This window comes from Molossus molossus, unplaced genomic scaffold, assembly GCF_014108415.1.
Source record: "Molossus molossus isolate mMolMol1 unplaced genomic scaffold, mMolMol1.p scaffold_m16_p_8, whole genome shotgun sequence".
NCBI classification, from domain to species: Eukaryota; Metazoa; Chordata; class Mammalia; order Chiroptera; family Molossidae; genus Molossus; species Molossus molossus.
This window is the reverse complement of record NW_023425402.1, coordinates 88758948-88903126: the sequence shown is the minus strand read 5'-3', so window position 1 is coordinate 88903126 and position 144179 is coordinate 88758948. Positions and strand designations below refer to the sequence as shown.

The 144179-nt window shown below is 39.5% G+C and overlaps 2 protein-coding genes across 2 annotated transcripts; both read right to left on the bottom strand.

Moving 5' to 3' along the window:
- Window positions 1-41675: 41675 nt before the first annotated feature.
- On the bottom strand, window positions 41676-45060 carry SLC35D3 (solute carrier family 35 member D3). The gene is made up of 2 exons (XM_036249236.1): window positions 44427-45060; window positions 41676-43444 (listed from the first exon to the last, which is right to left on the bottom strand). The coding sequence occupies exons 1-2, from the start codon at window positions 44863-44865 to the stop codon at window positions 42615-42617; spliced, it is 1269 nt and encodes a 422-aa protein (XP_036105129.1). The 5' UTR covers window positions 44866-45060; the 3' UTR covers window positions 41676-42614.
- A 7819-nt stretch (window positions 45061-52879) lies between these two features.
- On the bottom strand, window positions 52880-133631 carry PEX7 (peroxisomal biogenesis factor 7). The gene is made up of 10 exons (XM_036248553.1): window positions 133458-133631; window positions 131644-131701; window positions 130369-130519; window positions 114391-114468; window positions 113881-113989; window positions 100058-100164; window positions 97837-97950; window positions 94353-94408; window positions 75078-75177; window positions 52880-53016 (listed from the first exon to the last, which is right to left on the bottom strand). Exons 1-10 carry the CDS (start codon window positions 133585-133587, stop codon window positions 52915-52917), a joined length of 1005 nt encoding a protein of 334 aa, XP_036104446.1. The 5' UTR covers window positions 133588-133631; the 3' UTR covers window positions 52880-52914.
- Between the last annotated feature and the right edge of the window lie 10548 nt (window positions 133632-144179).

The following is a 144179-nucleotide window of genomic DNA, read 5'->3' as shown; positions in this document are numbered from 1 at the left end:
AAGTTTTAAGGGTTTTTGACAACTTTAGATGTTTACAAACATCTACTACTGCTTGTATAGAGTCTTTGATCTTCTGAAAGGCAATAATTTTTCTTCTATTTTTCTCTTTTACTTTTTCATATTTAACTTTAATCCTTTTGAAATTTATTTTGGGCTAAAGTATAAGGTGTTCATCCAAATTTATTTTTTTCCCCAAAGAGTTCACAAATTGTCATTTACTAAGCAATTTACAAACATGTCATTTCTTTCCCTACTATTTTACACACTATCTGTTACTGACTGAAATGTGTCTCCCAGAAAGATATGTTGAAGTCTTAAGCCCTAGTCCTTCAGAATGACATTTGGAAACAGGGTCGGGGCAGATGCAGTTAGCTGAGGTCATGCTGGGTAGGTGAGTCCTTAACCCAATATAACTCTCGTCCTTATAGGAAGAAAAGAGATACAAAAAGGGAATGCCATGTGCAGACTGAGACACACAGGGAGAAGAAGGTCATGTGAAGGGGAGTCATGTTGCCACAAAGCCAAGGAACACCAAGGATTGTGAGCACCCATCAGAAGCTAAGAAGAGCAAGGAAGGATCCTTCCTTAGCCTCTTCAGAGAGAGTGCTGCCCTGATGACACCTTGGTTTTGGACCTCCTGCCTTCAGAACTGTGAGAGAAAAAATATCTGTTGTTTTAAGTCACCCAGTTTGTGGTACTTCCGCAGCGTAGCCCTAGGAAATGAATGCACCCTCTTTATAATATATAAAATCCTCTGATGGACTATTACTTGTTTCTTAGTTATATTGATATATGTCTATTATATGAGTACTATGCTATTTTATTACAGTTTTTACATTTATTTTAATATTCCGTACTAATTACTTATCATTTCTGAATTTTCTTAGTAATTTCACAAATTATTCTTTACAATGTTTTAATTTTAGAATGAATATAAGTCCTATTTTCTCTAAAACACAAACCTAGTCATTTCAATATATACAGTGATTTATTAACAACAACAAAAATTCGCAATAGGATTACTTTAAATAACAGAAGCTCCAGTTCATTTAAAATATGATTTGGACTTTAAAAATTGATTTGCATTTACATTTATTCCAGAAAGTTGCAACAATGTGTGTTTTTAAAACAATTACAGGTCTTGAACAATTATAAACATTTTGTATTGCATATGGTTGAAGCAAACTATAGTTTGAAATAATAATATTGTATTATTGATAATAATGCATGTTTCTTCGACTTCTGCATTATTTGAAATGTTTTAAAGTCCTTCCCATCATTTATTTTAAGTAAATGGTATAACAGACATTCTACCTAAAGGATGTTTTCATTCACCACCTGTCCAGCCCAATGTTCCAGCTTCGACCATAAATGCTTTTCCAAAATCCTTCTCCTCTTCCCCCAAAGTCTTCCTATTCCTACATCATGAATTTGGACACCATCAATCCTTCAAAGACCCCTCAAGAGTTGCTGATACCTTGAAGGCTTCGAGCTAATCTAGTTAGAAGTAATTTCTTCCCCCTGCTGAACTTATCTCTAGTTCATCTTGAACTTACTGTGTATTGTGTAATAATGTTATATCTTTTATCTATGCTTAGGGTTTCAACTATGATTTATTAAGTCCCGTTGATTTGAGCAATATATCATGTTACATTGTACATAAGACGTTTTTAAAAATCAGATTGGCAAATTCCACTTACTCCTCCTAAATTTGTGCTTCCAAATTACCTGTTCTTTATGTAGAACTGGCCTTGCCTAAGACATGTTTGTACAGGGGAACGCCCAGTGCTTAAAGTGCACCTTTATGTAGGTCAGGATTGGTCCCCACAGCCTTTTCTCTGCATACTATCTCCAGTCATCAGTACCACAGTGCTGTCTTCCGACGTCTGCAAAACATGGCTCGTCAGTGTGATGAAGTAAGCGCTGGGCAGAGGGTCAGAAAGACTGGAGTCAAGTCCTGACTGGTCTACTCTGTCACTTCCCTGGGCCCATTTCTTCACCTGTATAATGACGTCACTGCACTACATCACTGGGACGATTTGTTTTGTTGTTTTGTTTGCTTTGTTTCATTTTTGTTTTGCTTTCATTGCAGCAGCAGTAAAGACTTCTTTAAAAATTAAAGCGGAAGGAGGGGCAAGAGTACATAGCAGGGAAGCTTCCCTGGTAGGAGCCAGGAGGGAGGCTGGAAGCCTGCCTCTCGACCTCCCCGCCGCTCCCCTCCGCAGCCAGGGAAGCTCTTCCGTGGCTTGAATCCCAGGGTAGTTCCTGAGAATGCACTTTGAAACCATTAAACTAGGTCAGGGTTTGCTAAGCTTTAGGCATCCATATACCAACTTACGATTTTTGCCAGAATCAGCATCTACTATGTGCTATTTATTCATTCATTCATCCAATCAACAAAGATTTATTGAGGCCCTATTCTGTACTGGGGACTCAGCAAAAGCAGAGCTTCTTTCTTGGGGGGTGAGGGGGAGTGAGAATTACATTCTACAGAGCTGTATCCCATGGTGTTAGGAGTCCAAACTCTGAATTCAGACAGATCTGGTTTTTCTGGATTCAGACAGCTCTGCCCCTTATAACTGTGAACTGGGGCAAGTAACACAACTTTCCTTTGCTTCAATTTGGTTTCCTGTAAAATAGAATTCAATTCAACTCATAGGGTGGTTGTGACAATTAAATGAAGAACTACATACAAAGCACACAGCACTTAATAATAACACCTGTTATTTTTCTAAGCTTTTTAATATAAGTAATTTCTTTAGCCTCATTCTGAGCAAATACATTTACTATATTAACTGTGTATTTCTAACACAACAATTACATTTTTCTAATTTATCTTTATTGTTGAATGTATTACAGATGTTCCTCATTTTCCCCCTATTGACCCCCTCCCCACTGCCCTTCCTGCCTTTCCCCACACTGTTGTCTGTGTCCATTGGTTATGTATATATGCATAGAAGTTCTTTGGTTTATTTCTTCCTATCCCCCACATCCCCTTCCCTTTGAGGGTTGTCAGTATAAAAACCAATTTGCACTTCTTAATCCCTTCACCTTTTTCACCCATTCCCCCTAACCCCCCTCCCATCTGGCAACCAACAAAATGTTCTCTGTATCTATGAGAATGTTTCTGTTCTGCTTGTTCATTTTGTTTGTAGATTCAATAGTCAATAGATATGTATTCATTACCATTTTGTTTGTTCATATTTTTTATCTTCTTTTTCTTCAAGAACACGTTTCAACAGTTTATATAGTAATGGTTTGGTGGTGGTGAACTCCTTTAGCTTATTCTTGTCTGGGAAACTGTGGGAGACTGTTTGCATGGCATCCATTTTGCTAAAATCCGCTCTGCCATCTCCTGCCCCAAGGCAGGATATCTCTGCATACAATGTTTCTGCATTCCTTTAAGTCAGCCAGTTATGCTCTGTTTATCTTTTGTTCCAGCCGGGATATTTACATGATATTTACCTGAAATTGCTTCTGGTGGTTACCACAAACTTATCACTTGGCAACAAATGTTCTTGTTTTTCTGCTTCTTGCCCTATATATACTATGGATCTCCCCAGAATAAAGACTTGATCAGAGCCCTGTCTTGTCTCCATTTCTCGTGTCTCTTGTCCCTCCTCATCCTCACTCCCCCTCTAGAGTCCTCGTTGCGGGACGGGTCAGGAAACTCTTTATATGGCCATCGATTCTAAATGACAGCTTTGTAGGATAGAGTAATCTTGGTTGTAGGTTCTTGCTTTTCATCACTCTGAATATTTCTTGCCACTCCCTTCTGGCCTGCAAAGTTTCTTTTGAGAAATCAGCTGACAGTCTTATGGGAACTCCCTTGTAGGTAACTAACTGCTTTTCTTCTTTTTCTTTTTTTTCTTTTTTGTATTTTTTAATTAACTTATTTATTTTTGTTACAGATGTTTCTCCTTTTTTCCCCACTGATTCCCCCCTCTCCTCCCTCCCCACCCTGTCCCCAGCTTTGTTGTCCATGTCCATTGTTCATGCATACATGCATATAAGTTCTGTGGTTTATCTCTCCCCCACCACCCCCTCTTCTGGGGATTGTCAGTCTCTACACCACTTCTACGACTCTGGGACTACCCCATTACTCAGACTGTTATGTTCATTATATTCCACAAATAAGGGTAACTAACTGCTTTTCTCTTGCTGCTTTTAAGATTCTCTCTTTGTCTTGAACCTTTTGCATTTTGATGATGATGTGTCTTGGTGTGGGCCTCTTGAGGTTCATCTTATTTGGGACTCTCTGTGCTTCCTGGACTTGTATGTCTGTTTCCTTCACCAAGTTAGGGAAGTTTTCTGTCATTATTGTTTCAAACAGGTTTTCGATTTCTTGTTCTCTCTCTTCTCCTTCTGGCACCCCCAATTTGCAAATGTTGATATGCTTGAAGTTGTCCCAGAGGCTCCTTACACTATCCTCATTTTTTTGGATTCTTTTTTCTTTTTGCTGTTCTGATTGGATGATGTTTGCTTCTTTATATTCTGAATTGATGGTTTGCTCCTTGGCTTTACCTACTCTGCTATCGAATCTGTGTAAATTAGTCTTTATTTCAGTTAGTGCCTCCTTCATTTCTGACTGTGCATCCTTCATTGCTGACTGGTCCTTTTTTAAGCTCTTGAGGCCCTCACTAAGTTCATTTAAGTTCTCACTGAATTCATTGAGCATCCTTATAAGCAGTGTTTTGAACGCTGCATCTGTTAGGTTGCTTATCTCCATTTCACTTAGTTCTTTTTCTGAAGTTTTGTTCTGTTCTTTTATTTGGGACCTGTTTCTTTGTCTTCTCATTTTGGCTGCCTCCCTGTGTTTGTTTTTTTGTATTACTTAACGAGAGGTATGGGACTAGCTGAGACCAGATGCTGCTTGTTCAAAAGAATTTAGGAAAACCTGAAGCAGGATCCAAGACAGGCCAATCCTATGGTTAAGCAACTGGCAACAGCTTGGGTGGGCTTGAAAGTTGGGTGGGGCGGGGCCTCAGGGAATCACCAGGGCGGGGCAACCAGTGTGAGCCAGGTTGCTGGAGTCCCAGATATCTGCTGCCCCAGGAAAGGGCTCACCAAAGGAACAAAGGCCTCTGACAGCACGTCTTTCCAGGAGAAAGCCACCTCTCCAGCCCTCGCTTCAATGCCAAACAACTTAGTTCTTCCCTGTGTGTCTCTGGTACCTTTCAAGCTCCCTCCCCCATGCTGGAGGATGAGATTCGGAGTAAGTCCGCGCACGGGCCCTTTAAGAGGAGCTGCCTGGGGCTCCTGCAGCCTCAGACTCCCTCAGCCCCAGTTCCTGCTGGTTTTTCCAGCCAGAAGTGATGGGGATTCTCTTCCTGGCACTGGGACTCTGAGTGGGGCGCTTGGTGTGAAACGAGGACCCCCCCCTCACTTCTCAAGAAGGACCTTCCCAGCTGAGGTGTCCTCCTGATTTTTATCCGCCTCACGTGGGTGTGGGACCAGCCCATCCCCTCCGCCCCTCCTACCAGTCTGGATGTGGCTGCTGCTTTAATTCCGTAGTTGTAGGACTTCCATTCAGCTCGATGTCAGGCGGTTCTGAATGATGGTTGTTCTCTAGTTTAGTTGTAACTTTGATGTGGTTGTGGGAGGAGGCGATACCACATTTACCTACCCGCCACCTTGACCGGAACAACAATTCTGTTTTAAAATGTTCTTCACACCCAGTCAGCGCAGCACCTCTGCGGCAGGTGTGACACATCTGGGAGGCATAACTGCTCTCCTGTCTTCTAGCCTCAGCAGCCCGTGCGCTGGTGGAATGCCACAGAAGGACCTCATTTTCCTTTGTGTACGGCTCTCACTCCTATCCCTTAGAAAACAGTCATTAGGTGCTTAATTATTGCATGCTCCTATCTGGGTAACAGCCCTTTCTTCATCATCCAGATAATGATCAAAGGCACACAAAGGTGTGATGAAACCACATGCCAGGTCACGCAGGCACCTTGACAAAGATAGTAAACCAACAAATGGAAAGGCAATCACGCATTTCTCTCCGACTGCTACAGAGGACTTTTCAGAGATAGAGACGAAAGCGAAGTGCTGAGAATGAAGACGAGTGAAGTTGGCAGTGGGAGCTCCCCGGTCAAACGAATGTTCACCCATCTTCCCAGCAGCCCCACTCCCTTCACAAGGGCCTGGCTGCTGTCCGTGAGAAGCCTGCAGTGTCTCCTTCTCCTTTCTCCATTTCCCCAGAGACAGAGCAGACTCTGCAAGAGCCAGGTCGCTAGGAAACCCCAGGCCAGGGACCTTGTTAGCCTCCTGTGATGCCACCACATGCACGCAGCCTTTTCTAAAAACCAGACCTTTCCTGGGCCTGCCTTCCTGGCCTCCACCGCATCCAACTACACGTGAACTTTCCGTGACCACGAATTACCTGCTAATTATTAAAAGAGTTCTATGGCAACCACACCAAGGGAGATAACTTTAGAAGTGAATGCAGAAGTTTTCGGGTGACTCAGCTGTGGCCAGATCTCTGTGCAATTCAGGAACTCTCTCTATGAATGTCTAGTTTCTGCTTCAATTCTAAACAGGCCACCACCACCATCACCCCTCCAGACACAGCTTGCAACCTGATTGGTGACCACATTCGAGTATAGTCAAAGATCTGTGTTCTAGTCCCAGCTCCGTCTGTCACCAGCCAGTTGTGTGACACTGAGCAAGTGTCACCCGTTGGCTTTATTTTCCCCTTTTGTAAACTGAGGCGTGTCTTTGATGGGATTTCTAGGATCCCTTCCATAATAACTAGCATTTTACCAGTCTGATTCCAACCATCTCTCCTCATGGCAGCACTTCAAATATTTAACTGCAGTGTCTATGTAAACTCTTGCTCATCAAACATTCCCCTTTTTTTCCACACGTCCCTGTTGTGCCTGGTTTCCAGATCTCTCTCTGCTCTGGTCACCCTCCTCTGGAAGGGGGCCAGCTCATCAGCTTGGTTCAGATAAGGGGCACAGCAGAGCTTGCCTGGGACTTCTTCCAGAGCACCTGCTCATTGCCAGATCCGAGACTGTCTGCCTCAATTAGAACATCTGGTCACCTTCCCTTGTCCCCCTAATCCTATTGCAAAACCACCGGCTTCACAGATACACGCAGTTAGATTTATAACAATGGCTATTAGAAAAAGACAAAAAAGGTAACTGCCAATGCATAACCTCATCTTTTCCAAGACATTAATTTAAGAAAAGAGAAACACTGATAAAGCTCTTTGTAATAGGCACTGTGATACTCCTCAGCTTCTCAAACAGCAACTTATTTCTGAAAATACTGGCAGAGAGAAAAACCATTGCCGCTTCTGCAGTTAGAGAAAGCCCTCCCTAGGCCACTGAGCACAGCCGAGAAGATACTGCTGCCACCTGGTGGCGACAGTTGTTACATAGCATCTGTCCATCAACAGGACTTATTGATGAATCACCAACTAGAATATATATTGGCTGGTTTTCATATTAGGAGTCCCCAGACAGAGATAGCAAAATTGGCCTAAACTCACCCAGATTCATTCCCTTCTTTTAACTTTTCTCACCTCTCAGACCACTGACCTTTCTCCCAGCCCGTAATATCAGGATCTAAATGTGCTTGACAAGCCCCAGCTGCGGGGTGTCCACGCCTATGGCAGAGGCAGCCGCACCTGTGACTGTCTACCTCTGAGTCCCAGAGTGTCAGGCAATTTCTGAACCACAGCAGCTTGCTGTCACTCATCTTGCCCCTACCCAAGAGATGTAAGCAGTGGCAGATTTCTCTGTCATTCTCCGCATTCCTCCGAACTAGTTTAACTCCTGATCCAGGACCCCAGATAACACCAGTGCAGAGTCAATGTCTTCGTCCACAGTCTGCTAGGTGCAACACAGAAGCCATCTCTGCAGGGACGATGAGACTTATGATTGGTGTTATGTATGGTCTCCACCCAGAACTCCACCTAGAATCTGCATGCTTGGCGGGGGCCCTAGGGTACATGGCCAGAGCTCCAGGGTAGATGGGGGCTCTGCGGTACATGGTCACAGATCCTGATGGTTGGTCCCTCTGGATTCCAAGTTCCAGATGCCTGTCTTCATGAGGATCTACAACACCAGCTTCTCCCCCTCATAAACGTGTCTCCTTTCCTCCCAGGTGTCCTATTTACTGCAGGGCCATGGAAAGGGTGGAGAAGCAACACCCAGGCTGCAGGGGTGACTGTGTCTATCTAGTCTAGTGATAATCCCAGAGGCTGATTTCAGGAGGCCTGTCAACCTTAAAACAACTTATGTTCCCTGTCACTAGCTCACAAGTGCTGTGAACTGAAGAAAAAGGCGCAAAGAAGAAGGTCGTAGTCAATTCATCAGCGACAGAAAAGTGCTATATTAAGTTTGTTTTGCAGCTCAAACTGATATTTACCTAAGTACCTTTCCCAGGCAGCCACAGAAAAAACTGTTGCTATCCTAAATGTGAGAAAAGTGTTCTGTTACAAGGTGATGAGGTGAAATCATTTAAGGGGGAGGGGGATGGAAGCATCAACCAAATGGAACATACCGAGTAGTCACTGAATGGCCCGGAGCAGAAGATAGAGCCACCTGCACGTCATAAACCTGTAGTTTATAAAGAGAAGTGTGTGCAAACCAATCAGTAACCAAGTAGAACTGCTTGGCCATGTGCAAGGAGTTGACACACAGAGGTCATCCATGCAGTGGGGTCCATGCCTGAGAATGCTGTATTGGTCCCTCCAGTGCAAGGGGACACAAACAGTTCCATGAAATACCTAGAATAAGATCTAACTTGTGACTGTGGTTACCTTTGGGAGCACAGGTAGGGAGAATAGGAATAGAGATGGGTGATTAATGGGAACATTAACTTACACTTTTTTTTTTTTGCAAAGAAAATGTATTCATTTATCACATGTGTAAAAGAATGTATTCCTTCATCATATGTAATTTAAAAAAACATTAGAATATGTTACACAAATCCAGTAGGAGGAGCATGGGCATAAGTTGCACACCTGGGTTTAGGTGTCAGCTCTGTCTGTATCATACTGGTGTCGAGCTTTGGGTAAGTCACTAAAATGCTTGAGTCTCAGTTTTCTTGTCTGTAAAATGGAAGCATTAATACCTAACTCAGAGAGCTGTTGTGTTGACTGAGACTATAATGGGATGTATTTGAAATTCAGTTGGTCCCAAATAAGTAATTGAGAAAATAGATTATCGCTCAGACCAGAGGTGATGCAGGCCTATGAGGATGGTGGCCAAGAAGATGCAAAAGGAGAAAGATGGGAGAGACATTCCAGAGACGTGACGATTTGCTAACAAAGCTGAAGCTTAAACCTGAAGCCTCCTCTCCTGCACCCCTCACCATCCCTGGCTGTCCTTCTGTTCTGCTTTTCTCCGTTCGGGTGGCCAGAATGTCACTGTTGTATGAGAATAAGAAAGGAAAAGAGAGAAAAGATTATGGAGGTCCTGCCATCCCTAAGATTTTATGTCTTAGAACTTATTTCTACCTAATATTATAGATTATAAAGGTTTGTGGGATTTCACTTATATTGTTGCCTTTGCCAAATATTTTGGATCCAGTTTATAATTTTTCTGATGTTTTGAACAGAAGCACATTCTCAATTATAATGCTGGGATTTTGTATAATGTGATTTTTATAGGAAATCATAATTCATTTAACCATACACCTTGACACATCATAGTTTCCAAAGGGAATATTTGTATCAACAGAATAAGTCTGCTGTATACAATTTTAAACAATCACACCCAATTTTTGGATAGATGGATGGATGGATGGATGATGGATGGGTAGATGGATGGGTGGATGGATAGGTATCAGATGAATGGGCAAATAAATAACTAAAGGAATAAATGTTCTTGCTATCTAATATTGGGTATAATTCACAGGTGACACCAAAGAAATTAAGTGGCAGGTGTATGTCTTTCAGCAATCAAGGATGTTGGACATTGTCCCTGTTCTAATAATAGGCCTATGGATGGATCTACACTTGTGTTCATGGTCTAAGCACATTTACCTGCCAGCTTCCCTGAGGGCTTACTTGCACTTTCATTAGACTCTCTGCTGTCTTTCTAGTGATACTTCTGAACAATACGGTGCCCTTGCTGAAGGAAGCCAATGACCATGCTGAAGTCTAGAATGAAAAAAATATATATATGTATATCTCTGGTGGTAGATACATTTCCTTGGTTCCTTTTCCCTCATGGTTATGACATCTATAGGTTGCTACTCAAGAGTCAGTGTGTGTTTTCTTTTTTTACAATACCCCATGAATGAATGAATGAATGAGTGAATGAATGAATGAATGAATGAATGAAGCACAGGCACCACACACACCTTGCACCACGTACAAAGCCAGTAAAGATTTTAAGGTATCAAGAGCAGCAACAGGTTGTCAGTGTTTCTAAGAGGAAAATTTCAATCTAGAAGAACTTTGTTAAAAGCAATTTTCAATTTTACCCTAATAAATTAATATAATCAAATAGCTGTTGTTTTATTATTTAAGTGTTCCCAACTGATACATAAAAGCCCAACTGACAAAAGTGAATTCTAATACCCAGGCTGAGAAACTCCTGGGCATGTGCTTCCTCTGCCCAGTGCTCAGCTGAGGATCTCCACTGTCAACGCTACCCTGTGGTTGTCACATTCGTGGCCACTTCCTGCAGCTGCCACCGGGCTGATTAGAAGGGGAAAGGCCTGAGGTGACAAGCCCCAGAGCATTACTCCTACCCTTTGGGAAACAGAAGGAAATGGTTGGGACTCTAATATAGTTCAAGCAGCCTTACGGAGAGCATCTGGGTCTGCAAGCAGGTCATGCCGTTAGGTGCCGTATTGCACACTCTCCTTTCATTTTGGAATAGTTTCTATGCTTTAGTGTGTATTTTAATTATAAATGTGAGTGTTCACCCATGACCCTATTATTAAGAACCTAAGAATTTCTGTGGCTTTGGGCCTATTGATTAGCAGGTGTGGAGTTAAATTCTGGGAATTCAAGACGAATAAGATAAAATCTTGTCCCAAAAGTATTTAAGAGAGTCCATTTAATACTTTCCTCCCCACCACCTCGTATTTTTCTTTTCTTTCTTTTTCTTTCCTTCCTTCCTCTTTTTGAAATTTTCATCAGTATGGCCCAGGAGCTCAGAGTGCAGTCTCTAAACCCACAATAGACTGAAACCTCAACTCTACTTTTTTTTAGTATGTGGCTTAGACAGGTTACTTCACATCTCTGGGCCTCAGTTTCCTTATCTGCAAAGTAGGGGAAATGATAACTATGGCTTTGTAGAGGTGCTTAGAAGATGTTAAGTGAATAGGACATGTTAGCTCTTATTAATGATACATCCTTTTCTCTTGTACTGTCAACAATGGCATTATCTTGTCTTTCACCTCCATAAAAAATTATAAACGAGATCAGAAAGCAACACTGGAACTGTCAATCAATGTCAGAAGGGAACTGAAACACATTAATTGGAGTTCTGATTGTTGCTTTAGTTAATAGAGAAGTTGAATGTTTCTTTACACATTTATTACCCTTTGTGTCAGGGGAAGGGAGGTATTCAGAGTCCCTGCATGTGGGTGTTTCTTATCATACATTAGGGGACATCCACGCAACTTCATTTTGTCTTTTTTTAAAGGAGAAGAAGTTTGTGTTGTTTTTTTTAAATGGAGTTAACTTGCCCTGGCCAGTTTGGCTCAGCGGTTAGAGCATCGGCCTGCGGTCCGGTGAGACCCGGGTTCGGTTCCTGCTAAGGGCATGTACTTCGGTTGCAGTTTGTCCCCGGCCCTGGTTGGTCGTGCGGGTGGCAGCCACTCGATGTGTCCCTTCACGTCGATGTTTCTCTCTCTCTCTCTCTCCTTCCTCTCTCTCCCTCCCACTCTATCTAAACAAAAAATGGAAAAATATCCTCGGGTGAGGATAAAAAAAAAATAAAATAAAATAAATGGAGTTAACTTTATTTTTTTCTCTGATTATAAGTGATACCGTTGTAATTAACCTAGTTGTTAATAAGAGAAAAGGAGCAAAGGGAAGGCCCAATATTATAGGTGTGTCATTTAGGCAGCTTCACCGGGAAGCTACAGTTTACATTCCCCAAAGAGCCACCGGTCTGTTCCCCCAGATTGCTGGAGGGAGAGACTAAACGGGGGAGACAGACGCATGCCTAGTGAATAACGTCGGGAAGGTACTTGCCTGTCAGTCACAAGGGGAAGCAGGTCATTGTCCAGGACGGACGTGGCACTGCAAGCATGGGAAGATTTGGGAAACTTAGTTCCCTAAACAAATAAGTTCGCTGTCTTGGGCTCTTGGTTTCTCTTGTGCTCTTGGCGTGTTGCGCTCGCCTGCATTTGCCCACATGACCCACACACAGTGGACTAATGAACTACAACTAGCCTGAGGCTGAGCAGGACCCAGCTGCAACATGGAAGGGAAACTGGTCACTGGCTTTGCTTTTAGCTTTACTGAAGGACGTAATTCCATGGAAATGAAGCTTTCTGCTGTATCTCATCCTCCTGGGGAGGTCTCTGGAACTGCTTACTCCAGCGGTACACCAAGAACCCCACTCCCACTCACAACAGGGAAAGACCACCCAAGCATCTCTCCAATATCACATAGGTTAGTCATGTCATTACAAAATTTTTTAGAAAATACAGTAAAGTATAGCCAAGAAAAAAAATCACTCAAAATCTCAACTGAAATAACAACTGGGAGCTTTTTCATATATATTCCTCCATGAATTTTTATGCATATATATTCGATAAAATAGTAAAGATGAAAGTTAACAATGGTGAGAACTTATCATGCACCAAACACTATTCTAAGTGTACTACCTTAATTTTCACAACAACCCTGTGAGATAGGCTACCAGTAGTATCTCATTCTACAGCAGAAGAAACCAAACCAAAGAAGTGAATACTGTAAGCAAAATGCCAGGTCAGAGTACACGCTTTTTAAAAAATATGTTTTTATTGCCCTGGCTGGTTTGGCTCAGCGGTTAGAGCGTCGGCCTGCGGTCCGGAGAGACCTGGGTTCGGTTCCCGCTAGGGGCACGTACCTTGGTTGCAATTTGTCCCCAGCCCTGGTTGGGTCGTGTGGGTGGCAACCACTCGATGTGTCGCTTTCACGTCGATGTTTCTCTCTCTCTCTCTCTCTCACTCTCACTCTATCTGAACAAAATATTGAAAAATGTCCTCGGGTGAGGATTAAAAAAAATAATAAAAATAAATAAAAATAAAAAAATATGTTTTTATTGAATTTAGAGAGAGAGGAAGGGAGAGAGAGAGAAAAACTTCAATGAGAGAGACATATCAATTGGCTGCCTCCTGCACACCCTCAATGGGGATTGAGCCTGCAACCCGGGCATGTGCCCTGACTGGAAATTGAGCCAGTGACCTCTTGGTCCATGGGTTGACGCTCAACCACTAAGCCACACCAGCTGGGCTAGAGTACACAATTTTTAATACTTTTAATGTTTGGTGCCAAGTTGCCCTTTAGAGACCTCTATCCATTAGGGTATGAGAGTGTTTCCCCCACACTTTTGCCAACACTGATAAATTTTTCGTCAGTCTGAGAAGTAAAAATGTTGGGTTTTTTTCAAATTTCTCTGTCTTTGATTAATAGTTGAACATTTCTTTATTACTTAATTATCATTTATAATACTTTCAAAAATTGCCTTATCCTGCTTTTTTCTAATGGAGTTTAAAAATTGTTCTTATTGATTATAATTTTGATTTGTGCAATAACATTAACCTTTTTTTGTCTGATACTGTCCTTAATACTTAATCAACTTGTCAAAGGAGGGTTTTTGGCTTTTTTTTTGCTCCACAAATGTTCAACTTTATCCTTCTCAAAGCCAAGATTATACATATATTCACTTATATTTTCTTTTAAAAATTAAGATTTTTCATGCAACCACTGCAGGTGAATATCAATAAAAGAAAGAAGACATTCCTTAACCAAATAAAAATAAAATAAAATACTACTAAGCTGAAAACCCTGGGTTTATAATAGTTTTAAAGAAAAGGGAGCCCAGCCAGTGTGGTTCAGTGGTTGAGCGTCGACCCATGCACCAAGAGGTCACCAGTTCGATTCCCGGTCAGGGCACATGCCCAGGTTGTGGGCCTGATCCCCAGAGTGGGGTGTGCAGGAGGCGGCCAATCAATGTTCTCTCATCAATACTTTTATCTCTCTCTCTCTCTCTGTCTCTCTCTCTCTGTCCCTTCCTCTCTTTCTACAATCAATTAAAAAAATAAATAAAAAGAAAAGGGAAAGGCAAACTACCAGTCTAATAGAGGACAATTTCACAGATGAGGAGCCAGAGGTTAGTCATTGCATGACTTGGCCAGAGTCACTGTATGATGAAATGAATGAGAACGCAACGACCTGTCTTCATTTAAGGTCTCTGCAAAGGTAAGTCACCTCTTCCATCCCCACACCCCCACAGTTTTTGTCCTCACTTAGTTTATCACTGTGGCTTAACATGTAGATGACTTCCTCATTGTCCCTTACTTGGACAGTTGTCCCTTCCAGTGGAGTAATCTGGTTGTTGGTTAGGTTGTTGTTTTACCTTGGGCTTTTTTTTGTTTTTTAAAATGAAAGTTATCCTGCTTCAGGTACACTATAAGACACAGTTGTTGTTTTTTATCCTCACTCAAGGACATTTTTTCCATTTTTCTTTTTTTGTTCAGATAGAGTGGGGGAGAGAGAGAGAAACATTGGTGTGAAAGGGACACATCGAGTGGCTGCCACCCGCACATCCCCAACCAGGGCCAGGGACAAACTGCAACCGGGGTACGCGCCCTTAGCGGGAACTGAACCCGGGTCTCTCTGGACCGCAGGCCGACGCTCTAACCACTGAGCCAAACCGGCCAGGGCTACCTTGGGCTTTTTGATGAACAGCTGGCTTTGGTAGTCTGAGTCCCACCCAGGTCTCCATGCTCTGACTCAGGGCCAGCTACCCTATTTGCCCGCCCAGTGCAAGGCCCCTTGATTTACCAAAGGAGAAAAAAGTTTTTTTCTTTATTCCTACAGTTTTGCTTTTGACGTTTTGTGGGTTTTCATTTGTTTGTTACTTAGTGCCACACTTGCAACAGCGTGTGGATACTCACAGGGCGATTCCAGACCCCCCCCCCCCCCGAAAGCGCTCAGGGCCCTGCCAGGTGACCCACCGTACACCGGGAATGCTGGGTTCTGGCGCTGGGTCCCAGCCAGGAGGTGGGCAGGAAAGCAGCTGCAATGGCCGCCTTGGGCTGGGGCTGGGGGGTGGGGCTGGGGCTGGGGCTGGGGGGTGGGCAGGAACCAGACAGCCCAGAGAGGCAGGGAGGTTACTGGAGGCTCCAGGCTCCCAGCCCATGCTCCACTGTCCCATTAGACTTCGCTTAAAACACACACATTTAAAGATAAATCAGAAGGTGCCTCGTTAGTGCAGTAGGTAGCACGTCAGTCTCCTAAAGATAAATCAGAATTACAAGAGAGCAACCAAAGAAATTGCGATGTAGGGGTCCCCTTCTGGTTGCCCTGCCCTGGTCCCCCATTCTCAATTGGAGCACCTCCTTGAGCATTGGGCTGCCTGCACTGGGCTACCTTTATCTACCTGTCTTCCTCCTGTCCTTGCGCCCAGCCCACCACCACCAAGCTGGCTGAGATAAGCCCAAGCAGCCGTGGGAAAGACAAGATGCCCTCTGCGTGAGGTCAGCGAGAGCACCAAAAGTGCCTTCCACTTCACTACCAGGAAACATTCTCTAGGACTGCTTCTGATACTCTTCCCAGAACCAATTAGCCAAAACCTTTCATTTGGATGCAACCTGAAGATGCAGAAACAAATAACTGTGGCACTGTATTCGAACAGCTCAAACAGCTCCATTTGTTTAGTTTAAGCAGATGAATAGTTTTCCAGAAATACACGGAAGAGCACTTCAGGGCCTGATGAATGCGTAACAAAGAGAGCTGCAAAGTCACAAAGGGAGTACTGTTTAGGTGGCACTTGCTAATGCATTGTATTTTGGGAGAGAAAGAAAAAAAGTTGTTAAAATAATGAAAGTCAAAGCCAAAAAAGAAGACTTCCCTCCATCTAATTTATTTTTATTAATTAACAGCTGGATGGTTTGGAATATGATCTGGTTGACATCATTAAGACTCAAGTTATACCATTTAATAAGGGAAAGCTGTGTCTCAGGACATTTTTTTTACTTCACTAAATAGAAATCATATACATGAGATACTTTTATAATTGTGTGGATATAACATTTGCTTTTTCTTTCATAAAGATATGTGTTAATGATGAGATAAATACATATGCCTGAGTTATATTTAGAAAGGAGAAGTCCTACAAATAGGCAGGTGCATTTTGAAATTCCAGGGAATCCAGTTAAAAGCAGTGCTAAAAATTTTGAAACTAATTTTCAAATATTTTCTTCGATTTCAAAGTTATTCAAAATAAGTTAACAAGAGTTTCATAAACTTTGAATTCAAGCAAAGATTTAAAAAATTAATTGTATTTCTTTCTTTTCATCTGTTCATTCAAAGATGGTTTTTTTAAAAACAGTTTAATAGCTTTTCTAGCTAAATAGCCAAATCTTAACATGGGTGGTTTTAAATTACGTTGATAACAGTGCAATCTGATAGCAAACATGCCCTGAATTTATACAGACCTGTCAGTTTCATCTGTCTGATCAGATTAATAGACTGATCAGAGAAATGAGCTGTTTCTGAATGACCCTCAAAATGTTCATGTTTATTACACACAAAATAAAGACCCTTAGTAGTTTTGAAAGTGCTGAGAGATAGTATAGTCTGGTTGAAAGATCACTGAACTGTATTATTGCAGCTCTGAGTACATTTTTATTTAATTTGAGGAGAGTAAGCAACATCTGCTGCTAAAACAGTGTTAATGACAGAAACCAGTGACACAGAATCAGCCTGCCCAGTATTTACCTTAAATCCTCTCTTCTTCCAAATTGTGTCCATTCTATCTTCTCATCTTGACCTGTTTTATAAACCTCACATTGTACTCTTCATTCCTTTCTTAACTGAAACCCTGAATAAAAATCATCCAACACACACAAGACAAAAACCTTGAGTTCTCAAACCCTGGGCTTGTGATGATGAGTCAATGTCCAATTTGTAGCACAGCAGGGACAGCCACAGTTGACCGGTGAGTTAACTCCTTCGTGCCCTTTCAGCTCTTCCCTGGCTTCCCAATTGGCCAGTGCTGCCTTCCTCCTCCCGCCCTTGTTCATCCCAAGCCCTCAGAAGGGTTTTACCAACCGTTTCATTTTGAGCTCCTCTCAAATGATCCTCAAAATGGGCACAGGTAGTTTTATGGGAATCAGTTCCCAGGTCCTCAGCATCTCTATGGGTTTTTTACCAAAACCATTTTACCTGCGAAAGAGCCTGTGGTCCAGGTGTTCTGCTGGTTTTCTGTTGCCATCTCCTGTTTCATAGGCACCCTGCTCTCGCCTGGAAGATGAAGGCACATCCATCAGGGCTCACTACAGTACATTGCCTTAGGACCTAAAACCCTCTGAGGCAGTGGATCTCAACCTTCCTAACCGCGACCCTTTAACACAGTTCCTCGTGTTGTGGTGACCCCCAACCATACAATTATTTTCGCTGCTACTTCATAACTGTAATTTTGCTACTGTTATGTCTTAGGTGACCCCTGTGAAAGGGTCGTTCAACCCCCAAAGGAGTCGCGACCCACAGGTTGAGAACCACTGCTCTGAGGCATCCAAGACAAGATCTATTTAAAATAGTGGGGTTGGGGTTGGTATTGAGACCATGAATGACTAATGACTGGCCAACACATCCTTCTGATTCTTTTTTTCTTTTAGAAAAAAGAGCCCTGGCCAGTGTGGCTCGGTTGGTTGAACGTCATCCATGGACTGAGAAGTTGCAGGTTTGATTCCCAGTTTGGCCAGTTGATGTTTCTCTCTCTCCATCTCCCTTTCTCCCTCTCTCTCTAAAAATCAATAAGCCCTGGCCGGTTTGTCTCAGTGGTTGGAGCATTGGACTGCAGGCAAGAGAGTCCTGGGTTCGGTTCCCTCTAGGGGCACATATATAAATATATAAACATATAAATAAATAAATAAATAAATAAATACGTAGTAAAAAAAAAACAACTGACAAAACATTAAAAATAATTTTTTTATGATAGATTACAGTGTAACTTTGTTAAGACATATGTTGCAGAAGTAAATGGCTTTCCTACACCAAAACTCTTTCCATTAATTACCATCTACTTATTTAGTGAATGAAATTTCTGAACGCATATAATAAGAATTGGATCTGAACCTTGTCTTTTCTAACCATAAGTAATATTCATTCATGACCTCAGGAAATAACTTTTAAATATCTCATCTATTTCATTAAGAAATGCAGTTCTAATATAATGTTATTTTTATATTTAGTAACCATTAACATTTGTAGCATAATGATGCTGAGGACTCACTGAGTACTAATAATAACTGTACTGATACCTCAATTCCAGAAGAAAATCTTTAAACACTTAGGGTCCTGTGTCAAAAAATTCATTTCAATTGTTGTTTTTTTGTTTTTGTTTTTTTTATCCTCATCCGAGGACATTTTTCCATTTTCTACTCAGAGCGGGAAGGAGAGAGAGGAAGAGAGAGAAACATCGATGTGAAAGGGACACATCGAGTGGCCGCCACCCACATGACCCAACCAGGGCCAGGGACAAACTGCAACCGAGGTACATGCCCTTAGCGGGAACTGAACCCGGGTCTCTGTGGACCGCAGGCTGACGCTCTAACCGCTGAGCCAAACCGGCCAGGGCCAGAAGAAAATCTTTAAACACTTAGGGTCCTGTGTCAAAAAATTCATTTCAATTTATATGCTTTTTCTTTCCCAGAAAAATATTTAAAACTTTCAAGCATAGAAAACACTAGGATAGGACTTCTGGTCAAGATGGTGGGTAGGTAAACACAGTATCACCTCCTCCCACAACCACATCAAAGTTACAACTAAACTAGAAAACAACCACCATTCAGAACCGCCTGACATCGAGCTGAATGGAAGTCCTACAACTATGGAATTAAAGCAGCAGCCACATCCAGACTGGTAGGAGGGGCGGAGGAGTGACAGGCTGGTCCCACACCCACATGTGGCGGATAAAAATCAGGGGGACACCTCGGCTAGGAAGGTCCTCCCTGAGCAGTGAGGGGCCCCTCTCACACCAGGATACCAGGTTGGAGTTCCAGTGCCAGAAACAGAAGTCCCCATAACTTCTGGCTGTAAAAACCAATGAGAACTGAGGCTGAGGCTGCTGAAGCCCCAGGCAGCTCCTCTTAAAGGGCCCCCACACAGACTTACTCGAACTCACTCCCTCCAGGCTCCAGCATGGGGGAGGCAGCTCAAAAGGTACCAGAGACACACAGGGAAGAAATGAGTTGTTTGGCACTGGGGCGAGGGCTGGAGAGGTGGCCTTCTCCTGGACAGATGTGCTGTCAGAGGCCGTTGTTCCTTTGGTGAGCCCTTCCCCAACAGGGCAGCAGATGGCCACCATATCTGGGACTCCAGCAACCTGGCTCACACTATTTGCCCCACCCTGGTGATTTCCTTAGGCCCTGCCCCACTCAGCTTCCAGGCCCACTCAAGCTATTGCCAGTTGCTTTACAAAGGAATGGTCTGTCTCAGATCCTGCTTCAGATTTTCCTAAATTCTGTTAAACAAGCAGCATCTGGTCTCAGCAAACCCCATACCTCTCGTTGAGTGGCCCCAGGCCTGGCACTAGAAGCAGCGAGCCTTGGTTCACAACTTGGCTTTTCCTGGGCACCTCCAAGCCCAGCACAAGAAGCAGCCATCTGCAGATCACTTTGTAGCTTATGCCTGGTGGCCCCAGGTAGAACACAGGCAGTGGCTGACCTTGCCCCAGAGCTAGCACACCCAGTGGACAGCTTCAGACCACATCAAAACACCACCACCCAACCACCTCTACAAGTGACACACTCAAGGAATGGACTCAGTGGGTACCAGAGCCCTGCTGAAGTAAGTTTTGCTCTGTGTGGTGGGCCCCTGCACAGCTGATCCTCCAAGGTAGTAAGAGGTCAGTGGATAGTGGGCACAGCCAGTCCTTGCACCTGATCAGCCTAAGTAAACCCTCTCATTGATGTGCCAACAGCAATCAAGACTCAATTACAACAAAAGGGTAAAAAGTCCATACAAGGGATGCACCTCAAGGGCCCAGCTGGAAGATCAGAGAGTCTGTGCCACTGGACCTACAGGACACCTACTACAATAGGCCACCGTAGGAAGCTCAGGAGACATAGCAACTCTACCTAATACATAGAAACAAACACAGGGAGGCAGCCAAAATGAGAAGACAAAGAAACAGGTCCCAAATGAAAGAACAGAACAAAACTCCAAGAAAAGAACTAAGCAAAATAGAGATAAGCAATTAACAGATGCAGAGTTCAAAACACTGCTTATAAGGATGCTCAATGAACTTAGTGAAAATTTCAATGAACTTAGTGAGGGCCTCAAGAGCATAAAAAAGGACCAGTCAGAAATGAAGGAGGCAGTAACTGAAATAAAGAATAATTTACACAGCTTCAACAGTAGAGTAGGTAAAGCCAAGAAGTAAACCATCGATTTGGAATATAAGGAAGCAAACATCACCCAGTCAGAACAGCAAAAAGAAAAAAGAATCCAAAAAAATGAGGATAGCGTAAGGAGCCTCTGGGACAACTTCAAGCATACCAACATTTGCATCTTGGGGGTGCCAGAAAGAGAAGAGAGAGAACAAGAAATCGAAAACCTATTTGAAACAATAATGACAGAAAACTTCCCTAACTTGGTGAAGGAAACAGACATACAAGTCCAGGAAGCACAGAGAGTCCCTAACAAGATGAACCCCAAGAGGCCCACACTAAGACACGTCATCATCAAAATGCAAAAGGTTCAAGACAAAGAGAGAATCTTAAAAGCAGCAAGAGAAAAACAGTTAGTTACCTACAAGAGAGTTCCCATAAGACTGTCAGCTGATTTCTCAAAAGAAACTTTGCAGGCCAGAAGGCAGTGGCAAGAAATATTCAGAGTGATGAAAAGCAAGAACCTACAACCAAGATTACTCAGTTGTGCAAAGCTATCATTTAGAATCAATGGCCATATGAAGAGTTTCCCAGACAAGAATAAGCTAAAGGAGTTCATCACCACCAAACCGTTATTATATGAAATGTTGAAGGGTCTTCTTAAAGAAAAAGAAGATCAAAAATATGAACAAACAAAATGGCAATAAATACATATCTATCAACAAGTGAATCTACAAACAAAATGAACAAGCAGAACAGAAACATTCTCATAGATACAGAAAACATTTTGTTGGTTGCCAGATGGGAGGGGGGTTGGGGGAATGGGTGAAAAAGGTGAAGGGATTAAGAAGTACAAATTGGTTGTTAGATTGACAAACTTCAAAGGATAGGGGAGTTGGGAGGTGGGAAGAAATAAACCAAAGAACTTATATGTATATATGCATAACCAAGGGACACAGACAACAGTGTGGGGAAAGGCAGGAGGTGGGGGGAGTGGGAAGGAGGTGGGGGGAATGGGGGAAAAAGGAGGAACATCCGTAATATATTCAACAATAAAGATGTTTTAAAATATATATAACTTGAAAAAAATAAAACACTAGGATAAAATTTATATCAAGGAATGGAATAGAAATATGATTTCAAAGAGGTTAAAGAAAAAAAGGGTTATATAAAATATCTCCTCATGTTTGCCCATGTCTTTCTTATCACTGTGGGATTTAGGGTCTGTTGAATACATTAATAATTAATAATTACATATAATTTTTATTTTAAATAAAATAAAAGTGGAAATTATATCTTTTATAACTACAAAAACTCAAGTTTAAAATCTTTAGATATCAACCTAAACATGTGCAAAGACTACATAGCTTTTGAAAATTCTCTTTGAGGAGATATAAGCAATAAAGTTTGAAGACTACTGGTCTACCACATTCTACTCTACACCTCTTACCTCTCCAGCATTATCATTCAGAATGTTCTGCTTTCCGCTATGGTGCAGTGGTCAAGAGCTCATGCTTTGGAGTCAGGAGGACCTGTGCATAATTACTGGGGCTACAGTGAGGCAGGCCAGGAGCCTGGTGCTAAACTTGAGATACTCCAAGGTTCATGCACGCGTCAACCTGCCCTTGCACAAACCTGAGAGTTTGCCTCCTTAAATTCTTCCCTCTAGGGGCCTCTCTTGCCTCACCCTAGTATTTTCTACTTATTACTGAGGAATCTCAATAAATTATTTAGCTTCTCTGAGCCTCAGTGTCCCCAGTAAGAAACAGGGAAAAAAATACTACTTTACAGAGTTGCACCAGAGGATTAAAATAGAGAACAGGCAAGGTACTCAGCAAAGTGCTACCTGTTGTCACCAATCAATAAATGTCTGCTATTTTCTGACACACATAAACCAATTCATAATGAGGCAATAATCACTGAAAGACTTAAAGGATTATTGTTCCCATATGGTTTGATTTTAGAAGGCCCTTGGAGAGGCAGTATTTTTACACATATGCATACACACACACACACACACACACACACACACACACACTGCACACCACATAGCCAAGTGGTGGATAGAGGCTCCCCCCTTCCCTCTCTTCTGTCCTCTCCCACTGCCCTCTTGCTTCTGCTTAGACTGACCTGGCCCTCTCTATGCTCAGGACTGTCTCTGTTTTTCAAAATAAACCTGAAAAGGACTTGGCCCTTGCCTTCCCTTTGCAATAAGCATAGATATAAGCACTTAGTCTGTATAATAGTTTAAACATAATACAATATAACCTAATAGCATAGTCTTTAAAACGTCATTATTAGTGAAAATATTAAGTGCAGGGCGGGTTGGTTTCCACCTGGGTGGCATGGATAACTTTGTGAGAAGCCTAGTGAAGACTTGATAAGTCTCCTTTCACGTCCTGCGTGTCCGAGTCCATTCAGGCTGTCCAAACAAAAATGCCACCGACTCGGTGGCTTATAAACAGCACACAATAATTTCTCACAGTTCTGGAGGCTGGGAAGTCCAAGATTAAAGCACCAGCAGATTCGGTGTCCAGTGAAAGCCTACTTCCTTGTTCACAGATTGCATCTTGCTGTCACCTCCCATGGTCCAAGGAGACAAGGGAGCTCTCTTGGGATAAGGACACTAATCCCACGCATGAGGGCTGTATCCTCATGACATAAATACCTCCCCAAGCCTTATCCTCCTAACACCATCACATCAGGCATTAGGTTTCAACATATAAATTCTGGGGGGACACAAACTTTCAGACCATAGCACTGCCCACTGTCAGGGTCTGCCCGCAGGGCCTGGTTTCTCTCTCAACACCTGGTTGCCAACACTGAGTGTGGGTTATGTAGAGCACAGTTCCGGGGCTGGTCAGGATGCAGAGATGGGTAAACACAATGCTCATCTTTGACTAGCTTAAAACCGAAAGGATATATTTGGTTTCTTCTCTTTGCTGAATAGTTTCCAGCCTCACAACATCAAAACTGATCATTGTGTTTGTTTGCAAACAAAGAATAATATACTGAGTCATGCCAGAGTCACAGAAATACTAATATTCACTCAGCTCTTCTGTGTAAGAAACTTTTATTCACTCAAATATTTATTCATCAACAGATATTTTGAAATGCCTAGTGTATTCCAGGCAACTGTGTGAGTGCAGAGGATACAGCAGAAACCAAGTATTAAAAAATAAAAAAATCCCTGCTCTCAAGATTTTTTTGAGAGAAGCGGAGTCAAGGAGATGTCTCTCGTAATAAATTAAAACCCAAACCCTCAAGGTTCAGGCAGCTGGGGAGAGCCCGGCCTCTCTCCTCAGCTAGCTGCACCTTATGCTCTGCTTCTGTTATTGTTTGCAGATGGTTCTGTATATATTCTCACGGAGAATATACAAATTACCTGAGGAAATCATACCAACCGATCGACAGTCATCGGAGGACATGAGAAACACCATGAATAAGCATAGGGACCAATGCAGCTGCTGGGAGCTGTGGAACCTAAGCCTGGCAGCGGAGCAGGAGGAGGGGCAGGGGGCCTCTCGGGAGCGGGGAACCTGGATAAACGTGGGGTGCTAACTGGCGGGAAGAGCCACCGCATTACTGAGACCCTCTGCTACATGCTTGCCCACCCCCGGTTTCTCCCCTCTCCATTATCTCCTCCCTGGTAAATTATCTCAATTTGAGGAGATCTCAACTCCAGAGAATATTAGGCTTTAGGTGATCAGCTCTGATTAGCAGTTTGCTCACAATCACACTTTCATTCCCACTTTATTAGTAAAACGCCCAGTAAAGTTGAAGCAATCGTAGATAGTAACTCTAAGAGGCTTTCTTTCACCCAGGCAAAATGAATTTTGGTAATTGTAAGGGAGCTGTTTACAGATATTGATTTCCGCAAAAGGTATAAAATTTCTCCAGTAACTGTTTTTTAATTCAATGATTTTCCTTCATCACAAGGTCATGGAATAAATATTCTTTTCCTTTCAAGTTAAGTTGATCTAAACTTTGATGTAAAATAACAATGAAGAGGCTTCTCAAGAAAGATAAGATTAAGTTTCACCATTTGCCTTTGGATTTTTATCTTCTATTCTATACTTATATTTCTGATGGAAAAGAGACGAGGTCAAAAACATAACTAGGACTTCCTTGACTTCAAAGGAACAAAATCTTTGCTTCTATGGGATGGTTGGGCTCAGCATCGATTTCATTCTAATGGACACTCTACTTTCTGTTTTACAATTTACATATGAATTCCAAATATTTTGCTTTGATGCATTTCCAAAGAAAGGTTCAGACAAATGTCTTCTTTCCTTTTAAGTGTAATATTAAAATCTCATTCTATATTGCTCCTCTAGCTGCCTCATTAAAACTTTAAAGTCATCACCTTTGTTCTCTCAGAGGAGGTTTATTGGAGGAGGGGGGGAGGTTAGAATGAGATGAAGGAGATGTTGTCATCAGAGGAGAATTGTTCCAGGATGAAAAAGCTCACAGGAATACATAATGTGTTTCGGAGGAATTAAGGAGGAAAAAGCAAAGGTTGTGAGGAATCTGATGCTGTGGGTGTCAGAGCCACCAGAGAGACTGCTCACGCATGACATGTTTCAGATCACTTGACACGGTCATGCAAGCAACAGAAAGTTATATGGTTGTTAGTCTTCGAGTGGCGGTGAAATGATGGTGTGGGTGGATCAGGAGGAAAATGAACTTCTCATTTTTTATTTCACTTACTTCAGAGCTAGTTCTAGACTGTGTAGGAGTTGATAAGTTCACACACACTCACACCTCCCTTCTCCTCCACAGCCATGCCAAAGGTGTCCACCGACTTGCTCTGGCCAACTCATCCGCTCACTCAAACTGCACTTACGGAGGGACTGGTACAGGTGGGCATCGTGTGGTGCCCCAGGAAAACAGATGAAAGAATACATGCCCTGCCTCTAATGTAAATGTCAGGCAGGTTGACCAGCAGTCACCACACAGAGCAGGAAGTCTGCTGGTATGAGCACTATGATCCAGGCGCCAGCGCTGGGGACGGACAGGGAGGGTGAGGGACACCTTCTCAGAGGCCCTGACAGCTGACTGTGTTTTGCAAGACAGACAGAAATTGTTCAGAACAGGGGAAGGGCATTCCTGACAACCCCAGCTGCATAATCCCAGGACAGGAGACGTGGAATGGAAAAGTTAAGTTTGGAAAAGAAAGCAGGGTCTACCACCAAAGGTCTCTGAGGCTACACGAAGAGTTTGAACTTCATTCTGCAGTAGATGGGGTTACTAGAATTTTTAAGAAGGGAATAATCAGATTCACATTCACAGCATCAATATTTTGCTCAGGATGTCACCTCCTCTCTAAATGACTCAGATCAGGAAAACCAACAAGGATCCAAGGTAGGGGTAGAGTGGTGAGCCCGAGGACAAAGAATCCCATGTGATCCGAGAGTATTTGTGAGAAAGAGGTGTACCAAATGTGTCGATGGGTTGAATGCTGGTTAGAGTGAGAGCTGAGGCAACAGCGTAGATGGTACAATTCTGACTCGGGGATAAGGGCCCTCATGGAGGAGGAGGAAATGGAGGAGCCGCATGGTGGGCACAGTCACTTGAGCCGAGTTTAATCAGTGGAAACATCCCACAGCAATTGATATAGAGACCTAGAGCTCAGAGACAGGCAGGGTAGAGAGATACACTGGGGTACCATTCAGGGGGTAGGAGAAGTCACAGGCAGGGATAAGATGGTTGAGGAGACAGGGAGCCCTGAGGAACACCTGCATTTAAGGGACCCTGAGAAAGAGGCTGAAAAGGAAGCAGCAGATGGGCAGAATGAAACCCGTAAGAGCCACTAAAAGCCAAGAGAGGAATGTGTTTCAGAGACAGAGTGGTCAAATGCCACAGAAAAGTAATAAGATCAAGCTACAGAAGCATGACAGCCTTGAGGAGCTCAGTGAAGAGTTTTAGTGAAGGGGTTGGGGTAGAACCCAGATCTCAGGGACTGCAGACTAAATGAGAGAAAGGAAAGCAGAAACACACACTTGAATTCAAGGAGTTTGACATCGAAAGCAAGTAGAAGGGACAGAACATAGAAGGTTAAAGGAGCCTGAGAGAGAGAGAGAGAGAGAGAGAGAGAGCCTGGAGCTTTGCTTTAAGAATGTGCTGTCTCCTGCCCTGGCCAGTTTGGCCCAGTGGTTAGAGCGTCGGCCTGCGGTCCTGAGAGACCCGGGTTCGGTTCCCGCTAAGGGTGCGTACCTCGGCTGCAGTTTGTCCCCGGCCCTGGTTGTGCGGGTGGCAGCTACTCGATGTGTCCCTTTCACATCGATGTTTTTCTCTCTCTCTCTCTGTTCCTCTCTCTCCCTCCCACTCTACCTGAACAAAAAATGGAAAAATGTCTTCGGGTGAGGATTAAAAAAAAAAAAAAGAATGTGCTATCTCCTTTCATTTCCTGCCTGATGAGAACTCGGGAACTAATTTAATCCAATTCTCTGGTTGAAACAAAGAACAGTGCAGGAATTTATAAAATGCTTACTGCATGTCAGAAGCTTTATGTATTTTTTTCTCTTTCATCACCCCAGCAGTTTTCAACATGGACATTATTATATTGTCTCCCCTAGACTGTTGAGCAAATTAAATTGGAAAGGTGTTTCGGCTTACCCTCAGCCCGCTGTATGCAAACAGCAGAGTTGGAATTTGGTTCCAGGTCTATCTGAATCTATCAGAGGCCCTGGGAGGGCAAGGGTCAGCCACTCTAGTAGTTTCGCCTCTAGGAGCCTGTGCGTTCTCTGTGAAATGACAGCTTTGGACTGTGAGGTGACAATCCCACCTTGCTTACTCTCTCTGGTGCGCCATGCAGTCTAGACCAAGGGAAACAAGCCAGTGAAGAAGCAAACCATCTAGTAAGCAAACCATGTGAAAATCCACCTATTTCTTTTCTTGCCACCTTAACTCCTATCAACGCACCTGAGCACATAGTCGTATTATTTTCAAACTCTAATTTAAGTATAGCAGGAATCGGGTTATTTTAGTACCTTAATGTCTGGTTCAGCATGACGAAGGCCTGTTACACTAAACACAAATGTCCTTCCTGGGTAATTTCAGAACTAGTCTGGTAAGCACATCTTTCTTCTTTGTACCAGGTTGCTTAATATATCTTTTTTAATTTTAACTGACATGTAATATACATTCACAATAGTGCACACACCCTAAACATTTAGCTTGATGAATTTTCACAAATGAGCACATCCATGTAACCGGCACCCAGAGGTGACTCTTTTTGAAAATTATGTGTTCTTTGTGTTCACAGTTATAAAGCTTACTTGGTAATTCAACGCTCTACCTCGCAGTGAATTCAGAAGGGCTAGCTAATTATAGCTTTAACTGTAACACACTTTGACAAACTTGAAGTAGTTAGAGAGCTGCTTAAATTGATTATACTGTCACATGGCTTCTACTTGAATTATTTCACCTAAGAGAATGTCAAACTGTCCTCATTAGCAGCTCATAAGAGAGATATGTTTGAAATTCAATTTAATGGAGACTTGTGAAATTTTTAAACTATTGGCAGATTGTAACCTGAATATTCCTGTTTAAGTTCTCTGAATCAGCCTCCTTCTATTCCCATACTCTTTTTACACTCCTTTTTCTGTAACAACGGGAAATGTTGTGTTTGAAAGTAATGGTGGTCACCAATACCTCCATGTATTACAAGTGGGTCACATGATTAGCTATCCCTGCTCCTCAGCCCCAGTTGCTGGTTTTCAAGCATTGCTAATGATGCTCTGTCCAAAGTGACATTCAGATGCTAACCTTCTCCAGGCACCGGCCACCTTTCAGAGTCTCATCTTATTCCAGGTCATTTCTAATCTGGAGGGGCATGCTTTGCAATAGTTCAAGTGGACTCAGCTCAGTGTAAGAAGAGTTAACAGGAAAGCTACTGGCCTCTCTTGAGGACTGTGTCTCTACCTCAGAAAGGGGAAGGGAGGAAGAAGAACCCTCTATGTGACAAGGACTTTGGTGGTGAAATCTAGAGAATCCCAGAGTGAACAGCAAGAAAAAAAGTTAGCTAAGCTGCAAGATTTTGATCCCAGAAAGTCTATGTGTTATTCCACAATGACACAAACCAAAGAATAATACTACCTCTTGTAGTAGGTAAAAAGATCTTATGACTATGATTTGTATTTACTGATGCTTTATGTCCCATTATTCCAGCATGACTAGGAACTGTTGGAATCATTGGTCTCCTTTCCAATAATTATTTTGATAAATCTAGTCATGTTATATCATCTCTGGGAAATGAGTTTTTTCCTACTTACTACCTGTCTGAAAGATCTGGCTCAGTCTAGATTTGTACGAGCTGTATGTAAACAGATAGCTTTCATTCCCAAATTACATGCTTTCAATCTTTCAAGCTTAGAGACTTACCAAGGGAGTGAAATTTAGCCCACCTTTGGTGGTTACTAACTTTATTCTACCGTGGAGCAAATACCTATAGTTTGCAAATTAAAGGTCTGTTTTGTGCTTGTTTGCTTGTTGCTTTTGGTACAGGTTTATGTGCTATTTTAGATTATTAGGTCACTTGTGTACATATGTCCTCCCAAAGAGAACGTCAGCTCCTGGAGAGCAGAAACGGTCTTTGCACAAAGTGGCTTACATAACATAATACATAATAAATATTTGCTATTTGGATGGTTGATCAAGGGACAAGAAAAAGCCTAATAGACCATACTTAAATCTAGAAATATACTACCTAATTTTCATTTGTCATAATAGTTGTATAAACTCAAAAAATCTTTTTTTGAAATTTAAACCAGTGCTGCAGACAATAAACAAATCAGCCATATGATAAGGTTGAGTATCACCTAGAAAGATCAACAACTTTTCTTTGATAATTCTAATAATTCAGATGAGCCCCAATCGTAATCCATCTTAGGAAAGATTAAGACTTTCCCCCCATAAGCAGCTAACAAAACCATCACAAATAAGCTAAAAGCTTCCCTACAAAATGTTTCAAATTATATTCTTATTCTTAGCTTTACCAATTTGTACACTCTCAGAAAAACATCATTTTACATATCTGACAATGAAAATTATTCTCTCAGCAAAGTGCAACACCCCTCTTAAGCAAACCCATAAGAATGACATGAATAGGAGGAGATTCAAAAGGTTCTTGGGGATGACTGTAAATGAACAATGTAGGGATTCATTGACCTCAGAGAAGTCAGTCTTTATACTACTTGAATAGTATTATTAAGTATTTCAAATGCAAAATGTGAACATATCTGTTTTGCTAATTAAGATGTCTAACACAGTACTCAGCACCTCATTTAAATAATTATCTAGTAGGGTATATTGCACTTCTGTGTTGTATATTAAGAGTGTTCCATCAGAAGCAATTTTAGGCTGCTTAGGAATGTTTGTTAATTAAGAGATTTGGAGATTTAAATGCAGTGCCTCCAGCTTTGGGAAAATCCTTAAAGTTAAGCCAATAAAAATTACAGCTCTTATTGTTCATCCAGAACTAATAGCATGCTCCGGCAGGCATCTGAACGCATCCTCAGCCACACAGAAGTAGCTCCGTCAAACAGGCCACTTTTAGAAAGCTGTCTGTACTGCTCTTCCATAGCTGGACTCCTCCTAGTTGTCCAGCTTTGCTAGTCTCCCCAAGGATCTTTTTCCATTCAAAATAAAACAAAATAAAGGTTTTTTTTATTGTCTAACTGTCCAGCTTACATAACAATGACTTGCGCAGGTTTGAGGATAACATAATTTGCAAGTAAGAGATCATAGGTCAACATAATAAAAAGAGGAGAAGAAAAATTAACTGGATGCCCCTGGTAGAATTTGGTTTTAATATGTTGACAACAATACAATAGCAGAAATTTCAGGGAGGATTTTCAATGTATCACCTTTTTTTCAAAGCCTGCCATTAAAAGACCAGTAAATTCCTTCACTGTGAGCATTTCTTTGATTTTCATGATGAATGTGTTTTTGAAATTCAGTTTAATTTTAGAAAATAGTTTCAATGAGCCCAAACTTATTTCCAGTGCACTGGAAGGGATTCATGCATTAAGCAAGCACTTACTAAATGCCTACTAGATGCTAGAAGTCAGTTACAAGGAACACAAAGACGAATAATCCCAAGCTCTGCTCCATGGCAGGTCAGTCTGGTGGGGACACAAATAAGCAAACATAAATGAAACTACAACACAGGGCCAAGGCTTTAACAGATGTTGAAGTAGACCCCTCTAGGGTGGGCTTGAGGAAGTTGGACAGGCTCTTCACATATGGTAACTTTCTACCTAAATGAACAGTATTTCAAATACTTCTGAACAAATCACTTATTTTGTTAGTTTCATTTTCATAAACTGAGCTTGAAAAAATTACCTGGGGTGAACTCATCATTCTTACAACAAAACACAATAGAAAACTTTATTCCTGAAGTTCTTTGATCATCCCAGTTTTAAACAGAAAAACGGAGTCCACCCTGCATAGTAATGGGGACGAGCTGCCAAGCGTATGTTCATGGCTTGCATTTCTTTATACAGCTCTTTATCTTCCTGCTAACACAACTGAAGGACTCGCTAATTAAATCTGGTTTCTATTTCAGCAATTAGCCAACTGTCTTCTAAGGAAAAGACCACCTTAATTTTTCTTATTGAAACATTAGACTTAAGAATGCTCCTAGACCCAGAACTTCTATTAGAGTCTCAAATAATTCCTCTAATCATACGCACTCCCTTGCATTGGAGTCAGTGACTACATATTTTCTCTTTAACATTGTATCTTAATCAGAGGTTCCCTTGGGTCTGACTTAGATTGTGTTAGCACGGGACACATAACCCAGAGCTCTAGTGCCCCTACAATGTATTTTACACCTCTTTGGAGTCACTGGTTCACTCCCAACACCAGCAAACTCTTCTCCTTAAAAAGGACTCCTTTCTCAAGTGTGTAAGAAAACAAACAACCCCATGAAAAAATGGGCCAAAGACCTTAACAGATACCTCACCAAAGAAGATATACAGCTGGAAAATAAGCACATGGAAAGATGTTCTATATCATATGTCAAAAGGGAAACGCAAAGTAAAACAACAATGAGATGCCCCTGCACACCTACTAGAATGGCCAACATCTGGAACACTAACACCAAATGTGAACAAGGATGGAGAGCAACAGGAACTCTCACACATTGCTAGTCAAAGTGCTACATGATACAGCCCCTGTGGAAGACAACTGAGCCCTTTTTTACAAAACTAAACATACTCTTACCACGCAATCCAGCAATTACACTCCTTGGTGTTCACCCAGAGAGGTTGAAAACTGTGTCCATGCAAAATGCATACATATTATTAAAACCTCTTTATTCATAATTGCCAAAACTTGGAAGTAACCAAAATGTCCTTCAGTAGGTGAATGGATAAACCGTGGTACATCCAGGCAATGGAATACTATTCAAAACTAAAAGAAATGAGCTGTCAGGCCATGGAAAGACGTGGCAACTTAAATGCATATTACTAAGTAAAAGAAGGCAATCTACAAAGTACACACTGTGTAATTCCAACTATGTAACATTCCGGACCAGGCAAACTATGGAAAGAGTAGGAAGATTAGCAGTTGCCAGGGGTGAGGGATAGGGAGGTGGGAGGGAAAGGAATGAGCTCAGAGGATTTGGGGGCAAAGAACATAGTCTGTATGACACCATAATGATGGATATTGTTCAAACTCAAAATGTCCAAGACCCAAGGTGAACCCTGATGTGAACTGTGGACTCTGGGTGATTATGATGTGTCAGTGTAGGCTCAGCAATTGCAACAAATGTACCAGTCTGGTGGGGGATGTTGCTAGTGGGGGCAGCTGTGCCTGTGTTGGGGCAGGGAGAATATAGAAAAATCTCTGTGCCTTCCTCTCAGTTTTGCTGTGAACCGTAAAATGCCTTAAAAAACAGGGTGTGTTTTGTTTTGTTTCATTTACAAAGGGGGGATGCCTCCCTGTTTTCTGCTCACTCACCCTCTGCTATGGCTCCTTCTCCCCTCACTCACTCGGTTCACTTTCTCACTGTCTCTTTGCTAAGAGTTGTCTTTGGATGTTGGCCAGCTTCTCTAAGATAACTCAGTGCTAACCTAGTAGCTGCTAACTATTTTGTTCAGACCCACGATTCTCCAAACTCTGCACGACGACTGGCAACAGCATGTCCTCCGTTAGGGGCCCCATTAGGAAGGCCGCTGGCCTCCACTGGCTCGGTCTAGTCATTTCCTATTTATTAGTTCTATTGATTACCACGCCCAGAGGGATGACAGAAATCCTGGCTCAGATATTAACTCCACAATACAGAACAAATTTGTTCATCTGCCAGGCGCTCTTTCAAATGCTGTTCAAAAGATTAAAGAAAGGCCAGGACAACTTCACCCTTTATTTTTTGTCTGACCTATTTTCTCTCTTCCCTGTCTGAATTGTTAACAATGTTTTATGTTATTTTTCAAGACAGGCATCCTAGCCAAAAAGAAAGTCTCTTTATGAACATTTTTATTGGATTGAGCCAAAGCAAGTCTCCTGAAATCTGACTTCATGGAGCCCTGGGGCGCCAAGCGTGCAGGGCCAAGCTCTCCTTGCTGCGGAGACTTCCCAACCGCCTGCACCAAGCCATCCTGCTTCCCTCCCTTTGCAGAGACTACACAGCTGATCCCTCATCCAGCAGATTCAATTTATAGCATTTTATTTTCCAAGAACGGCACTCTATGGAAATCAGGCTAACCTTACAAGGAGCTTATAGTCCGATGTAATTTCCAATCGAATGAGAAAACCGAAGTTGTGCTTTGATTTTGTGACTTGGATTTCTTCTGTCAGTCAATCAGCACATATTTACTGAATAAAAAACCACGTTCACCGCACAGTGTTGGGCAACGGGAAGTAGGAGGGTAGATGAGACGGTGGAATGCCTGCCTTTGTGTGGTGAACTGTCTGGCTTGCTCTCTCCCTTTCTGCAATCGTCTCTCCATGTGGTTTTGGAATTAAAGGGGATGGTATTTGCTTACAAAGTCACTCATCAAATGCAAAGGTAGTGCCGTCCTATGATTGCAGCAGCGCTCTGGAAGGCTTAAGTAATACCAGGCGAAGTGAATTTCCCTTTATACTATTGCAGGGACAGTCAGTGCCTATCGAAATGGCTGCTCACCAAGTCGGTAATAACATTTATAAAATATATTGCAGATTTTGGAAGACAGCCACTAGGTGAATTGCAAATGTAAACCTTTTCCCTATTTGCCTACCCAATTCATTGGAAAATTGAATGTTATTCCTTAAAAATGGGGAACTAACCATTTGAACGAGGTTGCTTCTTATGGGCTGCTCTGAGGGTAACTGGGCACGGAAATTATTGATGAGAAAGAATGGTAGCCCTCCAGAGAACTGGGCAATCAGCGTGAAAGCACTACACATGCAGCCAAGAATTGTGAACTTCAGTCATGACCCGAGTTAACTCCCACTCATCCAAGGCAAGGGTGCTATCCAGCTGAGATTTATAACTGGTGGCATTTTATTAAATCACACAATAGATTAACACCCTAGACTCACCATAATTGTATGGAAAATCAGCCTCTATAGCAATAGTACCTCTCATTTATTAAGGGATCTTGTTACAAGGAAAACACACACACACACACACACACACACACACACACACACACTCACACACTGGCTTTATGAATGAAGCCAAATAGCCAAACGTAGAGCAATAAATTTAGTCCACTGTCCAGATACCTCTAGATTAGACACCCTCCATCAAGATGATCAGGGTTCTAAAATTTTTCAACCTGGTGTTTTGCCATGAAATATTTAGAATCAGAGTTTCTCTCTTCTATCACATCAAAAGAAAAGGTTGATCCAGAGGCAGGAATGGATCAAACACATTTGGATTTACATCGCGTGGAGAGACAAAAATCAAAGGCATGCCCTTTGCTAATAAGTAATTATTCTTTCTCTTGCATCAAGCTTACTTTATGGATTTTCCCCCCAGAACATATCACTGAGGTGAACCTATTGTTACATTCTTGCGAGCTTCAAAAATCTACCAGATTAGTTTGTGATAAAGGAGGGAATCGAGGAAAAATGATGGTTTCTATCCTTTTGCTTTTGTGGTCTAAAATCTTTTCTGTAGTGAAATAAAAGAAATAAATGACAAATAGACATTATTCAGATAGCTAGGGAATTTGTTGATTTTGCTCTTTCGAATATAGTTGATACATTCAATTGACTCTTGGCATAAACCACAAACTAATTTTTGAGTTCTGCTATGGAATACTGAAAGTCTACCAGCTGTTAATGAAATCAGTGAAAAAAACGAATAGTCGTAGCTGACTGTTATATAGACTATTGTGTTTTCAGCAGTTCTGCAAATTAAAGGTAAAAATATACAGCTGTACAGGGATTATGGAGTTCTGGGCTCTACTGGTCACAAACGTGTCAGTCAGGACGAGGGAGGAAAAGAGTAGAAGAAAGAGGGCAGGCAGAAGCCCTCAATCCCTGTCTCATGTTTTTCAACATGGCTCTTTCTCAGGTGAGTGCTTTGATCTGAACACTGGCTAAGCCCCTGGAGCACAAAGAGCCCTGAGGAAACAGCTCAACACACACAGCACATTCTCACACCCTGGGGCGGGGCGGGGCTGGAATGGTAGAAAGCCTCACTCACCACGCTCAGGGGCTCCAGCATTCCCTATGTGCTCTGACAGTCCAGGTTTGTCCCCGCTGGTCAGTGCTGTGTCCACAGTGCAGCCCTGGGACTGGGGAGAGAGGGAGAAAAGGGTAACAGATTCCTTTTTGATTGATCGATTGATTCATTCATTTTAAAAACTGATTTTAGAGAGAGGAAAGAGAGAGAGAGAGAAACGTAGATGTGAGAGAGAAGCATCAATCGGTTGCCTCCCACACACACGCCCACTGGGGATCAAACCTGCAACCTGGGTATGTACCCTGACCAGAAATTGAATCTACCACTTTTTGATGTATGGGACAATGCTTCAACTGAGCCACGTTGGCCAGGGCCCTTTTACTTTTTCAAAATAGTTTTACTGAGCCCGGCCAGTGTGGCTCAGTGGACTGAGCATCATCCCATGGACTAAGAGGTCCTGGTTTGATTACCCGTCAGGACACAGGCCTGGGTTGCAGGCTCGATCCCCAGTAGAGGATGTGCAGGAGGCAGCTGATTGATGTTTGTCTGTCTCATTGATGTTTCTATATCTCTTTTCCTTCTTCTCTCTCTAAAAAATCAAAAAAGAACATGTTTAAAAATAATAGAAATAAAAATTAAAAGTTTTATTGAGATATACTTTATATACCATACAATTCCCCCATTTAAGGTATACAATTCAATGATTGTGATAGATTATATTATCAGTTTCTTAAATTGGGGTAAAATATATTGCCGTGGACTGAATGTGTCCCCTTAAAATTTGTATGTTGAGGCCTAATCCCCATGTGGTGGTGTTTGGAAATGGGGCTTTGGGGAGGGGGTTGGATTTGGAAGAGGTCATGGCAGTGGAGGCCCATAACGGGATGGGTACCCACATAAGGGGAGGAGGGGCCCAGAGCCCTCTCTTGGCCATGTAAGGACACAGAGGGAAGGCAACTGTCTATGGGACAGGAAGCGGGTCCTCCCAGAACCCAGCCATGCTGGCCCCCAGAGCTTGGACTTCCAGCCTCCAGGCCTATGAGAAATTAATGTTTGTTGTTTACGCCACTTTCTGTAGAACATAAAATTTGTCATTGTAACCATTTTAAGCATACAATTTGATAACACTAGTTATACTGACAATGCAACCATCACTACCATTTCCAAAGTTTTTTCATCAACAAGCAAGTTTCTTTTAAACGTGTGGTATATGGGCATTGCCTACATCTATTTCATTTCTCTTCCATTGGCTGAGCCACCTGCAGGGAGACCTGGCAGTGTAGCCTGAGGTCGGCAGCCAGGAGCCCAGCTGTCAAGCAGGCCCTCCGGTGCTAAAAGGGGAAGAGAGACGCGCCTTGGGGAAATGCAGTTCCCACCAAACGTACGAATCTAAACATCTTTGTCTTAGTCCCTTTGAGCTACTATAACAAAATACCATAGACTGTGTGGCTGAAAAGCAATAGATATGTATTTCTCACATTTCTGGAGGCTGGAAATCCAAGATCAAGGTGCGAGCCGATCCCCGTGTGGTGAGAGCCAGCTTCGCGGTTTTCAGATGACCGTCTCCTTTTCATATTCTGACGTGGTGGAGAGCAGAGAAACGAGGCAAGCTCACAGTCCTCATCATATAGAGGCGCTGGTCCCATTTATGGGGGCTTCACCCTCATGACCTAAGTACCTCCCAAAGGCCCCCTCTCCAAATGCCATCCCATTGGGGGTTAGGGTTTCAACATACAAATTCTGGGGGAACAGAAACATCCTAGGACGTGGTGAAGACGACTGCTTTCATGTTAGAGAGCAGTGTTACAGCCCTTCCAGTTACTTATTGAGCAAAATATTGAAAAACTAGGAAAGTGGGGGTGGGGCTTACATTTGCAGGAAGGGGCCGTTCTGAGTGGCGAGGGCCCTGCAGCAGCCAGGGTCCGAGGGGAGGGGCGCTCAGAGACGCCAAGAGCAGGGACCTCTGATTCGGACTCTCAAGTTTTCCTTTTCTACACTGAAATGCCCTTGTAATAAGTAGCTTCAAACATTCGGTAAATCTTGTCAACGGCACCCCAATGCCAACGACCTATCAGCAACACCTTGCACGTCCGAGGGAGTGCAGGAGCAGGTGAGGAGGAGCAGTTTGAAAGCAGTTGCAGAGTAGCAGGAAGCATCAGTCCCGAATAGGCAAATCCAGAGGCTGAAAGTAGATTAGTGATTGCCAGGGCCGGGGGCTAGGGAGAAATGGGTAACGATTTCTCATGGGCACAAGATTTCCTTTTGAGAAGATCAGAACGTTTTAAAATTAGGTGGTGGTAATGATTGTGACATCTTGTAACTATGCTAAATATAATAAAGATTATTGTGCACTTAAAATGACTGAGTTTTATTGTATGTAAATTATATTTCAATAAAGCTGCTTTTTTTTCTAACTGATCAACACAGCAGCTGGGAGCAGTAAGTAAGCAGCACTGAGCATGCTCAATGAATCCTCAGAAACACTCGTAAAGTTCCGTACTTTCCCAGGCTATGTAAGGTGAAGGAGTAAGTTATTTTATTTAAATACTAAAAGAGATATTGACCCAAAGGCTGGAGAGCTTGGGGACACTGTGCCCCTTTCTCTGCTCCGCCGTCTGTGGTACGTCCACAGCTTCCTGGGTCCCGGGTGCTCACAAACAGAAAACGATTCCCACACACGTATGGGTGTTTCTAGAAATAAAGCGGTTTCCTTTCCACCCTGAGAACAGCAGGAAGGGACGATGGCTGGAGCCTGAGCCCTGGCCGAGTGGCAGGCCTGACAGGCCTGGAGCCGCCTGCCTCCACGTCATCAGCTCCGGCTCTCCGGTGTCCGACCGAGAGCTGCTCTCGGGCAGACAGCCGAGTGAGGACACGGGCCCTAGACAGGCCACCTGGGTTCGGGTCAGACCCTAGATCTCCAGAGTATCAGCTGTGAGACCGGGGCAAGTTCCTGAGCCTCTCCATCCTCCAGCCTACCCCTTGTACGATCGGGATAACATGAACGCCAACCTATAGAAAAGTGGTGATACTCATCCCTGCCCCAGGGAACTGTTTTAGTAGATGTGGGGCAGGGTGAGCTGGGTGTGTTACTGAGTGAAATTTCTGCTTTCTAGTCTCTAAAAAGATGAGTTTATATGTTTTTGGAATAAATATATGAATATTAAAAAAAGAAGTACATGAATTTGTACATATAAAAACACAGATTTGCATATGGCAAGCACTATAATAATAACCTCTGGGTATTATTATTTTTAACAATACACAACATTCCTTTGATATCTAGTGAATTTGTGAAGCATGAATGTAGGAATCAACTGAATTGTAAACTGAAATAAAAGACAATAGGTAAAACCATGGGTTGTTTAAGACCATGGGTGATACATGGCTGAGTGGAAATTTGCAAGAGACCAGGGAAGCATGGCTAATCCCTAGCTGGGTGCAGGGGACAACAACTTGTGTGGTAAAAATCAAAATCAAAACTAAACAAACAAACAACCTCTTCTGGTCCTTCACCCCACCCTGCTCGCTGAGAACCATTCATTTATGTCTGTGTCACTTGGGGCTCTTCAGGTTGCAATCAGTAGACATCTGAACTCAAAACGCCTTAAACAAATAACAACAAAAGACTGTTTTATGTAACTGACAATCTGAGGAGAATGCTAACTAAGTGAAAGTCAGCTTAATACCAGGGTCAGGTGAGCTCACCAGGACTCAGTTGTTCTCTCTCTCTCCCTTCCTGGTCCTCCTCTCTGCCCCACTTCACCCCATCTTCCTAGGTTCAAGTTCAGTAAGAAAAAAAATATGCCCGGCCGGTGTGGCTCAGTGGTTGAGCATCAATCCATGCACCAAAAGGTTGCTGATTCGATTTCCAGTCAAGGCACATGCCCCCATTGTGGGCCAAATCCCCAGTGAGGGGATGTGCAGGAGGCAGCCAGTCGATGTTCTTGCTCATCAATGTTTCTATCTCTCTCTCCCTCTCCCTTCCTCTCTTTTTAAAATCAATAAAAGGAAAAAAAAAATGCAACTTAAATCTTGCCAAAGTATCCTTACACTTCATTGGCATGACCAGGTCCCATGACCATGCCTGAACTAACCGAGTTTCCAAGTAGAAGAAACGCTTTCATTGGATTGGCTGGAGTCAAACACTAAGGGTGGAAGGATAGAGTCAACACTATCTGAACACATGAACTCAGAAATGGGGAGGGGATGGTTCTCCAAGGTGGGTCAGGGAGGTTTACTAGTTCTGGGTCCTGCTAGTCTATGTTCTGTTCACAGGCTCTTCTCTGAACTCTGCAGTTTTACCTCGGGAGCAGGACAAAGCAGATGCAGAGAGGAATATATCCAGAATCAGAAATACTTGTTACGTGTGTAAGGGGTGGGGAACCAGGGGCAGAGAGTGGCCAGGGAGAGGGTACAGTTTCAGCAGATGCTGTGATGCAGTCCAGCCTGGCTGACCTACCACGGTATCTAGAGATGGAAGCAACTGGTGAGTCAGGTCAGCAGTCACCGCTGGAGGTTAACATGAAACTTATGGGTGTCATAGCAGGTAGCTGGAACATGGTAAAAAAAAATTTTTTTTTCAGAAATAGAAGAGATTTCTGTTATGCAGAAGTGAAGCACCCCAAGAGAGAAGGGGGGACAGCCACTCCGGCAAACCAATTTCAGTGCGCCTTGACTCCTGCTCACAATGCGCTTTGACTCAAAAGTTGCCCACACTCACGCATATATCACACTTGGTGCAGGCGTGGCCGGCACTCGACATGAGGTGTGGGAGGGCAGGAGTTACAAGAAGGGCCAGTAGCTTTGGCCGCTTGTATTTTCTGTTGGAAACTTCCTTAGGAATGTCTAGCTTTCCTTCACAGCTTCTGTCTTGACAGAAATCAAGCGGGCTTTCCAAAAGTCTTCAGCCACAACTTCTAGTTCCAGTTTCAATATGTAAAGAGCTTGGAAGTTGTTACTCCCATTCTTACAAGAAGAAAAAGATAAATTACCTGAAAATCAGCAACTTTTCTAGGACTCAGGGTAATATTCCCCCCACACACTCCTCTACCCCCACCTCACCCAGGCCAAATCTGGATAGACAGGTGAATCCAGAAAGGTAATAAAGACCTCCTTACCTGGGAACAGAAGCCACCTGAGCTATACATTGGCATAAACACTTAAGTGGTAAATTTGATAAATTTCGGGAGGCTGAACATGGAATATCATGAGAATGACAAACTCCTGGGGCACCCACATTTTCACGAGTTGACTTCCAGGGAACCCTGGCACTCTGGGAAAAGAGTAATCATTGAGAAATACAGAGAGGGTTCCCCATAATGAAGACCTACTCTCCAGGGAAAAAGCCTTCCCAGGGCCGTATCCCACTCTGGGGAGACACATTTCTTCCACTCCAGACCCCTCTGGTCTTCCTAACTCATCTAAGGGGAGAAAAAAGAAAGGCTAAGAAACACTTGTGAATATCACAGCCCAGGGACACAGGCCACTAAAAGACTGAGCAGCAATAATAAGATTATGGAACCCTTGCCCGCCCCTACTCCCCGGCACACCAACAGAGCTCCAGTACGATAATAGTGGGTTAGAGCGGAAGGAGATGCGGTGTGTCAAACTCTATCTAAGCAGAAGTTCTTAAAGAGGCCCAATTATCTTGGTTCTATTTCTCCGGAAAACTCAGCTGATACAGTGCCTGCACACGTTTGTCGACAGGAAGGACTTCATCATTTTGCAATAAATACAAACCCCCAGTTTTAACAAAAAGGAATTTTTTTTCCCAGTGAAAAACAATCATTCTATGCATTTACCTGACATTGGTATTAACAAATATATACTTCATTCAACTTTCCTGCTTTCATTAATTCTCATTAATTTCCTTAATGAACATAAATGCTTCTTTTTAAAGAAGTCATTGTAACCCTAGCCAACTATTTCTAAATGAAGTCTCCTAGATACGAGGGCTCCTAGATATTAAAGGGCTTAGAGAGGTACCTCTGGAAACAATCAAATCTCTGCAAAAACCAGTAAACCAGGACCAATCACAAACCACCACAATCCCACTTGCTCACCAGCTTGGCGGAGTCAAACCGATGAAGCTGAAACATCACTTCTGTTTCTGCTTTTTGTTTTGTTTGGATTTGGGGAAAATAAAATTATATATATATAATGCTACCAACGGAGAGTCTCAGGTACATAATGGCAAGTAATGAGTGCTTTTACTGTCCAAGGACCTCTCCTGGATGGGGCTGACCAGGAGACTCTATGTTCCGTCTCAAACTCCAAAGGAACTGAAGTCAGCTGTGGGTGGCTTTCATCCTGCAGCTTGAGGCAGTATTTTATTTTACTTCATAACAGTTTCCTTGACTGGAAAATGAGAGTGTTTCTGTTGTATTAAACTAAACCACCATGTTAATTTTGGAAGTTCCCAAGGGGAACTAGATACTAGACACTACACACTGAAGACAAACACAAACTACACCGAAACAATAGAACATAAATGTGTCTCAAACAAGTTTCTAACAATATGTCTTTTAGCAGATAGACTCATACTTTATTTTGACAAATTTAAGATAGAAAAACTATCAAGTGAATATAGCAGTTGCTCTTTTTGTAACATGGTTTGGGGTGTGCAATGCCATTTCAAGGACTAGCTTAACAAAGGCTTCCCTTCTGTTTGGGCTTCTTAATACTGAATTCTATTTCAGCTATTGCATTTGCTTGAAAGTATATTGGACACAGTAAAACTGGTTTTTAAAAAGGTCATGGCATTCATTAATAAATATTATAAAGCAGTGAACCAAAACAACTTTTAAAATATTTTTATAGTAATTACTAAAAGCCAAAGTTCAACTTCATAATTAAAGCTAAGAACTCACATTTTCAAAATAGCTTTGACATTTCTTATCAATATATAATAGAATAGTAGAGCACTTATTTTTTAAAAACAAGTGAAGAAAAAATAGAGTAAACATGATATTTCAGATGACTATAAACAGTAAACATCAATTCGGTGTATTTATATTATCTTTTCAATAATATACTCTTTGCCCATCTGGCCATAAAAAAACTAGTTCTATCATCAAAAATGTGCACCTGGATGTAATCTTTGAGCTTATTACATGCTGCCATCATTTCTATACTCCATCTTTGGAGGGGGCGGTTGAGGGACTCGGTACATGCAGATATTTGGTTATGGTTATAATGTCAAAAAAAATGTGCCAGGAGTCTGCAGCTGAAACTGCTGTCTTATTTTGTTAAGCACCTGGACATTCTTTTGTCTTTGTGATGCCTCAGATAAACTGATGCTAAATAATTCACACCTGATTTTGTTGCTGTCATTCTGATTCAGATTCTTTCTTTGCTTCCCTGCCCCACTTCTCAAAGAATAAAATTGGGTGGCCCCTCATTAAAATATGTTATCTCTAACATATAAAATAAGTATATATGTACATATATACATACATGCGTTTCCTTTTCAAGGACTGGGTAGCTCCTCATTTTCTATCAAATGATCCTTTTTCATATACCTGGTTCCCCTGACTAACCTCCACACTACCAGGTAAGCATCCTTTAATGACCTCTTGCTCGCTTCTTCAGGGCTGTCTGAAATCTGCCTGCTACTAGCCGCCAGCGGGACTCCTCTGGGGCTGCCCCTCGCCTCTTGCCCCCTTTGCTGAGCGGAGCCACCTGCTGCCTTCCCACCTTCTGGCTGGCCATTTCCACCCTCCTCCGGCAGCTCCTCTATGACAAATGGCAGCTGGTCTCCACCTGGCTGCGCCTCCTCTCCCTGGGGCTGCGACTCCAGGTCCTCGTAGTTGCTTTGTTTTCTGGTCTCCAAGAATTTGGCCACACAGTAAATGATGGAACCCAGGGTGTTCACCACGACACCGGCAATGAATAGAGAGGTGGGCTCCACGTCGCTGAAGGCCACCATTCCCACCGTGATGGTGGCGATGCTCTTCACCACGCCCACGAAGCTGGTGGTCACCGCCGAGTTGATGTAGGTGCAGTGCAGCGTGGTGAAGTTCATAGCGCAGCCGATCAGAACGCAGGCCACGAAGATGCAGACCATCGTTGGGTCCTTCCAGCCGGGGAAGGCCCAGGCGTGGATAGAGTCGGTGCTGGCGAAGGAGAGAACGACCAGCAGCGGGGTGGCGGAGACCGCGATGACATACTGCGCGGTGAGCGGCCCGTGCTCCGTGTCCGAGCTCGCCTTCTGGATGAGCACCAGGTAGGCGGCGTGCACCAGCACGGCCAGCACTCCTGTTACGTAGCCCATGGGGTCGCCGGTTAGGTCGCCGGCTCCTGAGGCGCACGAGAAGGACAGCACAGCCCGGACAGGAAGGAAAAAGAAAAGACAGCAGGTTGGCGCGGGTGGCTATCCACTAGGGATGCGCGTCGGGCTGGAAAGTAGACGGGGTTCCTGCCCTTGCTCTGCCCACGGGTATAAAATGGTCAGTCAGTGCCCACTGAGAGTCACGAGGAGAGGCGCCTTCCCTGCCACGTCCCCGGGGCACTATGTCTCTCTCTGTCCGAGACAGAGGCCGGGAGAGCGCAGACGATGCTCTGGGAGAAGACGCAGTGGCTCTCAAAGCTGGCACGGAGGTTACCAGGTGCTTGGTGTCCTTGCCCCCTCCGTGGGGTGCCAGAAGGGAAAGGGATCCCCAGCTAGTAGCTTCTAACCCTGGCAGGCCGGGCGCGGGGTAAAGATCGACCCCCTCACCCCAAAAACTTTCTCACCCCCGCCAGCTCCCATCTCACTCAGTCGGCCAAACCCACGTGGGTCTCAATCCAGCTCGTGCTGCCTCGCGCCCGCAGCCGCCCACCCTCGCGAGGTGCCAGAGACCTCACACTAGCCTGAGTGGCTCAAGCTTCGCTCCCATCGCCCCCAACCCCCACTCCAGCCCCGCGTGACCCAAGGAAGTTCACGGCCCCCTCCTTCCGGCTTGGTCTGGGGATTCCAGCTCCCGGGCTCCGGCGGCTCTCCCACCCATCCCCGAGGAAGGAAGGGGTGAAGGGGGACAGGGGTGGCAGGAAGGAGGATGCGGGGTGAGGCAGGGGCAGGGGGGGGCAAAACCAAGACGGGGGTTCTGAAAGGGGAGGTTGGAGCACGGGGAAGGCTCCACTGGGTCTCAGAAGTCGCGTTCCGAGCTGAGCAACCACATTCAAAGCTTCCGCCCGCCTGTCTCGGTCTCCCCAGCTGGAAGTGAGGACGTTGCACTAGTCAGCCCTGCGGTCTCTGCCCGTGGGCCGGGGTGGGCTGGGGGTCGGCGCGGGTCCCGCTCACCTGCTAGAGCAGCGCCGCAGGTGGTGATGAGCACGGCAGTGAGCACCCCCGGCGAGGGCGCGCCGTTCTTGAGCACCAGGACGCCGATGAGCATGGTGACCAGGGGCAGGCAGCGCTTGAAGACCACATACATGGGCAGGCTGAGGCCGCGCAGGGACCAGAGCGTGAGGCTGGACTGCAGCGTGGAGAGCACTGCGACCCCCGCGAAGGAGCGCGCCAGGCTCAGGCCGAAGGGGGGCACGGCGATGAGCCCGAGGCGCCGCAGCAGCTCCAGGCTCAGCGCCGCCGCGGAGCTGGTCAGGCACTGCACCAGGGTCAGGAAGGAGAACTGGTAGCGGCTGATGAGGAACTTGAGTAGGATGTTGAGGGAGCCCGAGAAGACCCCGTGCGCGATGGCCACCGAGATGCCAAGCAGGCGGCCCCGGCACAGCTGCCGCATCGCGCCGGTTCCGCCGCACCCGGCGGTGGAGGAGCTCCGGGACCTGCGGGAGGAGAACAGGGAGGAGAGCCGGGAGGAGCGGAGCGAGGGCGGCGGGGGTGCCAGCCCAGCGCCGTGGGCGAAGGGCAGGGGGCGCCGGCTCAGCTGCAGAGGGCAGCTCCAGCCAGGCGTCCTCGCAGCTCGGCGGCTTGGAGTCCGACTGCCCCGCAGCTCGGCAGTGACGGGGGCGGGGGACTCCGAAAAGTGGCAGGGGTGGGGGTGGGGGCTGGACTGAGAGGAGTGGCGGGAATCCTAGCGACAGCAATTTGTAAGCAGGTGACGAGCTGCGATGGGTTGTGTCCCGCGTGGTTTCACCATCAAGGAGGACCAAGTGGCTGGACACTGGGCGGCTGCCGCAAGCCGGACCGGACCGGACCCGCGCGCCTCCAGCACCCAGCGCCCACCCGAGCGGACTCGGGGCGCGGCCCCCTCTCCTGCAATGCCAGCTGCTCCGGGCCCCTTCGTCCCGGGTCCTAGTCAAGGAACTCAGGTTGGGGGATCCCAGGCACAGCTCAAAATTTTAGAAACAACAGCGCCCCAGGGTCCAACACTATTTATTAGCCGCAACAAGTGACAGCGCCCCAGCCTCCTTCCCTCAGTGCTGCAGTGGGTTTTCCACCGACGGTCCCTGCTGGCGACCAGGGAGGGAACAAAGTCGGTGCCAGCGGGCTGCGGAGTTCAGTGCTCTAGATTTGGGTGCTGACCCCCCAACACTGGGGGAAACCACGGCCCAGGACGCCGCTTCGGCGCACCGCTCACCCTGTTGTCGCGCCTTCCAGGGAGGGACCTGGAATTACTCGCGCGGCTCTGGGGGAGCTTCCGGGGGCGCAGTACCCTTCCTTGCCCGTCTGTGGAGCCTGGGGCGGGAGCAGGGGCACGTGTTCCAAGTGAGGCAAAGATGTGAGATGAGCGAGAGCAGAAACTAGGTGTCTGGAGCGAGTGGCCTCTACTGGCTCCAGGGAACGCCTGGGCGCCGGTGCTTCGGGGGTGGGCTGGGAGCCCCTGGCCCCGCTGGGGAGTTGGGGGAGGGGGTAGAGAGGGCATGGCGGGGGCAGGAACTGGGACCCAGACCGAGCTGAGACTAGGTGTAGTTTTCTCCGGATCCTGGGAACCTGGTGAGCCCCTTTGATGAGCAGGACAACCCCTAACTCCTACCTTCCGGGGCAGGGAACCTCTGTGCCCTGCAGGACTTGTGAACTGTTTACTTCCCGTTTGGCTAAGAGAACAAGAAAATGCTTATTTTCTGCAGCGCAAGACTTTTGTGGCCCCTTTATCTGAATTTCGGTCCCTGGAAAGTGACTCCCGGATCCGTACTCAGTACTAGCGAAGTTCGCTCAGCTGAGGTCACCGTTAAGAGCCAGACACAGTTTGGTTTTCGCACTACTGAAGGATAGACTTGGTCAGGGTTCGGGTGCCAGGGAGAGCTCGGGATGGCTGCCCTCCACCCCTCCTTTCGTTCACTTCTCTTATCCAGCCATGCCGCGCGCCCGCCTCACCAGCATCACAACCTCCTAACCTCTAAACGCTGCGCCACATTGCCCTACATCAAAGATCCACTTCTCTGTGGTTCTTTTTTGTCCTCCATCTTTCCACCTCTGTGCCGAACAAGACACTTCTAGCTCAGATGGAAGCCCTGATTATTATCCAAGCAGAAAACTAAGTTTACATCTGGGATTGGCAGCACCACTGATGTCCTTCATCTGGGCCAGCTTTGTATGTGCTGGGAGCTCAGTTTGGTGAGCGAGAGCTCGGTCTCAAACAAACCTCTAACCCAAAGCTGAGCACCCAGTAGGGAACCTCCCAGCCTCCGACAGGCGGGCACTCAAAATGTTTGCGAATGACCCACCACACCGCCAACTTTCCAGGAATAACTCTGGAAAACATCACACCAAAACCGGTGCTCTGGATGCCCTGGAGAGCTCTTGAATTGTGTTGCTAAAAGCTCAGGTTACACACTATTGGCTATTTCAAGGCTCTGTTTTTCAAATGTTGATGTTCTTTCTTTAGAAAATAATTAAGTCTGAAGCAACGGTTCAAAGTGTGTGTGTGTGTGTGTGTGTGTGTGTGTGTGTGTGTGTTATAAGCATATATTCAAAGTACACTCAGATAAAAAATCTCTCTGAAAATTAACTTTTTAAAGTAAATAACAGATCTCTGCTTCTAGGGACCATTGCAATTAAAGGATGGTTGCTTTAAGCCATCTTAAGTGAATATAATAAGGCATTGTCTGCAAAGATCTAGTTTTGGAGTGATTCATTTCTGCCAGCAATTATAATTGCTTCCATTTGTGATATGAACATTAGGTAAATGATTTGGGGCTGATTCAGCTATCCTACCCTTCTCATTTAGGCAAGAATATTTAGCTTAATATTTGAAACCGACATTGGCATGAAACAGAGTACATTCTCTCTACTTTATTGCATTTAATTTTTTTCCATTAGGGCTCTTGTTTTTTTAAAAAAATTAATATCATCTCCCACACCAGTTACTAGATATGCTCCCAAAGAAAAATGAGAGAAATAAGAATACTGTGTTTAGCAAGGATAATTAAACAAGAATGTTGATCTGAAGGTCAAAAAGCTATCTGACTTATTGGTATCAAGGGTCTAGATTCAAGATTGATTATCTTTGGAGCCACTCAGTAAATACTGATGGCATTACATGAATTCATTCAACAAATATACACAGTATTTTGTGCTATGCAGTGTTAGCCGCAGAGGATTCAAAGAGTAGCACTCATCTTAGTCCTCAGGGTTCACAGGTGGAGGTGAGGCAACACAAAGATGCTCATGCAACAGTGGGGTCTAATGGCAGAAACAGAAAAACACTGAGGAGGGCAATAAAACAAGCTTGATGGAGTATCAGAGAAGGCTTCCTGCAGAGGGAAATACAGTCTTATTTCATTATTTTAATTGTAAAAAGAGCACATGCTCATTATAGTATATAAAAGGAAAACAAACTTTATAAATAAGTTAACATGCTATTTTCAATATTCCCCACCCCCAACCCATACCAACCTCACCACACAGAGCTGGCTAATGTTAAGTTTGGTGTGAGCCAAACAATTTTTCTTGTATATATATTTATACATACATTAATCCCCTTTAAAAAAATATAAGTATAACACCCATTTGTCTATAATTTGCTATTTTTAAATGAAAATTGTGGTAACCAGCCTCCAAGATAGTCCCCAAAGATCTCCCACTTCTTGGTAATCACACCGTTGGTTAACCCTTCACACACAGTACCAGGGTTGGTTTGTGTAACCAGCAGCAGACAGCACAAGTGACATTGGCACTCCTGAGATTAGGTTATAAGACTGAGGCTTCCATCTTGAATTCTCTTTTTTTCTTCTATCACTCAGTCCGGGAGAAGCCGGATCCCATGTTGTAGGGACACTCAGCCGACGGAGGGTCCCACATGGTGAGTATTTAAGACCTGGTGACAACCATGTGAGTGACTTCGGAAGCTGATCCTTTAGCCCCGTGGAGCTTCAGATGTCTGAGAGCCAGGTGACAGCTTATCTGCTGTGTCATGAGAAAACCTTAGCCAGAACCACCCGGCTAAGCCACTACTGGATTCCTGACCTATAGAAACTGTAAGATGCATAAATGTTTCTTGTTTTAAGATGCTAAATTTTGGAGTGATTTACTACCCAGAAATAGATAACTAATATACATAGCAATAGAAATGTATTTTCCCATGTCAGGCCTCATAGTTTACCTTATTATTTTAAACGATTCCTCTATAGTATAACCTTTCTCCTGTAGACAGGTATCTAGGTTTTACCAAGCAATGATGTAGTGAATATCTTTGAACTTCAATTGAAGGACAATTGAACTTAAGTATTTCTGTAATTAATTATGGGGGGTAAGGTGGGGTGTAGGAGAGGGAGGGGAGGGCAGCACAGGCAGGGAATCCTAAAAAAGGAACTATTGGGTCAACAGGTAATTTTAAGTCTTATATATCAAATTGCCTTGTAAAAAAGTATAATACAGTGCTTTTACTTTAACCACTATTGGATATTATCAATATTTTTAAAGTGTTTTTATTGCTCTTTTTTTAGAGAGAGGGGGAGAGATAGAAACATCGATGTGAGATACATTGATTGGCTGCCTCCTGCACACTCCCTACTGGGGATTGAGCTCGAAACCCAGGCACATGTGCCCTGACCGGCAATCAAACCGCAACCTCTCAGTCCATGGGATGACTCTCAATCCACTGAGCCACACTGGCTGGGTGGATATTAGCAATATTTTATGTTTGCCAAACTGATAGGCAAAAATGATATTTCATTTTAATTTGCATTTCTTTGTCTTCTATAAGACCAAGTCTGAGTATCTTTTTGAAGTGTATTAAACATTTGCATTTCTACATCTATGAATGTCTCTTGATAAAAGTGGACAAACTTTTATGTTTGTCTTCTTAGTGACTTTGAAGAGCTCTTTATCAACTCTGGATAACCATTTATTCGATATGCTACCAATATATCCTTCCAATATGTCTTCTGTCCTTCAGCTTTGCTAATGGTGTATTTTACTATTTTAATTTTTGTATGTTTGTCAATCTCCTTCTTTAGTCATTTCACATGACTTTCAAATAATGAGTAAGAATTTGCTCAGCCAAGAGCAGGACTATCCAGGCACTGGACTAACTTGAGCAGAGAGAAGTGAACACTTACATTAACACAGGGAGTCTGTGAGCATGCTGGTGTTGCTGACGCTCTGAGTGTGTGACAATGGGGAGAGAAGCAATGATGAGAGAGCCAGCTCGCCCCAAAGCACCTTGGCTGTCTGTTTAGTGAGTTTGAACTTTTTCTTGTAGGCAATCCTATAAGCATAGAAAGGTTTGATACTGAAATCGGGGTAATCGGATTGGATTTGGATCCATCTCCAGCAGCTCTGTTGAAAAGGATGGCTCTAAGGGGACAGAACAAGAAACAAGATGCATTACTTAGGAAGCTGCTGGGACCTTCTGAAGAAAAGCTAATGATGGCCTGAACTGGGGCAGTGCTGGTTGGATGGAGGGGAAGAGACAGAATGGAGAAGTATTTAGGGGGCAAAAGGGACAGGACTTACTGACATAATCTGATATGTCTTGGAGTGAAGAAGTGGAAAAATGGGAAGGAACAAGGATGGCAATTAGGTCTTTAGCTTGAGTGCCCCAGTGGACAGTATGGCAACAAAAGAAGAAAGCATGTGTAAGAGAGGGGCTGGTTTATTGAGCAAGATGAGTTTGGTTAGAAGAACATGAGTGCAAAGGCTTGTGGGAGACCCAGGTGGAGAATGCTGGAGATACAGATTTGGAAGTATCCAGTAATATCTGGAAGTAAAAAACATTTAAGTAGATTATCTCATCCAAGAAAAGTCCTGTTAAGTAGGAAATTAATTAGTTTATTTTTGGAAGAGCCAAATCATAGCTAAGATATGAAATTTAAAAATGCCAAAGTGGGTGGCAGACCTTGGGCGAGTCATTCCAGACCCAGGGTCAGCTTCTTAGCTCTTTAGGCTTTGGAAACTCATGTTGTCTGTTCTCTCAGGAATGATCAGGATGTAGTCACCAGAGAGTTCCTCATCTTGACTATTTCTCAGTGGGCTGATTTCTGTTATTCCGAGGAACAGGAGGCAATGTGGCAGAACCACGGGTTTGGATGCAGTTATAGCAGATTTCAAATTCCAGCTCCACACTTCCTGGGTATTATGACTCCTGAGAGACTTTGCTTCCTTGTCTGGAAAACCTGGAGGGCTTCCTTACAGGGACATTATAAAGATTAAAAGGGATAACATACAGAAAGTATCTCATCTAGTGCCCAGATCACAGAAGATGCTTAGTGACCCGTGTTCCCTTCTCCTGCACTCACTCCTTGGTGCTGTTACTGCAGGTGCAGGGGAGCCTGGGGAGACAGGAAGGGTGAACCCTAAGAGCTCAGTAGCCAGGAGACAGATGCATTTTCCCAGCTTGGAAGGAATGACTCGTCTTCTTAAAATTCAGAGGCCGCTTAGCTTGTGAACTACCAAGAATTCAAAAATCTTGCCCATTCTCTTCCTAGAGAGAATCCAGCCCCTTTCCTTCTAGTTTTCCAATCTATCTTTATCTCTAGGGAACCTACTAGACAAATGTTCATCCACACTCATTTTATGAAGTTAGTATAATAAACATCTCTAACATCCCCCAAATAGAGGAGAAAAATATGTCAAGAAAAATTTTAGTTTCTGAATCACAAATATTTTTCTCAAAAGATACATGGTAGATTATGTTAATAAAATCTCTTGCATTCTAACAGGAAAATAAGTAATTTTAGTTAATTATAACTATGATCTGGGGTAGGTATTTTACAGGTCTATTATAAATTCTGCTGATACGGAGAACACCCACTGTGAACCTGCTTTTATTGAACTGCACTTGGTGTGATGCCATTAGTTCTTGTGGAGGGAAGCAACAAGAAACAGCTCTATGAATCTCATCATCCTGACAGCTAGCTCTAAGGATGTTTGAGCTGCTTGTTCCTTACAATACATTCATGTTAAGCAGTGTCCTCTTTATGGGGCTTCTCGAAAACAATTAGTATTGATTTGTCTAAGCACTAAAAAGAGCTGTACTTTCCCTGAGTCCTTTCATTCATTGAATGAATCTTTATTTAGCACCTTCTATGTACTAGGCACGATGCTGGCTAGGGCCAAGCCCAGGACTAGGACCAAGTTCTTGTCCAGGCCTTCAGTATTAAATTGTGGACTTGACCTGGCTTCCCATTTATGCTGCCAGTAGCAACTTTCTGAAACCCTGACATTTTCAAGCCCTACTCCTGGCTCCACCTGGCTCCACCTGGCTCCTTTCATTCTAATTTTATGTGGTCTCATTTTTTCTTTATTTTATAAGCTGTCTTCAATTTTTTCTGGAATAAGTAAACAAAGAAATATGTAAATTAGACAATATACATATATAGTAATTTATTTTTGTTCTGATTACTATTTTGCTTTTTTAAAATTCTCAAAATTTAATGACAATTTTTGCCATTTGTAATGCATTTTATTTTAATATTATATAGAAATATAAATGTTATGCAAAGTTGTTTGTTTTACTCATTTTCCCCTTTTATCCTACTTTTTAACAGGCCATCAACACCTAGAGATTTTTCAAGGAGACAGGGAGGTAGTGAAGAGGTTTATAGCATTATTTAGGGCTCGTTTCCAGGGTAATTGCTTGAAACCATAGTAGGACCTAAGACTTTTTGCCCAGTAACGAGTGTTTATTGGTGACTGTTGTTTTTTAACATTTGATAGTAGAGAAGTAGGAAGAGAGAAATATAGGGCCATGGACCTATTATCTAAAAAGATTTGCAGAACTGCAAAAAAAAAAAAAAAAAAAAAAAAATAGCTCAACTCATAGCATCCCATTTTCTTAAAGCATGGAAACAGTCCCCGAGACCCATTCAGTCTGTGTCAAGCAACTCATAGCATCCCATTTTCTTAAAGCATGGAAACTGTCCCCGAGACCCATTCAGTCTGTGTCAAGCATATAGTAGCTGCACAATAAATAACTACTAAATATATTAAATCTATATTAGAGCCCTGTTACTAAATCAAAGATATATCTACATTATATACAGTATTGTATCCATATATATGACATTAGAAAAAGCAGTCTTGCTGGGGATGTCATAAATGATCAAGAAATGCAGTTTTGATTTTTATTAACAGCAGTGATTATATTTCACATCAATAACGACAAATTCAAAATGAAATATATCCCTAACTATATAAACTATGAAACTCTTATCTTTTCATCCTTTTTATAACATAGAGGTTACATTTTAACAGATACTGTAAGATATACCATTAACATCAATTATTCCTTAGGATGTTAAGAAATATGGCTTATGTGTCAGGCTTAAATGGTGAGCCAAAGTCTTTATCAACTGATTCAGGGTAAATTTTTAAAATTTAAATCTGAATAGCATATAAAAGCATAAAGACTTTGTTATCAATAGTTTATTTCCTGTTAAGTAGTTCTTTAGCTCTTTGTGTCTGACCACAGCAGGGTGTCTTGGGCGGGCACGGTAAGACAAACAGGATCATATATCTTTATTGTTTCATCCCAAGCACAGTCAGCCACCTAGAAAACAAGAAGGAAGGAAGAAGAAATATAATTTATAGAAATTCAAAACTGACAGCAAAAGCCTAAGTCATTTAGAGTGTAGCAGGTCATCCACGAGCAAACATATCTGTAAATAGCAAGACACATGGTATGTTTTTGATAAAATGTCTATTTTCTCTTTCTAAGACACACTTCAGGGATTGTTTCCAATTGCTTAAAGTTGCCTCTAAGGATTTCCCCCTACTCTACCCTACCCCACTCCAGAGCTACATAATTCCCTCTACCTCCTGAGATAAATGCTGGAAAGATGTACTCCTCAACTGTGAACAAAGGCACTGTGCTACGTATTGTGGGGATGAAACTGAGATAAAGCACAACTCTTGACTTCAAAGAATGACTCATTCAAGACTGAAAGTAAAAAATGCTCTAATAGAGATTTTCCTAGGAGGAACTATTTGAATCCAACTGTGAAGTCAAAAGACTTCCCAAATGCCAAGGCATTCACACTGGTCCTCTTTGGGGGCAGACACAAGAGACAAGGACATTCAGATCTAAAAAGTCATATTAAAACATGAAGGAAAGAAAGTCAATGGTACTCAGGAGCTGTGTGTTAAAAACTTGGTGAGTGTAATAATGTCTCAGGGTACAAGATTAATATAAAATCAATTGTCTTTCTATATACTAGCAGGACAAAATTTTTTTTTATTTTTTTTATTTTTTTATCCTCACCCGAGGACATTTTTTCATTTTTTGTTCAGATAGAGCAGGAGGGAGAGAGAGGAAGAGAGAGAGAGAGAGAAACATCGATGTGAAGGGACACATCGAGTGGCTGCCAACCGCACGACCCAACCAGGGCCGAGGACAAACTGCAACCGAGGTACGTGCCCTTAGCGGGAACCGAACCTGGGTCTCTCTGGACCGCAGGCCGACGCTCTAACCGCTGAGCCAAACCGGCCAGGGCTAAAATTTAAAAACCTATGTACAATAGCATCAAAAATAAAATACTTAGTAACACGTTTAACAAAAGACATGCAAAATATCCACACTAAAAACTAAAACATTGCTGAAATTTTAAAAGGCCTAAATAAATGGGGAAATATATATACCATGTTCATGGGTTCAATATTGTTAAGAACTGAATTCTCCCCCAAAACAATTTATAATGCATAATCCGAGCAGGCTTTATAATAAAAATGAAGAAGGTAATTTTTAAAGTTTATGAAGAAATGCAGAGGACCTACTATAGCCAAAAGAACCTTGGAAAATAACAAGAAAGTTGTACTACTTATACTACCTTATCTCCAGACTTACTATGTAATCACGACAGAGCAAGACTTACTATGTAATCACAACAGAGCAATATTGATATGAGGATATACAAGTAAATCAAAGGAATAAACAGAATTTAGAAATAAAACCCACACTTGGACAACTGCTTTTCAAAAAATGTACCAAAGCAATTCAATAGAGCAAAAAAAAAAATGTATTTTCAACAAATGGTACTAGAATTGGACATCTATATGAAAATAAGCGAACCTCAACTCCAACTTCACACCATAACAAAAATTAATTTGAGGTGGATGGGCCATTATCCTAAACTACAGGTACAAAAGCTTTTAGAAGAAAACAGGAGAATATATTCTCAATCTGAAAGTATGTAAAGATTTCTTAGACAGGATATAGAAAGCTATAACCAAAAATGTTAATAACTTAATCAAAAATAAAACTTTTGCTCATCAAAAGACACTATTAAGAAAACGAACAGGCAAGCCACAGAGTGGGAGAAAATATTTACAAAATGAAAATCTGACGAAGAACTTGTATGTAGACTACATGAAGAACTGTAACTCAATAATCAAAAGACAACCCTTTTAGAAATGGGCAAAAGAGTTTATTAACAGACAAACTAAGATACATGAATGACCAATGAGCACATGAAAAAATGTTCACCATTAGGCATCAGGGTGCAAATAAAAACCACAATGAGATACCACTACATACTCATGAAAATGGCTAAAATTAAAGACAGACAGTATCATATGTGCGCAGGGATGTAGAGCAGTGTTCATATGCTACTGGTACAACCACTTTGGAAAATTGGCTGGTTTTTTTTTTAAGGTTAAATATATATACCTATTCTTAGACCTTATAATTTCACTCCTACGGGCTTATCCAACAGAAATGAAAAAATGTTTATGAAACAATGTATACAAGAAAATTCATAGCAACTTCTTCACATTAGCACAAAATTTGAACCAATCTGTAGTGTAAGTCCAGACAGTAAGCTTTTCTTTTGATAACGTCAAGAGCCTGACGAGATTTAACTGGGAAGGCATCCACTTCCAAGAGGCATCTGCTTCAACAAAGGCTATCTTTAAATACATTGCCAGACACACAACTAGATATGTGTACCCACTGAAGTGCATTGTTCATTCTAGATCCTAGAGGCAATAAACTCCTTTTTCTTCCACGTTTCCTAATGCTGATTGCTAAAGGGCATATTGCAATCATAATTAAAAACCACAAGGTTCAGTCAGGTGATAACTATGGTTTAGAAAGGGGTGCTGTCTGTGGGAAGCTCACCGGAGCCCAGGTGAGTGCACTTCTACTCAGATGCTGAGACTGGCACAAAACACAACCAAAATGTCCCTCAACAAAAGAATGGATAATGAATTGTAATAAATTCATACAACAGAATGCTGTGGAGCAAAATGAAGGGAACTACTGATAAGCTCAACAACATGGATGAATCTCAGATAATGAGCTGAGCGCAAGAAGACAGAAGCAAAAAAGTACAACACGTAGGAGAGTCCATTATATAAGTTCTAAAACAGGCAAAACTAATCTAAGGTAAAAAAAAAAAAAAGTATAATGACTGTGTGTGTGTGTGTGTGTGTGTGTGTGTGTGTCCAGCTGGAGGTGGGGTGGAGATGGGGAGAGACTGGAAAGGGATAAAAGGGAATTTTGGAGGGAGATGTGTTTTCTATTGCGATGGGATGTAGATTACACAGGTGTATCTGTCAAAACATAGATCTAAGATATGTACATTTTAATGTATGTAAATTTTACCTAAAAATAGTAAGAACAATAATGACAACAATAATGGAATGAAGGGTGGGGAGCAAAATAATAAATAAAACAAGAACGTTGATTATTATTGAAGCTGAGTAATGAAAGTCTATTGCCCTATTATGTTTACTTTTTTTTTTTTTTTTTTTTTTTATCCTCACCCGAGGACATTTTTCCATTTTTTGTTCAGGTAGAGTGGGAGGGAGAGAGAGGAAGAGAGAGAGAGAGAAACATCGACATGAAAGGGACACATCGAGTGGCTGCCACCTGCACGACCAACCAGGGCCGGGGACAAACTGCAACCGAAGTACGCGCCCTTAGCGGGAACCGAACCCGGGTCTCTCAGGACCACAGGCCGACGCTCTAACCGCTGAGCCAAACTGGCCAGGGCTTATGTTTACTTTTATGCATATGAAATTTTCCCTCATTAAAAAAAAAAGAAAGAAGAAAATGGTAGGCAGTAACATGAAGGCCAAAGTAGCAAGAGAGTGATTTTGACCAAAGGCATGTGCACTCTATATCCCACCTTTACATGGTTACAAAGGCCGAATGGTATACAAGGGAACCTGCAGTCTAATTATTTGGCTGTCACTATGAATTCAAGAACCACTTAAATTAATCAGAACATATTAACCATTATTGTTCACCAATAATATTTTAGATAAGAATCCAAGCTATATAGAACAGTAGAGCCCATTTAGTCAAAACTTTTAAAAAATGAAATGTATTGAGGTAACATTAGTTAATAACATTATATAAATTTCAGGTGTACATTACACTTCGACATCTGTATACTCTAGTGTATGCTCACCACCCAAAGTCTGGTTTCCTTTCGTTATCATGTATTTGACTCCTTTAACCACTTTGCCCCTCCTGTACTCCCCCCCGCCCCATTCCTTTCTGTCAATGTGAGTATTAAAAACCAGAAACCTCAATATTTGGTTGCTACTTATTTCTTTGTCTCATTGCACTGGGCTCACACTCAGATCCAGGCATCTTGTTCATGCTTCTGAGCTCTGGTCCTTTTACTGAACCCCTCCCCTGAATAATCTCTCTTCTCCCTCCCCTGCCCTCTGCTTCTAGTCCTTGTTCTGCCTGGAGATGACACCTCTTGTCTGAAGAATCGGTTAAAGCGTCCGTTCCTCTAAGAAGTTGTTCATAGTACCTGTAATACTGAGCTGTCCTTACTTACTGGCACATGTGTCTCAAGTCTTAGGGGACACGGACGACTATGTCTTCCTATAATATAACAATGTCTCAATAAATATTAGCTCACAGCATGTATTTGATAGATGAAGACCTCAGAGATTAACTTTTTCTCATGTTCACACTAGAGAAGCAGAGCTGGAACCAGAACCTAAATCAGTTGAATCTGTTTCCTAAAAACAGGGCCTCGTAAAAGGCAAGCTAACATTCATTATTTGCCTAATCCTGCAGTTAGGACTATATCCCGAAGTTTTAAGTTTATATACCATGGGCCACAAAGATCATTATATTAATCTACCCCTGTTTCATTTATGTATATTTTTTCAAGTGTTGGGCCTTTCTGTATATTAAGTATCAACTATTATGGAGAAGAGAGTCAGAGAAGAAAGACTTAGTTTTCTAATATAAAATATTCATAAAATTATGTTTCTGAATCCTCATTTAGCACTCTTCGATCCAGCTTCTATTTTCTCGGAACTTCTAACTAACAAATATCAAGGCTACTGAATCAGTAAATGTTCATAAATCTACATTTAAATTAATTGGTAATACAAGAAAGACCTAAAACTGCAATGATACAGAACTGTGGCTAGAGTGCTTCAAATGAATGTAAACAATATTTTTCCATTAACTAATTAACTAAACTCCATCAAATTCTAAAAGTTTTTAAAAACTTACAATGAAAATAATAATACGGTAAGAATAAAAGCACTTTACTAAACTAACAAAGAGGACCCAGCACTGTAGGGACCATCTGGTAAGATAAGATGACCACGTGGTCACCAGGGTGGTGGAGGAGGGCTCTCATTAATTACCATCAACCCCCCAATGGCCTCTGGGACACTGCTTCCCACTTCATTCTATGACTGAGAGTAAACACAAGTTAAGGCTCTTTCTTCATGACCCCTTTTACACATCTGAGACCAGCCTGAAGGGCATTAAAAAGGACTCTGCTAAAATTAAGTGTTAATAAAAAGATAAAAATAAATAAATAAGGAAAGTGAATGACATGAAAATAAATGATCTGCTTTACAGGACGAGATCCACTTATTCTTTAGCTTGTGAAACAAAGAAAGGAATCTTGCTTAGCTCCCATCCTGCTTCTTCAAGACGAAAGTCATCTTTCCCTCCCGTCCCCAGGAATGCACTCCTGGCCATGAAGACTCCTTCAAGGCCCGACTCAGGATAGCGATAATAGGATATCTCCTTTCTCATCTACCGAAGATCCTCTTTCTCAGTTTCAGTCTCCTACATGAGGACTTACTTCTTTGCGCATTACCTTGCTGTCAGGAAAAACTGTAAAAGATTGCAATCAGCAAAAAGGATTGCGAGGTGTTCTTTCAGGGGAATGCTGGCATTGTCGTAGGGCCCCACTGGGTTACCTGATTCTATAGGGGTCTATGCCTTTCACTGCCTTTGACTGGATTATTTTACAACTCTGAAAGCTATAGAAAACCGATAGTAATCAAATAATTCTCATCCATTAAAGTTGCAAATGAATGTCCTATGAAGATGCAGTTGATGCCTCCCTTGCTCCCCAAGAGATGATTCCAAACATTTTATTGCCCTGTAGATACTGACCAGTTTTGTACCTATTGATAAATTCATTTCAGCATTCAGTGACTACCTATACATGTCTGTTCTTTGGTTCCTTTGAGCGAATTGTAAAATCTTTCACGAGTTACATAAAATCTTTGACACATGTTCATGCTATATTTATATGAGTCATGATTGCCATTTTGAAAATTGTCCTTTTAGATGGACACACAGAGAGATATGGCTTATTTGCCTCAACAGGGTAACAATCATTTTTATGGAACATAATAACCCTTGCTTTCTCATAGGAGATAGCACAGTAACAGAAAAGCCATTTCATTAAAAGAACAAACATAAAATGTGGAGAAGGGGCAGATAATTATACTGGAAAAAGAGACTAAGAATAATGGCTAAAATTAGACATGAAATTGAGCTCCACACCTCCAGGTAGCAAAGGTAAAAGAGGCAAACAGTAATATAAGATATGCAAATATAATTTACCACTTCATCAGGGGAGATAAAGTTTTTCCTAGCACTTGACTGTGAAAGAAATATATAATATTCCTCCATTATAAAAATCATTCAGCCCTGGGCGGTTTGGCTCAGCAGTTAGAGCGTCGGCCTGCAGACCAAAGAGTCCCAGGTTCAGTTCCTGCTAGGGGCACGTACCAAAAAAAAAAAAAAAAAAAAAAAAATCATTCAATGCCAAAAGAGTGGTTTTACAAGAGATATGAAGTCATTCTTCAGATGGCTATTTTTTTAATAAACAGCTCAACCCTCAAATAAACCAAGAGCATAGTATTAAACTGTAGTGTGCTGGTGGCATGTCTATGGGGCAGTGGTTCCCAAGCTTTCCGATGCACTAGAATCACCTTAAGGGCTTCTTAAGGCACAGATTGGTCCCCATCCTCACAGCATTGGTTCTCAAAGTGGAGTCCCAGGATTAGCTTTACTGACATCACAAGCTGAGGTCTTTAAACCAAGGTCCACAGGCAGGCTTCAGAAAGCCCATAAGTGCAACATTTTGTGTATATAAAATATCGTTGGAGGAGGGGAGAGAAAATCAATCATTTCCTTCAGATTCTCAACTCCTGACCCCAAAAAGTTAAGCCAGGGCTTTCTCCAGCTAAGCATTATAATCACCAGGGTACATGCCAATATGCAGCCAGAACTGAGAACCTCTGATGTTTATCAATTTTCTTAACTGGGCTTTCTCCCGGTGCGCTAACCTGGAGCTCTCTGGGAGTACTTTATGTGCAGGAACACTGCTGTTGACTAACAAGAAATCCAAAATTTAGCAGGATTCAAATACTCCTAAGGAATAATTCTCTTCCTTTGTTAACGAGAAAGAATAGATTAATTTGCCACTAATATAATGAAAAACGCCTTGTGCCATATTTTCACACTTTTATGTAAAAATCTTAAGTTTCAAATCTGGTAGGTTGAAATGTAGTAGGAAAAGAGCAAATTGGGAGGAGGACTAAGAAAGAAGAAGAAACATGACTGAACTATATTAAAAAAACAAAAATTAGCCCTACCTGAAACATTTCTAAACCAAAAGTTTATGCAGCTTCCCGATCCTATACTACCTGTGCCAACATCCAAACTTCTACTTAAACACAAGAAATTCTTATTAGTCATTTAAGTTATGGTTAATAACTGTATTTGTATTTTATTTATTTTATTTGAGATTTGAGCCTTGTTCAGTTCTAAATGGACTGAAGTGACCTATGGATTAACCCGCTGGGCCAAATAAAGTAAATACAGATCTTTTTTTAAAAAAAAATCTGTTCTAAAAGGAACAAAAGCTTTCAGGCATCAGAGCTGAGCATAATGCAACATTTGCACAATAAACTAGGCTCTACACGCTGTATGAAAACAAAGGATAAAATGAAAGCATGCTGAATACAGTTTCTAACAACATTCACATATGAATGCAAATACTGTTACACAACTAAACCTGAATAGGACTTTTTTTTATATATCTTTTTTTTTTTATCCTCACTCGAGGACATTTTTCTTTTTTCTTTTGTTCAGATAGAGTGGGAGGGGGAGAGAGAGAGAAACATCGAGGTGAAAGGGACACATCGAATGGCTGCCACACACACACACACACACACACACACACACACACACACACACACACACACACACGACCCAACCAGGGCCAAGGACAAACTGCAACCCAGGTACCTGCCCTTAGTGGGAACTGAACCCCGGTCTCTCCAGACCACAGGCCAACGCTCTAACCGCTGAGCCAAACCGGCCAGGGCTATATATCTTGATCAAATCTGTACTCATTGTGATTTGTATATAGTAAACTTTTAGTGCATGCTTGATGAATTAATTAAAGAAGCCATGTATGTGGTTTCCCTCCTCTAAAGATTTAGTTGAGTAGAGCCTCATACATGGTAAAAAGCACCTAAGTATAAGGTCAAAAGTTTGGGTAAAGTCAAGTTTCATGGGAATTAGGGGATATATGGGATTTTTCAGTGTCATGAACATTATTTAGAGAAGTTTTACAGGGAGCTTTCTTTTATGTCTCAGGAGCTGTATGTCTAATATTTCTTTTCACCACAAAGGTACCTAAAACATGATTCATATATACATACAGACTTACATTTATTCACTTATTCAACAAAATATTTATTGAGCACCTCCTCTGTGTCAGAAGCATGCTGAGGATACTACAATAAACAAGATGGTCCAGGTCTCTGACCCCACAGATTTGGAGTCCCGCAGAGAGATGGGTAAGTAAACACACACCTACAATGTAGAGTGATATGGACATTGATAGGGGATTTATGGGTCCAGGAGATGTACTGTACAACCAAAGGTGAGGAAAGTGCATGCTTTCAGCAGTGTTACCTCAACTATAGCCAGACAGTGTTAGTTGTTATTGTTTTTGGGGTGGGGACATGATGGAGAGAAGGAAAATGTTCTAGGTAATGGAATAAATAAGAATAAATGAAGAACTAAAAGTTCTGGCTTTAAGGCAACTAAATTGCATTATACCTCTTCTGATAAAATTCTTAATCTTTTGAAGAGGCTTTTTTCTGACTCCTGTCTGACTCCCATCTAGGGTTTCTTGAGGGCTGGCTGCCAAAACCTATTGTGTTTGACCCACTTCCGTGCAGTGAGTGTGCATGTGGACACCACAGGGTAGGAGCCTCCAGTGGAAAGTTTATTACTTATCCTGCAAGCCACCACTGTAGTACATTTCATCCCAATGCCCTTTGAATTTCCTTTAATCTGAGATCAAAATGCAAATCTTTTCATTAAAACACAGAATCAAAATTATCGACATTATAGGAAAAATTATTTGTCAAAATGTTATATTTCTTTACTTACTTAAAAACTTGAAGATATAATCAATCTTTATTATATTTTTAAAAGCTGCTATCTTCTGCCCTGGCCGGTTTGGCTCAGTGGTTAGAGCATCAGCCAGTGGTCCGGAGAGACCCGGGTTCGGTTCCCGCTAGGGGCATGTACCTTGGGTGCAGTTTGTCCCCGGCCCTGGTTGGTCGTGCGGGTGGCAGCCACTCGATGTGTCCCTTCACGTCGATGTCTCTCTCTCTCTTCCTCTCTCTTCCTCCCACTCTACCTGAACAAAAAATATCCTCAGGTGAGGATAAAAAAAAATAAAAAAAATAAAAGCTGTTATCTTCTAAGATAGTGAAAAATAACTAAACTAATAGGGCAAAAATTCATACAAGTTCTATTTTTAGTTATTTAATTTTCACTTTTAACAGTAAAATAGATAATTATAAGTTTTAGTAATAAGCACACTGATTTTTTTGCTACTGTCCTAATATGTCAATTTCTTTAAAGTATATAATGATGCATTCTTGAAAAATATGAATAAATATTTATTATCCATCAAAATAATCTATTAATTTCTAAATAGTTATAGCAGGTACATCATATTTTCACCCATGAAAAGCCTGATGGCAACTGTATTAAACAGATATATCAGCATTTCCTATGTGCAAAGTACTAGACTAGATTCTACAGTAGACCCAAGGATATCAAAGAAAGAAATCAAGTCAATAAGTGATTTATAATAAAAGTTATCATGCCCTGGACAGTTTGGTTCCACGGTTAGAGCATCAGCCCGTGGACCAGAGAATCTTGGGTTCGGTTCCTGCTAAGGGTAAGGACCTCGGTTGCAGTTTGTCCTCGGCCCTGGTTGGGGTCGTGCGGGTGGCGACCACTCAATGTGTCTCTCTCACATCGATGTTTCTCTCTCTTCGTCCCTCTTTCCCTCCTGCTCTATCTGAAGATAAATGCAAAAAAAATGTCCTCGGTTAAGGGTTAAAAAAAAAAAAAGTTATCATTAGTGGAGCAGGTAAGACTTGTTACAGAACATCCTCAATAATAATAGTCCTAAAAATACAAATTTTGGAAAAGGAAACATAATAAAAACAACAGATTTTAAATGGATGCATAACTTAGAAAATAATTTTATATTCATTAATTTTATCAATTCTCTCCATTTTATTAAAATGTTTACTCATGCCTCTGATAAGGTAATTTACTTCAAATGATTTAATATGACTGTTAACATAAGAAAGAATTCCTACTGATTCATTAAGAGATTTACTTTATTGGTAAGTTTCCCATTTCCTCTCTATCATTATATGTTTTCTCTCAATTTTGTGGACAACTGCTTTTGCCCTTGGGAAACTTGTTTAATCTACTGTAATCATCTATGACATATGGCCTCTTTAGCAAAAATGAACCAGAGAAATAGGCAGAAGGATGCAGAGAAAATGAAAAAAACACATCAAAAACATTAAAAGTCAACTCTCAACTCTAAAATTTGAAAAAGCAGCCTGGTCATTATGCTGCACTGTATTATATTACAGGCTGAAGTAAGAACATATTTTATTTACTCAAGCAACCTGCACTAGGAAGTAACAATGGAGATCATGGTTTATTGTGTAAATTATGGAGTTTAGGCAAAAGTAAGGGAAGACTTGCTAATTCTATTAAAATGTTTTCCTTCATTCTTTTTTTTTTTTCTTTTTTGGTGGTACGTGCCCCTAGCGGGAACCGAACCCAGGACTCTCTGGTCCTCAGGCCGATGCTCAACCGCTGAGCCAAACTGGCCAGGGCTCATTCATTCTTTTGCTCATTCATTCAGTTAATATTTATTATATATTATTTATTATATATATTATAAATATAGATATAGACATAGGTATAGAGATAGAGATAGAGGTATAGAGATATAGATATCAGGTAGCTTGCATGAATCCACTATGCATCTTCTGGCACATAATTGATACAAATATTTACTGAAGCAAAAAAGGAGTGAAGGAAGAGAACTTATTCTGGACTTTGAAAGGCAGAAATACTTTGTATATGCCGAAGTGGGAGAGAGAGAGAAAAATGGTGGCAAAAACATGGAGACGACAAATTATAAAATATAATTGGTAGGTAAGAGAAGGATCCCATAGGATGCTAAGAAATATAATAAGAAACTAATACAGATTATATCGAACCTTGAAAGCAAGATTAAAAGTTCAGACTCTACCCTGAAAGTAATAGACTGCCTCTAAGATTTCTGAGATGACATGAAGACAATTTAATTGTATCAATTTGTACATTAAAACTTTTATGGCCCTGGCCAGTTTGGCTCAGCAGTTAGAGTGTCGGCCTGCGGTCCGGAGAGACCCGGGTTCGGTTCCCGCTAAGGGCACGTACTTCCGTTGCAGTTTGTCCCCGGCCCTGGTTGGTCGTGTGGGTGGCAGCCACTCGATGTGTCCCTTCACGTCGATGTTTCTCTCTCTCTCTCTCTCCTTCCTCTCTCTCCCTCCCACTCTATCTGTACAAAAAATGGAAAAATATCCTCGGGTGAGGATAAAAAAAAAAAAAAAACTTTTATGTAACTAGTATCGTTAATGGTCACAGTAGGTAAAGAGTCTCACAGGAGTGGCTTACCATGAGTTTGTAATATTTGTATGGTAATATTGAGAAAGATCTAAAAAATGGTAGCAATAAGGAAAAAAATGTATTCTATTGCAGGAATATGATATGGCTGTTCATTATTCCAGTCTTTTTTAAAGGTCCCTTTGTGAAATTATATAATTTTATCTGCACCTGCACATTAAAATTTTTTTATTCCTCTATGTAACCTACACACACACACACACACACACACACACACACACAGAGTTATTGTTGCAAGGTAAAGTTAATTTTTTCCCCATTTTATTGTCTGAGTTCTAGTATCTACACAGTATTCATTTTTATATATTTATTTTCACTAACCTTATTAAACTTTTTATTTATAATAGGTTTAAAGTTGATGTTCTTAGATTAGAATACTTTACAATCATGTAAGTGCAAATAATCATCAATTTTCCTACATTAAAAATATATTCTATTTTGTTGTCTTTTATTATTAATTGGCTACAATTTTGAGAACTATATTGATTAACAGTGGTGATGGCAGTAATTCTCATCTTGTTCCTGATGTCTTTAATGGGGCCATCGATAGATTTCAGATCAATGCCTAACAAAATCAGATCTGCGTTATGAAAAGCTCTCCCCTGAAGCAGTGTTGAAAATCAATGGCATGATGAAAAGAGCTTAGAGATCAGTCAGGAGATTACTACAGTAATCCATGGGGCAGAGGTACTAAATAAATGTTTATCTAAGGCCCTGGAGCTAGAAGGACATGGTCCAGATTTCAGAGGTACTAGTAAGAAAGAATTCATAAATTTAATGTCCAGTGAATTTAGGGGTGCAGAAAGACAAGAAAACTAGGATGACTTCCCTGGTCTCTGATTAGGCTTCAGCATACAATCAGCTGACCAGGTTAGAAATACTGGAAGAAAAATAAGACATCTATTCAGATCATACAGTAAAGGCAATTTGGTAAATGCATCAAGCATCACAAGCATGTAATTAAATGATAGTTTCAAGGGGAAGTCATGGTACCTAATAATATAAGACAGCAGAACTTCAAGGGGAAGTTCTAGATGTCTAATAATAGAAGAGAAACAGAATATACTAGTTGGGAGATAAGATAGTGGCATCAAATGAACTTTGAAAACAAAGGAAAGAATTAACTGAAGATCTTAAAAAAACAGTGGATAATTGCGGAAACAAAGAGCTGGATGAGGAAGTCAGTGAGAAAATTAGTAACCCACTGGAAAGGGGGAAAAAACAGAGATAGAACATAAATATTTTGAGGGAATAGAGATGGAAGAAGATATTCCTTCTTGGCTATTTTTACAGTAAAGTGGAAGGTAAGGTCACATGTCGAGTGTTAATAATCCTGTAGATGAAGTTTGAGAAACGATAATGTGGAGAATGGACTAGAAAATAAAAAAGATTTTAAAGGTAAGTTGAGTAGGATCAAGAGCCCAAATGCGGTGTTTTTGAAACGTAGTTCATAGTGTGCCAAGTCAACATTTTCGCTTGATTTTTAGAAGCAATGCTCCAGGTCTAGAGCAAGGGAAATCAGCAAGAGAGTGCGTGATTCAGGAATGGGAGCTCAGAGGCAGTGGCACTGGTAGCTCAGCGTTAATGATTCTGGAGCTCTCATACAAGGGCTGTCAATGGAGTGCAGAGGGCAGTAGACACAGGTTAGACACACCTATCTTAAGAGCACACCAAGAGCCAACAGAGCTGGATCTGGGGAATGTTGCATGGCTGGAGAAAACAAGCACTTGTTTGTTACATAAGGTCAAGCTAAACATGATACAATTATGAAAGCCTCAGAGAGGAAACAGCAGGAACTGCTGCCTGAGGACAGCAGATACTCTGGCACATGTTCTTTCCAATGCTGAGCCTGGTCTGTGAGACACACAAAGAAAACACCATCTCAGATAACAAGTGCACAGGACACAGGTATCCTAACCGCCAATAATGCTAGTCCTCTTCTAAAACCTCGTTTTCCAGCCTTATACTAAGAAATTTAAAATATTTTAACCATTGTCAACCTCTAAACCTGCTAAGATTGTGAGAATAGGGATTTGAATCAAAATATAAGTTGAATTTTAAACAATGAATATTTTTTACTAAAACATCAACAAAACCAAAGATACTTTTAAAAACACATCTAAAGAACTTGTTTAAATCAGAATCAAATCTAAGCATCTTCCACCAAACCAAACAAAAATATACAAAATTTCTTCTACCCTATTTTAAGGGTACTATACAGAGACCTACATGTTCCTAGCATGAAGAGACTAGGATATTCATTCATCAAAGATTATGCTCACCAAGTGTTTTGGGGAGTCACAGAAGAAAAATTCTTACGTGTAATGTAACTACAACTACGAAAAATACGCACACTTGTGGAATAGTCAGCTCTGGGGAGAGGGAGAGGGTAAGATTTGGGAGGAAGCATGAGAGGACTCCTGGCAGTGTTCTGTACCTTAACCCAAGTGATGGGTACACGGGCATGGTCACTTCTTGGTAACTATTGAGCTGCAAACTTAAAATCTGTGCATTTTCCAATATACTAGTTGGGAGATAAGATAGTGGCATCAAATGAGTTTTGAAAACAAAGGAAAGAATTAACTGAATATCTAAAAAAACAATATGAGTGTTACTCTTTAATTAAAATGTTTCTTTAAAAAGGACTGAAAATAAGCATTAATATGGTATAACAGAGATTCTTTAGGGAGTGGTAATCTTTTTTTCCTTCTGTTATATGTAATTTCCCAATTTTACCATGGGAAAAGAAGTAAATTTTATTAAACATAGAGAGATATTTTGGAATGAACTAATAATTTCTACTTTAAAAGAGAAATAACTATCTCCCAAAGGGAATGTGTAATTATATGTAAACCTATACCCAGCTTATAAATACCAGACTGAATGTCAATGAGCATTTGAAGAGCAGACTTGATAATACAGCAAATCCCGCCCTGGATGATTTGGCTCAGTGGTGAGAGTGTTGGCCCGAGCACCAGAGTCTCAGGTTAGATTCCTGGTCAAGGGCATGTACCTTAGTTGCAGGTTCAATCCCCATCCACAGTCAGGTCATGCAGGAGGCAACCAGTCGATGTGTCTCTCACACATTGAAGTTTCTCTCTCCCCCCCCCAACTTAAAAAAAAAATCTACTTTAAAAAAAAATTCAATGGAAAAATATCCTTGGGCGAGGATTAAAAAAAAAATACAGGAAATCCCAATTATACATACAAATGGTTATATTATAGGTCTAGAATCATGACCCTAAAAAGTAAGAAAAAGGGTACCCAATTTAGAAATAATAAGGATAAGATAGAAAAGGGAAAATGTCAGGGCTGTGCAAATCATGATCAGAGGGAGAAAAAAATCAAAGAAAAAAAAAATTGAAGTGAAAGATAACTTCAGCCTGGTTAACAAGTCAGGGCATAAAGAATTTCTCAGCAATTATTCTTAAAGAATGACCTTAGGCACTTATTTGTCAAGTTTTAAACCTTTAAAGACAAGATCTTACATTCTGTCAAGAAGAAAGGAGTTGTAATATAAGACTGCTTTTGGATATCTGCTTTTCAGATCTCTAAGAATGGAAAAGCTTTAAAAAAAAGGAATTATAAATACTAGAACTCAGATCAATCTCCTTTTAAGACAGATAATATATTAAGACACAGAAGCCCTACGGTAACATCAGCAAAGTTCTACAGCTGTTGAGATCACCACAAGAGACAACACATTTTTGAAAGCAGATCGAAAAGTACTTATTATCTAAAAGGTGAGAGAAAGATATGTTTTGGGGGAATAAACTATGAAGAAAGGGTGAAATAAATTAACATGCAATCATTATACTTGACCACATACTGTGAGAATAAAGAATAAATATGTCAAAAATAAATTAAACCAGTAAGTATACCAACAAAAAATTAATGTGGTAAATTTTAAATGGCTATAAATTATTTGTGGCTACTCCCATCAAGACATGGAGTCTCTTTCTCTTTGAATCTGACTGGCCCTGTGACAAGCTTTTGCAACAGAAGGGAACACGTTGTGTGACTTCTAAGTTTAGCATTAAGATACCTTGCAGCTTTTACTCTCACCCTCTTGGAAATCTACAACTTAGTGAAGAAGCCTGGGCTCATCTGGAGACACAGGGCTCAGAAGACAACCAGCAATATACCCTAGACAAGCAAGTGAGGCCATTTTAAACCACCAAGCCTGAGTTAAGCCACCAGATGACTGGAATCACATGAATGACCAGGTGAGAACAAGAGAAGACCCACTTCGGCCAGCCCAAATTACTGACTCACAGAATTGTGGGTAAAGGAAATTGCTGTTTATGCTACTGACTTTAGTTTAGTAATAGATAATAAACTAAAAGTAGGAAAATACATCAATAACTTGATTCTTATCTCCTCTAGAAAGGAGGTTTATGTTTCTTGGTAAAAACATAAATGATTAATATAAACGATACCAATGTTTGTGTTAAAATGTGTTAGTTAGGCCCTGGCCGGTTTGGTTCAGTGGTTAGAGCGTCAGCCCACGAACCAGAGTCCTGGGTTTGGTTCCTGCTAAGGGCACATACCTCAGTTGCAGTTTGTCCCCAACCCCGGTTGGGTTGTGTGGGTGGCAGCCACTCGAAGTGTTTCTCACATCGATGTTTTTCTTTCTCTCTTCCTCCCTCTCTCCCTCCTGCTCTATCTGAAGATAAAAATGTTAAAAAAAAGTGTCCTCGGGTGAGGATAAAAAAAAAATTTTTGAAAAAAAAAAAAGTGTTAGTTAGGTGTGTGAAAAAAATATTGGTTGAAATCACCATCTTAGTTAGAAAGGAAACTTTAAAGTCCAAAACAGAATGTAAATACAATGGAGAAAAAAATAAACTTTTAAATATAGATTTATAGGGAGAAGCATAGCACAAACTTATCAGTGAAAATATTATACACAAAGTAACTGAATCCTAGGATTTAGAGTTAGAAAAGCTCTTCTTCAAATCCCCAGTCCAATAGATCACAAAATCTTGACTTAGTGAGTTTCTCAAAGTTTCATATATTTATCACTTTTAATGTCTTTTAATTTAGATGTTGTAGAATATTTACATTTACTAAAATTGTTGAAATGGTTGAATTTAAGGGTTTCCACATATATGATTATGTCATCTGAGAAAAGGAGTAATTTTACTTTTTCCTTTCCAAAATACCTTTTATTTCTTTTTCTTGACTAATTGCTCTGGCTAATACTTTCAATACTATGTTGAATAGAAGTGGTGAAAGTAAACATCCTTGTCTTATTCCTGATCTCAGAGAAAAAACTTTTAGTCTTTCACCATTGAGTATGATGTGGGCTGTGGGTTTTTTATATTATTAATAATGAATGGGAGAAATATTTGCAAATTATAGATCCAAAATCTATACAGAATTTGTACAACTCAATAGAAAAAAAACAATCTGATTAAAAACAGGTAGAAGATTTGAAGTCATTTTTCCAAAGAATACATATAGATGGCCAACAGGTACATGAAAAGATGGTCAACATCACTAATCATCAGAGAAATGCAAATCAAAATCACAGTAAGATATCACCTCACACCTGTTAGAATGACTATTATAAAAAATAAAAAACACCAAAAATAATAAGCGCTGGCAAGGATGCGGAGAAAAGGGAACCCTTGTACACTGTTGGTGAGAATACAAATTGGTACAGCCCTGGCCAGTTTGGCTCAGCGGTTAGAGCGTCGGCCTGCGGTCTGGAGAGACCCGGGTTCGGTTCCCGCTAAGGGCACGTACTTCGGTTGAAGTTTGTCCCCGGCCCTGGTTGGTCATGCGGGTGGCAGCCACTCGATGTGTCCCTTCACATCGATGTTTCTCTCTCTCTCTCCCTTCCTCTCTCTCCCTCCCACTCTATCTGTACAAAAAATGGAAAAATATCCTCGGGTGAGGATAAAAAAAAAAAAAAACAAATTGGTACAGCCACTATGGAAAACAATATGGAGGTTCTCCAAAAAAATTTAAAACAGAACTACCATATGATCTAGCAATTCCTCTTCTGGGTACTTATTTGAAGAAATCAAAACCACGAATAATTTGAAAACATAGGTCTATCCTCATGCTCACTGCAGCATTATTTACAATAGCCAAGATATAGAAACAACCTGTGTCCATTAATAGATGTATAAAGAAAATGTGAAATATGTATAATGAAATATTATTCAGCCATAAAAAAAGAATGAAATCTTGCCATTTGTCATAACACTGATGAACCTTGAGGGAATTATACTAAGTGAAATAAGTCAGAGAATGAGACAAATACTAAATGATTTCACTTACATGTGGAATCTAAAACAAAACAAACCAACAAAAACAAGCTCATAGATACAGAAAACAAATTAGTGGTTCTCAGACGTGTGAGTTGGGGGTGACCAAAATGGGTGAAGGGGGTCAAAAAGCAGAAACTTCTAGTTAACAAAATAAATAAGTCATGGGAATATAATATATAGCATGGTGACTATAGTTAATAATATTGTATTGCTTATTGATAAGTTGATAATGATCTTAAAAGTCCTCACAAGGAAAAAACTTCTTTTTATAGCTATGTGTAGTGACAGATGTTAACTAGACTTACTGTGGTAATCATTTTACAATATATGCAAATACTGAATCATTATCTTGTATACCTGAAACTCATATGTCAATTATACCACAATAAAAAAATCAATTTCTATCATTCTTCTGCTTTTAAATCTCCAATAGCTTTATAATACAATTACAAGAAAGTCAAACACAGTATGGTCTATAAGGCCCTACACTTTTTTTTTTAAATCCTCACCCGAGGACATTTTTCCTTTTTTTTTGTTCAGATAGAGTGGGAGAGAGAGAAAGCGAGAGAGAAACATTGACATGAAAGGTACACATCGAGTGGCTGCCACCTGCACAACCCATCCAGGGCCAGGGACAAACTGCAACTGAGATACAGACCAACGCTTTAACCGCTGAGCCAAATCGGCCAGGGTAATTTTTCTTTTTTTTAATCTTCACTCAAGGCTATGTTTTCATTGATTTTAGAAAGAGAGGAAGGGAGAGAATGAAAAAACACTGACGTGAGAAACATCAATCAGTTGCCTCCTCTTCACACCTCGACTGGGGATTGATCCTACAATCTAGATCTGTGCCCTGATGGGGAGACGAACCAGTAATACTTTATTTGGTGTATGAGACAATGCTCCAACCAACTGAGCCAACTACCTAATTCCTATCACTCTTCCCCTCATTCACATAGACTCCAGCCACACTGACCTTATTTCTGTCATTTAATCATACCAAACCCATTACCATCTCAAAAACTTGACATTTGTTTTTCCCTCTGTGAAAAATATTCTTCCCTTAGATTTTTCAATGGTTGGCTCCATATCTTTATTCAGATTTTCAATTCAAATTTCACTTTCTCAGAGAGCCTTCCCCAGATCATTGAAGCAAAAGCACACCCTCCCGCATCTTCTCTATAAAATTGCTCCAATTCTGAATAGTATTTAATACTCTATGAAGCCATCTTGTTTGTTTACTTGTTTATTATTTTATTTCCCCCACAATATATAAGCTCCATGAGATCAGGAATACAGTCTGTTTTGTTTGCTGCTTTCTCCTTTGTACTTAAAACAATGCCCAGTACTTAGTAGGCACCTGATAAATATTTATAATACTATGATGCATATCACATATAAATGAGCACATATTTCCCCAAAGCATCATTCACTTCCCTGTTTTAGCATTTATCACACTATACTGTAACTTCTTGTCCCACACAGCTGTGATACTAAAAAAAATGACAGAATGAATGAATCAATGAATGTCAAATGAGTATTAATAGAAATAGTAACTAATACTTTGAAAAGATTAAAAATACATTCATTGTAAAAGATGCATTAAATAGAAATTCTTCAAAATTTCATGTGTATGACCTATAACACATAGCAAAAAATTATATATAGAAAACTGACTAACACTATCATCTCAACATTCCATTTTAAAAAATATGACAGATCAACAAATACCTTTCCTTAAATTCTAATGTTGAATATATCATAAATAAGGAAGAAATAATTTCTTTCATTTTCAAGTACTAGCCATGCTCCCTCCCATCACAGGGTCTATGACATACTATTATTTCTGCCTGTTTATGATCTGTCTTCTTTCTGTCTCTTCATATGGTTAATGCCTACTAATCAGATCTCTGATGATCCTCACTTCCTTCTAAATTTCTTAAATAGGTCAAATATCCACCCTGATTATAAACTCTTGAGGAAAAACATAATTCTCCTTCATAGATTTGTCATGACTGTCATTTACATTCATTCATGAGCGTATTTGATGTAACAGTGAACTAAATGCTTTACGAAGGCAGGACCCGTGTTTATTCTCATTCCCCACTGAATCCCCAGTGCCTAGCACAAGGTGCGGCACATAAAAATATCTGTGGAAAGAATAAATGAATGAGAGTGAGTTCATGGTCTCATCTCCAAGGTCCCTCCTAATCCCAAGTTTCTGTCCCACTATGAAGTCTCAGTGGAGACTTCTCGCATGGCTGAACTGTACATTATGCCAGTGAACCTGTTGCTTATTGAGAGTTTGAAGACCCTGCTTCTCCACTCCTATTTGTTCTCAATAGCAACTATTTCCTTAATACAAATGGAATCTAGTTGCTCAACTGGAAGAGATGAGCGGCAGTCACCAGACTACACATAAAATATATGACCTTGTAATAAACTCTCTTATTATTTAAAGATGCATAAAATCTAATTAGTAAATCCCCTGAAAACAAAGTTGCTTTTAATAAGGTGGTCTGTGTGTGGAAGATTAAGAAAACACTTGGCTCTTCTGGGTGAGGAACTGCCAGGCCGAGGAAGTGGAGGCCCATGCGCCGCGCCTCAGGCCCCAGGCTGGGACTCGTGGTTACAGAAACACGTGAGAGAAAAAATACTGATTTAGGGTTCTTTGTTTGGTATTGCCATGTTTCAATAGGTACAGGTTTTTTCTTAACTAGGAGAGCAAACACATATGAATATTTTATTAAAAATCATCTATAATAGATTCATTTCTCAGAAAAAGCCTAGTTCATTTGAAGCACATTGTATTTACATTAAAGACAATGCCATTTCATCCACCACTCTCACTTCTGCTCTTAGTTGCTATTAAGTCATTTTTCAACAATTATCTTAGTATTAATGAGACTATTCTAATGTCCAATGAGAATATTTTGAATGCAGAATTATATCTCAAATTCCTAACATAAAAACAAAAATAAAAATTATGTGTTCAGCCCTGGCCGGTTGGGCTCAGCGGTTGGAGCCTCGGCCTGCGGTACAGAGAGACCCGGGTTCGGTTCCCGCTAAGGGCACGTACCTCGGTTGCAGTTTGTCCCCGGCCCTGGTTGGTCGTGCGGGTGGCAGCCACTCGATGTGTCCCTTACACATCGACGTTTCTCTCTCTTTCTTCCTCTCTCTCCCTCCCGCTCTATCTGAACAAAAAAATGGAAAAATGTCCTCGGGTGAGGATAAAAAAAAAAAAAAAAAATTATGTGTTCATTTAGGTTTAAGAACACAGTCATGAGAAATGGAATTTGTTTGTCTAATTTCTAAAATTTGTCATAAAAGCATAATTTCTTAGCCGTACTCTAAAATTGCCACATATTATATTGTTTCATTGATATGTTAGTGTTTTCACACAGTTACAAAGTGCCCTATCATTCAACATATTCTATTGTTTTTACCTGAGTTTCCAAAACTGAAAGAGCTTAAAAAAAACAAAAACCTAAATATTTAAACTCTCAAGTCTTCAACAGAACAAAAAGTGGGAAATATAAAGTTTATTAATTAAAACAGTAGCCATTGCACTTTATTTTGTCCCCCATCAGAAGCTTCTCTTTCATCATGGGAGATGAGGGTGACAGTCCTGAAGGGGGAGAGACTTGCCCATCATCTCAAATGCCTGTGGGACAGCTGAACTGAGGACCACACACTCTCGACTCCATCAACCTCTGGAGACATCCTTCCCCATTCCATTCTTCTCATCACCCTTTCCACTGAGAGAGGTCTACTCCAAGACTTCAATGCTTTTGGGGAAGGTTCTCTTTCCTCTCAGAAAAGTCCGAAGAAGAGAGAGATATGTCACGTTTCTGATACCTCTCCTTTCCTAGTATTTCAAACGCTCCAGTTTTACACAAAAGAGATCAGGATGGTTAAGTAAATGTACTTTGCTCTTCCCTAAAGGCAATAATTTTGAAAGCAACGCATGTCACACACACAGCTATTTGTGAACTGCATGGGAAGAAAAAAACCTCAGTAGATTGCAGCCATTACCTGAGTAGGGCTCTGAAGACTTAGATCTAAACCACAGGTAAACTCTGTATGATGGTCCACTGTTTCAAGGAGAGGGTCAGGCTTTGAAAAGTTCCAGAATCTGTAAATATAAACAAAAAAAGTAATTTAAGTGGTAAAACTACCAAAAAATTTACCTAAGAAAAAGATAGATATTTAACATAGCAAAGATTTTATCAGAATAGGTTCAACCAAGTCATAAATGCAGAGCTCCATTACTGGTCTACATTAAAAACTGAATAAAAACAAAATACACTGTACTCTATTATATAAAAAATGGAATTACTAAGCAATCTAACCTTGTAAATAATTATTATATTCCAATTAGTATACCTTGTAGGGTGAAACTTAACAAGTTTTAATTTATTTTTTTTTATATATTGCACAAGGACAATTGAGATGAGAGACCAGGCTTTTGTAGCAATTTCTGAAAGCATTTGTTGCTGTAAAAAAAACATTGGAAGACATGTTCTCTAACATTTCGCGATTTTAAATACTACTCCATTTCTCAATGACTGACATGAAAAGATCTTAGGTTTAATTTACATTTCAACAGCAATTCAAATTTTTAAAAAAGAATCTGCTCTCTTATAAAAATAGCTCCGTAATTCTGAATCTTTTTTTTTTTTTTTTTGAGGCACAGCCTTTCTTATAGATTCCATGTCAATGTAATTTCTAGAGTCAAGAAAAACTGAAATGTGTTTTCCTGGGCCAATATGAAGTATACTATTTATCCTCTATAGACAGGGAGTGGTAATATTTACCATAATATATCTGATTTCTACTGTTCAGAGAAGAATTTGGCCCGATTTGCAACACACAAAATAGTGCTTTATTTGTATAGCTTTATTTGCTCATCATCTTTCTTATTCTAAACCCATCATAAAAATGATACATTCAGAATCATAGAGTTATACTCCAATTCAGCCTCACTAATGATGCACAACACGGAACACACTGGAGGTTCAGCAGATCTCTTTGAAAGAGAGTAAATACACAAAACCAACAGTTGGTTGTTTAACCTGGTGGTATTATTTTCCTAATAAATAATACAGAGTTGGTCTTATTAAGTCTGAAGAGGATTGTTGCTATGGATAATCTACTGTGTGGTACCAGAGAGACAATGAATCAATAGTTCATTTATCAGATTACTGAAATCTACAAAATATTTAAGGAGAGTGATTTTACTTTTGAAAATCTGCCTATTTAAACCAATGAGGGAACAAGCTGCAGTCCTTCTCAGAAATCATAATGATCTTCACTGTCTTTGCACACTTGTTCCTCCGGGTCTAGAGACAATGAATTTTACTGCAATCTAATTTTCTAGATCTTGACAATGTTTATATAAGCAAAAGTAAATATGTAATTGTATAATTTCATTTCTAAAACATGGTTATACACTGATTTGCAATATCTGAAACAATAATCAAATGATTTTGTATATACCCACTATATTCCAAAAAGTACTCAAAATGGTTTTAAAATAAGTAATATGGAAAAACATCAATGAAAGGAAAAGTAAGGGTAGGAGAGTAAATTCAAACCTGTAGTATTTATAAACAAAATTATATTCTATAAAGTTGTATACGCTTGACAGGAGAGGACCTCTCAAGATGCTAAGCTTTTCAATAGCCAAAGAAAAAAGGGAGACAAAATCGAGCCCTGAATTGAGTGTCTACAACAAAACTGCTCTAGGAACTCAGAAGGAAATTCACCCTTGGGGGCCCATGGAGCAGAAACGAAATGCTTATGTAATGAACATCCTGAATGTTTCTGAGGGAAGAACAGAGATGCTGTTTCATGGGCTGCTACTCATGAGTCAATGACATCACCCCAAAGAGCAGTTAGGTAGAATCATTCTATGGGAAGGTCAATTAAATCCAGGTATTCAGCTCCCTGACTTCATTTGGGATTTAGATTTTATTTCAGTAAAGTGAGTAGGCTAAATGCTCTTCAGCCAAACCATAAAAATTGGTTTCCTTCAGAACTATTTAAGAATAATACTAAGCAACAAGGATTCATTTATACCCTCCTGACCAGTTCCTGGGATGCAGTTTTGCCGTTTTCTTATTTAAGCCAGTTAGGGAATAAGGCTGCACTGAGGACAAGACAGGTGGGCCCTATGAAATTAGAATGCCTAATAAGGGCACATGTGTAAAACCATCCAATTTTAGCTGGACAGTGTGGGAGGAGAAGCTGCACGTACAGGAGGGCAGCCAGTGTATTCAAAATGTCCATTTCAATTTGCTCTGATCAGTTGTTTGTTTAATGGGCAGTCAAGGCCCCACACAGTTCCACACCCATCATAACTTTAACCTGGAAAAACTATCAATATTTAATTGAATTTTGCAAAAAACTCATCAAATAAAATACATGCTAAAACTCTAAGGATACTATTTGAAGGGAAGGTGACTCTAATGAATGGCATATAAGCATTTCTGGCTATTATACCATTCCACAGCTCTGACAAAGTATGGAACACACAAAGTATATATATATGGTACAAAAATTATGAGAGGTTCATTTCCAGCAGAATGGCTGACTAGGTACCTAAAACAACATTCTTCCTGAAAACAACTAAACTTGCTAGATAAATTTTGGAAACAAACAACTACCATAAAGCTTCACAAAAGCATCAGTGAGGAACACTCAAACTAAGTGGCACCTGAAACTCAGAGTAGTAAATGGAACAATGAAGGAAGCTTTTGCCCTGAGAGAATCTAAGCTTCAGGTTTTTTATCCTCAAGGGGATCAAGAGCCAGTAAAATAAGAAAAAAGTGAATATTAATGATTATAATTTTAAAACATTTTTCAGTTAATAAAATATCAAAAATACCAAGTACAGTAAATTGTACAAGCTAAATAGTTGAGAAAACCAAAAGTCAAATAATGTGTCTATAAACTATATTTTTAAGTCACTGATGGCTTTTTAAAATAATACTGTAAAGGAAATGTATGTATGTCTTATTTCACTTCTACTCTTTAATGGCAACTGCTGTTAACAGTTTGATGTGTATAGTTCCAGATTTTTTTGTGTATCATCCTTCAAATTCCACCAGGAAGGGGTGAGTTGTAAGGAGGAAGTGACCAGAGGAAAGTGAGCATTTCACCAGGCTTTCTCATGTTTGCAATCAGGGCACTGGCAAGGTCTCTTTACAATCTTCTTCTGAACTCTAGCGTTCCTTAAGTTCTAGATATCTGGGGGCCTTCCTATGCCTATTACACAAGTAAAATGAGCTCCTTTTTATTGGGAGAAGTCAGGCTACATATATTATTAAGAAGTCAAATAAGGCACATTATTTTAGAGTGATGGTTTTTTTGGTCCAGCACATACACTACTTGGTGCCTTTTTGTCTCTTTGCTGATGAAATCACTGACTAAGCTCTATCATGGGAAGTAAATATACTGGACAGGCTTCCAAAGATTAAAAATATTACAGAACTGTAGAGACATTTTTCATTTAAAATGGAGAGGAAGAGAGAGAAAAATTCATCACAATGTCTTGGTTGAATCCCTTTTTGCCTTCTGACTCACAATTCTTTAGCAAAGCAAGTATGTAGCACTGTGTAAAATAAAGCATCAAAACTATTTCAAAAATTATTTTTTTACTTTGCTAAAATGTAATTTGAAATTTCTATACCAACATTTTAAAAATTTAGCCAACAGATGAATTCAGTAGGTTTAAAATATCTTTCAAAGTTCTTCCTTTTCTTTTCCTATTCTCAATTTATGTGTTAGTCAGTAATTCTTTGTGAGTCTTTCCTAACTATTAAAAATTGGGAGAAAGTTTTGACCACTTTTCAATGCCATACACATACACAAATTACAGTTTAGTGTGTGTTTTTTTTTTTAATTTAAGCAAACTGCAACATTATAATTCCCTCTATTTGTATTGCTTGGGTGCGTAGCATTCTCTAGTGATAAGCAAAAAAAATGTCATAAAAGCTGATGTACTCCTCATTTAATTACTCCTTCATTCAACTATGTATGAGACCTAAGAGTTGCCAGGTATTGTGCTAAGCAACAGAAGCAAGAGACACATGGCCTCATTCTTCCTGAAGCTCCTATGTTTGGTGGGATGGACATTAAAGGCACATACACAAATGTGATTGCAATTGACATGTGCTCCAAAAGACCATACAGGATGATGTAAGAACACTGTTCTGAAAACATGATACTGAGCTGAAATCTGGTTGAGGTGTTCGCCAGGTGGAGAGCAAAGACAGCAGCTTGTCCCTTGTCAGCAAGGAGCCTGATGGTTTGTGACTAAGAGGGCCCATGAGACTGGGCAGGGGAAGGGGAAAGCATTACACAAGGCAAGCAGGACTGGATCACATAGGTCTTGTAGGCTATGGGAAGAATTTGGGATTTTTCTCTTAAGTGTAAACACACACACACACACATACCAGTAATAGTTTTAGGCAGAAGGTTTATACACTCAGTTTTGCCTTCTTAAACATTTTTTTAAATAAACTATTTTTATTTTAGAGTAGTTTCAAATCTGCAGGAAAATTGTGAAGACAGTACAGAGAGTTCCCATACAGTGTGACCCCATGCAGTATGGTCAGCTTTGCCTTTTTTTTTTTTTTTTCTCACCCGAGGACATTTTTCGATATTTTGTTCAAATAGAGGGAGAGGGAGAGAGAGAGAGAGAAACATCGATGTGAAAGCGACACATCGAGTGGCTGCCACCCACACGACCCAACCAGGGCCAGGGACAGACTGCAACCAAGGTACGTGCCCCCAGCGGGAACCGAACCCGGGTCTCTCCGGACCACAGGCCGACACTCTAACCGCTGAGCCAAACCGGCCAGGGCCAGCTTTGCCTTTTAAAAGTATCTCTGGCCCAGCTGGTGTGGCTCAGTGGTTGAGCATCGACCCATGCACTGAGAGGTCACCGGTTCGATTCCTGGTCAGGGCACATGCCCAGGTTGTGGGCCTGATTCCCAGTGGGGAGCATGCAGGAGGCAGCCAATCAATGTTCTCTCTCATCGATGTTTCTATCTCTCTCTCCTCTCCCTTTCTCTCTCTCTAAAAATCAATAAAAAAGAAAAAAATTTTTAAAGTATCTCTGGCCACTGAGAGAATAGACTTGAGATCTCAAGAGTGGATATGAGGATACTAGTGATCTAAAAAGAGACAACAGCCCTGGCCGGTTTGGCTCAGTGGTTAGAGCATCAGCCTGCAGTCCAGAGAGACCCGGTCAGTTCCCGCTAAGGGCACGTACCTTGGTAGCAGTTTGTTCCCGGCCCTGGTTGGTCATGCAGGGTGGTAGCCACTCGATGTGTCCCTTTCACATCAATGTTTCTCTCTTTCTTCCTCCCTCTCTCCCTCCCACTCTATCTGAACAAAAAATGGAAAAATGTCCTCAGGTGAGGATAAAAAATAAATTAATTAATAAATTAAAAAAATGCAAACTTAAAAAAAATAAAATAAAAAGAGATGATAGCACCTTGGATTTAAGGTGGTAACAGTGATGTTGAGGAAAGTGAAATCTTTAGGCAGAAAAATTAATAGGACAAAAGAAATCAAGGTGATTAATGGAACAGAATATACCCAAAATAATGCATTTATTTATTTACTATTTATCTATTTTCCTCTAAAAGCCACTTAGTTCCTTAAATTCAGGGACAGTATTCTATTCTTTGTATTTCTTGCATGTATAAAAGTATCTGACACATGGGTACTCCAAGAATGTTTCATGAATGAATGAATGAACAAAAAATAAATAAGCATATTAAGGACAAGATAAATAACAAAGGCCAACCTCACAAGTACAGTAAGTTTTAAATCACCTATAGACATGGTTCCCAAATAATGGACCAAGGCTCATTATATCAGATATTCAGAAAATACACATTCCTCAGCTTCACTGGGAAATTTCTTCCTAAAATATTCTGAATCAGTAGATCAGTATGAAATCCAGAAATCTCTTCCCAGGAAATGTTGATACTCAACTATCTAGGTTTGGGAACACCATCAAAAGCAGTACTTCTCAACTTTATTTCAACATACATATGGATTAGATAAATTCCCATTAGAAACAATAGTGATTTCGGGAAGAGGAGGGAAGGGAAAAAGGCAATGGTTCTCAATCTTGACTACATTGGAATCGACAGAAATTTTTTTAAATACTGATGTGTGAATGCTCCCTGGGACATTCTAATTGGCCTGGAGTACATCATAGAAATTGGGAGGTGTAAACAGTCTCTGGGTGACCAGAGAGTGCAACCTGGGTGGAGGACATTACCCATTTATTGAGAATCACTGATCTAGACCGGCAGTTTCCAAGCTTAAGTTTGTATCCGAATCACCTGGAGAACTTGCTAAGCATGCATACAGACATCTGGAGGGTGGCTTGAGAACTCAGTTTAGAAAAAAGTTCCCAGGTGATGCTCATGTTGCTGGTCCTAGGGCCACACTCAGAATTACTGATCCAGACAGTTGTTACTGGTAAGAATTACCACACTGAGGCTCTAACCTCTAGTAAAGGCAAAACTTTGGGAAGGGACTAATACATTAGAAGTAAAAGATGGGCAAATATTTTCACAGGAAAAGTAACACTATTATTTCATATAATTGAATAACTCAGCGGACAGGATAAAAGGCTACTAAACGAACAACAGAACAGTATCAGTGTTGGCTCCAGCTGCCCAGTAACGAAGAATAAAGATGATCCAAAACTGAGGTTCTCACATTACCTGATACATCCTCAGCAAGAAAGACTTCGACAGTTTGCATAGCCTTTCCCATTATCTTATACTGCTTTTGATCAGCACAAAACTTTTCAAGGTAGAAACAAAGGGTATACAGTAAGTAGTCCATGCTTACCTGCACTTTTGCTTTCAGCAATTTGTTACCCTGGCCCAACCGTTGTCAGGAAATATTAAATGTAAAATTCCAGAAATAAATAACTCATATATTTTAAATTGTGTGCCCTTCTGAGCAGCATGATGTAATCTCATACCTTCCCCACTCTGTACCACTTGGGACATAAGTCATCCCTTCGTCCAGTGCATCCACACAATACATGCTCCCAGCCCTTTAGTTACTTAGTAGCCCTCTGGGTTATCAGACTGTCGCTGTATGGCAGTTACTTGTGTTCAAGTAACCCTTATTTACTTAATAATGACCCCAAAGTACAAGAGTAGTAATGCTGGCCATTTGAATATGCCAAAAAAGAAGCCATAAAGTGTTTTCTTTAAGTAAAAAGATATGTATTCATAGGAAAAATCATACTTATATATAGAGTCAGTACTAACTGAAGTTTCAGGCATCCACTGGTATCTTGGACTGTATCCCCAATGGTTAGGGGTAGGCACTACTGTAACTATTCTTATTTCAGAGATAAGGAGAATGTGCTCACAGAAATTAAGCAATCCATGGTGACAGAGCTAATAAACAGCAGCCCCAAAGCACACGCTCTACTGGCATCATGTCCAGTCCTTTCTCTTTTTCTCTAGACCTGGGCCATGCCAGGGAATCTGGAATACAGATAGGAAGGAGCTGGGATTCTTCAAGAAGTTTTGATTAACAACCTGAAAATTCAAATGAACCTGGACCAAGTCAGCCTTCCCCCACATGCCTCAAACTACATAGAAAATTCTATAAGCCAAAGTCCATGCCAAGATTCCATTAGTCTGCCAACTTACATTGAAAACCAATACCCTAAGGAAGTTATGAATAGAATAAATCTTCACCCTGTGGCAAGGAGTTCAGAAATTATCCCTTCTCTATTCTGTATTTTTATATGCATTTACTGCATCTTCTCATCTATTTTGCTGTCTCCTCCTAACTTAGGTATCACTCAACTGACCAGCTCCCTTTGTAACTTCAGATATTCCCATCCTTTAAAAGTGAATCCCCATTGAGTAGAACATACGAAATCATGGGCTTATTACTTTGTCATCTGTTTTTACTTTATCACCTGTATTGCTTTTTGGAGCTAAACTTTCATTTATTAACTCAAAAATATTTATTGAGTACAAATGCTCATTTATTTCATGATTAGGTTAGAGAGTTTTTATTTTATTTTGGGGGGGATTTGAACTGGTAATAACAAACAAAGTTTAAAACAGAAAAATACTAATTGCCTGCTAAATGAAGAATGTATGATTAATTTTGAAAAATTACTGAGCAATTTTTCAAAGACGACTTTTAGAGCATTCAATCACAAATATACAGAAACCATACCATATTTATAAACTTTCAAGTTAAATATGATAAAATTCTAGACTTAAGCTTCTCTAGCAAAATGAATTATTTACAGCATTTCAATAACAAATTTTAATTAAATCAGTACTGTAGAAGGGCTTCATCACAATAAACATACGTCCAGGGACCACATGCCCCAAAGCCTACAGTACTTTGACAAATTAAAGAAAACCATTAGCTGATGGAGGGCTTGTTCCGGGGAAATTATGGCTGCTATCCATAGGGATGTAGTATGACTTTCTGAAGACTGGCACATCGCAACAAAAAAAGATAAAGGGAAAAGAAAAAAAAAAAAAAACTCCCATAGAGTTTTTTTTACTGCTTATTGGCACAAAATGAAGAACCATGAAATGATTTTGCAATACAGTTTCAAACAAATATCTGACAATAAACAAAATGGTAAGAATTCTACTCATGAAATAGTATCATTATGTAGGGATAGGAATAGTCTATGTACATCTGAACGGTAACTGGCACCAAAATGTGGCTACCTAGAGCAAAATACCATTTCACAGAAATTCAGGTGATAATGAGATCACACGAGGCTGCACTAGAACTTCATTCCACACCTAAATGCTGTGCTTCAGTCTTGATTAGCGATGTCACCGTGAAATACTTCATGTTCTCATCTCTGCAGCTGAGCATTTATAAATAAACCCACTCAAGGTGTCAGGTGTGGAATGTCAGCACAGCTCACAAGGACCTCTTATTTAACAACCCTCTTCTCAATGGAGGACAAATACAGTGGTGGGATCCAGAGAAGAAGAAGACAGACATCGACAAAGGTAGAGAAAGAAAAACAGACACAGCGCAAGAATAAGTCTGTTTACTTTCTGATGACTGCATATGAAAGTGTGGGGAGAATAAAAGAATATCATAAGTCTGTAGAAAGAGGAAGACTGATGAAACAGGAACTTAGTAAAGCAGTTTCAGCACCTTGCTGAGGCCCTGCGGCACTACTGCCCTGGGGTAGAGGGACCCCATATCCTGAGAAACATCTTCCTTTTTTTATTTAACTAGCTCAAGATGGTGTCTGTTTCCCACGCAAGTGTGCACACGTGTGCTCACACACATGTCCTAAAAGATATAATGGAGAAAGATAAGGGACTCTGCTGAATTTTATTTAAGATAAAAATAGATGGCCCTGGCCAGTTTGGCTTAGTGGTGGAGCGTTGGCCTGCGGATCAGAGTCCCGGGTTTGGTTCCCGCTAGGGGCATGTACCACACACACACACAAAAAGACAAAAATAGATGAATAATTTTTGTTTTTATTCTCTGTATGGCTCATTCCATTAGGTCAAATCTTGAAGAATTCAGAATTAGAATACTGTATTTATTTAGTGTTGCCACATTTCTAGGTTGGGGTTTCAGGACAGACTTCGAGGGTGAATTACTTATCCCTGAGTTCTTAGACACAGTAAACTACTAACAACTGACAGGTAATCGACATAAATAGGCTCACTCTGCGTGCAAATAACTAGGAGAGGAAAACACTGAGGTTCTGATGGATTACCTTCTTAAAAACTGTAATTGCACAGATGTGAGCCCACTGATTCTACAAGGCTTGTAACAAAGAGCAGCAACTTCGCTCAGACCCCTCGCTCTTTCACCTCAAAGGCCATCACTTTAAATTCTTTTGGCTGTTTCTTCTGATTTTTTACTCTACATTTTGACATAATATGCTCAGAGAATTCATTGATTATGCTCATTTTTAGATATTCTCCTTTTACATCCTACTACGGAAGATGAGGCATAGCAGTGTCTACATTAGAAAATACATACAAAAATCCACACTTGCCTTACTGAAACTGCACAACAGAATTTTTCAAAATTATAATGCAAATTAACTGACAAACTCCATAAATTTTCTGTTGGGACTAATCAGCACAATTCAAAGTTCAAAGCAGTGACTTACAACACATTAATCTCAGGCTTAACATTCCTTACTCCTTTTAGACCTATTTCTTCATGTGCTCACGTTGGGTGTGAATTAGACACAGATTTGGTTTGATTCTTAAAGAACACTGTTAGTACTAAATAATTCTGAAAATGTTCTGCAGTTATAAATCAAGGTACTTAAAATCAAAAGTCTTACAAGTTTCTTTCTAATTAATCTATGTTGTTTCATTTTATAGGAAATTATTTTCATTTTTCACCTAGCATTTAACTTGCAAAATTATGCTTCACTTCATCAAAAGATCTTTCCAGTATGACAATAAAAATCACAAGAATTTTCTAGTTTAAACAAATCAAACAGAAAAACTCTTTTGAAAAATATTAAAGAAAACATAAACTCAGGAGTTACTGCTTCATACATACAAATATCTTAACCATTAGGCATATGAAACTCATGGAGATTTATCAGTAAATTACATATTACAATTAGTTGTAGGAAAAAAAGATCTATCTGTCACTTTAGTTAATCAGGATACCAAAACAATGGTTCCAAATTTGTTAAATAAAACGTTACAACTTAATCAGTACTGACTTAAACAATAGAACAGTAAGTTTTCTCCTTGAAAAACACTATTTTTTTTTTATCCCAACAGGACTTTACTCCTTCCTTCCTTCCTTCCTTCCTTCCTTCCTTCCTTCCTTCCTTCCTTCCTTCCTTCCTTCCTTCCTTCCCTCCCTCCCTCCTTCCTTCCTTTTCTCTTCCCAACAGGACTTCCTTCCTTCCTTCCTTCCTTCCTTCCTTCCTTCCTTCCTTCCTTCCTTCCTTCCTTCCTTCCTTCCTTCCTTCCTATCTTTCTTTCTTTCCTTTTCTTTCTCTCTCTCTCTCTTTCCTTTTTTCTCTCTCTCTCTCTTTCTTTTCTTTTCTCTCTCTCTCTCTTTCTTTTTTAGAGAGAGAGGAAGGGAGAGTTAGAAACATCAATATGAGAGAGAAACATCGATCAGCTGCCTCCTGCACACCACCCCCTACTTGGGATCGAGCCCACAACCCTGGCATGTGTCCTGACCAGGAATCAAACCCAGACCTCTCAGTCCATGGGACAAAGCTCAATCCACTGAACCACGCCAGCTGGGTAGGACTTTCCTCTTTAAATTCAGTTTTATTAATGACTACTTTAAACACAATTAAAGTGAAAACTATATTAAAATGTAATCACTTGCAGGCTTTTATCATCAGTGACCAAAGAGTATCATAATTTTTCATATAATTTAAATTCACTTAAGTTTATAAACAAATGTATTTAGTATATCCATCTCCCAGATGATAGGGACCAAGCGATGAAACAGACAAGCCTACCCTGTGATCAGGCAATGTGCTTTATTAACACAAAATATATTTAGTACTAAAATATCCTTATAAGAACTGAATGAATATGTGAATGCAAATATTCTCATTCTTAAAAAGAAAACTAAAAACAACGACATTAAGATGCTTTCCTAATGGTGAAGTCTGGTGAACCTCTGCCATAAAGCAAAAAATGTGATGAGTTACGAAGACATTTATATCTAAGATATATGAAAGGCACAGAATATTAAATCATTCTTTGATCATTTTAGAATTCACAGTTCCTGCAAATGTTAATTACCATCATATCATTAGTCACATAATTTCTTGTGATTTGATGAACAAATGTAAAGGAACTAAAAACAACTATCTTATAAAATGAAGTAAAATTATCATTTAAAGCTGCAAATGAGCTCACCTTCAGCCATATTTCTTATCTATTTACTTTGACTGACCTTTTTTTGTGGGTAAGGGGGACTAGGTAAAGTTGAAATGAAAGATTTGAGACAAAGTACATATTCAGCTATACTATCTGTTTACTTTGCCTGACCTTTTTTTTTTCTGGTGGGGAAGGGGAAGAAAGAATTATCTGCTCATGGAAATCTCTGTGCTAACAAACATAAGGATCAAAAAAGTCCATCAACCATACCAAAGTTAAGACACTTACTATATTAAAGCAAATCCCACTAGAGTCAATGTGACAAAGATAAAAAGTATTTCTGTTTTGTTAAGATTCTATGTTTACCACAATCCAATTAAAGACCATTTTCCTGTTTATGCCATATAATAAAGCTATTTATATTATTTTACAATTAAACAATATGTTAAATATCACATTTATTAGAAGGTATTAGTAAGAAACATTTTCAGTGTCTTATTTTATAGAGCAAATACAGCTGACTTTTTTCTCAAATGTTTCTATTTTGAAAATTACTAACCCACAAAAAATTCAAAGTATATGATAAACACACATATACTCTTCATTTAGATTTACTAATTGTTAAAACTTTGCCACATTTCCTTTACCTTTCTTGTTCTACACATACACATATAAAGTAATATTTTTGCTAAACCACTTAAAAATAAATTGCAGCCCTGGCCGGTTTGGCTCAGCAGTTATAGCATCAGCCTGCGGACCAAGAGGTCTCAGGTTCAATTCCAGGTCAAGGGCACATGCCTGGGTTGCAGGTTCGATCCTTGGCCCCAGTTGGGGTCCTTCAAGAGGCAACTGATCAATGTGTCTCTCTCACAGTGATGTTTCTCTCTCTCTCCTTCCCTCCTTCTCTTCCTTCCATTCTATCTATAAAAATCAATGGGAAAATATCCTCAGGTAAGCTTTAACATACATACATACATACATACATACATACATAGCAAACATCAACAGCGTATATTTATAGTGATATGGTACTAAATACAAAATATGAGGAACATATACATGAATAAAACAAACAAACAAACAAAAAAACTAAAACTTACTGAGTGTTTGAAATGGGCCAGGCACTGTGTGAACAGCCTTGCATATATTGATTTTTAAATCTCATAACAATATGTTTTATGAGTGAGGACTCAATAGCTCAGGAAAGTTTAGGGACTTTATAAGAAACTAAATATAACAATAGCTAGTAATGGCAAATCAAATATTTTAAACTATACCTCTTTTTCTATAACATAGTGCTACTTTCCTGAGAAATAATTTTTAATAAATATAAAAATACGTAATATGTAAAATTAGAAGAAAATATAGGTTGAATTGAAGTAGAAATGGTCACGTGGTTATGAATTTGAACAAAATGACATAGATTCAACTTTGTACAGTACATCCACTGTTCTGGTTCATGCTGCTCTGTATTTCATGACTAGAAAATGGGGGAGCCAGTCTTTCCCCTCAATTCTGACTGACTCCAAGGTCCATATGCTCACTCGCCACACAGTGATTTCTAACCCACAGAACTTTCCCACATGCCTCCAGAAGCAAGGCATGGGGAGGGACGGGGCTGATTCCAAATAACCTCCTACCCCACTTTGTACTTCTCTCTCACCTCCTTGTTAATTTGGAATCTTATTAGATGATGATATATGAGTAGATATTTAGAAAAAGCTGTTCTATTGTACCTTGCACTTAAATATTCCTTTTGAATGAAATAGTTACCAAGTCTTGGTCCTAGATTACCTACTCTAATCTCTCCCCCCAAAACCTTAAAGTTATATAATTTCAAGTTGAATTATACTGTGTGTGTGTGTGTGTGTGTGTGTGTTTCAGGAATATATCCCATATATAACTTGGGGATCAAATATAATATTTTAATATTACAGTTATATAATTCACTTAACAATAGATCTGATATGTACTTAATATAGTAATATAGCACATATTTAGGAATGTGGCTTTTGAGAGGAATAATAACCCACACAGAGAGCCCAAAAAACATAAGAAAGTATGTACATTTGATAAATGGCTATTTTTAAGTCTTAAATGGTATTAAGTGAGCAGATTAAAAATTGTACATAGAAAAGCATAATAACATGACAGCTAGAAGTGAAGAAGTGCAAGGAAAAGATAAAAAGTGAAAGAAAAAAACTACAAAGTAAACTTTCTGGGGATGACAGTTCTATATTACACAGAATATTTCAGTAGCTGATACAATGCCAGTTGTGGTCAGAGGAGGTTACAATCCTATTAAGATAGATTTAAGATGGTGTTCCTAAATTATACCTCAATTAAAGAAGATTAAAAAATTTATAGTAAAAACATATAAAATCCCATCCATCAGCAATCTACTTAAAATTCTGGTTATATCCTTCCAAACAGTTTTCAATAAATGTGTATACCTATGTGCATATGTATACATGTGTATGTTTATGTGTACATATGTGTACATGTTTGTAATATACATATATACATTTATATTATAATTCCAAATGTCTTTAAATCCATAATTATTAAGAGAAAAGTCATGGCCCATAAACTTTTATGCATCCATCATTGTCAAGAGTCATTTATATGGAATAGTTCAATTCTGAAATGATTATAGAGATTAGAGGCAGTATTTTTTTTTGTTTGTTAGTCTCTATAGAGAACACGCATAATAAGGAAAAGTTATACAGATGTAGACATATATAAAGTCGCTGGAATTACAAGAAGTTTCTAAGTATCAAGGAACATAAAAGAACTTAGAAATAGAAGCGCTAAGTTCAACTGTAGCTCTATTACTTGACAGCTATGTGACTTCGGCCAGCCCTCCCACCTCTGAGTCAACTGTCTTCTAGATAAAATGAGCACACCCCCACAACAGTGTTGTGTGAATTACAAAATATATTGTATGTGAAAATATTTTGTAAACCAGACACAGCCAATCAAAAATAAGAGGTTAAATAACAGATACTGATGTGGAAGAATTTTAGGCATAAGAAAGACTTGTCTCCTCTTACAGCTATCCCAGTCAGTGTTCCTACAGCCTGAAATCCAATTCGACAGGGGTCCTATTGGAAGAAGGGGAGCCAATTCCGAACTGTAGAGACTGTTAGAGCCATTACAGGATTTTATGCCTGGTCCCTGCCCTAGATGCCAGCAGTGTCTCCCACCACTACCACAAAACCAAGTATATCCCAATATGCATTACTGTAGGTTTAATTTAAGGTATAAATGTAATTAGGAAAACATACACATTGAGCCTCTGGTCTTTTTACTGCCATGTAAATAAATGAACAAGAATATTCTTCTGAGAGCCCACAGAGATAATATGAAAAGTTCTAGGCACTTTTGTCTTGTAACATGTCATAGAACCATAGAACCTAGGTCACGGAACCATGACCCAGGCCATCTCTCCCAGAATCATTAAACATATATCCCCCTTTGTCCAGTCCTGCTCAGGAGTAAGGAAAGAAGCAAAGACTATTAAAAAGTGAAGAGAAAAATATGACTGTGAGCCACAAGTTGTGATGATTTCTGAGCAAAGTTAGGCACCTACAAGATTTTATAGTACAGTCCAAATTTTAGAGTAGTACAGTCCAGATTCAAATGTCAGTCTTAACAAATTTTCCTGAGACAAATCTACATTTACAAAAGTAAGGCATTTCCCAACTCCTGTTCAAAGATACTAAAGCATATAGATAAGACACGGAGTGGTCAATAGGATTAAGATAATGGCACTTCTGAAAAGAAAGTACAACTGTCCCTCGCCACTTCCTGGCTTCACTCTATTGTGGTTTTGGGGACAACTGCATATAAATAAAGAATCCTACTTCGCAGAAATTCATTTATCGTGGTAGAGTCTGGAACTGATTAACCGCGATAAACGAGGGCCGACTATGTAGGTAGTCACTAGGTCTCCTCCTTTACTCAGAAACAAAACAGCAAAATGGATTTAAGATGTCCCTTGATTGATGGGATTCAAAAATCAGAAAGACCCAATGAAAACTGTTAAGGATACTAAAAATGAGATCATCAAAAGAACAGTGCCTCATCTCGGTTGGTCAAGTCTGATCACCAAGTATTTAAAATCCAAAGGCTGGTCTATATTGGGAAGTCCCTTTTGAGCCCACAAATAACATTTTGTAAGAGAGAAGATTCAAAACTCCCTCTTCACCCTGCTCAGTTTACCGGGAGGATTTGTGACCTGGAGGATCTGACATTACTGGCCATCTACATGTGGCTGAAATCCTTTCCTCCAGTTTTTGTGATATATTGCATTCTCTGGGGCTCCTCCTGCTTTAGGCGGGCTGTTCCCTTCTTCCTTCCAACATCAATTCTTTCCTGAAGATAATGTCTCTTTGCTCTTCTTTCTCCAAACTCATCTCACTTTGAATTATTCACTCTTACAGTAAGAATTATCAGTAAGTTAATGGCCTTCAAATCCACATTTACAGCCCTATCCTCCAGCCAATGATCTACTCCCAGTTTCAGTCTGAAAATATTTGGGGGGATGGCAAACAACTGATAATTTTTCTTCTTTTCTGCCATGTTGCCATTATATGACTCCCATGCTAAAAACAATTACTCTTTACTATTTTATGTAGACTACTCAAAAAACAAAACCTGGTTATGGTATCATTTTAACTGAGAGCTGGAAGCTTCAGTGTGATTATGTTTCCTGATTTGTCTCCCTGCTTCTATTAAATCAGTGATTAAAAAAAAAAAAAGTTAAGGCATGTAATTTCTCTCAAGGCATTGTAATTTATTCTATTAGAAGTACAGTCTACACAAAGTTATATAGCTTCTCTCATATAAATACTAACTCAGGAGACAGGAATTCTGGGTAGTTGAGGCAATGAGGTTATGTAAATCTAAAATTCTAAGTGTATCCTCACACAAACCAATACAGAACAACAAAAAGAACAATTAAAACTACACAAAACACAGGCCTTCAACACACCCAAACTTCTAATTACATGTAAAAAGAAAAACAAAAACAAAATAGTAGCGAGTTATTTCCCATGTTCAGCTACAAGCCTCTGTGGACAGTGAGGGTAGTTTAGGAAAAACTGAACTAAACAGAGAGAAGCACAGACACATAAAGTTTTCATCTATTAAAAAATAAAAAACTACTAAAAAATAAAATGGATACAATAATTCAAACAATTTACCTGAGAAAAGATTCACTTCAAGAAAAAAAGAGTAGTCCTGGCCGGTTTGGCTCAGCGGTTAGAGCGTCGGCCTGCGTGCGGTCCAGAAAGACCCGGGTTCGGTTTCCGCTAAGGGCACGTACCTCGGTTGCAGTTTGTCCCCGGCCCTGGCTGGGTCGTGCGGGTGGCAACCACTCGATGTGTCCCTTTCATGTCGATGTTTCTCTCTCTCTCTCCCTCCCACTCTATCTGAACAAAATGTCAAAAAAAAAAAAAAAAACTAATAAAAAAAAAGAAAAAAAGAGTAAACTAGAAGAAAACTAGAATATAACATTCTAACCTAAATTAAACCAGCATTTGCGGACATAAAAAAAAATCCTTAATCAATGTGGTATAAGAATGGATTTCAACTTTGTCCCTGGTTCCTGGTACAGGGCTCCTAAAACCCTTGGAATATGCTGAATGACAGAAGAGCCTTTTGTTATTTATAAGGAGCCCCCTTTGAGTATACCAGAGTTTATGCTAATGAGGCAATTTAGGATGGAGCCCCTACATAACCTCAAGATGGGGCTGGTCACCAGAAAGACCAAAGGATTAGAAGGTTGGATTTCTCAACCCCAACCACTAATCTCCAGGTAAGGGGGTAAGGGCTGAAAATTAAACTATATTAAAAACTCTTGAACAATAAGATTTGATAAGCTTCGAGGTTGGTGAACACATCCATGTACTGGGAGGGTGGTTCACTCCAGTTCCATGGGGACAGAAGCTCCTGCACTTGGGGCCTTTACTGACCTCTGCCTATGTACTTCATCTATCTATCTTTATCCTTTATAACATCTTTTAAAATAAACTGGTAAACGTAAAAACCATTCTAAAAAATTATCAAATCTGAGGAGGGAACCTCCAACATACAATTGGCATCTGAAGTGGGGCAGTCTTGTGGAATTAAGCAATTAACCTGTAGGATCTCATTTTATCTCCAGGTAGATAGAGTAAATTTGCAGGATACCCAGTTGGTGTCTGCTGAGAACTGGAAAATTGCTTGGTATGGGAAAAATCTCACACACATCTGTTCTCAGAAATACTGACAGTAGAGGAGAAAAATAGAGTTTTCCCCTTACTATCAGGAATTCAAAAACAAAGAAAAGAAGTGGACAAAAACAGAATTAAGTGAAATAGAGCTGAATGAACGCAAAAAAGAAATAGAAAAAAAAAGAGGCAAAATCATGTCAGAAATGAAGACAAAATTACATGCTGCCCAAAGAATACATTTACATGAAAACCTAATAATGGCACCAAAGACATCAGAAAAACAACTAAGAGAATAAAAATGAGATTAAAAAATCTTTTTAAATATCAGAGAAAAAGCATTTGATACAGAAGACAGGTAAAGGAGAGTCAATTATGTATAATTAGAGTCCCTGTAAAAGATGAAACAATGGATCAGAACTAATATTTCAAATTATAATCCAAAAAAACTTTCTGGAAATAAAAGACCTGAAGCTACCTTATTTAAAGAACCCACTGCATTCCTTAACCTGCAGCATGCAAATGGAACTGTAATAATCAGACTCCCCAGGAAAAGGATCAAATAACTTACAAGGACAACAGCATTAACTGCCATGGAAATTCTCAAAAACAGCATAAGACAACGTGAAAATAAGGTAACATTTCAAAAAGCTGCAGGAAAGAAATGTAAATTTAGGAGTTTGTGTTCAGTTAAACTTCAAGTATCAAGGATATAAGAGAAACTGTTTTAAATATACAAGAGTTCCTAATCATCAGCCCTTCTTGAGGAATCTACTAGAAGAAAAATTCAGCAAACCAAGAAATGATGGGAAAATTTCAGAAAAAAACCTTGATAAGCATTTAATATATTTAGCTATATATCTAAAAGCAAAAACAACGGTGGAAATAAGAGTCAAAGAATAATATATCATATGACAGTGCTATATGTTACATGCTGCATGTTCTGACAAAGTATAAATAAAACAATTCAGAATTTGATGGAGAAGGGAGAGGAGAATAAGGCAAAGTAGAGTAAGTACAATGGTTACATACGCAATCAATACAGGTTAAAATAAATACCATCGGAAACTCACAAACCGGTGGCAAATTTTCAAATATGCCCAGGTCACATTTTTTCATATTAGTAAGATAAATACATTATCTTCCTAAAATTGCACAGAAGCAAATGCTTCTTGGTATTTCGCAATTAAACTTATCAAAAACTACTGTACCTTACAGTAAAGTCATAGGAGCAAGAAGCCAGTACAGAAGCATGAAATGGTGAAAACTACAAAACAAAACAAGAAAATTTCTGAAGTTAGCTGTGATTATAACATGCTGTTTCTTGTGGTTATTTCCATGAACATTATGATAAATTAAAGTCTAGTCAGGGTTGTCACTAATAATTATGCTTTCCCAAACCTTATATGCTTTAACTCAAGGCAAAAATATTTTAGCCTTTTACATATTATCTACAGAAAAAACATTTATTTTTTACATTGCCCAATGAAAGTCATCACTCAAGCTTTTTAGAGCTTATTTAGAATAAAATAATCCCAAAGTGTGGCTATTTTAGAAAAACTAAATATAATTTCATGTTAGCTATCTAAAAACGACTCCTAGAAATATAGGAGATTTAAGTATGTGACAGTACTACTATGAATTCATTATACCTTTAAAACTTTATGAATATATATTATGATTGCTATAAGCACAAGTATCAAATAAACATTTAAATGTTAAATAAAATATCTTTAATATATCATAGTTAATGAGAAATGATATGAAGGACAAAATTTGAAAATTTAAAGACAGTATCTTTTAGATAAGAAATAACACACTTTCATAAGCTGCCCTTTGCAATTATATTCTTTGTTTTTATTAATTTATTTTTGTTACATGTTTCTCCTTTTTCCCCACTGGCACCCTCCTTCCCATCCCCCCCCCCACACACCGTTCCCAGCTTTGTTGTCCATGTCCATCAGTTATGGGTACATGCATATAAGTTCTGTGGTTTATTCTTCCCTCCCCCCAACCACCTCTTCTGAGGGTTGTCAGTCTGTATCCTACTTCCGTGTTTCTGGGTCTACCCTGTTCCTCAGACTGTTATGTTCATTATATTCCATAAATAAGTGAGATCATGTGATTTGGATAATACTATCTAGGTCTCTCCACATCGTCTCAAAGGGTAAGAGATCTTTCTTTCCTACAGCTACATAGTACTCCATTGTGTATATGTACTACAACTTTTTGATCCATTTGTCTACTGATGGACACTTGGGCTGTTTTCAGATCTTAGCTATTGTAAACAGTGCTGCTACGAACATGGGGGTACATATATTCTTTCTGATTGGTGTTTCAGGCTTCTTAGGGTATGTTCCTAGAAGTGGGATCACTGGGTCAAATGGCAATTCAATTTTAAATTTTTTGAGGTAACACCACAGTGTTTTCCACAGTGACTGCATCAGTCTGCATTCCCACCAGTAGTGTACTAGAGTCCCCTTTTCTCCACACCCTCGCCAACACTTGTTTGATGATTTGTTGATGGTGGCCATTCTGACAGGTGTGAGGTGATATCTCATTGTTGTTTTAACTTGCGTCTCTCTGATGATTAGTGATGTTGAGCATTTTTTCATGTCTCTTAGCCATTTGTATGTCCTATTTGGAGAGGTGTCTATTTAGTTCCTCTGCCCATTTTTTAATTGGGTTGTCTTCCTTTTGTTGAGTTGTATGAGCACTCTATACATTTTGGAAATTAACCCCTTATCTGATGTATCATTGGCAATTATGCTCTCCCATAGGGTGGGTTGCCTTTCCATTTTGATGGCTGTTTCTTTTACTGTGTAGAAGCTTTTTAGTTTGATGCAGTTCCATGTGTTCATTTTTTCCTTTGTTTCTATTGCCTTAGGTGATGTATCAGTGAAAATTCTGCTGTGTACGATGTCCGAAATTTTGTTGCCTACATTTTCTTCTAGAATTTTTATAGATTCAAGAGTCACATTTAAGTCTTTTATCCATTGTGAGTTTATTCTTGTGTATGGTGTAAGTTAATGGTCTAGTTTCATTTTTTTGCATGTCCAATTTTCCCAACACCATTTATTAAAGAGGCTGTCTTTACTCTATTGTATGTTCTTGCCACCTTTGTCAAATATTAATTGAGCATAATGTCATGGGTCAATTTCCGGGTTCTCTGTTCTGTTCCATGCAATTATATTTCTTTAGAGTTTTTATTACCAGTACTTTAATAGTTACATACACATAATAATTACATTTGCAAACTTTCTAGTTTGCAAAATACTTTTACTACATTACCCTGTTTCATTCTCAGAAGCACTGGGAACAAAAATAAAAAAATATCTTCAACTACTAAAACCTGTGTGCCATTAAAAAAAAAAAAATAGGGCACTGTGTCTTTTTTTTTTTTTTTTTTTTTTATCCTCACCCGAGGACATTTTTCCATTTTTGTTCAGGTAGAGTGGGAGGGAGAGAGAGGAACCGAGAGAGAGAGAGAGAAACATCGATGTGAAAGGAACACATCGAGTGGCTGCCACCCGCACAACCAACCAGGGCCGGGGACAAACAGCAACTGAGGTATGCGCCCTTAGTGGGAACCGAAACCGGGTCTCTCAGGACCGCAGGCCGACGCTCTAACCGCTGAGCCAAACCGGCCAGGGCGAGCACTGTGTCTTATATCTTAAGTTGCAGCCAATAAAATTTTAAATATTAATTGAAATTTAAAATTTTTGAAATAGGAATAACAATTGTTTTATTGAAAAGCTCAATAAGGTAATTTTTACCCTTAATGTAAAAAACAAAGAATTAAATTCAAAGATGTGTCTTAGTAAGATGTTTTCCACAATGACTTGGCAAAACCTACCTAAATAAAAGCTGGAAAACTGAATTCTAGTTCTTATAAACAGGCAATTTTTTAGGAACAACAGAAAAAGGTTATCTCGTCCTCTGCTGTTTATAGAGTAAAAACTTTGCTGTACCCCAATGTTTGTGAACATTCATATATATTATCATGTTAGGGAAAAGAAAGAATTAACCATTTCTCTATATGAGTTTCAACAGAGTAAAGAGACTTTCCCACTAAATGGAGGGACAGTTATGAAGAATATAATACTAAAATTAATTACTGTAGTTAAAAAAAATACTAAAAGGAATAGTAGATTGGGGATTATTGAATTTCAAAAATCATTTTTATTTAACTAAGTACGAATTGGCTACATTGTCCAAATTCATTCAATAATTATTCAAATATTTTATCTAATTTTAGTTTTCAATGTTCATTATCATTAGTTGGGTAACAAAAACATGCATAAAAAGAATCACCCTGGCCAGTTTGACTCAGTGGTTAGAGCGTCAGCCCACGGACCAAAGATTCGCAGGTTCAATTCTAGTCAAGGGCACATACCTTGGTTGTGGTTTGGTGCTGGCCCTAGTCAGGGTCATGCAGGAGGCAACCAATCAATGTGTCTCTCTCACATGGATGTTTTTCTTTCTTTCTCTCTCTCTCTCTCTCTCCCTCTCCCTTCTCCCTTTCCCTCCCTCCCTCCCTCAAACTCTATCTGAAGATAAATGGAAAAATATCCTCGGGTCAGGATTTTTAAAATGAAGAATCAATTACTCTAACCCATAAGCACCTTTTATATATGTCTTATTGATTATATTTATATTTTATTCTGTGTATAAAAAGAAAAGATGAAAACTTACTTTCACTCTCCTGATAGCATAGGTGTGACCAAGAAGTTCAAACACTGGTTGTCGAATATTCCTTAAGTCCCAGCCTCTCAAACTACAATCAACTGCACCTGTTACCAGCAAATTCTGAAAACAATTCAGAGAAAAGTAAACTGTGACATCTTTTCAATTAAACAGTGTCCAGGTTTTTCTACTAGAAAACAATATCTATTTTCTGATAATTATTTAATCAGAACCCAGGAGTCATTCTGGAGAAGTTATATGACAAGTATAGAAATGAGTCAAAATATACATTGGGAAAGCAAAAATTGTATGACTTGAGAGAAAAGGAACTCCATATACTTATGTATGTGATGGAACACTACATACAACAGAAAAAAGCATAGATTTTCCAATCCATCTTTAGTAATATTAATAAGTACATACGGATTAAGAATTATATCTGAGAATGAGCCAGCCTTTCTCTTCAGCATGCTCTGAGGGTTTACCAGGCATGAAACGGCAAAAGGCTTGTTAATTTAGGAATGATTGATTGCAATCTCCTTGAACATGAAACCAGAAATCAACTACAACAAAAACATTCAAAATCAGTCGAACACATGGAGGCTAAATAGCATGTTATGAAACAATGAATGGGTTACCAAAGAAATCAAAGAGGAAATACAAAACTTCCTGGAAACAAATGAAAATGAATACACAACAACCCAAAGTCGATGGGACATAAAGAAAGCAGTCCTGAGAGAGAAGTTCATAGTATTATAGGCCTAGTTCAAGAAACAAGAGAAATTTCTAATTTAGAAATATTTAAAAGAACAAAGGGTATAAATTAAATCTTTATATATATTTTTCTAAATCTAAATCAATCATTGTTCCCCACTGCCACAGGCCATGTCTTAATGTGATAACTAATCATATCTGAAAATCTATGCAAATAATGATAAGTCTCCTTATCTAGGTGGTTTTACAACTTCTGCTTTCTACAGATTCAAGTGAAACCAGAGTTCTTGTCTGAATAGGCCAAGTGCTGGGTCCATACTCGCCCCATCCCACATCAACCAGAGCAATAATTCATTGTCTGAATGTGCTGGACTTCAGCAAAGGTCATTTAAAGATGTTTCAATAATTTTTTTAAAAAAATTTTAACCACTCTCAAGTGTATATTGACATCTATTTTAGAATTCCCAAATATATGGTCCACAATTTCATTTTCCTATATAAAAAATTCATAACAATGAGAATGAATTAGAGTTATCAGCATTGAAATTTTTATTTTGATTAAGTATTACTATTGAATAGGCACTGTATTTTCTTTTAATTGATCTTATTTCTTTTTATTTTAAAAAATCTGCCAATATAATGTTCTCTTAATTTTTTTCTTAAATTTTTTTTTTCTATTGATTTTAGAGAGAGAGGAAAGGAGAGGGAGAGAGAAATAGAAACATTGATGAGTAAGAACATTGACTGATCACCTCCTACATGCCCCCCACTGGGGATTGGGCCCACAACCTGGGCATGTGTCCTGACTGGGAATTGAACCTTTTGTGCATGGGTCAACACTCAACCACTGAGCCACACCAGCCAGGCTCTTAATTTTTATTCATTAATTTAAAACAGGGAAAAATAAGGCATATGTTTTACTTCCTTGTCATAGTCAACAGACCACTTCAGGCACATAAATATATATATACAGTATATCAATGAACACATATTTGATCCATTGCTATTGTTAATTCATGTTTCTGTGGTTAACTGAAGCACTGCAAAAAAGTTACAAATAGACACTGCTCTTATAGAACCATGAAGCTTGGTTAGACTTATAAGGGAAGATAAAACAGAAAATATTAAAAACTGATGTACTATTAAAAATCAATCTACAAATAGTTCAGCAGCCTGATTAGCAAAATGAACAAGAATGGAAAGCAAAAGATGACACAAATTGGCAGGGTTAAGAGCAACAAAGAAAAAAATCACATAAATTATACAGCAGTTTCCTAAACAAACAAATAAGGCTGCACTGTTGAACTTTGAGAATTTCTGTTTCTTATTTTGCCTGTTTTATGTGCACTTAAATCCAATTAATGCTAATGCAGGTCACTCACAATTAGAAATGAAAGGGCTGAATTTAATGGTCCATAAACACTACAGAAGTCCACATGAACAAAGACAAAATAAAATCTAGAACATTTCAACATTAGGAAGGCTCGGCAGATCAGGACAGAGCCAGACAGAGTACCTCATTATATTTACACCAGTCACAAGTCAAAATTTCTGCCTGATGTGCGGGAACCACAATTCTGACTCCTGCAGTCTTTGCATCCCAAATTCTCAGAGTATGGTCACCTGGGGAAAGAGAAAACTTGATCAGTTTCCATCATACCACTGGATGCTCAGTGACATGTACTCATAAAGAAAAATCATGGGAAATACACTGCTATCACAGAGAATGGTGCCATCTGCATATCACATATACGTATATACTATTTTTAATATAATAATACATAAGAACTACTAAAAGTAATGAACTACAAAGAGTAATACACAATGACAATGTTTTTTAGATCAACTCAACTTGGAAAATCCGAATCTCACACTGAGAAAAGCACAGTGCTCACTAAACACACATCCGTGAATTTTTTTCAGGAAAAGGGCCCCAAAATCCTTGCTTCTAATAAATAAAGTGTGTCCCCTGTACCAGTATATTCTACAAGAAACAAAACAGTAACAACTTCACTATTAAATCTAGGCCAAGTCTACCAATCCAGGTTCAATTCCAATCAAGGGCACATACATCAGTTGCAGTTCAGTCCCGACCTTGGTCATGGTCATGTGGGAGGCAACCAATTGATGGGTCTCTCTCACATCACTGTTTCTCTCTCTCTCCCTCTCTCTCCCCCTCTCTTCCTCCCTCTCTCCCACTCTTTCTGGAGATAAATGGAAAAATATCCTCAGGTGAGGATTAAAAAAAAAAGTAAATTACAAACAATTACTGATTATGGGGAAAATTAGCTCATCTTGATGATAAGAATGTGATCTATGTATGATGGCAGTCATGGTCTTGAATTCCATTAGTAGTTGTATGACCCTGAACAAATTATATAATATCTCAGAGAATGATTCCTTGTTGCTAAAAAAGGAACAGAATGCCTACATGCAGGGTTACACAAGAATGTAGTATAATAAAAGTTTCTGCGCCCTGGCCGGTTTGGCTCAGCGGTTAGAGCGTCGGCCTGCGGTCCGGAGAGACCCGGGTTCGGTTCCCGCTAAGGGCACGTACTTCGGTTGCAGTTTGTCCCCGGCCCTGGTTGGTCGTGCGGGTAGCAGCCACTCGATGTGTCCCTTCACGTGGATGTTTCTCTCTCTCTCTCCTTCCTCTCTCTCCCTCCCACTTTATCTGTACAAAAAAATGGAAAAATATCCTCGGGTGAGGATAAAAAAAAAATTTAAAAAAAAAGTTCCTGCAAAGCACCTAGCATGGTCACTAGAAAAGAGTAAATATTTTAACGCATGGTATATAAAAGTGCTAAATTTTAAATTTATTATTTACTTACCTACATGTATCTTCTTATATTTCAAATTCTAAATAAGATCATTTAGCTATTTTAAACAATTTTTTCTGATTTCCTTAGATGTTAAGAAAGATAAGAATTAAATTGTTGGTGATAATGAAATGTAGAGGTTAAGAATGGGGACTTTGGAGTTCCAAAGCTTGGTTCTAATCCAATTCAATTATTTGATAGCTGTTGGTGTTTAATCAGGTTACTGAATTTCCCTGATTCTACTTTTACTTACCTATTATAAAAGATCTTACTTACAAAGTTGAAATAATATAAGGTTTATAAAAATATAAATGATTGTATTTATACTCATACTCATGACTAGAAGTCATTCCTGTTCCTATTAATAATAACATGAAGAGCAAGCTAATATTTTTTTAATATGCTTTTATTGATTTTTTAGAGAGAGAGAAACATCGATGTTAGAGAGAAACATCAATCAGCTGCCTCCTACATGCCCCCCACTGGGGATCGAGCCCAGACTAGGATTGAACAGGGACTTCTCAGTCCATGGGAGGATGCTCGAGCCACACTGGCTCAGTGCAAGCTAATATTTATTGAGTACTTACTATGTGCCAGATGCTGCTCTGAAAATTTTACAGGGTCTGGCAAAAGTAGGTTTACAGTTGTGAGTCGGCAAAACAGTTAATTCTATATTATTATTTGTTAATTACTGTATTATTTTCTTTTTTTTTTTGATATTTTGTTCAGATAGAGTGGGAGAGAGAGAGAGAAACATCGACATGAAAGGGACACATCGAGTGGTTGCCACCCACACGACCCCACCAGGGCCGGGGACAAACTGCAACAGAGGTACATGCCCTTAGCGGGAACCGAACCTGGGTCTCTCCGGACCGCAAGCTGATGCTCTAACCGCTGAGCCAAACTGGCCAGGGCAATTACTGTATTATTTTCCATACAAACAACCATAAACCTACTTTTGCCCCACCCTGTGTATGTGTTAACTTATTTAAAACATCACAAGTGAGATGGAAATTTTGATAATATAAAACATAATTTTTGTAGTAATTTACAAAGGAGGAAACTGAAGTACATGGAGATGAAACAAATCACTCAAGATAGCAGGCAGTGGAATCAGGACTTGGAACCAGAATCCAGGCAGTCTGGTTCCCCAGCCTGTGTGTCTTCAACTAGACTAACGTGCCTCCTAACGTTGCTACAGAAGTGCCATATAATCAATGTTGGCCGATTCTTGAGGAAGTATTCTTTTTATTTACATATTAATTGTTTCTATAAATTGGGAGGGGGCATTTAAACACATACACACAACACACACAAATGCATATATGACATCTGTCATATTTGCCCCACAGCTACTTTAGAAATAAAATTTAAAACATTGCAGAGAATGTTGAAACCTCTGTTGTATTTCCAATTGCATGCCCCATCTCCTTGCCCAGAGGCTACCAAATCATGGATTTCGTACACATCCCTTTGTCTGTGTTTGTGTAATACTTTTACTACATTTTTATGGCTCCAAAAATACGTACTATGGCTTTGTGTGTGAGATTTTTTAAATTTTACTTAAAAACACCACCCTACTATTTTACAGAAGGTTAAAAATCACTCTGATAGAAGAGAGTAACATTTTTGGAGCCAGCTAAGGACAATATGGATAAGAAGGAATGATAAGTCTGAAAGAGCCAAACAAAAACTGTTCAGAATTGGTACAGATTAGAGTTTCAAATATTTCAGAGGCCCTAATTATAATCACTGCCTGTGATATAGCCACCAGTTAATATAATTTGGTTCAGAATTCCAAATAGCTTTGATAAAAGGATCCTTCATTATTTTCTCTAGTCTTCAGAGTATAGTAAGTCCTCACTTAAAATCATAGATAAGTTCTGAGATTTTTTAAGCAAAACAACTTAAAATGAAATCAATTTTACCATAAGCTAATTGATATAAACAAGACTTGAGATCCTACAGCATCTCGTCAACGCTATAACGAACTGATACTGAATAAACCTTTATCTGAGGATCTGCTGTATACAGTAGGGTGGTGTGGATGTCTATGTTTGGTCTGTCCAGCAACACTCTTCTAGAAACAGCATCTGCTTCTTGCCATGTGATTCCAGAAAGACCTATGGTTCACACAGTTGACAAGCTGCCAGTGGCAAGTCTGCAACTGATAAGAAAAGCTGACCTGATAGATCCAAGTAAAACCAGTCATAGTATCTTACTACTCCCTGCCCTGACTACAGTTGACAGGTCGAAGGTAGGTACCTGGAATTTTTCTGAACTCTAACGTTAAAATAATGCCAGTCCCTCTCTAATAAAATTTACAGCTTATAAAATAGAGGAGTTGCTGGTGGCTATGTGTCTCATTTTAAACCCAGCCTGCAGAGTCAAGTCAATAAGCAGAGAAAAGTCCAGATTACACACAGAAAATGTGTCCTCAGAACATTCAAGCATCCCTTCCCTTTCTGTAGTTGCATTTTTTTTTTTTAATCCTCATCAGAGGACATTTTTCCATTTTTTTTGTTCAGATAGAGTGGGAGGGAAAGAGAGAGAGAAACATCGACGTGAAAGGGACACACCGAGTGGCCGCCACCCGCACAACCCAACCAGGACCAGGGACAAACTGCAACCAAGGTACATGTGGGAACTGAACTCGGGTCTCTCTGAATCGCAGGCCTGCTGAGCCAAACCGGCCAGGGCTCTATAGCTGCTTTTCAATAAATTCTACAAAGACCTCAACTAGTTCAAGTTCTACCACCTACAGGCAAAGGAGATCCCCTATCATGTTGGAGGAAGTAATGAAGTTCATTTGCAGCTTCAATCTCTAAAAAGCCTAGCCTTAGACAAAAACACTTGATTCAGCACAAGGCTTCCCCTAAAACACACAAAGTGCCTAAATGGTGTACACCAGTTTTCAAAAATCTATATTTAATATTAGGGCTGAAACTATAAAGTCTGCTATAGCTATAACTAAAGCATTATTTAAAGTTCAGTGAACTTGTGATCACCCTATTACATGGGTATATAAATGATTTAAAGCGCCAAAACATCACAATGAATGTTGACTAGGATTAAGAAGTAACTGTTATTCCAGCAACAATATGGATGAATCCCCAAAATAACGTTGAGGAAAAAAAAAACAAAAAAAAAACCAGACACAAAAGTATAAAAACAGGCAACATTAATCTATGCTATTAGAAGGCAGCACAATGGTCACCCTAGGGCTTTGGGGGCGGTAATGACTGAAAGGATGTGAGGAAGGCCTCTGGAAACATTCTGTTTCTTGATCTGGTTGCTGGTACACAGATGTGATCATTGTAAAACTTTATCGCCTCAAACACTTAAGATTATGTACTGTTCTGTATGTGTATTATACTCCAATAAAAGATCAAACAAAACAACAGCAAAGGCTGGGTGGTGGGTTATTCTAAAGTTTTCTGGGATGATGGTTTGGGTCCTCACTATCATACTCAAGAAACATTCCTTTTTAATTCGTTTGAATTTATTTTAATTCCTTTCCATTAAATACATGCTCACACACACATATAGATGCATGCATATGAAACAATTCACTTATTTCAAGTACCGTAACAGTAAAAATAGAAAGCTTTTATCCTTTATCCTCCTCCCACAGGGGTTAGCTTGATTGCTGCACAAGCATCTGTGTTTCTAATGTTTTGAAGTATCCCCTTGGAATAATAACACACATTTCTCTTAAATACCCAGTTCAATTGGACAGATATTATGACTGTGTATATACATCTATTATAGACCCATAATTTTTAAAAAATTATCTTTATCAATTTGTTTTTGTTACAGATGTTTCTCTCTTTCCCCCCATTGACACACTCCTCCCCATCCCCCCCACCCCATCCCCAACTTTGCTATGTCCATTGGTTATGCATACATGCATGTAAGTTCTGTGGTTCATCTCTCCCCTCCCCCATAACACCCTCTCTTCTGGGGTTTGTAAGTCTGAACCCTACCTCTATGTCTCTGAGTCAATTTTGTTCATCAGTTTATTTAGTTCATTATATTCCACAAATAAGTGAGATCATGTGATATTTGTCTTTCTCTGCTTGGCTTGTTTCACTTAGCATAATACTCTCCAGGTCCCTCCATGTCATCTCAAATGATAAGAGATCTTTCTTTCTTACAGCTGCAAAGTATTCCACTGTGTACATGTACCACATCTTTTTTATCCACTCATCTACTGATGGACACTTGGATTATTTCCAGATCTTAGCTATTGTAAGTAGTACTGCTATGAACATAGGGGTACATATATTCTTTCTGATTGGTGTTTCAGGCTTCTTAGGGTATATTCCCAGAAGTGGGATCACTGGGTCAAAAAACAATCCCATTTACCATAACAGCAAAAAAAATTAATATGCCTAGGAATAAATTTCAACAAAGAAGTAAAGGACCTCTTCACAAAAAACTACAGGCCATTGAAAAAAGAAATAGAGGAAGGTATAAAAAAGTGGAAGCACATACTTTGTTCATGGATTAGAAGAATTAACATCATTAAAATGTCTATACTACCCAAAGCAATCTATAGATTCAATGCAATCCCCATCAAAATACCAATGACATATCACAGAACTAGAACAAACACTCCAAAAGTTTATATGGAGCCAAAAAAGACCCCGAATAGCCACAGCAATCTTGAAAAAAAAGAACAAAGTAGGAGGGATCACATTACCAGATTTCAAGTTATATTACAAAGCCACTGTAATCAAAACAGCCTGGTACTGGCAAAAGAACAGACCGACAGATCAATGGAACAGAACAGAGAACCCAGAAATTGACCCAAGACAATATGCTCAATTAATATTTGACAAAGGTGGCAAGAGCATACAGTGGAGTCAAGACAGTCTCTTCAATAAATGGTGTTGGGAAAATTGGAGAGCTATTTGCAAAAAATTGAAGCTAGACCACCAATTTACACCATATACAAGAATAAACTCAAAATGAATAAAAGACTTAAATGTAACTCGTAAATCCATAAAAATTCTAGAAGAAACTGTAGGCAACAAAATTTCAGACATCATATGCAGCAGAATTTTCAATGATACATTGCCTAAGGCAAGAGAAACAAAGGAAAAAAATGAACACATGGGACTACATCAAACTAAAAAGCTTCTGCACAGCAAAAGAAACAATCATCAAAATGGAAAGGGAACCCACCATATGGGAGACCATAATTGCCAATGATGCATCAGATAAGGGATTAATTTCCAAAATACACAGAGTACTCATACAACTCAACAAAAGGAAGACAAAGAACCCAATTAAAAAATGGGCAAAGGACCTAAATAGATACCTCTCCAAATAGGACATACAAATGGCCAACAGACATGAAAAAATGCACAACATCACTAATTATCAGAGAGATGCAAATTAAAACAACAATGAGGTATCACCTCACACCTGTCAGAATGGTCGCCATCAACAAATCATCAAACAAGTGTTGGCGAGGGTGTAGAGAAAAGGGGACTCTACTACACTGCTGGTGGGAATGCAGACTGGTGCAGCCACTATGGAAAACACTATGGTGTTACCTCCAAAAGTTAAAAATTGAAGCAACATTTTTTTTTTAAACACCATGACTTGTCCCCTCTTGCAGTTCATTTAAAGGGCACAAAAAGGTGAGGACTGCTCTGCAGGAGCTAAGAATTCCACTTCCTTCACAGTCACTCCTGCTGCACACATTCGGCACTTCATCCTCATCACTCTGTTTTCCAGGTAAGAGAGCGACCCTCTGGCCAAATGGCACAATGACTCACTCAACTATTTGAGCTGGTTTTGTAATCGTATTTTCCAGACTACTGGCCTTTCACTATTAGCCAGATGTTTGTTCATCAGAGCCCTGTGATGATGTAGCACAGATCCACCTGAATTACCAGTCTCTTATCCGTTGCAGACCTGCCACTGGCAGCAGAACCAATGAATTTAAATGCACAGTGAGGAACAGGAAGTGCTGGCTGCTACTATGTCTAAATTTAAAATTGTAGCAGGTAAGAGGAAGTTAGGTAAAAAGAATGAGTGCAAATGTTGAGTCTGAAATAGTGAAATGGACTGAGTTGCAAAAGGATGCATATTGGACCCAAATAATTTAATTTAATTGAAATACCAGATGCCCATCAGATGTCATATGACTTTTTCTTAAGAATAGGAGGTTATCCTAACTATTAGACCCAACACTTCACACATGGCTATCACTTAAGCAATTATATGGGGTCTGTAATAGTAGTAACTTAGTTGTCATGGTTCACAAGAAAGTTTACTTCACATTAATTCATTTTCTGTAAGGAACTAAAATATACTTCCCTTCTAGCTCATATAATTTTGAAATATGAATTCTGTAGTACTATGACTACCATACTAGACAAAATACAATGTCCTTAGAGAAGGAACTCTGCTAAAGAATGTAAATATAGATATAAATTTCTAATAATTCCCCCTTTTTGGCCTGTCTTAACTTAGCTAATGATAAATATAGTTCTAGATTGGCAAATACCATACAACTTTGAAGGTTACTAAATTCTTGTTGCTTGATTTTCAACAAATCCCCTCAGATTTATTTTAAGGCTTGAATGAGCAGCCATTTTAGTGACTCTTGGCCCCCTAGAATGTACCCATCCACTTCCACCTCATCAGGATTCACCCTGTCCATTCTCGGTGTATGTAGTTTGGGCACCACTCTCTCCCATTTCCCATTCCCAACTGCAAGAGCTATGCTAGGCTACACTGGGCTGAAGCCAACCAACACCCCCCTCTCCAGGCATGGTGATTACTTTAGAAACATCCACAGAGATCCTTCAGAGCCAATAAGAGAAAATGAAACTTTCCTGGATGTCTGAGAACCTCTCACCTTTTCCTACCGTGCAGAAACCAGAAAAGATATGAGGTTAAAGCTACCGCCATCTTGCTATCATGTGTACCTGATACAGAAACCAACTCAACAGAGGACAGAACAAAAGTGAGGACGGTAATATCCTTCGAACCCTCTATCTAGCCATCTCTCTAAAGCCATTCTGGACTTTTGAACTATGTGAGCAAATAAATTATCTACTTCCTTAGAGTTTGGGTTTGGGTCAGAATTTTTTTCTTCAACTGAACAAGTCCTGGTTGATATGACCACTATTTATATTTGTTTCTAATATAACACACGAAAGTAATGTCATTAAACAGATGGTCTTTTTTCCTATTAAAGCAAATGATCACCCTGTTGATAAAAAGACTGTTTTTATACACTACCTATTTACAATATGCAGATTGTTTGAAATGTTAAGTTTTATGATTATACTGCTAACTCTCTACACAAAGCTCATCTTTTTCTGCTATTCAGTCTCACACTGAACACTCTATATATAACATCCAGAGTCAATATTATGTATACCATGCCACACAAAAGGCCAATGAAAGAAGCAGTGTGTGTGACTCAGTCCAAATAAAGGGCTAACATACACAATTCTGCCTGACATGTAAATAAATGCAGCTGTATTAGTTCATGATTTGTCACTGTCAGATTTTACATTTAGTCATGGGCATAAAAAGAACAATGATTAAAATCAAATGAAGACCATTTTAGAACTTAAATAATAATATAAATTAATAAAACTATATACAATAATAAGGTAAAAGAATTTCTTAAAATCTATCAGTAGTCCAGGGAGTTTTACTTCCTAATACTTTTCAAATTTGTAAAATTACACTCTTTATTAATTCTAGCTTATCATGAATGATGACAATCAGAGCTCCCAGTGGACATGTCTTCACTGTTTCACTAGAAGAGAAGCATATTTCAGTTCACTGAAGGTGGATCTATTCTATACTACTAAGTCCATACAGGGTTTGAAATGCCTCCTTTGAAACTGTAGGATATAAGGCCAAAGGGCATACCTACTCAAAGAAAATAACGCTAATGTCAATCTGATTCATATTTTCATGAGAATTTTAATATAATTGCACTAATACTCTCTGTTAGGGCTTTTCACTAATAGAAAATTATAAAAATTATAACCATTACACTGAACTATGGTAATCTTACAGATGTGATTCACTATAAACATGAAACTCATTAGCATTTCCACTACATTAAAAACATAAAAGATTATTAACTCAAACTCAAGTTATATATACAGGCTAAAGAGTTCATTCAAATTAAATGTATCAGTGTTGCAATCATTTACTTAATACACACCTGGCTTTATAGCTAGCTGAGCAACAGAAAGATAAAAGATAAAAGAAGAAATTTAGGCTTGAAAAAAAAAATGTGACAAGAAAAAATATATTATTTGTCCCATCCACAAAGCTTTGATATTTTGTAAAAGATTCATTTCAGATTATGAAATGAATAGTTTTTTAAGAAAAAACTATGACAATTTATAATTTAAAAAAATAATAGTAATGGTTTTATAAATTGACAGATTATACCACCCTTTATTCTAGAAAACAATGTTGTTAATTTTAATCAGCAAACATTTTTAAAATTAACACTATACCTTTATACACAGAAGTTACTGTTATTTTAGATTCAAAAAAATGCTTAATCTAAATGGACATAATTGTTTGTACACAATTTACCTGAAGGTTTTTACTTCTGAGTGTCTTCAGCCCAATAATATATACAGAATTGGGGAACATTGGGTCATTTTTAATTTTTAGAATTAAAACTAATAAACAAAAGATAAATACCATATGATCTCATTTATTTTTGTAATTAAAAAAACATAGATACAAAGAACAGATTGCTGGTTGTCAAAGGTAGGGGGAGGAGTAGGCTTTTATAGGTGAAGGAGATCAAAAGTACAAACTTTATAAAATAAATAAGTCATGAGAATGTAATGTACAACATGGTAACTATAGTTAATCATACTGTATTGTTTATTTGAAAATTGCTGAGAGTAGACCTTAAAATTTCTCATACATAAGAAAAAAAATTTGTAACTGTGTGGTGATAGATGTTAACTAGACTTAGTGTGGTGATCATTTCATAATATGTATCCAAATGTTGAATACATGTTGTACACCTGAAATCTAAGAGTTATTGTTTACTCCTCCCTCTCTCACTTCCTCCACATCTTACAAAGTCACTTTTAAATATCACTTAAATAACCTTCTTCGTCCCATCCTTTCTGCCACCATCCTGTCCATGCTTTTCTCTCTCTCCTGTTCTCCCTTCGTCCACTCTCACTCACCTCCAAACTATAGGTATTCTCTAAGTGACAGCCAGAGTGAGTTTTGTTTTTGTTTTTAAATGCAAGCCTAACCATACCACTCCCCTGCTTAAACCTCTTCAATGCTTTCCCACTGTCCACAGGACAAAATCCAAAATCTTGAACTCCGCCCACAAGGCATTATCTGGGCTCCTGGCTGCTATGCCAACCTCACTTTTACTACCATTTCCTCTTAAACAATAATCTACCTGTCTTTCTTTCAGTTTTTCAAATTCAATATCCTATAATCTATGCCTGGAATGTTCTCTCTCTCTTTACCAGCCAAGGCCTCCCACTTTTCACTGAGCCAATTCCTTATTCATCCTAAATGAAAGCCAGAAGACTACAAAGCAAAAGATTGATAGTTCTGACTACTAAAATTTAAATTTTGTACAGTAATAAATAAACTAAATAAGTTAAAAGATAAATTTAAAAATGTGGATACGGAGGATGTACGGAGCTCATACAGCCATACAGAAAAACAACAAACATCTCTCAGTAGAAAAATGTGCCAAAGACATGAACATGCAACTCATAAAAGAAATATGGTGACCAACTGACATATAAAAGGTCTTCATTCTCCCTTCTAATAAATATGCAAATCAAAACAACAATTAGATATTGTTCATGCATCAAATTGCCAAACATTTAAAAGATTGAGGAGGTGCATCTGTTTATCTGCTACTCTGAAATAAACACATTTGAAGATAGTTAGTGTCATACAGATTATATATACATACATACTCCCAAAATCATCTAATTCTTCATACTGGAATACTATGAGCAGACATCAGTTTTCGTTCCTGTTGCACATCTAATGAGGCAGGGTGAACAGAAGCTCAAGGAGACAGCCTAGAAGAGCAACTCCGTCCTTGCCTATGCCAATTAAATTGTTCACCTTAGCTTTATTCCTACATTTTTTACAGTTTTAATGACATTCAATTCATTACACAAATTATCTAAAAGGAAAACAACACAATATATATTAAAGCGTCAGAGCTTTTAGGAAGAAAATATATTCAGAAAACTTTTTTAACTAAATGTTTATTTGTGGTAGATCAAAAAAAAATTTTAAACGTGTTATACCTCTTTTTCTACTTTAAAATTTTTAATTTAATAAATTTAAATATATAAAATAAATATATATATATTTCACAATATATAATTGACCGATATTCTTTTCCATCAAGTTTATTCAAAACTATAGTCTAAAAACTCTTTCTGAATGGTGATATGATTTACTCAATTCAGCTATAATACTGGATTAAGGTTACTATGAAATCTCCAGAATCAAAAACTGTTTTATAAAAAACAATGTTTTCAATGGGGATGAAGAATCTGGGAATTTAGGACAGGAAATTTCCTGACTCACAATTACAAAGTTATTTTCCTCTACAATTTCAACAACAAGAAAGGTTTTATAGCTATAAGCATAAATCACTAAGCAAATTTAGCCTTTGAAAGTATCTTTTTCCTCAAGGATATTCCCCATTAATATTTTTAATTTTCTGTATCATGTATTCTGGAATGAGCAAAAGAATTTTTATGAAAAAATATAAGAAAATGTTAACAATGGTTAAATAAGGTTGGGGGGGTGCTTTTCCTTTTTATTTGGCATGTTTCTGTGTCGTTTGAATTTTCCTACTATGTACATAGTTGGAATAGAAATTATCTGGAATACCACTTTTGTTTTTTCCTTTATAAATTTATTTTTTGAAAGTCGTAAAAGTGATGATCTTCCTTTGTTAATCATCATATACATTTATGATTAATTAGTACATGTTACACATTTTTTTTTTTTTGGCTAATCCTCACCCAAGGTTATTTTTCTATTAATTTCTAGATAGAGTGAAAGGCAGGGAGGGGAGGAAAAGAGAGAGAGAGAGAGAGAGAGTGAGAAACATCAATGTGAGAGACACATCAATTGGTTGCCTCCCACACAATCTTGACCAGGGCCAAGGATTGAACCTGCAACTGACATACATGAGCTGGACTGGGAATAGAACCCAAGACCCTTCCATCCACAGGCCAGCACTCTACCGCTGAGTCAAGCCCAAACTGGCCAGAGCAACACATTCTTATTAACTGTTACTCCAACTTAGCAACCTTTGCTCTGATAAACAAACCAAAGATAAAATCATTTAAGCAAAGCAGCTCAGGGTCTAGTAAAAACAGCTAGACTGGCACTCAATTTTGAAAGATTTAGAACCAGTTGTAATCTGCCTAAGACAAACGATATTTGTTCATTAACAGTGCGTTCTATCTAATTCATACTATTAAAAGTAATGATGTAGCAAATATTTACAACATCATTAAGAACTGATATTCCGTATTCTTAACCACATGAACTCCAACTCCAAACGCCTTTCAATGTACTGTGTCCTCACTCTGGAGAACAAGTTTCTCTTCTGACCGTGAGCAGAAGGGAGTGTTACTCTTTCTGTCTCAGCTTCTTCCTCTGACACTCTCTGGGAGGACCCTGCCACTGAACTTGTTCATGTAAAATCAGAACAGCAGAAGAGAGACAGGCTGGATGGGTGGGAAGAAAAGGTGAAGGATGAAACTATGAGAGCTGTGAAGGCAGAGTTGAAGGGGTATGAGAAGGATAGGCGAATGGCCAGGGAGGGTGGGGGAGGAGCTCCAGAGCAGCTGGAACCAAGTGAAGACCCAGACAGTATTAAACAGCCATTCGGCAGGTGGACTATGCTGCTTTAAATGGCACTGCAGAGAGGCTGGGCAATGTGTCTCTACCACTTATATATAAGTTAGACTGTCCAGGTTTATGATTTATGAGCTGGCCCACAAAACAAATTTGTAAATCTTTATGCAAATAATACAAAGCGTAATTATTAAATTTGATGACTTTTCTCTATAAAATATAGAGACTTTACCTTAGAATTGCTAACATAAATCAAAAGCAAACAGTCAGTAAAAAGATCATACCAAAAATCATCCTTGCTATGGCTTAGTAGCAATGAATTACAGAGAATATCCCTAAAAGGAGGGTAAACATCAAGGAGAGACTGATGCCCAAGCTCTCACTTGCTCTTTGTCCCTCACTCTTACCTCACCAAAAAGGAGTGTGTAAATCAAATGGTTAGAAACATTAAAAAGTAATCCAGGTTGGTAAAGAATGTCTAGAGGTTGGTAAAGAATGAAACAGTCTACAAAACAAAGAATCTGGAGTTTTGGTGGGTTTTTCCTTCTCTGAATCTAAGGTACACTGCGCCACCTACTGGGGAAAGCAAAACCGCCATTCACTACAAGGAAGACTTGGTTAATATGAAATTATTTACCTGAGGTTGAAGCAAAGCAACCAGGGATGTGGGGAGACCAGATTGTGCTGTAAATGACACTTTCATGGCCTCTAAAGGTGCACAAAGACTTTCCAACAGTTGGATCCCACTACAAATAAAGGAACAGATCAATTACTCAACAGAGGTAAATTCAAATGTACACTTTTACATATACAATATATAAAATATATATGTATTTGTATATATACATATATACACACACACACACACACAATATACATAAATGTCTCAAGGACTTTTTAAAGTCTATTTTTACATATAGCAAGATGGCATTTAAAGGGTCAAAATAATCAATGCTGAGCTAAATATTAGTTTACAGCCAAAAGATTAGAAAATTTTAAATTCTAATAAATGCTTTAATATATTTTTTAAAATAAAATTAGCTACCTAATTAAAAATCTACAGAAGAATGTTCTAGAAAAGAAAAGAAATTAGTGGATGCTTTGGGGAAGGGAATATTTGCTTTTAAATACAGGAATGTCAACCTACCAGTTTGATGGTTTGATCCCAAGAACCAGACACCACAAGTTGTTCCCCTCTGGTCTGGCTCCAATCAACACTATATACCTAAAACCATTTTTAAAAGTGTCATTTAGAGAGCAAAAAGAGCATCAGTTCAATATTGTATTTTATCTCTTTATAACAGTGATAGCCAGTTACAACAATGAATTTACTTTGTTGAAACATCAAGTCCTACAAATCTTAACATGATGTTGAGAAATGGAAAGTTACCTTACCTTGTCCATTCCTCCAGACTTACTCCTTACAGATTCTACTTTAATAGAATTCTACAGAATATGTCCAAATCTTCTTCACATAAAACAAATTATACATATTTTTAAACCTACCAACAAATCACTGTTTGCAGCACCCTGAAGAAATGTCAAAGCAGATTAGAAAGCCATCTAAAAAAGCTTGCCGGGTCTATGTTTATCAGAAAGCATTAAGATTCAATTACTGTCACTATCTGGCCTTTCTTAGAAAAAACTTATAGGAACCAGGTGATCCTTTCAGATCTCTTGGTAAACAGCCTTAGTGATCCAATGCTGCTGTTCTAATCTATGCTTCATTGCTCTCAGTGAACCATTTCAAATGAACTATTTGGAAATTTATGGAAATATTTTTCACTCTGTCATTTTATACAACAGATTATATACGAATCACTACTATAAGGTAAGTTCAACAAAATATGTGCATAATTATACTTTATGAAAGTAGTTCTGACATGGATCTGAGTATATATCATTACATGTGATCAACAGGTTATTTTGAATCTAAAAACTCTACTATATTTATGTAAAATGTATAAGTGTCTGGGGTTTGTAGTGGTTTACATATGGGTTAGCTGTTCACAGTGCCTAGTGCCAAGCTGAGCCATGTTGGAGACTAAGTGAAATAAAAAAATCAGTAATACTGATCCTGTCTTTATTTAAAAGTGATTATTTGTTAATCATAGATTTTTGCATTAATTTTGTTTTTTGTTTTTTTTAACTACTGCATTAAGAGATTATTTTGATTACTATTTTGGGGGGGCTCCCTTAAACTATGTACTCATGGTTGAGTGCCTCACCCAGCTTGCCCTAGTCCTGGCCCTGCTGCTGCCTATATCCGTGCAAAAGAGAAAAGAGCAGTAGGAACACTAAAGAACCACAATCCAGTAAATAATACAGAGCAACTCATAAAGTATACAGAAGGGGCAGCAGAAACCAAAGACTGCTATAGCCATCTATTAGTTATGGGTAGAAAAAAATGGGTATGGAAGCAATCACTGAAGATATTGAGAGCTGACGTGTTTGGTTTTATCCTCTAGTCCAGGGTTTGGCAAATTTCTCCTGTCAAGGGCCAAATAAATATTTTAGGCTTTCTGGACCATTTGATTTCTGCTACAACAACTAAACTCAGCCTTGTAGATCACAAAAGTAGCCATAGGTGATACTTAATGGCTGTGTTCCAATAAAACTTTATTTTAAATCAGACAGTAGATTGGGTTTGGCCTTGGCCCAGGCATAGTAGTTTGCCAACCCCTGCTTTGGACTGATGTGAACGGTCAAAAATAACCACAAAAGTAAATCTTTCTTCATCACCTACTGCACACAAAATGTTTCCATAAACACTTCGTACATTTTATTTAATTTAATCTTCACTTCTATGAAGTAGATACTATGCCAAGGCCCAAAGAGGTTCAATTCCCAAGGCTAGAGCAGAAATCTGAACCTAGGTGGCCTAACTGCAAAGTCCACCATTAATTACTGCTAGGCTCTCTCTACAGCACGCTACTCGAGGATACTATCAAACTGCCCTTGTTGGTATCACCCTTCATTGGAGCTATATTTGGGTACAGACTTATTTCATTTTGTTTTCATGAATTATACATATTCAAGAACTTAAAAGTTCCTGTCCACCTGGTGAACTCTTGCTCAAATGTCATCTTGGCTCCATTATGTCCTTTATGAAATAAGCCTCCCCGATGAACCCCTCAGTGATTTAGATCCTTCCTTCTGTGCATTCCAACAGCATCTTGTACCTACTTCTGATTCAACATTTACCATATTTTACTAAAGTTCATGTTAAATAACTGCCATACCTGCTAGATTTTGGAAAACCCTTCTAAGCAAAATCTTAAGATATATATCTTATATAGCTATGCTCACTGCAATATAACTCAATAAATGTGAATTAAAATAATTAAGCCAACCAAATTTATCTTCACTACCTGTAACTCTGCTAAGTAGTTATAAAGAGCTATTGTTTTCATTTTATTTTATTTATTTATTTTTAATCCTCACCCGAGGACATTTTTTTCAATAGTTTGTTCAGATAGAGTGGGAGGGAGGGAGAGAGAGAGAGAGAGAGAGAGAGAGAAACATCGACATGAAAGAGATACATCGAGTGGCTGCCACCCACACGACCCAACCAGGGCCGGGGACAAACTGCAACTGAGGTACATGCCCTTAGCGGGAACCGAACAAGGGACCTCTCCAGACCGCAGGCTGACCCTCTAACCACTGAGCCAAACCGGCCAGGGCTATTGTTTTCATTTTAAAAGATAACTGAATAGCCCTGGCCAGTTTGGCTCAGCGTTTAGAGCCTTGGCCCTAAATCAGAAAGGCCGGGTTCGGTTCCTGCTAAAGGCATGTACCTCGGTTGCAGTTTGTCCCTGGGGTTGTTGGGGGTGGCAACCACCCGATGTGTCTCTCTTACATAGATGTTTCTCTCTCTCTCTCTTCCTCCCTCTCTCCCTCCCACTCTATCTGAAGATAAATGCAAAAATGTCCTCGGGCAAAAATGTCCTCAGGTGAGGATAAAAATATTTTAAAAAATAAAAAAGATAACTGAATAAACTAAAAGCTAACATGATGAGCTCACACTCCACTGCCTCTATCCATTTCCATCACGATGCTGGACTTGAAACCCTAATGAGAAGCAAAGACAGGAGGTAAGAAAACTCTGCTGATGGCAGTGTCCTGCCAGCCGTCTCATCTGACACACAGTAACATGGCAAGCACTAGGACAAGATTCTAGAACAAAACGAAGGATAGGACACACATGTGAGGTTAAAAATGGAATAGTAAAGAAATAGAGGTGACTCAATAAACAGTTTATTTGCTTTATTGTGTTTAAAATATTAGGACATGTGGAAGTAATTAACAGTACAAGTCAGGATATCATGTTTTAAAAATAACAACTATAGACATAAATACAAAAGGGGTTCTGGGATGGAAACTGCAGCTTGATGCCCAGAAGTGAGGATTCAAACAGGGCCTTGAGGGGTGGCTACCATGTTAACAGCAGCAAGCAGAGGTGCAAATACTGACCAGAAACTCCTCAAAGACATATATGGGCACAGAAAGCACCAAGAGATTAGGACTAGTGAACCCTGCAAGATAATACTAAGATTTTGTGCCTGAGGACTGTCCGTGATGGTGGCATTAACAAACTGGAACACTGGAGGAAGGAAGATAAAGTGTAATTTTAGACACACTGAGTTTGAGGTGACAGCAAGATAGTCAAGTGGAAATGTCTAGTAAAAATGGGGATTTTGCATTAACCTCAAGCTCTGGGAAAAGTTTATAGCCATAAGGATATTTGGGAGACAGCCAAAAAGGGATGACAGGATTCCATTATCCCAACCCTTAAATCAATTCACTAACCTAGTCAATAAATATTTATCAAGCACCTACTATATACAAGGCATGAACTGAGGGGTGGAGCATACTATATAAGACAAGACAGATGAAGTCCCAGCCTTTGTGGATCTTATATTTTAGCAGGGAAAACAGGCTGTAAACAAATAAACATATTTCATGTTTTGATTTTTTTAAATTACAAAGCAAAGTAAAGCTAAGTAAGGAGACTAGGAAACAATAAAGGCAGGAGGTCATTTCTCAGTAGTGGTCAGGGAAGACCTCTCTGAGCAAAGAACTATGTAAAGTAAAAGAGAAAACTGCAGATTTGAGAAGAAAGGCTTTGGTAAAACAGGGAAAGATCCTGAAGCAGGAAACAAGTGTGTCATGTTTGAGGAACAATAAGGTCAAATAATTAGGTGGGACAAGATCGGGCCATAGTTACAAGTTTATATATAATTTCTCTTAAGAGGCTACAACCATCAACCATACACTACCAGCTAGATTATGGCATCCTAGTATCCTTCTAGCTGCTCTCTCCATCCATTCTTGCTCACCTCCAATCCATTATCCACACTGCATAAAAAAATAACCTTTCTAAGACACAAATTAATGTCACCTCCACCCCTGCAGAACCTTTCAGTCATTTCATACTGTATGACTCGTGCAATTTACAATCCTCACTCAGCACTGAAATTCATCCATGCTGTTGCTTACAACCGAAAGATCAATATCATGCAAAACTATGCACGACATAGGGATGCATACAAATGTAGTCAAACTAAAAGGAAAAATGAAAACTATATAAACAGAAAATTCAGGAGAATGGTTGCTCCTAGGAAGAAGGGAGGAAGGAAAAAGAATAGGATCAGAATAAAGGAGAGAGAAGGACAGAATTAGTAAGCAGGGGCTCCATGGTATTGGTAAGGTTTTATTTCTTAGATGATGAATATACAAGTGTTCGTTATACATTTTTTACATTATATGTATTTCTTTTTTTTTTTTTATCCTCACCCAAGGATATTTTTCCATTTTTTGTACAGATAGAGTGGGAGGGAGAGAGAGGAAGGGAGAGAGAGAGAGAAACATTGATGTGAAGGGACACATCGAGTGGCTGCCACCCGCACGACCAACCAGGGCCGGGGACAAACTGCAACCAAAGTACGTGCCCTCAGCGGGAACCGAACCCGGGCCTCTCCGGACCGCAGGCCGACGCTCTAACCGCTGAGCCAAACTGGCCAGGGCATGTTTCTTATATGCATGAAATACTTCAAAGTAAGTTATTTTAAATTTTGAATGTCTTTCCATTGATCTTAACATAAGGACCAAAATGCTAACTGCTCTGGGCACACAGGCTCAATCCTTCCCCTTCAAGCATGCACTTTGCTGCTAACACTGTTCCTCTGACATCTCCACCTAAATAGTCAATCCCTATTCTCCCATCAGACTCAAGGATGCCCCCCCTCTCCCTTCCCCAGACAAGATCCTCTCCTAGTAGCACTCTGTACATTCACAGTCCTTACCACATTATAAATGAGATAACCAGCAGCCCAGGCCTCTCTTCCTGTAGGGGGCAAGGGCTCCAAGGGCAAGGACCCTGCCTGACTTGTTCATCTTCCCTGCTAGGCTTACTATAGTCCTTTGCAGTTAGTAGAGTTAATCAAACATTTGGAATGAATGAAGGGGCAGAGAAACAAATGCAAATGGAAAGCACATCTCCTATCAGTCCACTCTTCCATCTTTTCCCTATTCCCAATCCCTCCTCCTCTACCACTCAAACAGTAGACATGGCAAATGGTCAGATTAAGCATAAAAAAGAGGAGAAATAAGCAGTTATGCTTTAAAAGCAGGATCCTCTAAAGGCCTATGTTATATTATTCTTGGTAGTGGTAAAGAAAATTAATTGGAAAACTGCAAAAAGAAAAAAAAAACACTGAACAATATTTTGTGCTGCTTTATGAAATCTAAACCTCATCAAAACCACAGTTTCAGAGGGCAAATTTTATTACTCAAACTAATTCCCTAAGAGCTCATTTTTTAATCTACTGTACAGTGCTGCCCTTTTTAAAGTTGGTCTATTTAATTAAAAACCATCAAAGAAAAAGTGTATCTGGAATGTGCATACTTATCTGTATCAAGACAAAGGAAAGGAACACTGACTTTTAATTACTGAGCGATCAGAAAGGGCTACACACTTCTTTTAATGTGAAATGAATTTTTAATTTTTCACAACAGAAAAATCTTAATGTGCATAAAAGTAAATAGCATAATATATCCCCAGGTATCCATCATACATGTTCTATAATTATCAATTATTTTGCCTATTTGTTTTATCCCATTACTGACTGACTGCTGGAGTAGTTTAACATCAGAAAATTTCATTCATAAATACTTCAGTAGATAAGGATGATTTTCTTTTTTGCATAAGCACTAGGCCACTTTCACACCTAACGAGATTAACAAAAGTTTTTCAATATCATCTGATACTATCTATATTCATATTTCTTCAATTGGCTCAAAAATTTCTTATTATGGTTAATATGAATCAGGATCCAAACAAAATCCATATTTTACATGTAGTTACTATGTCTCTGAAGTCTCTTCTAATCTAGGAAATCCTCTTCCCCATCATGCTTTTCCTGCCCTCCCTCTTCCCATGACATTTATTTATTGAAGAAACAAAATTAATGGTCCTGTAGAATCTTCTACATTCTGGACTTGGCTAATTGTTTCCTCGTGATGATATTTAACTTTTCTTCTACACTTGCTATTTCCTTTAAATTGAAGTTAGATCTAGAGGCTTCATTAGATTCAGTTCAATCTTTTTTTTAGCTTCCTATTGTATTAGAAGGTATATAATTTCTGGTTGACCCACTTTTAGTGATCCTAAAATTGTTCAGAAAATGTATTAGTCTTAAATTAATTGTTTTAGCATCCATGCATAACCCTTACCTAGAGTCATTATTTCATTAGGGGCTACTAAATGATGATTTTTCTAATCCTGTTATTCCTTCTGCATTTATTAGCTAGAATTCTGTTATAAGAAATTTTCCCTTTTTTTGGTTAATCCTCACCCAAGGATATTTTTTCCATTAATTTTTAGATAGAGTGGAAGGGAGGGAGGACGAGAGAGAGAGAGAGAGAGAGAGAGAGAGAGAGAGAGAGAGAGAGAAACATCAATGTGAGAGAAACACATTGACTGGTTGCCTTCTGCACGACCCCGACGAGGGCCAGGGATCAAACCTACAACCCAGGTATGTGCCCTTGACCGGAAATCGAACCCGTGACCGTTCAGTCCAAGGGCTGATACTCTTAACTGCTGAGCCAAATCGGCCAGGGTGCCACATCAACTATTTAATTACCTCAAAATAAAATTTATACAAGAAAGGTATGATAAATGCCTTCATTCTTTACCCTGATTTATCAATATTCAGAATGAGTCAGTTATCCTAGCAATCTTCAATGGTAACCAGTTGGGTTTTTTTAATAATGAGTGAAAATATACATATAAGTGTGTCTGTGTGTGCATAGTGTTTCCATCCATTGCTGTCATTCCTTTTTATGTTCAAATCGTCTCACAATTGGTCAGGAGAGCCTCTTCAGGTTGCCTCTTCTAAACTTTTGACAGAATCCCAGTGGCCTTTCATAACTTTCTGACACAAAAAGATGTCTTAGAGTCAGACTGTATGTTTCGTATGTTTCCTTCCCACTCCTGGAATCGACTATTTCTCCAAAGATCCCTGTTCCTTATAGTGGGAAAGGGTATTTGAGCACTAAGAATATTCATTGGAACTGAGTTGTCACTGCTTATAGGTCTTTATACTGACCAGAGAACTAGGAAATGTATATTTTTTTTGGCAGAGAAAAATAAATCATGAAACTATATGGATATTTCCTATTCAATTTCAAGATTAAATGTTTCTATTTAACTTTTTATTCTCCTATCACTTTTCTCTTACATTGAAACTTTTGGTTTCTAATGAAATAATTACTAATATGCTTATCCTACCATATATATATGAGAGTTTCAAAATAACAATACTAATTTTTCTGAATGCAGTTTAAAATTTTGTAATTCCTTTTGTTTATCAGACATATCCCATTGGGTATGTGTAATTAAATACTGTGTTTTTAAATAATTATTTTCAATACCTATTTTTGTTTGCAAATTTTAAGAACAGCTTTTTCTTTTTATTTAAATTATAATTTTTAATGATTTAAAATATTTCAATTGCTCCAAGGTCAAAGCCATAATACAAGTTATATTTGGAGAAATCTTGTTTCCACCCTGGTCCCCTCTCCCCTGCTTTCTTCTCCAACCCTTTCAAAGGTAATCTTTTTTTTAATCTTTTTTCTTTATTGATGTTAGAGAGAGAGGAAGGGAGAAAAAGAGAGAGATAGAAACATTGATGAGAGAGAACACTGATTGGCCACCTCTTGCATGCCCCCACTGGGAACTGGGCCCACAACCTGGGCATGTGCCCTAAATGGGAATCGAACCGGCCACCTCTTGGTGCATGGTTGATGCTCAACCAGTGAGCCACACCTGCTGAGCCAAAGGTAATCATTTTTATTCGCTTTCAAATTATCTTTCCATTGTTTCTTTTTGAAAAAAATTAAGTATACATTTATAATTTACATTATATAAATATAAGTAAATAAACACATATATACATATATATGTATATATGTGCTTGTATTCTTCCTGGTCTTACATAAAATGTAAATTCTACATATATTTAATTAGTTATGCCAGTATCCTTTATAGGATATCAGCTTGTGGCTAAACTAAAAGAATTTCTAGTTTCATATGATTTTAAATTATCAAATAAAATTATATCATTCTCCTACATATATTTCCCAATAGAGTCTAAAATAGGAAATCCGGGGTCCTAATTCCTGGGTACGATTTACTCATTGACTTTTTTTTGAGACAGACATAGTGCTTGAAGACCTGCACTGAGGATGTGACCAGACTCCAGGTATAGTAGCAGCAGTCACCCATGAAAGTCATTCTCTATCCAAACATATTCCATTACAGTTTCCATCTATTTAAAACTATCATTTTCTCTTCTTTACAAAAAAGTTTTAAAGCTTTGAGGTTAAATGGACTGTGAGTTACAACTTTGCAAGGTAAATCAAATCACTCCTTTTATTAAGTATCTTTTTAAATCTACCTTTTGAATCTATAACCTCCAAAATATTAGACAATACACATATCAAGGTCATTAGAATTGAATGCCTATTAAGTTAAGGCAGTGGCTTCCAAACATTCTGCACATTGGAATTATCTAGGGATCTTTATACAATAACAATGACTGGCTCCAACCCCAGACGTTATGACCTGGGCATGAAGATTTTTAAAAATTGGTTAGGTGATCCTAATATGTAGCAAAGTTTAGGAGCCACTGAGTTAAGGCAAGCATTTCTCTACTTTTTTTTCACTGCAAATATTAATGTTTCAAATACCCAAATTATAGTTTAGTCCTACCTAACATCTGAAAAAGCACTCCAAGTAGAAAACGAGTCATACCCATCCATCCATGTATGTCCTGTTTTCTGCCCACAGTGTGTGGCCCCAAATATGTATAGTCGATCCACCTTGTTGTTGAAAGTTTAAATATGAAGTCCATCCCCCAGCCTGGTATTTAAGGCCCATTAGGATATGCCCTGTATTCACCTTCTCCTGCCTCATCTCCCACCATTCCACTGCACATGTCCTATGCTCCATTCACCAAAGGACTTGTGGTTGCCTGAATACAAGATCTGCGCCTTTGCAGATGCTCTTCTCCATCAGAAATGCCCTTTTAAAACCCTCTGGCTTGCCTAACAATTGCTCAAGACTCTGTTCAAATAGCAACTTGCTGTGACAGTCTTTGATTCCCCTCTCTCTAACCATCTAGACACTTCTTTTCAACATTACAACATTGTATTAAAAGGTTTTCTTGCATGTCTCAGAACTCCTACCAGAGATTAGCATCTGAATCTTCAATGACTAGCACATACCTAGCACATAACATGTGCTACCAGTATGGAAAGGTCTATCTCTTTTAATACAAGTTTAATCTTTAAAATACTAAACAAAGCCACACACAAAAAGTGGAAGTTTTTAAACATAAGAACTGAAAAGTGATGAAGAATCTTACCCTATTGATAGTAAAATCCAAAGAGGGAGAACTGATTCAACTGACACATAACTAGAAACTATTTTCTCTATAATCATAATTTTAGGGGAAAAGTTTTAAAAGACTGTTTTAAAATATAAGAAAATCTTACTGCAGTAACCTACTCCAGAATTACTGGCTAAGCATGACTAGATACGCAAAAAGAAATCTGTCAAGTTCAATTGTGCTCTTGCTTTTCTAAAAAAAAAAGAAGGGGGGATAGAGGAAAGGAGGGAAGAAGGAGGGGGAAAGGAAGGACAGAAAGGAGGGAGGGAGGCAGGGAGGGAGAAAAATATCCCTTAGATTAACAAATCTGTTGCTGTATAGTTTAAAAAATGAATTCATTTTTAAAGAGAATGAAGTGGTGTTAAATGCATGAGTAGCTGTCATTCTGCATTAAGTTTGTATGGGTATCTACATTATAAGCTTTTCAGCTTCTATCATTATCAAAGGGGTAAATTTTTTTTTTATCCTCACCCAAGGACATTTTTGCATTTATCTTCAAATAGAGGGGGAGGGAGGGAGAGAGAATCATAGATGTGAGAGAGACACCTTGACTAGTTGCCACCCACACAACCCCAATGAGGGCCGAGATGAACTGCAACGGAGATGTATGCCCTTAGCGGGAACCGAACCTGGGACTCTCTGGTCCACGGGCTGACGCTTTAACCGCTAAGCCAAACCAGCCAGGGCCTGATTCTTTTTTTTAAATAAGCAAGATCTTAAACATATGGGACATCTTTACTATAAAATATATAAATACATTTTCTCTATAACATACTAATTATTGGATACTTAGCCCAAAGATAAGTTTTATAAGCAATGATCAAAAAACTTTAAATGGATCGAATATCTTCTAAAAGTTTTCAGCAAATTGATAAGCCTTGTTATTTGACAAAAAAGACAAATTTTAACTATTTTTAAAAATGGTAATAAGCACACTGAAAACTATATATTTAAATAAACATTGAGTCTACGTCATCTTTAAAGTGATTTCAAACTCACTCTCAATAGCACAGTGCTGTAAAACATGAAGTAGAGAAACAAAACTCCTAATTAACCTTTTTTCTCCTTCTCACTGAACCTTTAAAATTTTTCCAACTCTTCCACTCCTATAATATATTCAGCAGCAGTCTAAGATAAAGGCATTTTATGGGACTCAAAAGACATATTGGTCTCTGCAGCTAACAGTTAATATAGAGAAGATTCCTATTTCTGCTTTAATGCTAAATTTAGAAGCCATGCAAAAGAATAACTTCCATGATTGTTTTTCATTTCACAAAGACCTTCATTCCTCAAGGCCTATAATATATCTGGGTCTTGGGTTTCTCCTTCTTGCTTCAGTACCTACTTATCCAACTATCTGAAAATGTATTGTTGGACACTCTTCACACAGTCATTGAGTGGTAAAATGAGTAACTGGAGGATTCCTAACTTGTTTCATGCTTTTATAACCCTACTATAATGAGAGCAAATAATAATAATAGCTCATATTTAGTCAGTGCTGGTTCTGTTCTAAGCACTCATAACAAACCTAAGACACTGACTATTATCCTAGTTTGCAAATGAAGAAACTAGGTATAGGGTAAGTAAGTACGTTGCCCAAGGTCACACAAACTATAGAACCAGCATTCAGAAACCATGCTGTTCAACCTTATTCTAAACTCTCTCCCATGGGAGAAAATGACCCAGTGTGCGCCATTCTATTGTATAACATAGCTTCTCTGAACATGTTGGTGGGGAAAAATAGGAATCAGCTATGCTCATTCACTAACTAATTTTTCAACAAACATTTATTAGCGCCTCAAAACTCTCATTTGACCTTAAATCCTTTTAAGTGTTTCTGAATATTTGTTGGAAGAGACAAACTTTGAATAAATGCTGGACCCATTCCATCTCTATTTCTCGTTAATGAAAAATGCCAACTATTTGGCATTATAATACTGAGTTTTAAGTTGATCATCAGAAATTCTTTCTCTTAACAGTCTCATGGAAGATGACCTTTATAAGATTTCTACAGTTCTCTATTCATCACCCTGTGTGGTGTAGTTTGACTTTTTACTAAAAACTGTGAGCAAGACAAGAAGTAAGGTTGTGGCACAGAGACAGCTGGCTCCCCAAAAGGTTTCCTCCTTGCTCACGGAACCCCAACTTCATCCTCCAGGGAAAGCTCTGTCCCTTCCTCATGAGGGGTGAGTCTCATGTAGGTGAAAGCAGGAGTGGTGGCAGAGTTAGGGCTGGGCACGGGATGCTCTTCTAAGCACTGAGACATGAAGAGGCATCTGCTATGGGGCTCTGGGGAAGTCCCAAGGTAGGGACTTTCACTTCTTTTGCTTTTTGACCTCACAGGGTGGTGAGATAATAGTTGGAACTATGAGAAGCACAAGAAGAAAAGAAACCCACTAAGGATATGAGAGTGGAAAGACAGGGGAGCCTGAGTATTTGATGGCATTGTCAAGCCCTGAATTAACCAGCCTGGACCCATTCCATCTCCATATGCTTGGTTATGTGAAATAATAAACTCTGATTGTTGAACTCATGTTTGTTGGATTGTCTATCACACTAACAGGCAAGGCATCCTAACTGATACAAATGCTTATTAAAATTGCATTTGAAAAGCAAATGAGGGAGGACGATCTAGAATAACAGTCTGACGAAAAACAAAACAAAACACAAAGTATGTCTTCAGTTTAAAAAAAAGTTACATAGGGGACTTCCGGTCAAGATGACGGGTAGGTAAACACGGTATGGTGTCCTCCCACAACCACATCAAAGTTACAACTAAACTACAGAACAACCATCATTCAAAACCGCCTGAAATCAAGCTGAATGGAAGTCCTACAACTACGGAATTAAAGCAGCAGCCGCATCCAGACTGGTAGGAGGGGCGGAGGTGCGAGGGGCAGCTGCAGCTGCTGCAGCGCAACGGGCTGGTCCCACACCCAAGTGTGGCGGATAAAAATCAGGAGGATACTTCAGCTGGGAAGGTCCTTCCTGAGGACTGAGGGGTCCCCGTCCCACACCAGTTGCCCTGCTCAGGGTTCCAGTGCCAGGAAAGAAGTCCCCATAACTTCTGGCTGGAAAAACCAGCGGGAACAGAGGCTCAGGGAGGCTGAGGCGGCTGGAGCCCCAGGCAGCTCCTTAAAGGGCCCACGCACAGACTTATCGGACTCTCTCCCTCTAAGCTTGGAGGGGAGGTAGCTCGAGGGGCACCAGAGACATACAGGGAAGAACTGAGCTGCTTGGCACTGGAGCGAGGGCTGGAGAGGGGGCTTTCTCCGGGACAAACGTGCTGTCAGAGGCCTTTGTTCCTTTGGTGAGCCCTTCCCTGGGGTGGCGGACAGCCGCTATACCTGGGACTCCAGCAACCTGGCTCATACTGGTAGCATCGCCCTGGTGACTCCCTGAGGCCCCGCCCCAACCCACCCAACTTTCAGGCCCACCCACGCTGTTGCCACTTGCTTAACCATAGAATTGGCCTGTCTTGGATCCTGCTTCAGGTTTTTCCTAAATTCTTTCAAACGAGCAGCATCTGGTCTCAGCTAGCCCCATACCGCTCATTAAGTAATACACAAAAACAAACACAGGGAGGCAGCCAAAATGAGGAGACAAAGAAACAGGTCCCAAATGAAAGAACCGAACAAAACCCCAAGAAAAGAACTAAGCGAAATGGAGATAAGCAACCTAACAGATGCTGAGTTCAAAATACTGCTTATAAGGATGCTCAATGAACTTAGTGAGAAACTCAGTGAACTTAGTGAGTGCCTCCAGAACATAAAAAAGACCAGTCAGAAATGATGGATGCACAGTCAGAAATGAAGGAGGCATTAACTGAAATAAAGAATAATTTACACAGCTTCAATAGTAGAGTACATAAATCCAAGAAGCAAACCATCGATTTGGAATATAAGGAAGCAAAAAATGCCCAATCAGAACAGCAAAAAGAAAAAAGAATCCAAAAAAATGAGGATAGTGTAAGGAGCCTCTGGGACAACTTCAAGCGTGCCAACATTCGCATCTTGGAGGTGCCAGAAGAAGAGCGAGAACAAGAAATCGAAAACCTATTTGAAACAATAATGACAGAAAACTTCCCTAACTTGGTGAAGGAAACAGACATACAAGTCCAGGAAGCACAGAGAGTCCCTAACAAGATGAACCCCAAGAGGCCCACACTAAGACACATCATCATCAAAATGCAAAAGGTTCAAGACAAAGAGAGAATCTTAAAAGCAGCAAGAGAAAGGCAGTTAGTTACCTACAAGAGAGTTCCCATAAGACTGTCAGCTGATTTCTCAAAAGAAACTTTGCAGGCCAGAAGGCAGTGGCAAGAAATATTCAGAGTGATGAAAAGCAAGAACCTATAACCAAGATTACTCAATTGTGTAAAACTATCATTTAGAATCAATGGCCATATGAAGAGTTTCCCAGACAAGAATAAGCTAAAGGAGTTCATCACCACCAAACCGTTATTATGTGAAACGATGAAGGGTCTTTTTGAAGAAAAAGATAAAATATATGAACAAACAATATGGCAATGAATACATATCTATCAACAATGGAATCTACAAACAGAATGAACAGGTAGAACAGAAACATTCTCATAGATACAGAGAACATTTTGTTGGTTGCCAGTTGGGAGGGGGGTTGGGGGAATGGGTGAAAAAGGTGAAGGATTAAGAAGTACAAATTCGCCCTGGCCGGTTTGGCTCAGCGGTTAGAGCGATGGCCTGTGGTCCAGAGAGACCCGGGTTCAGTTCCCGCTAAGGGCACGTACCTCGGTTGCAGTTTGTCCCTGGCCCTGGTTGGTCGTGCGGGTGGCAGCCGCTCGATGTGTTCCTTTCACGTCGATGTTTCTCTCTCTCTCTCTCTGTCCCTCTCTCCCCTTCCCACTCTACCTGAACAAAAAATGGAAAAATATCCTCGGGTGAGGATAAAAAAAAAGTATTGCTAGACTGACAAACCTCAAAGGGAAAGGGGTTGGGGGGGGTGGGAAGAAATAAACCAAAGAACTTATATGCATAACCAATGGACACAGACAATAGTGTGGGAAAAGGCGGGAGGGGGGCGGCAGTGGAGAGGAGGGGGTCAATGGGGGGAAAATGAGAAATATCTGTAATACATTCTACATTCAACAATAAAGATTAAAATAAATAAATAAATAAATAAATAAGTTACATAATTATAAAATGGTGTAAACCTAGTTAAACACCAGTTCAAATAACAAAGATGGAGGTACTTTACTAATGGATTCAAGGTAATCCAACACTATGACATGGCTAAAGAAAATGTTCAGCTAGGTTAGGTAATACTATTAGAACTAGAGGCTCAAGATTATGGTGGCAAAGTCTTATAAAGCCCGGCACTGATCAACACATTTCTGGAAGAAATTAGGTATAGAATATTAAAGGCAACGTTAAAGTTAGGTAAATTATCACGTTTCATGGAGATGAAGTAAAGACTGAGAGACCATCATGAGGAACAGTATTTTCCAGAAGCTCGTACATAGAAGGTGGGGAGAAAGTAGGTTTACAGTTGTGAGTACATGAAAATAACAAGTAGGAGTATTATTATTTATTAATTATTGTTTTATTCTCCATATGAATAACTGTAACCCTACTTTTGCCCCATCCTGTAGTACACACCGCACTGGCAGTATGAGATGATTTTAACTGGTACATACACTTTATTATAACATGCATTAAAAATTAATAAATGTACATACTAAGTTAGCCATCAATCCCATGGTTTCATGAATATAACTTTTAGGATGAGTGAAATAACAGTATAAAACTCATTTAAAGAAAAACATTAAATCAGTACATCCTATTTAACATGACTAGATATTTTATGATCTGTTAATTATAGCCCTAGACTTTTACAGTTGTTCAGATGGAGAATAACACATAAAGACAGTGATGGGCATCTCTGGAGCCACAATATGCTTACTACTGGTGGTGATTTTACTGACTAATGAGAAGCCTGACTTTTTCTTCTTTCCCAACTCCTTAGGCCAAATGGTACTTTATGTCTGAATAATCAAATAATAAGTGACATCTAACATGTACAACAAATACTAAAGCTTAAACTTCTTGTCCCCTGGAAACATTTTCCCATGTTTGCATCCCCAAATGCATTTCATCCAAAGAAAAACCATAAACCTAGAAAGATTCCCTTCCTACCTCCTGAGTGTGTTCCTTGTAGACTTGCAGTGGCCCTGTGGCTTTGGCAGTGTCCCAGAGCTGCAGCGAACCATCCCCACTACAAGTGACCAGGACATGTTCATTGTTCTCACTCCAGGTCACGTCAAACAAACCATCGCTCCAGTCAAAGCTATACCAGGAAAAATTAAAACAAAAAAAATCTAGGTACATAAAAAATGAACATAAAATAACACAAATAACTTCAGTTTTTTTTAAGTTTATCACATTTTAACATATATTATCTTCCCTGATCTTCACAACTATGAGAAAAAAGTAGAACAGGTGCTTGTTTTTTTTTGTTTTTTTTTATCCTCACCCGAGGATATTTTTCCATTTTTTGTACAGATAGAGTGGGAGGGAGAGAGAGAGGAAGGGAGAGAGAGAGAGAGAGAAACATCGACGTGAAGGGACACATCGAGGGGCTGCCACCCGCACAACCAACCAGGGCTGGGGACAAACTGCAACCGAAGTATGTGCCCTTAGCAGGAACCGAACCCAGGTCTCTCCGGACCGCAGGCCGACGCTCTAACCGCTGAGCAAAACTGGCCAGGGCGAACAGGTGCTTGTTATATGCAGAAACAAGTTCAGGGACATTGAAAGAACTATAAAATTGCAAAGCTGGATTAAAATTAGGTCTCCCCACTAGCAATACAACACTATATATATGAGGACATGCTGCCACACATAGGTGCTCACTGTTTTTTGTGGTTCAGACGCAGGACCAACAAGCACTTTAAAATACTAATTCAGAGCAATAATCTCAACTTTTCCCACAAATCTTTTACCCGAGCTATGATCAGGTAGTTATTTTCTGACAGCATTTTCTTTCCTTTCTCTACCTTTGACTGCTCTGATGGAACTGTTGAGTTCAACAGTCATACAGACAGGACATAGGAAAGGAAATAGGCAACAGATAATCCACACAATGGATAATCAGCTCCTGAATGAGTGAAACTGAACTACATTAAGACAGCAAAGACAGAAGCGTCACACAGCAGTATACTAACTAGTTCATATTTTTTCCATTTAAGTTTTCTAATTTCTAAATGGACACTAAGAGACAAGAGCTTTAGAAAAAAAAATAACAATCAAACTTAATGACAAAAGTCCTATACTATGCAAATACTGAACTTTCTTTTATTTTACAAATTTAAAAATTAAAATAACTTTATGAATAAAATAGATTCTAATTTTGTTAAGGTTTTAATAGCAAAAGAGAATACATGTAAGTTTATAATTAGAGAACCACCTTACCTTCTAAAAATGTTAAGCCCAGATTCATTTTGATCCAATATTAGCAAGGTTCCACAGCCTAAGAAGAAAAAAAATCAAGGTCATGCTATTGAACCTTCCAAGGGACCATCTGAGGTCAAGGAGGGATCAAGCACTGAGTACCTAACTTCACCACCATGAATTTCTCCCTAAAGTTATCGAGACCATGTATACAAAACAATCAGATAGTGTTCTCCATTTCTGTCTTTCTATATTGTGCTTCAGTCATTAAATAATAAACTTATCATCTCACCTATGCTTGGAATCCATACAGCCCTAACAGAGGAGATTATTTCAGTTCATATTCTGTGGCCAGGCAGGTGCCAGGCACTCTAACCTCCCAGATAGGTGTTATCATCCCTATTTACAGGTCTGGCTTACAAGACACCTAGGACTCTGATCCTACTACATCACACTGCCTCTCCAGTAAATCTAAAATACATTCAACGTGAGATTTTAAAACAAAATACCTGGTGGAATTTACCACATACTTGGTGGTAAAGTGCTGAACGCAATATATCAATTATCTACCAAAGATGACTTAGTTTACTAAGGGACCAACATATTTTAAAAGTTATGCTTGTGCCCCGCTGCTGTGGCTCAGTGGATTGAGCGTCCTCCCATGGATGAGAGGTCCTAGTTCCATTCATGGTGGGGGTTGCCCTTGGATCCTCAGTGAAGGGCATGCAGGAAGCAGCCCATGGATGTGTCTCTCTCAGTGTCTCATCCACGTTTCTCTCTCTCCTTCTTCCTTCCTCTCCCTCTAAAAATCAATTTAAAAATATTTTTTAAAAGCAATAAAAAAGTTATATTTGTTATAGTAACTGGGGAGGGGGCTCTTTTATTTAAACATGACTGATGTTTTGTAAATACCAACTCCTTTAAAGTTTTTGTAAAGGTTTTAATTCAAAGTATCACAAACTCTTGGGTCTTCAATCTAACTGGTGGGCAACTATTGTAAATCTAAATGTGCAAGCACTAAGAGCTAATGGTGAAAATATAAGAAAGTGAGTATTTCCTCCCTCTGAATTTTAGAACTCACATTATTTTTTCAGCTGTAGGACCAAACAAAAACAACTATCGGAAACTGACATTATGCAGTGACTTGTTTCATAGATCTTCAGTGTGTAGATAATAGATAGAACATGAATTAAAGGAAAAAAATATATAAGACTGGCACCCTGAATTTCAATCTAGTCCATGGCAGATAATTAACTTAAACTCCGAATAAGTGCTTGCAAATACAGGTATGCATTTTTCCTGAGACAACAAACGGTGAGGGCAGAACTTGATAAATTTCATCATGGCAACTGCGCGGAAATTGCAAACGCCGGCTCAGGGGCACTGGATTTACCACTGACAGCCGAATGCTGACTGCGGCAACGTGGACGAATGAACAGGTACGGGGCTGACCCTGCGGACAGTCTCCCAGGTGCTGTGGACCGATGCGACCGGTTTGGGAGCCACACAGGCTAAACACGCTCTCTCCGGGGCGGCGTGTGCCTGGGGGCGGGGGAGGATCAAACGGCGGATAAACCGGTGCGCTCGGAAGGAATAAGGACTCGGCCACTAGGCACCTTCCATATGCTACTTCCGCGCCGTAACTGGGGTAAAACAGACACTGTCTCCAGACCGACTCCCCACACCGGACAAAGGAAGAAGCGGGAGCGGACCGGCTCCTCTGCTCCTCCTGGCGTTCAGCTGAGGCGCTGTCTGCTGTCGGAGGTGCTTTCCGACGATCGGGAGAAGCCGGACTAAGGCCCCCGCCCCCGCCCTGGCGGCGTGCCCTGCCTCACCCGCGATTCCATAGTGCTGCGCGGCGGCGCAGGCCAGGCGGCCGGGTAGGTACGGGGAGAACTCGGCGGCGTAGCCGTGGCGGCCCGGCACCCGCAGCGACCGCACCGACCCGCCGTGCGCCCCGTTCATCCCGCCCGCCGCCTCCAGACCTCGTGGCCCGGGCTTCCGGCCGCCGAAGCAGATCGAAGTCGGAGGCCGACTCGCCCAGAGAAGTTAGAGACCTAGAGGCGGAAGTAAGGACACCCGGTGCCCGGAATGCTTGGTTTCTATTGGTCCGCAAATGAAAGGGCAGTGACTCCAACGGAATTCATTTTTGTTTTGGGCAAAACAAACTAATTCGCGGCATATGTAAATGAACCACGTAAAACAGGCCGTGTGGATTTGCTGGTGACCCTGACAACTTTTGTTTTTGCATATCTACCTCCACAGCGGTGCTATCCGGTTTTAATTCCTTCGTCGAGATTTTTGAAAGACTGGCATCAGGAAATGTCCCTAATGTTTACAAAACGAGACAAGCTACAGCAACTCTAAAATCATGCAGCTAGTCCAAAGGCAATTGAGTGCTGTGTTGCCCAAGATAACTTGAAACAATATTAAATCAGGCGGGAGTAAAATTAAGGAAAAAAGAGATAATAAGCAACTAGCTTTTTAAAAGATTCTCACTGTATATATCGTATAGTGATAAGTGCTCATATGCAGGGCTAATAAAGGAAAACTAAGGTTTATTTATTTGTTAATTCAAACATTCATTAAGCATGTACTATGTGGAGGGTGACCATATATAATTTATCTGCCAAACAAGACACTTTGAGAGTGAAAGGGGGTGCAGATAATAAATAAGCCAGGCGAACAGGCAGGCACACACCTAGTTTTATGGTCGGTTTCACTATATAACCAAGTACAGTGCTAGGCACTTGGGATTCAAAAACAATAACATACATTCAGTGTCCTCAAGAGATAAATCTAGTAGACATGTCATTTGTTAAGTGTAATCAAAATAATATAGGTGCTATGAGAAATTATATAATATAAAGTGTAGAGAAATACATATGGGGTATTTTTTTTTTTTTAAGGAAATTGTCAGTGCTGGAGGAGGAGGGAGGGGAGGGAAATCGTCAGAAAGGAGGTAATGTTTGTGGTGAGTAAATGATGATAATGTTTTATTTAAATAGATAAGGAGATGGAGGTCACTGCAGGAGCAGGAATAACATGAACAACGCAAGAATCTTAAAACAGCTGATTATGGCTGTCAGGACTCAGCCTAACCAGATGGAAGGGGGATAGTGAAGAGTACTGGGTGGAGGGATTAGAATGTTGTATTGGGACTGGATCAGGAAGAGTCTGTATGCTGTACCAAGGGAATTGGATTTCTACTGTAATTTAAACAATATGGAACCATTGGAGTTTTCTAAGAAATTAAATTACCAAGTCTTCATTTTAAGAGATTTGAGCAACCCTAATCTGGAGGACAGAGATTAGAAATGAAAGGCAGATTAAAAAACTTTATCACTAGTTCAAGCAAAAGATAAGATTTAAACAAAGATTATGGTAATGTGAATAGAAAGTAAGAGTCAAATGAGATTTTAAGGCAATAACTCATAATATATGACATGTAAGGAATAGGGAGGAGTCAAAATGACCCAGATTTTTTACTTCTGTGCTTGGATAGATATAGGAACTGTTCACTAAAATCAGGACTGTGGGAGGGGGAACAGGTTTGGGAAGAAAATGAGCTCCAGTATTAACATGTTGAATGTGAATTTCATATTGGACATACCAGTCAGAAGCTAAGAGAGTTCTTATTTGCCTGTAAAAAATATGTAAACTGCCCTGGCCAGTTTGGCTCAGCGGTTGGAGCATCAGCCTGCAGACCAAGGAGTCACATGTTCAATTCTGATCAAGGGTGTGGACCTCAGTTGGGGGTTGGTCCCAGGGCCTGGTCAGGTTGTGCCAGAGGCAGCCAATTGATGTGTCTCTCTCACATTGATGTTTCTGTCTCTCTCTCCCTCCCTTCCCCCTCCCACTCTATCTGAAGATAAATGGAAAAGTGTCCTCGTTGAGGATGGAGATTATATATATATATATATATATATATATATATATATATATGAAAGAATTGCCCTCACTCAGGAAGAGAGTGGTATGAAAAGAGAAAAGAGCCAAAGACAGAACCTTGGGGGAAACACCAGATCTAAGACTTGGCAGAGGAAGAGGAGGTAGGGAAGGGTTGTGGGGAGACACACAAGGTGGATACTTTTAATTAATTAACTAATATGTTAATCAGCTCAAGTTGGGATAATTTGCATACTACCCTTTGAGACATATTTAGATGGGCAGATTGAGAGTGGGTCCTACTCAACAGAGTTCTCAAGAGTATAAAAGAAAATAAGATAAAACATCGATTACAGTGCCTGGCACATAGTGGGCATGCAAAAATATGACAACAATTCAGTAAATAGAACATTTCTTTGTTTTCTTGAACCAACTTAAATCTCCATCCCCCTAAGCTGTTAAAAAATTCAAGCTCATCATGTTTGGGGTTTCCTGTTATTCCCTAAGGTCACACCAGAATCTGACACTAGAATGCAAAGTTTACAACAGTAGAACATCAGCGCAAACAGTGAAGAGTCTCTCATCTTCTGTTAGAGTCACCACACATAGCTCCCCATGCAAATCTGAATTATCAGATGAACACATATTTCCATGCCTTGCTTGAAGCCAAGCAGGGCCCAGGTCTCTTTACTGAGGTGGGTTCCCACTTACCTGGGGGACCCATGAAACCATTTCCACTAGGGAGCAGAGCCAGGTTGCTGGCACTACTCCAGGCTGGAGAATCTTTTCCTCTTTCCCTCTAGTCCTCCACTGCTGTCACATGATCAGCTCTTGCCTCCCCTTTCTTAACAACACATCAAAACCGTTCGGTGAGTTCAAAGATTGAGAGCAGCTTCGATGCCAGTCCTTCAAGTACCCTGAGACCAAGGATCACAGAGCAGCTGGCTATCTAATCAGAATAGGGAAAGACAAACACTACAGCCTGGCCGGTTTGGCTCAGCAGTTAGAGCATCAGCCTGCGGTCTGGAGAGACCCGGGTTCAGTTCCCGCTAAGGGAACGTACCTTGGTTGCAGTTTGTCCCGGCGCCTGGTTGGGTTGTGCGGGAGGCAACCACTCAAATGTGTCCCTTTCACATCGATGTTTCTCTTTCTCTCTCTCTTACTCTCTCTCCTTCCCACTCTATCTGAACAAAAAAATGGAAAAAATGTCCTCGGGTGAGGATAAAAAAAGGAAAAGAAAAACACTACAGCAAAACACATCAATACCGAATCAGTTGTCCTGGCATACTGTTAATGAAGAAAACTAATAAGACATCAATTAATTATTAATTAATAACAATTGACAGTATAAACATAAATGTGTAGAAGTAAACAGAATGCTACATATGCCTCATCTCACCGCTAACCCACACAAGCCCCAAATTCTTAGCCAACCCCCTTCCCCATGAACCTGAGATGGGACATGGGTGCCTCATCACATGGGCAGTATTCCTCGTATTTCAGATCCCTGCCTCCGAATCTCACTGGCTAATTTTTATAATGCAGATTCTTAGGACACACCATGGACATATTCATTCAAAATCCCAGGGCCTGGAAATCTGCGTTTTTAACAAGCTCTTCTGGGTGATTCTCATTTGTTGGCTGAAACATAGAGAAGAAAAACACATCTGAGAAGTGCTCAGCACTGGCAAGGACTTGGACAATGGAAGCAAACCCTGGTAGCAAAAGGGAAAATACACTCCAGGCAAAGCAAGCTGGAGTTATAAGATATTCAGGGAGGGATATCATTCATAAAATATTGACATAGTCTGTGAAGATCTAAGAATTACACGGTTTTTTCCTCCTGAACCTAGAGGATACCACCAGAACTGAGTTACTCCCATAGTTCCAGTAAAGGATCTGGAACCAGGCTCATGTTTAATTCTTACCGTGGACTTTATAGATTATATCTGAGAATTGGATTGCAGTTATATACTTCCTTTGTATTAAAACATAAATATGCAAAATGTCAGGTTTACTTTAACCATCTCAGGAGTTTCTATATGAGGGGAACACTTGGCATGTTTGTTTGTTTTCATGCCCTTTGCACTTGGGTAAACCTGAGATCCCAATGCAGTCAATGTCGTTTCCTTCACATCCCCCAAGTGTTTTCAAAGGTGGCATAAGATGGCTTGTGAGCTCCTGAATCAGTGTCAACATGAAGGCTGCAGTGACTTTGTTTTTCGGACAGGACAACATAAATTCCAATTTAAACTGCATTATCCTCACTGAATAAACAGAGTGGGAGCCCTAATGTTCTGTAAACACAGAGAGAGACCAAAGAGCCAACAGCTAGCTGACCATCCATGACTGTCTACACCTGCAAATGAAAAGGAAACATACACCAGTCCCCAAACTTTCCTTCTGGGAGTAGCCACTACATAGCAAAAGGCTTGGGGAGGAAGCAACAAGTGTGACCATTTTATTTAGCGTTTTAAGCAGAGTGAAACTTTCAACATTAGTTTGGAATTAAATACATTCTCATAAGCTTAGGAAATGTTTTTTTGTTGTTGTTCAGATAGAGTGGGAGGGAAATAGAGAGAGAGAAACATTGACGTGAAAGGGACACATCGAGTGGTTGCCACCTGCACGACCCAACCAGGGCTGGGGACAAACTGCAACTGAGGTACGTGCCCTTAGCGGGAACTGAACCTGGGTCTCTCTGGACCGCAGGCCAACGCTCTAACCACTGAGCCAAACCGTCCAGGACTTAGGAAATGTTTTAATTGCATTTAACACATAATGGCAGAACCTGGCATGCCTTACTATGCCAGAAAGTAAGGAAGGACACACAAAAAATTATACAGACTGTGGAAAGGACACAGACACCTGCTGGAGGGGGCCTCTTTCTGGACATATCTGGATCAAGTAAAATATTGATAAGTATAGATTATAACCTACTGAATTAAATAAGAATCTAAGACACCATACTGATAGGAGAGAAGGCGAAGTTTTTTCCATGCAGTAGAATTTCTGTTAATAAAGGTAGAAGAAGTGATGAAGTTATAAGATAATCATTTGGCAATCACCATAGTAATAATTGTTTTAGGCAAGAATCATCAATGGATGTTAAAAGTAGTGGCAGGATGTATAAAGACAAATAGGATAATAATACAGTCTCAAGGTGTCTCCCTGCAATATTCCTAGTATTTACAAAAGGAAGATGAGTAACTTTACAATGATGAAACGTGGCAGACACCACTTTCAGTAAGTGATGAAACATCCCCAGGAATGGCACAAATCAACCTCATAGGCTTCTGATATGATGCACTGGGAAGAGCGCAACTTTGATTCTGTGATGTTTCTGCCCAAATTACATAACCTGAGGAATTCAGATAATGAGGGAAAATCAGACAACCCAAACTGAACAACGTTCTACAAAATAACTGGCCTGTACTTTTCAAAAATATCAAAGTAATGAAAGATGAAGAAAGACCAGAACTGTTGCCCATTAAAGCACAGTAGAGACAGTGCAACTGGTGCAGTGTGTGGTCCTGAATTAGATCCTGGGCCAGGAAGACATTTTTCTTTTGCTGTAAAAGACAGTAGAGGACAATTGGCAAAAGTTGAAAAAAATCTGTAGATCAGTTAATAGTTTTGTATCTGTGCTAAATTCCTGATTGATGACTGTATTTTGTTCATCGAAGACCATGTTTTTGTTTTTAGGAAATATATACTATATCTCAAGTACTTAAAATTAGTTAGGTAGATAGATGAAGCAAATGTGATAAAATGTTCATACTTGGGAATCTGTGAAGGGTATATAGGACTACTCTGAATTATTTTTACAACCTTTCTGTAAGCCTGTAATTTTTTTTAGATAAAAAGGTGTGTGTTTTTTTTAAGTCCTACTTCTAGTTTCCAGTTCTGCATGTAAGGAGCTTGGAAGTCACCACTCTGTCCTAACAACAAATAAAATGCTGAACAGTTGTTGAAAATCAACAACTATACGAGACAGGAAGACACATGGCAAACCTCCACTCCCAACATTAGAGAGACAGACAAGTGGATTCAGGGAGTCAGGGGTCACCAGAGCAGAGACGGGTGGAAAGCACTGTAGGAACCAGTGCCTGAGTAGGAAAGCCTGAACTGTAATCGACAAATTGCTGGAGGCTCAGTGTGGACAAGTCCAGCAGGACCTAGTCACGGAGGACCTCACAATATTGTGATATTTACCTCCAGGAGGCTAACCAGGTTCCTACAGAAAATACTGGAGAAAAATCACCTTGTGCTTCCAGCAGAGGGAAGAAGAAAAGAATACAATAAAACACTCTGCTCCTTTTTTTTTTTTTCCTATAATGCAATTTTTCTCAATTACGCTTTAATCAAGAATAATGTAATAACTATGTGTGGTGCCAGGTGGGTACTAGAAATATCAGGGGGAACAATTTGTAAAGCATGTGATTATCTAATCACCCTGTTTTTCTGAACAAGGCCTGCCCTCAGGGGAAATTAACCAGAGCCTGATCTGCTGGGCTATTATCAGATCCAGAGAAGTATAAAACAAATGTGGTAAAAATGTTAAAAATTTGTGAATCTGGATAAAAGACATATGGAAATTACATGTATTATTCTTGTGATTTTTATAAATTTGAAATTATTACAATTAAAAGGTTTTCTTGAGTATATGATTGAAAGGTTTTACTAATTTAGCCTGTTCTTTAGAAAAATTCCTATACTGGAACCCACATAGCCCCTGTGGAACTTCTGACTTCTATAAATTTGAGGGAGTATGTTTGGAAAGAAAAGCAAAAAGTTCCTGCTACTTAAGTTGAGAATGAAACAGAACTCACACACTTTATATTTCAGAGCCAATCCAGTGGAAATGTCAATGAGGAAATTCAGGTCAACTATAATTCCCATGATGACTAAGTGGCATAAAGACTCAGAATAGGGTGACCTAGAACTGACCTCGGGGAGAAATTACAGTCAAATCAAGATAATCTGTTTCCAGTATTCTTGGTAAAGTTGACTCAGAAATTTGTAAATCTTACCATTTGCAATAAACAAAAACCTAGGTTACTATATACCTTTCACTGTCTCAGACAGGTCCGCAGGACAGTACCAAACTATTTCGCAGAACTATATGTAGTGTTTATATATTCCTAGAGAAATAATTTACCAAGTATAAAGGCAATGTGTATGATCATCTTAAATATGAGTCTCAGACCTTAGAAATCTAGTCTGCTCATTACCTGCCTTGAATTTCTTAGCTCTAGAAAATACACATTTCTAAAAGCTATCATTTTTATTAACTAAAAAATAGAAACAATACTGTTTTCTTTCAAACCTGTCAGCCCTTTTGATCAAGAGGCAGGCATGCTTTCATTTGAAAGATACAAAAATCTTAGAAGGGCTCCTTGATGTTTTATTATACAGCATTAGTTACAGTAAAAAAAAAAAAAGTTGCTATCTTGGGAGTCAATTCCTTGCAAATAATGATAAATACAAATTTCAGCTCTAATGTTGTTGACTATATGATTTCGAACAAATAATTTATCTCTTTGAGCCTCAGTTTTGTTTTGTTTTGTTTTGTTTTGTTTTGTTTTATAAAATAGGGCTTCCTGAGAAAGGCAAGAACAGTGAGGATTCTGGAAATCATATGACCTAGAGAATGGTTAAGAGAACTGGGTACTGCTACACACCTATAAGAATGGCCAATATCCAGAGCACTGACAACACCAAATGCTGACAAGGATGTAGAACAGCAGAAACTCTCACACATTGCTGATGGGAATACAAAATGATACAGCTACTCTGAAAGACAGTTTGGTGGTTTCTTATCAAACTAAACATCCTCTTTCCATACGATTGAGCAATCACATGCCTTGGTATTTACCCACAGGAGCTGAAAACTTATTTCCACACAAAAACCTGCACATGGACATTTACAGCAGCTTTATTCATAACTGACAATACTTGTAAATAATCAAGATGTTGTTCAGTGGTAAACAGATGAACTGAGGTACACATCCAGACAATGAAATATTATTCAGTTCCAAAAAAAACCAAATGTTTTCAAGCCATGAAAAGACATGCAAGCTTAAATGCATGTAACTTGGTAAAAGAAGCCAATCTGATAAAGCTGTATACTGTGTGATTCCAAATATATGATGTTCTGAAAAAAACAAAATTATAGTGATAGTAAAAGGATCAGTGGTTGCCAGGGGTTGGGGGTGGGGGAGTTGTTGGGAGAAACAAATAGGCAGAGCATAGAGGATTTTTAGGGCAGTGAAAATATTCTGTATAATACCCTGATGACAGATACATGCCATTATACCTTTGTCCAAACTCATAGAACATACAACACCAAGAATGAGCCCTAACGTAAACTATGGACTTTGGGTGATTAAGGAGTGTTCATGTAGTTCAACAATTATAAAAAATTATCACACAAACTCAAAAAGAAATAAATGATGTTTATTGAAGGGTTTTAGAGTTTGCCAACTGGAAACACAGGCAAAAATCCAGAAGTGTTCCAAAGAAGAAAGAAAAATTACAAGTTCTTACAGCAAAACGTACATTATTGAGAATTATCAGTCCTGCATTCTTAGCCCTAGCATTGGTCCAGGTCTGCTATCAGAGGACAGGCAGTCAGGAGGATGGGTGCCCGGAGGTTCAGAAAATGGGTGCCAGCCAGGAGGTCTGGTCACATCCTGGTGGTCCAGATAATGGATGTTAGGAGGATATATATGTGAGTCCTTCAGGGGGTAATTAGAAGGTTATCTGGAGGTCTAGATGTATATCCAGGCATTGACACAGGACTGAAAAGTTTTTTAAAAACTTTAAGTTCCCAGACTGGTGAGAATAAGAATGGCATCATTCCTCATGTCTCAGCCTTCATAGTTGTTCATTATGAACCTTGTTTATTTTAGCAGCTTAGTTAAAGTGACTTTATTGTATATATTCCCCATCTTTAGTCTTTCCTCAAAATGTACCATTCTGGTGGGGAATGTTGGTAATGGGGAAGGCTATGCACATATGGGAACAAGGAGGATATGGGCAATCTCTGTACCTTCCCTTCAATTTGGCTGTAAACCTAAACTTGCTCTAAAAAATAGTCTTAAATAAAAAATAAAAAAACAATTGTGCATTAAAAACAAAACTTATTGGCAATTATTCTTAAGTAAATTGAAAAGTTTAAGAATTAGTTTTATTCTCCACTACCCTTCAGAGAGAAAACTTTCAAGGAGCTAAAAAAAAAAAAAAGGTGAAATCTCCCCTACCCCATCTCACTAACATGATTGCCTACAGATTTCTTCTGAAAGATTCTTTTGTTCCCGACACCCACTGACTTTTCTGGGTGTTCTTAATGCTGCCCCCTACGCAGGAAAAGTCTTTACCTTCTTATCCCACAAGCCACCTCTGTCCTCTTTCAAACACTCCCTCAGGGTGGAACACTTCTAGAAATTTTACCTCATCTCTTAAATTTAACTTCCAAATTTGAAAAAAAGCATGTGTCTAATAAAGTTTGCAAGAATTGGAATTGCTTGTCTTATTTCCCCCCCTTTTTGGAGGTTATAAAGGTCATATCCTTTTTGTGAAAAATTTAGTGAATACAATATTTATAAGGTAATTATGAGTAAGGCTATTTTTTTTTTAAATAGAGAAAGCAGTAGACTGAATGTCAGGAGTCTTCTTTGTAATTTGGGGCACACTGCTTACCGTTTTGATACTTTATATTCTCATGTGCAAAATAAGTATAATAGATTCTGATCCATTTTGTCTACTAACATCATGACTCCGAGACTTGTTATAAGATAAGTTATTATACTTGAAAGTAATTTTTCTTCAATCTAAGACCACCAGGTGGTAGCTACACTTTATCCCAAATCTTGGGTCCTGTATTTCATAGACAACAATAATGTTTCCTTTTAGTGGTGAGTTGATTTTGGGTAGCATCACACTCCAAAGCTTAATTCAGAGAGTTGCTGAAAATCATGCTCCTTAAGGAGTAGGTAGTAAATGATGCCACAACATTAAAAAAGAAGTAAAATGACCTTGAATTGGCTTTCTTTAAAATCTTACTACTTGTTTTTAAGATCTTCATCCAAATATTAAGAATATTCAGCCTTGGCCAGTTCGGCTCAGTGGTTGAGGGTCGGCCTGCAGACCAGAGAGTCCCGGGTTCAGTTCCCGCTAGGGGCATGTACCACACACACACAAAAAAGAATATTCAGAGTCTATATTGTATGTATATTTTATAACTTAAAAAATTGATATGTGCAGAGGGTTAAAAATTATTCAGAGTGTACAGTGAAAAGTAGTCTTCTTCTTCTCACTCTAGACTCTTAATTTTTCAGTCCACCTCCTCAGAGAGAAATATATTGTTTACTGAAAAAAAAAAAGCAAAGTGCAAAATAGTGCTTATAATATGCCACCATTTTTATTTTCAAATGTGTGTACAACAGTCCTCCTTATCTGCAGGGGTTATGTTCCTAGACCCACCATGGGTGCCTGAAAGTATGGATGGTACCACGCCGTGTATATACTGTGTTTTTTCCTACACATACATAACTATGATAGAGTTTAATTCATAAATTAGGCACAGTAAGACATTAACAACTAATAATAAAATAGAACAATTATAATAGTATACTGTACTGAAAGTTGGGTGAATGTTGTCTCTC

Excerpts from the sequence above, each read along its gene's own strand:
- SLC35D3 (XM_036249236.1), bottom strand. The coding sequence starts at position 44,865 with ATGCGGCAGCTGTGCCGGGGCCGCCTGCTTGGCATCTCGGTGGCCATC. Across the intron at positions 43,445-44,426 it reads CTGCGGCGCTGCTCTAGCAG|GAGCCGGCGACCTAACCGGC; the intron begins GTGAGCGGGACC and ends CGTGCGCCTCAG.
- PEX7 (XM_036248553.1), bottom strand. The coding sequence starts at position 133,587 with ATGAACGGGGCGCACGGCGGGTCGGTGCGGTCGCTGCGGGTGCCGGGC. Across the intron at positions 94,409-97,836 it reads ATGCTATCAGGAGAGTGAAA|TTTTCACCATTTCATGCTTC; the intron begins GTAAGTTTTCAT and ends TTTGTTTTGTAG. Across the intron at positions 75,178-94,352 it reads TCCTATGACTTTACTGTAAG|ATTCTGGAACTTTTCAAAGC; the intron begins GTACAGTAGTTT and ends TTATATTTACAG.